This window comes from Primulina eburnea, chromosome 2, assembly GCF_022965805.1.
Source record: "Primulina eburnea isolate SZY01 chromosome 2, ASM2296580v1, whole genome shotgun sequence".
NCBI classification, from domain to species: Eukaryota; Viridiplantae; Streptophyta; class Magnoliopsida; order Lamiales; family Gesneriaceae; genus Primulina; species Primulina eburnea.
The window spans coordinates 30,662,126-30,806,304 of NC_133102.1; positions in this window are offsets into that span (position 1 = coordinate 30,662,126).

A 144,179-nucleotide genomic window follows, 5' to 3' on the forward strand; every position below is an offset into this window, starting at 1 on the left:
TCAAGTATTTATTGTGCTATATATATTTTTAAACACTAAATCAAGGTTCCCACTTTAAATGGTTGGTAAAACCAAACTAACATTTAAATGGTACCAAGAAATTAATATTATGATATATTTATATATAGTAAATCAAGGTTCCCACTTTAAATGGTTGGTAAAACCAAATTAACATTTAAATGGTACAAAGAAATTAATATTTTAATATATTCATATATAATAAATCAAGGCATCCACTTTAAATGGTTGGTAATTGTAATGCCCGGAAATTAATCACTGTAATTGACGTTGATTGATTTATAATGTCATGTGATTATGAATGGACCAATCGGGATACCGAAAAGAGTATTTAAAATGAAAGTAGGGATTTTTGGTGCGAACCAAGACCGCACCCGCGGTCCCTACGACACAGCACCCACGGTGTAGATGATGAAAAATGGATAGGGTTGCCGTGGGGTGACCGCACCCGCGGTGCTTACGAGACCGCACCCGCGGTGCAGGACCGCACCCGCGGCGCAGCAACGACCGCACCCGCGGTGTTGCGTGTTGCGCGGAAAATGAGCCACCTCTTAGCATGCATGCAAGGATATATATAAACCGTTCTTTCCGTCGAAATTAGTAGGAAAAGAATAGGAAAGCTCAGGGGAGATTTGCGAAATCCTTACGCCTTTATATTTCAATCCGTCCATCTGATTTTGATTCCGACTTCGGTATTGAGTTCCTAGCGACGTAGGCTACAACTTGACGTAAGTTTTGCTACGTTTTGACATGCTTTGAAATTATGCTATTGTCAGAATTGAATGGAATTCATATATGGTGTTCTTGATATGTTAGACATCGTAGAATCGAAGTCAGATTAAGAAATAGACTGATTATGGAATTGTTATGATTTTCTGATTATAATCAGTTGATACCGGACAGATTTGGATTATGGATTGATTATAGATTGTATTGGATATGAGTTATGGATTGTAACTGTTATCTGGTGATATGGTATTGACGGGAATATGGAGATTGTACCGTTATGCCGTTGATTTTGAATTAAATCAAGGTTTATCAGATTGTTAGTGATTCGAGTGGTATATTGACATAAGATTATTGATATTGTCATTACCAGACAGACTGTGAATTCAAGACTTCGACTGAGCCAGACACCGACGAAAGAAAGGTATAAGTCAATGTGGTATTGGGAGATGGACTTGAGTCGGTTTAGACTTGGGTTTCCCTAAATCACATACTTTATTTTATTGCATGGATATTTGCATTACATTGATTAATGTACTTGTTCTCTTGAATTTAGATGACAGGTATTAGACGAGTTATCTTGTGACAGAAGTGCCGGATAGTGGTGGTATCGCCACGGCACATTGCACGATGTCACAAGATAGGATGCTAGCGATAGAACTACAGTCCTTGACGGTTAGGTCAGGACACTGGATATTTGGTTATATCGAGTAATGGAATATATTACGGAATTCGATATAGGAACACCATATTTGGTTATATCGAGTAAAGGGTATTGGAATTCTTCTATTACGGAATTCGATATAGGAATACCAGGGCACTGGTTATATCGAGTAATAGAGATTATGGTTCCATCCTTTACGGAATTCGATATAGGAATACCACGTCTGGAAACCGGGATCCCTAGACTAGGATTGAGTCTAGTCTGAATTACGAGTTATGTCGACAGATTGATATTGATTATGTTTCAGATTTTGATACATATATCTGTTACCTGATTACATGCTTTATATTGTTTTATATGATTGCATGTTTTATTGATTTATACTGGGATTATATTCTCACCGGTATATCCGGCTGTTGTCTTGTCTGTATGTGTACTTGACAACAGGTGGGACAGGATCAGGGTCCAGGAGATGAGGAGAGATCGTGATTAGAGTGGAGGCTCCGGACTTGGATTAGAGATAGGGTGGAACACTTGACATTAGTTGTTAAACCTTAGTTTATTTTGAATGCATGCAGTACAGGACTCGTATTGTATTTTATACGGATATGTATATGAGTTTGATTTCACTACGTTCCGCATTTTAAAAAAAAATTTAGACCCTGTTTTTAATTGATTAATTAGTCCCAATTATGATTAAGAACTTGATTAGCGTCCGGGTCCCCACAACAGGTGGTATCAGAGCGATAGATCCTTGAGATTGAGATAGGAGCTAGTGAGCGGGGTAGAATGTGTTTTGTTTCCTGCTTTTGATTGCTAGCATGATTTACTGCTTTATAATGCATGTTTATCTGTTTATCTGATTTGATTTGAAAACATGTATTATTGAGATTGAATCAGAACCGATTCTGGATCAGCAGTAAGATGATCCGAGGAGGCTTGAAACAGGATTATTGTTGGAATTGCTAACCATTTTGGTTATCAGATATGCCTCCGAGGAGAATGCCAGAACAGGGGAGTACCTCGAATCCTCCCATGGATGTGACACCTACAGCAATGGAGAAATTGCTGAAAAGGTTTCAGTCATTTCATCCACCGACTTTGAAAGGAACGGAGAACTCCGTGGAATGTGAAAGTTGGTTGGACGACATTGAATCACTGTTTGAATCTTTGGAGTATACTGAGGAAAAGAGGGTGAAACTGATAATACACCAGTTGCATGATGTTGCTAAACACTGGTGGATCACGACTAAAAGGGCATTGGAACAGCGAGGTACGGCCATTACCTGGAATGTGTTCAAATCTGAATTTTATCTACGGTTCTTTCCAGTTTCTTATAGGAAGGACAAGGGAGCCGAGTTTGCAAACCTGAAACAAGGCCAGTTGAACATTGAGGATTATGTGGCTAAGTTTTCGACATTGCTCCGATTTGCTCCCCACGTAGCTGAACATGATGAGGCCGTAGCAGATCAGTTCATAAATGGCCTAAATCCTGAGATTTTTACGCTGGTAAATACTGGGAGGCCCAACAACTTCACCGATGCCCTGAACAGAGCCAAGGGAGCCGAGGCAGGCTTGATGAGGCAGAGAGAGGCTTCATTTGTGCTTCCAGCACCGGGACAGCAACAACCACCTCCTCGATTTGAAGGAGGCAGCAGCAGTAGTACCGGGAAGAAGGATTTCTTGAAGGCTAGAGGGAAGCAATTTAAGAAATCAGGGACTACTTCGTCCAGTTCGAGTGGCTCTAGACAGACCGGTCAGAGCCAGAGCTATGTAGGACCGTACTGTAGTACTTGTGGAGGGAGGCATTCCACAGATCAGTGCCGAGGAGTAGTTGGCAGCTGTCGTATCTGTAGACAGCAGGGACACTTTGCCCGAGTGTGTCCACAGCGAGGTGCCCAGGGATCCCAGGCAGCTGAGTCATCTGGATCAGTGGCTCAGGCAGGTAGACGACCATCTGCCGTTCATTCCTTTCAGCCAGTACCGTCTCCTCTGTCACAGCAGAGGCCAGGAGAGGGCCAGACCGCGAGCCAGCCTCCTAGACAGCAGGCCCGATTGTTTGCTTTGACTGAGGAGCAAGCACAGGATGCACCTGATGATGTAGTTGCAGGTAACTGTTTTATTTCTGGTTATCCTGCATATGTACTGATTGATACTGGTGCATCACATACTTTTATGTCTGAGCGATTTGCTTTAATGCATGCATTGCCTGTTGAGTCCTTAGCTACTGTAGTATCTGTCACGTCTCCGTTAGGAACAGGTTTGATATCGGTGAAATCTGTGAAATCGTGTATACTGCAGTACGACGGGCATACGATTGATTTAGACTGTATTGTTCTTGGTTTATCTGATTTTGATTGTATTGTCGGCATCGACATGTTGACCAAGTACCGAGCTACAGTCGATTGTTTCCACAAGATAGTTCGGTTCAGACCTGAGATGGCTGAGGAGTGGAAATTTTATGGTAAGGGTTCTAGAGCTAGAATTCCTTTGATATCTGCCATAAATATGACTCGATTATTGCAGAGGGGAGCGGATGGATTCCTGGTATATTCAGTTGATTTACTGAAGACGAGCCCATCATTGGTGGACTTGCCAGTGGTGTGTGAGTTTGCTGATGTCTTTCCAGATGAGATTCCTGGATTGCCTCCGATTCGAGAGATAGACTTCGGCATTGAGTTAATGCCAGGAACAGTTCCGATTTCGAGAGCTCCTTACAGGATGGCACCGATCGAGTTGAAAGAGTTGAAAGAACAGTTGGAGGATTTATTGGCCAAGGGTTACATTAGACCTAGTGTATCTCCTTGGGGTGCTCCAGTACTGTTCGTGAGAAAGAAGGATGGGTCGATGAGACTTTGTATCGACTACAGGCAACTGAACAAGGCAACGGTAAAGAATAAATACCCCTTGCCTCGTATTGATGATTTATTTGATCAGTTGCAGGGTTCATCGGTATATTCCAAGATCGATCTGAGATCTGGATACCATCAACTGAGAGTCAGGGACTCTGATATCTCAAAGACAGCATTCAGAACCAGGTATGGACACTATGAGTTTATTGTCATGCCTTTTGGTTTGACGAATGCACCTGCGGTATTTATGGGATTGATGAACCGCGTATTTCAGAAATACTTGGATGATTTTGTTATCATATTCATTGATGATATATTGATTTATTCAAAGAATATGATTGAGCATGCTAATCATCTGAGGACTGTGTTGAGAATTTTGAGGACAGAGAAACTGTATGCTAAATTGTCGAATTGCGAGTTTTGGCTGAAACAGGTTGTGTTTTTGGGTCACATTATATCGGGAGACGGTATATCAGTTGATCCTAGTAAGGTTGAAGCCGTGATGAGTTGGCCGAGACCTATATCTGTACCAGAAATTCGCAGTTTTATGGGTTTGGCAGGATATTATCGACGATTTATTAAAGATTTCTCGAGTATTGCCAAACCGATTACGCAGTTAACTCAGAAGAATGCTCCATTCGTGTGGACAGAAGACTGTGAATCCAGTTTTCTTGAGTTGAAAAAGAGACTGACCAGTGCGCCTGTGTTGACGATTCCTTCAGGTACTGGTGATTTTGTGGTTTATTGTGATGCATCTCATAGAGGACTGGGATGTATACTGATGCAGCGAGGGCATGTCATTGCCTATGCCTCGAGACAATTGAAACCACATGAGACCCGTTATCCAATTCATGATCTTGAATTGGCAGCCATAGTCTTTGCATTGAAGATATGGCGACATTACCTCTACGGTGAGAAATTTGAAATCTATTCTGATCATAAAAGCTTGAAATATCTGTTTTCACAATCAGAGTTGAATATGAGACAGCGGAGGTGGCTTGATTTATTGAAAGACTTCGATTGTGAAATCAAGTATTATCCAGGGAAGTCCAATGCAGCAGCAGATGCACTGAGTCGAAAGGTATGTGCACTATCCTTATCGACGATTGGTGTATCGAATTTGATAGAAGACTGCTGTTTGTCTGGATTAGCTTTTGAGACGGATTGTCAGCCTCTAAGATTATATGCAATTCGAGCTGAACCAGAATTGATATTGAGAATCAAAGAGGCGCAGAAAATTGATCAGAACGTACAAAATTGGATTACGATGGTTAGATCTGGACATCAATCGGAATATCAGGTTCGTGACAATGTCTTGTATGTGAATAATCGTCTTGTTGTGCCAAATGTTTCAGATTTGAGACAGCGGATATTGACAGAAGCGCACAACAGTCGTTTTAGCATTCATCCTGGTGGCAGGAAAATGTATAATGATTTAAAGACACAGTATTGGTGGAAACAAATGAAATCTGATGTGACTGAATTTGTAGCCAAGTGTCTGAATTGCCAACAGGTGAAGGCTGAAAGAAAGAAACCAGGAGGATTGTTACAGAGTTTGTCGATTCCTGAATGGAAATGGGATCACATTTCCATGGATTTTGTGACACAGTTGCCGAGATCCTCCCGAGGTTGTGATGCGATTTGGGTCGTGATTGATCGATTGACCAAATCTGCATGTTTTATTCCATACAAGATGACGTATAGATATGATCAGATGGCCGATATCTATGTCCGAGAAATGATTAGATTGCATGGAGTGCCGAAGTCGATTGTTTCAGACCGTGATCCTCGATTTACTTCGCACTTCTGGCAGAGTTTGCAGCAAGCTCTTGGTACGAAATTGCATTTGAGTACCGCATATCATCCACAAACTGACGGACAGTCAGAGCGTACGATCCAGACATTGGAAGATATGTTGAGAGCTATAGTGCTGGATTTTAGCACTAATTGGCAAGAAGCATTGCCACTTTGTGAATTTTCGTACAACAATAGTTATCAAACGAGTATTGAGATGGCACCATTTGAAGCGTTGTACGGAAAGAAGTGCAGATCCCCATTATATTGGGATGATATCTCTGAAGTTCCTGAGACTGGACCGGATATGATCAGAGATATGACCGAGAAAGTTAAATTGATTCAAAAGAAAATGAAGGCAGCTCAGGACAGACAAGCCAAATATGCCAACCTTCGACGACGACCGTTGGTATTTGAGACTGGAGACCGAGTATTCTTGAAGATTTCTCCTTTCAGAGGTGTTGTCAGATTTGGCAAGAAAGGGAAATTGTCTCCAAGATATGTAGGTCCATATGAGATTCTTGAAAAGATAGGAGATCGTGCCTATCGACTAGCATTGCCGCCTTCATTATCTGGAATACATGATGTTTTTCATGTATCGATGCTGCGGAAATATCTCCCTGATGATTCACACGTGATTCAACCAGATGAGACCGAGCTGGATGAGACATTGAGTTATGTCGAGAAACCGATCAGGATTATTGATCGTAAAGAAAAACAGCTCAGAACGAAAATGATTCCCCTGGTAAAAGTTCAATGGACTCGTCATGGCGTTGAAGAAGCCACTTGGGAGACTGAATCTGATATGAGACAAGAATTCCCAGCATTGTTTCATTAATGTAAATTTCTTATACAGTGTTTGTATATACTCCTTATTGATACGAATGAAATGCTCGTGATTTCGAGGACGAAATCGTATCAAAGGGGGGGAGGAATGTAATGCCCGGAAATTAATCACTGTAATTGACGTTGATTGATTTATAATGTCATGTGATTATGAATGGACCAATCGGGATACCGAAAAGAGTATTTAAAATGAAAGTAGGGATTTTTGGTGCGAACCAAGACCGCACCCGCGGTCCCTACGACACAGCACCCGCGGTGTAGATGATGAAAAATGGATAGGGTTGCCGTGGGGTGACCGCACCCGCGGTGCTTACGAGACCGCACCCGCGGCGCAGGACCGCACCCGCGGCGCAGCAACGACCGCACCCGCGGTGTTGCGTGTTGCGCGGAAAATGAGCCACCTCTTAGCATGCATGCAAGGATATATATAAACCGTTCTTTCCGTCGAAATTAGTAGGAAAAGAATAGGAAAGCTCAGGGGAGATTTGCGAAATCCTTACGCCTTTATATTTCAATCCGTCCATCTGATTTTGATTCCGACTTCGGTATTGAGTTCCTAGCGACGTAGGCTACAACTTGACGTAAGTTTTGCTACGTTTTGACATGCTTTGAAATTATGCTATTGTCAGAATTGAATGGAATTCATATATGGTGTTCTTGATATGTTAGACATCGTAGAATCGAAGTCAGATTAAGAAATAGACTGATTATGGAATTGTTATGATTTTCTGATTATAATCAGTTGATACCGGACAGATTTGGATTATGGATTGATTATAGATTGTATTGGATATGAGTTATGGATAGTAACTGTTATCTGTTGATATGGTATTGACGGGAATATGGAGATTGTACCGTTATGCCGTTGATTTTGAATTAAATCAAGGTTTATCAGATTGTTAGTGATTCGAGTGGTATATTGACATAAGATTATTGATATTGTCATTACCAGACAGACTGTGAATTCAAGACTTCGACTGAGCCAGACACCGACGAAAGAAATGTATAAGTCAATGTGGTATTGGGAGATGGACTTGAGTCGGTTTAGACTTGGGTTTCCCTAAATCACATACTTTATTTTATTGCATGGATATTTGCATTACATTGATTAATGTACTTGTTCTCTTGAATTTAGATGACAGGTATTAGACGAGTTATCTTGTGACAGAAGTGCCGGATAGTGGTGGTATCGCCACGGCACATTGCACGATGTCACAAGATAGGATGCTAGCGATAGAACTACAGTCCTTGACGGTTAGGTCAGGACACTGGATGTTTGGTTATATCGAGTAATGGAATATATTACGGAATTCGATATAGGAACACCATATTTGGTTATATCGAGTAAAGGGTATTGGAATTCTTCTATTACGGAATTCGATATAGGAATACCAGGGCACTGGTTATATCGAGTAATAGAGATTATGGTTCCATCCTTTACGGAATTCGATATAGGAATACCACGTCTGGAAACCGGGATCTCTAGACTAGGATTGAGTCTAGTCTGAATTACGAGTTATGTCGACAGATTGATATTGATTATGTTTCAGATTTTGATACATATATCTGTTACCTGATTACATGCTTTATATTGTTTTATATGATTGCATGTTTCATTGATTTATACTGGGATTATATTCTCACCGGTATATCCGGCTGTTGTCTTGTCTGTATGTGTACTTGACAACAGGTGGGACAGGATCAGGGTCCAGGAGATGAGGAGAGATCGTGATTAGAGTGGAGGCTCCGGACTTGGATTAGAGATAGGGTGGAACACTTGACATTAGTTGTTAAACCTTAGTTTATTTTGAATGCATGCAGTACAGGACTCGTATTGTATTTTATACGGATATGTATATGAGTTTGATTTCACTACGTTCCGCATTTTAAAAAAAAAATTTAGACCATGTTTTTAATTGATTAATTAGTCCCAATTATGATTAAGAACTTGATTAGCGTCCGGGTCCCCACAGTAATACCAAACTAACATTTAAATGAATCCAAGAATTTAGTGTAACATATAACAACAATAAATCAAAACTCCCACTTATAAGTAGGGTATAAAAATACTTAAAGAAATAAATATAACATAAACAATAAAATAATGATTAAATAATATAAAACATAGATTCTTACCTTTTAGTAACCTTATTATCATGCCAAGAGTTTCACCTTTTCATCTCAACTATAGGAAGTTAGCTATTCATTATTCAAAGTGTAAAACTTTGAATATGAAATTATCATGCTAATTATATTTAAATGAAGAAATAAAGGAAAGATATAGAGAGAAATATTATGAACTCAAAGGTTTGTTCATAGAATGAGGGATATCTCAATACATTACAATGCACCCCTATTTATAGCTAAATTTGGGGAGAGAACCACAAATAAAATATTATTTTTTTACACACAAGTCTTCATTGGTGTTCCAAGATATTATATTATATTACACATCACTTTTGAAAATCTTCTTCTCCGAATTTGCTTCTTCACATAAAAAGAAACATGTGGGTAATTGAGTTGTCTAGTTGTGGTATTTTTTTCAAACCATTTGACCAAGTAATTTGAGAGATATGGTCAAAATACTAGAGCATGGTAAAACTGTCACTCCTTTGGTAATTTTATTTGTAGCTTAATTTGATCCCAATTGTGAGAGGATTTTTATCTCATGCTTGCCATCAATATTGTAGATATTAACATCAATTTTCTATAGGTCCAAGAATCATCTTAATCCCATTTGCAACGCCAAGTTTATTCATGTTTTATCGAACCTGTAAAAAATAGTAAAAACTTGTAATTACACAACAACTTATATTTTATACAATTTATTATAAAACATATAATATTTAAACATTTAATAAAACAAAAAACTATATATTTATATTATAAAACATTTAATTAATGTACAATTTTTATGTTTATCAATGAAGTGTTGGTCTCAATCAAGACGAAAGCCGGGGAAGAGTTTGTAAAACAAAAGAATCATCAAAAATCGGTTCGACCGCAAAGACAACTAAAAGGAAGCTGGTTCTAAAGAACAGCTCTGATGAAGAGTCCACAGATAACGTTCCAGTTGCTCAGGTCTTTAAGAAAAAGAGAACTACACGACCAGCTAAGATCAAGCTGGTCAAGCATCTTTCGGCACCATTCATTCATGACCCAATTTCTGCAATCGCAGTCACTAAGCTGAAGGGAATTCAAATTGCAGAACCAGAAATTCAGCCATCTTATTCTGGAATTCCAATTATTCTATCTTCAGATAAGGGCAAACAGGTCTTGATTGAAAATCCACCGCAAAACAATGTAGTTCATACAGCCATTGTACTCGCAAGTGAGCGAGTAAATGAGGCCGTTCAGACAAAGATTAAGATGTTTGATACATGTGTTCAGTACCGGACGACTGTAACTTTTGATTCGCTACTTAAATCTGGAAAAATAAAAGCAGCCGCTAAACTTGAGCGGTCCATTTTGGAATGGGCAGAAACGGCTGATATTCAAAACGCTCTTCATCGACGAGAATTTCTGGAACTTCAAATGAAGGAAAGCACTCTCCAAATCATTATTCAGCTGAAAAGGCAAAATTTTGATCTTGTTAGCCCTAATGCCATTGATGACTCTGCAATAATATCTCAACTTGAGATGGACGCTTAGGGACTTGTTATGAGAGTCGCTCAGAAGCGTCAAGATCTCCATCTTCCAGCTACTGCAGAACATGGCAAGTTTGATTCTATTATTCAAATTAATGAAGAATTGAGTTCAGAACAGTTTCAAACCATCTCTTCCAAAAAGAGTTCTTCATCTAAGTCTCCCGATTCAAAACACTCTTCACCAGTCCTTACAATGACAGCTCAACGGGGTGATGAAGAAACCAGTGTACCTCATTCTGAAAACCCACATCTGAAGACTTATTAAACACTGAATTACAGAGCCATCTGATTGCCACTGATATTCCATCTAAGTCTCCAACTATCTCTGTCATGGAGATGTCTACCCAACTGTCTCATTTTTCAGCTGGTCAAATTGTTTCTACTGATGAGGCAAAAAAGATTTTACTCGATTTTGATCAAGTTGTCAATTTTCAGAGTCAAACAGTTTCTCCACCAAGCTTTCCCACCAAAAATGATGCAACTATTCTTCAAGAACAATTGTTGACCTCTCCAAAAGAAGTACAGGATAAGCTGATCACAACTTCAATACCTGCTCAATCTCCTCCAACCAGTCGTTCATCAGCAAAACTTGATCAACCAATTGTAACCAACACTAAAACCTCGACTTTCACTGATGATATTGATAAAATCATTGAGGAAATCACTGCTGAAATTCATGAGCCTGAACATTCAAACATTGCTGAGAAGCGCTCTTCCTCTGAATTGATTCTTCTCAAAGACAGATCACTATCAGAAGAAGGTCAACTTGAAGAAGAAGAAGATCTAGAAACTAGTCGTCAACAACAAATTTTGACTAAGTTGAGTACTATGGATTGTTCAATTTTGGCTATCACTCAAAAACAACTTGATCTCCAAGAAGACCTTCGATCAGTCAAGTTGGCTCTCCGAAATGATATCCCCACCATGGAAACCGATTTCACGATCAAGCAAGCTAAACACAACGCTAAACATATTAACATGTGCCTTGGCCTCTCGGAGCAAATGACCATTCTTCAGACAAATTTAGAACAACGCCTCGATGCCCAAGGTGCTCAGCTTGCGGAAATCATGACTTTCCTCGTACATGGTGATGTAAAAGGGGGGAAAGAGAGCGACAAATGGATATTCAAGCTGCTGAAATATCGGTCATGAATGAATTGCACCAATTAAAAGAAAAGGGAGATGAGGCGAAAAGCAGTGGAACGAAGTAAAAGGTCCATAGTAACTTTTCTTGAAAATTTACGATATACAGCCAGTTACTCTGTTAATTGTAATTTCATTTCCTTAATGAAATAAAATTTTTCTCGTTATTATATATCTTCGTCTATATCTAAATGTTTCCTGAGCCATACAGTTAAGTTTCGTCATCACCAAAAAGGGGGGAATTGTTAAGAAAATATTATTGCCAAGAATTTTGGTGTATGAAAAAAACAAGTATTCAGCTGCGGTTCGTATATCAAGATATGCAGCAGTTCAACCGCTCAGCTAACTGATCAAAGCTCAAAGCAGTTTCAATCGCTCATTTCAGACCGTTATCAGAACCGATCATTAAAGAGAACTAGTTATTACTCAAAGACATTCTCTGAGCGGCTTAAATAAATTCAAGTATTACATCGCTTTGAAGTCAACAATTTCTTACATTAGTTCCAAGATTGATCTACACTTAATTATCTTTCCTAGAAAAAGGAAGACCAAGCATAGACCTAAAGTTCTGTTCCCCAAAACAGTTTCCTTAAAAGCAACTCCTCAAGAAAAGTGATTCAGAACTATGCTGGGCAAAAGGAACATTAAATGCGTTTATCAAAAATCATTTAATACTCAACATATTGACAGCAACACGTCTGTAAAGAGGATCATGTAAACGTTGTTATGTCCTTTCCGACCATTAAGTAAATCGTGTATATTAACGAAAGAGTTTGCAAGCAGAAACGTCAGAGATTCTTAGCTGCAATATTACAACTCGCTTGCTATTCAAAAAGATCTCAAAGAACTCTTAAAATTTCATATACTCCATCGCTGAATCAGCACGCACAGAGGAGAAATTTATCTAATCATCTAAGGTCATTTTCGTGCTACTAAATCAAAACTATTTATTCATATCATTTACCCTTTGGTTATTTGATTCAGCTTTGATATCTGGTAAACTAAGTGTTCTTAAATATCCAGAAGTATAAAGTGATCACTAATAGTTCCAAAACAGGCAGTGTGATAAGTCCTGGTTGGAGTAGGCTGTTGCAAGAAGTTTGTAAAGCCCAAGTCTTATAGTTTATGGAGGAAGAAGGGATGACGTAGGAGTTGTTAATCTCCAAGCATCCGTAACAAACATCTGTCACTTTACTTTCCGCAATCATTTATCTGTCTAGTCTCTATTCATTGTTGTAGCTTGATATTGTGTTTTAATTGCATCAAAGATTGTGAATCGTTTTCTGCACTTAATAGTGGTTCACATTATCAACTGGTTGAGAAGACGTTTTCAAACGCCTAAAAACGGTTGAAACCACACTCTTACACGAGAAAATTTGAAAGAGTTCATTCACCCCCCTTTCCCCCCTCTAAACTCTTTCCCGATCCTAACACAAGGGCAAGTTGTGCTTGAGTTACAAGAGGGGGTAAATAATTTGATACCAAATGATAAAGAAAAATCAATATAATAATAATAATATTTGTAGAACAATATTTTTTTGATTGTTGTTAAAATACATACAACAGTGTCAAAATATAATTGTCGGTGACTTGCAATCCATCTGACATTAATATCTCATATTCAAGACAAATTTTTTGGCTCGAAACAAAATTATAACAAAATCTTCAACGGAACAAATACATTTCCTTGCCTTGAATAACGACAAATCTTACAAGTCATGTGTTCACTCTTTTCTGAAAACAATAGCCCAATTGACTTCCCGTCGTCAACTGTTCAAAGTAAGTAAACCAAAAAAAAAGGTGCAATATTCGACTCCCGAGCATTTAACCAAACACAAGGTTGCCACCCCACGTAATTAAGCTTATGAAACGATTTCCGTATTCTTATAATAATTAAATTTGACATTAAAATAATCTTACATGACCCCAACTTAACGTGTAATAAGCGTACATTATCCCCATCCATTTATATATCAATGTTATAAAATATTAACAACAAATTAATTAAATTTGCGTCTATATCACTACAAAAAAAAAGACAAAAGACAACGGTTTTTCACCGTTGTCGATGGTAAAATAAAATTGGTGTTAAAGATCATGTGGTTAAATGGTGTGCTCAAAGACAACGGTGAAAAATCGTTGTCGTAGACGTCTAAAGACGACGGTGAAAAACCGTTTTCGTAAGTCTGTAAAACCTTCGTTAAAGGGCATGTGGTTAAAAATGTTTGCTTAATGGTTTAAATACAAATTGTCGCTAAAAGTAGCGACAGTACTCATGACAACAGTCGCTAATGAGCGACGGTGTTTTTTAAAGTTCGTCGCAATTTTTAGTGATGATTTGGCATAGTTTCCGTCGGTAATTTTTTCAGAAAAATAAAAAAAATTATTTTTAATAATTTAATAAATATAAAAATAACTTAAAATTTTAATATGCTGTGGGGACCCGGATCATCTTCTTAATCGTCATTGGGACTAATTTAATCAATTATAATAAACATGGTCTAATTTTTTTTTTACAGTACATTATCAAAGGCGGAACGTAATGGCATACATCTTAATACACATGTCAGTATTAAAAGTACAAGTCTTGCACTATATACAATCAGTCTCAACTAAGGTTTAACAACTATATAGCAAGTGGTTAAACCCTATTTATAGTCCAAGTCCGTAGTCTCCACTCTAATCTTGATCTTTCTTCACCTATGTGACCCTGAACCTTTCCTACCTGTTGCCATGCACACATACAAACACGACAACAGCCGGATTACTCTGGTGAAAATAAAATCCCAGTATAAACAATGTATCAATGCAATCATGTAAAGCATATATAAAAGCACAAACAAACATCAAAGCATGTATCCAATCTGACTACATGAATCAATACAAATCTGTATTTAAATCAATGACTCGTCATCTCATCTCAACTCATTTCTAATCTAGGGATCCCGATCTAATTTAGACTTTGGCATTCTATATCGAATATATTACAATAAAAGTTGATCTACTTCTTAGCTAATCGATATAACACAAGTCTAGGGTCTTAGCGGTTCTGCCCTAGCTAGGCTGATCTGCCCTAAATTCGAACTGTAAAGGGCCCTAAAACTCCTTGCTTGAAAATTTGCGGAAAAATTAAAATTTTCTTTTTAAAGAACTTAAATTGCCTCATTCTTAAAATCAACTGATAAATCAAGTTCAATGTTTAAAAATATAGCAGCGGAAGAAAATAAAGTTTGCCAAAAATAACAATTTAAGAATATTCTACAACTGATAAAAGTGTTTGCATATAAAAAAAACGGCAAGTGCTGAAACTGAGGTCCTCGGGTGCCACTACTGCCGGCCCAAGATGGCTCACTGGTCCCCGCTCTCGGCCCTGGCCTCATCAGTACCTACAACAATCAAGTCCAGTGAGCCTAAAGACTCAGCATGCAAATATCGTAGGTAACGAGTAAATACTGAAGTAAAATGTGCATGGAATAAAATATCATGTCATGAGGCATACTGAAAATAACTTGTACTGAACAATTATAATACGTGCATAACTGAACTGAAATCATAGTAAAAATGTTTCCTCCTTGGAGCCCTGTACTGAAATAACTGGTAAAAATTTTCTGTTGAGTTTATGGTCTACGCCTGTGGCCCCTGCACTGAACTGAGCTAATCGGTAACTGGCTACCGGGGAGTATAAAACTGAACTGAGCTGGCCAGTCACTGGCGACCGGGTGGTACCAAACTGAACTGATCGGTCACTGGCGACCGAGTATAATAATGCTCCCATAACAGTGAATTGACCACAAGTAATATCGCATAAATCTCAAAAATAAGCATTTTTCCTATTTCATGCACGTATTATAATTAAATGGCATAATGAAAAATCCTGTAATTTTACCAACTGGATTGGATCGCTCCCAGGCTCGCTGCAACCTAAATATTTCATGAAAAATATGCAATAGCTTAGACTTGGCCAACTATGCGCTTTAAATTTCAAAAATGCGAATATGACGCCTAATGACTTCGTATTTAATCATGACTCCGAACCAACATGAACCAACACTGAACCGACATATAGTCATGATTAAAATACGCTTAAAATACTGAAGTCATGCTTCTAAAATGATGAGGGTCGAAATCTATGTGAAATGGAGGCCAAAACATGAAACGCTTTTTCGAGAGTCAATTTGGCACATTGCACCATAAATTCTCGTACGACCTCAAAAATGATCCGAATCACAAACGGTCAAAAACACAACCTTCCTAACTCCATGAGGCACTGTCCAGTCCAAGGCCATAGGCTAAAAGCCAACCAAGAACTCAAACGAGCCTCCTGAACCGACACAGCAACTTGCTGTAATTTCCAGCAGCTGTACAATCGCGAATCTTGTGTTGTTTTCGAGACTACCGGCCATTGGGGGCGTGAACCACCAACTAGAGACTCTTACCAACATCCCAAGGAATGAGTTGAACCATGGCTAAGGGCCCTAGGCCAGCCACAACTCGAATCATTCCAGCACCCACTCGAAGGGTCCAACCGAGACTTGCGTGCATGCGTGTGTAGTGTCTTGCTTTGATCGATGTCTCGTGTCGTTCCAGTGGCCATTTGATTGACCATGTCATGATCTAGACATCTAGGGGCATGGTATGAACCGTGGCTAAGGGCCATAGGACAACCAAGATCCACACCAAACCAACCAAACCCGAAGCACAAGTGCTGTCCAACCGAAGGGGCGAGAAGGGGAGGGGGCTGTTTTGATGTTTTGCGTAAAAACCGATGAGCCATGGACCAAGCCACCAAAAGGGCAACTTGGTCACGTCTTAGACATGCTAGGGAAGTGATCTAACCATGGCTATAGGCCCTTGGGGCAGACAAGATCAGATTCTTCCTCCTTGACAACCAAACTGAATTTTTGAACTCAAAAAGGGACACAAATGGTGTTGCTGTCATTTCTTGCTTTCCAGCGAGCATGGGGTGAAACCGATGGACAAATGTAGTCCTAATGCATCCTATTACATGTATATAAGTCGCCTTGGGAGCCTGGAGTTGATCCAATACCTGAAACTCACAAACCAAAAGAAACCGTGAAGCTTGCCAAGGAAAAATCGAAAATTCTGCATGTGTTGTTTCAAAATGTTTTGACATGTATCTCGGTTTTTGCTTGATAAAACAAGATCATATACTGAAAAATAATTGATAATATGACTTGATTGAGGTTGGAAAGAAATCTAGACATGCCTGGTTTCGTTTCGAAAGAAAAACGAACGAAACGACGACGACGCGGCACGGAGGAGTTGAACGCTTCTCTTGTTTTCTTTTGCTCTCGGTTTTCACCCTTCTTAAAAGATATGGACCTCACGACTTATAATCTGAAAAGGGCTTCCGAATGGTGCCATATTTCGGTGGGGAGGGAGAGGATTAAGTGGTTAGGGGAGTGAGGGAAGTGGGTGCAAGATAAAGGGGATAATGCAAGACCAAGTCTCCTCTCGTTTAAATTTTGAATTGTTGTTTGATATTAAGTCTTTGTTGGTTGTTTCTAGAATGTGATGGCTGATTATTCCCTTGCTAAACTAGACTAGGAGCATGCTTATTATTTAATTAATTGGTGCTAAACAAATTGGAGGAATTATCCTACTAATTAAATATCAAGAAGGGGTCAAAGGTGGCAAGGCAAATGAATTGTTTAATAGTCTAAGGGGGCGGCCGAAATTCACTAAATAAAAGGAAGGGAAAAATAATTATCTAGTGAATTAATAACCCTTAAAAACTTTACTAATCCTTTAATTAATTTAGTGAGCTAACCCCTTAATTATGCAACTTAAATGAGCTTATTTTCTACTCACCTCAAGTAACTTAAATTAAATCCGCAAACCTTCTTACTAACTTAAATGAACTTACTTGCTAGCTAAATTAACTTCTGGAAATATTTCTCGAATCTTAAATTCTATCTCAAAACTCCAACTCCAGTCCGGCCTCACTGAAATAACTGAAAAATCAAACTACTGAAATGAAATAATAAAATAATTAACTTCAAAGAAATGCATTAAAATAATCATGCAATGAAGTCAATTAAATTTTAAAAATCTAGAATTATGCATGGCTTATACGTAGACTGATTTACGGGTTCTACACGAACTCTTGCCCTGCTATAATTCAATAGACTAAACATATCAATCTGATAATTTTCACATATCAATGCAATGAATTAAAAGTATGTGATTTTGGGAAACTCAAGTCAATCCTCACTTGAGTTGTGCAATCTCGAATCAACATTTATTTATACATTTTTCTCTGTAAATCTGATTTTCTCGAAATCTCGAACTCAAAGCCTGTCAATACTCAATCTGGCAATGAAAATATCGAGGGTACCATATCAATATACCACTCAATTCAATATTGGATATAATCAGAACTAAATACATTATGTTTCAACAGCATAACTGTACAATCTCAATATACCCAGCAATCAAATCAGCAGATATTAATTCCCAACATCTCCTACTCAATAACGGTACAAATCTGATACCAATTCTCAAACAATTTAACTCCGAAAGTCATAACAATTTCATATGGTATTTGTTCTTCAGTCCGGTTTCGATTATACGATGTCTAACATGACAAGAACATCATATATGAATCATATCAGATTCTGAAAATACCATAATTTCAAATCATATCAAAACGTAGCAAAACTTACGTCCAGTTGTAGCCTACGTCAATAGGAATACAGTACTACAGTTGGATTCAAAATCGGATGGGCGGATTTTGAACAAATCAATTTCTAAAAAGGCGTATGTATTTTTCTCTCCAAAGTTTCGACCCTCGTTTCTGTTTCTGAGAATTGAAGTATGTGTATTTTTATATATATACATACACGTAACATGCAACAAGGCAAATGGCTCATCCTACGTGCAACAAGTCTCGAGCATATGCGCGACATCACTCGGCGCATATGCGCGAGACCTACTGGTCTTCGCACATTTATCCTCGGCAGCTCGCGCATATGCGCGCCCCTTCTCCGCGCATATGCGCGAGGCTCTCTGGACTTCCTTGCACAGGCTTGCGCATATGCGCGACCTCTCTTCATGCATATGCACGAGGTCTTCTGCCTCCGCGCATGGTACTCGCGCATATGCGAGCATCTCTGCCGCTCATGTGCGCGATACCTACTTGACTCCAAAATACCAATCTCATGTATTTTAAATTTTTTGTCTCGGAGTGATCCGTTCCGTCTATAATCACATCAATTTATCCACAAATCATTCCAGATTACGCTAAACAAAATCTCGGGCATTACATATGCTAAGAATATTTATGATATTTAAAAATTTACCCAAAATTATAGCGAAAATTTTTACCTTAAATCGAAACTAAAAACGTTTAAGAGAGAAAAATTTTAAGTGTTGTGAAGTGGTGTGGAAGAAAATTGATCGAAAACACGTATATTTATAGGCAGATTGCGACGGTTTTTTATTTATAGCGACGATTATTATCAAATCGTCGCTAATTTAAATTTTGTGACGGTTAGATTAAAACCGTGGCTATATATAGCGACGGTTTTATAAAACCGTCGCTAATATGAGCGAAGGTTGTTTAACAATTCGTCGATAATTTTAAAATTGCGACGGTATTTCTTACAACCGTCGCTAAAATAACCGACGGTTAACAAATTTTAAATTAGTGACGGTTTGGTATATATCTAGCGACGGGTAAAAACACCGTCGCAAAATTTAGAAAACCGTTATCTTCGAATTTTTTTGTATAAAAGTTGTTCTTTTACCATAAATAAACCGTTCTCTTTGACTTTTACAAAACACATATAGACAATGGTTTTTTAAAACTATTGTCGTAGTCCAAAAAAAACGCTCATAGACAACGATTTTTAAAAACCGTAGTTGTAGATATATCAAAGACAACGCGTTGTTTTAAAGGAACTGTTGTCTATGAGCGGATTTTTTTAGGCTACGATAACGGTTTTTGTTAAAACCGTTGTTAAAATTAAAAACACAAGGATTTTAATAAAATTTTTGTCTTTAATGTATTGTTGGATGTGTATTTTCTTTTAGTGTAAATATAGGTAATAAAAAAACAAAGAGGAATATAAATTATAATGCTAGTTTAAGAGTAGGTAATAAAAAAACAAAGAGGAATATAAATTATAATGCTAGTTTAAGAGTTTATCCATTGTTTACGGAAAGTATTGATACATGTTCCAAATGTCATAAAAAAATAATAAAAAAATATTTTAGCGACAATCACTATTTAACATTAAAAAAACTTGAAAATAACAAAGAGCTATCGTGTTTAAATGATCATTGTAATAGGTTATTTAAAAAAAAAAAACTCGTAAATTAAATTTCTAAAGTTTTGAAAACACAATCTCTAGATCTTTACTACTATCGAAGATATATGTAACGCTTGGACTCCAAAATATTTCGGGTTTAAAGCGGATATAGTCCTTTATGTAAATCCCTACGAACGGAACTCATCTTTGATTATCTATTTGGGTCCACGATCGTAAACTGTTTTTTTCGCTTGGACTGCACTAGAAATCTCAAGAGATTAGTGCGGTGAGACTATAACCTCCGAATTTTTAAAATTCGGAGACGGTGCAGCGACGGCGGCGGAAGAAACCAAGTGGACGAAATTTTGATGTCAAAGTTTCTTGGAGGCCGAGAGCTTCAAGGATGGGAAGGAGAGTTTTGTCTTGTGTTTCGTGTGCAAAACTATATGCAAGGGTTTCCTTAAGTTTTACGACATCTCATGACGTATATATAGAGCGAGACTCTTGATCTCTTTAGGAGTTCCTCTCCTACGAGGACTTTGTAGGACTCCCAGTCCTTCTCCACTAGGACACAATATTTCGTTATATTTAAACTCTCATATTATTAATAAATATAGTGTATTTGTCAACTTTTGATAATACATTATATATTAATACCATATATAAACATATTTTATATCATCATGTAAAAAATATATATATATATTAATTAAATTAAAAATATGTGATTAAATTATTAGTTGATTTAATTCTAGACTCTTCTAGAACATTTTCGAAAATTTGTACAACTTAATAGTCATCACTACTAACATTAACATTTCGTCAATAAATTCTCAATTCACTTAAAAAATGATTCCAAACTCATTATAACCTCGATCGATGATCCGAGATACCGATGTATCAAGGATACAATTCTTGTTCATATAATGAAAAATGTAAATTTTTAAGATCGAAATTTTCACTTACCATATTAGGCAGCTGCCAGTTTAATGAACTCCTTCAATAAAATAGGCAGTTCCACTCTCCGATCATTCCTTAATTAGCAATCAAGCTAACTTCCATTTCTTCCATCCCATGGAATCAGTTGATAAACTCCTTTATAAATTTCTTATTTGATCTCCACCAAACTACATGAAACGTCTACTACTTAAAATACAGCTAGAATTTTTTTTTTGTAAACTAATTTTCGAAAATTACGTTTAAACGCATGAATGCAATAACAGCCGTAAATCACAAATTTTAAAATAAAAGGATTCTACTATTGGTAAAAATACCGTATTCGAAAATATGTCAAATCATCCAACCCTAAACTGTCGTTTTAAAATGGTTTAAATAATAGGCATGCAAAATCCCGTCAACTCAACATCATAAAAAGCGAAAATGTATAAAAATATCCATGTTTACTCCTAACTCATTAACATAATGTGCAGAAAAAGTATGGTCATCGGGTTAGCTTGTGCACATCCAGCTCCGCCTAATCAGTCTTCGGCGTCTCTAGTCTCCTCATCAATATGCTCACCTGCATCATTCATATCTAGTGATTCTAAAGGCTAAACACACATGAATTGTTATAACAAGTACATTTATATAACATGCAACGGTGAAAAATACTATAATTAACATATATTTCATTATCTTGAAAGCATGAACTTAAACATATCGTGTCAAAGCACAAAGTGTCCAAAACATGTCTCATCATATCAACATATACGTATTCATTTTCTTTATTTGAAATTAGATCATTAGTTGTGACTTTCGTACAGCTCTAATCGATGGAGCCGGGCAGGGATATCAGTGACAGTTTTACCCATCCACTGAGCATTGACCTTACATGTTCATGCTAATGTTCATGATCATGTTCGATTTCGTGTTTGTGTTCAGGTTCAGCCGACTCCCATCCTTCAAAACATATCATCATATTCATCACTTATTAAAATCATACATATAAGTAATTTTCTTAAATCAAGCATGAAACGCATTTTCATATTTCCATAAAAATTAATGTTCGTGGTCCGGCTGTTGTCTTGTTTGTATGTGAGCATGACAACAGGTGGGACATGATCAGGTTCGCGAAGAGAATGAGAGATTCAGGATTAGCATGGAGATCCAGAATTAGAGTAGAGTTATTTTCAGTACTTGATGTAGTGGCTGAACTCTAGTTGGGAGAAACATATGGTGTACATGATTTGTACTTCATGTTGATATATATCAAATTGATTACTTTACGTTTCCGCATTTGTATTTTAAAAATTTTTTTGACCCAGATTAATTAAATGATCCTAATAATTATTAAGAAGATGGATTAGGTTCGGGTCCCCACAGTAGGTGGCGAAACCAAGCCGTGTACCCTCCCTTGGACTGACCAAACCACACCCATAGCCCCATGCACGCGGATGCACCTTCTTTTCCCCGAAATCACCAAAGCCACTCCAACATTTGACTTAACTCCTTTGACTGGCCCTTCGAACACGACCAGTGGGGTTCGAGCTATCCCAAGGCACGACTCTAACCCACCAGGGTCTTGTCCAAGGATTGGAAAAGCCCTTGCACCGCCGGCTCACTCCTAACTCATGATCTAGCCCATCCGAGACATTGAACCAAGAATGCGATTGGCCCTCACCAAAACATGGCCAACCCAAGACTCCAACACCTTGACACCTTAGCTGAAACATCCATTACTCGTTTTTTCTTTAAAAAGTACTAAATTTGTTTTTTAAACCAATCATGCAACGCGTCTTTTAGCATTAACGTTTCAGCGTATCATTTCAAAAACATTTAAAATAACCATATTGACATATTTTACAGTGTTCAGGGCATTGTCAAGATTTCTACCAATTTTAAGGTGTAAAATGACCGTTTTACCCCTAGACGCATTTTTCTATATTTATCCCTAGACCTCGAAATGACATACCAAATCATTCCAAATTTAACCTATTACCTTAAAACATTTCCTTAAATATTCCTTAGGCATAAAATTTAGGTTTATGATAATTTGATCGATTCATTTTTAAACTTAGACGTACATCCTGGTTTGACTAGTATGGACTCGAAACTTAACCAAAATTTACTAAAATTGAACCAAAACTTAATAACACCTAACTAAACCATATTAAATTAAATTCAAGCCCATTAATATAATCAATCAACCTAGGATACCTACTGAAAATTCTACACCAAACCATAGCTCCTATTTTCGAACCCTGGCCATCCTAACCATGAAAGCTTCGACCCTAGTCCTTGTCCACCACGACCAGACCCTAGATCACCCTCCTAGGACCATAATCATGACCCTAACAAGCCACTAGACCGAACCTATAGAACATAGAAGCCAAGCTCCTCAAACCCGATCAACACGCATGCGCACAGCTCCCTACTTCTCACGTGATCACTTTGCTCCTTGAACCAACCCTTGTGTAGTCACCCTAGGACCCTTACGCATCCCCGTTAGGTCTCCTGGTCAAGCCTTAAACAGCAGCTAAGCTCCATGGCCCTCAAAGTGCCCTAACCGAAGAGTCCTTGTCCCACAAGAGTTCTATTTTCTAGCAACTCCTTCCTTCTTCATGTACAGCCCTTATGTCAGCTTGTCTAGGCCCTTAACCCTCTTAAACTTGTCCCTTCCCATATCCTATGATGGCAGCCCCTTCATGCATCATTAACACAAGTTTTGGATCATGAAATCATGAGTTTTTTGGCCAAGCATGGCATAAAAAAGAAAATAATTACAAAACCAACATGCTTTTCATACAAACATGCATCAAACGTATATGATGGTGTGATATATGAGAAAAAGTAAATTAAGGCGTGCCTTTGCGTGTATTCCGCACAAAAAATTAGTTGAGATGCGAAGAACGTCGACAAACGGAACCCTACTTTGTTTTCCTTTGAAAACCGTTATCTTCCCTTGAATAATTCTCGTGTGTGCATGTGTTATGGTTGCCAAGAATTGTTGTGTGTTTGTGTGTGTGTGTTGGGCATGTATTGTAGGGTTTATGGGTAGGGTTTAGGCTTTTATTTTGATAAATAATTCATGTGTGCAAGCTTAGCCCCATTAGCATGACATACTAGGCCCATTTGACTTATTAGTAAATATTTAAAATATTTTGTTTAGGAATGTTGGTGAAATATTAGCCGAGTTCTCGAAAATTTTATATTTTAGTTAAAAATCGAACACTGGTTGAAATAAGACTCGGCGTGTAAGAACACATCAAAATCTCTCATTTTCGAAAATTTCATTTAAATTAGGCCATATATTAAATAAAATAATTATTTAATATAAATATTTTGTGGGGACCCGGACGCTAATCATGTTCTTAATCATCATTGGACTAATTAATCAATTATAAAACAAGGTCTAAATTTTTTTTAAAATACAAAGCGGAAACGTAATGTAATTTAATCAAATTACATATTAAACATGAACATACAAATCTTGTGTTTTCTACAAGAGTTCAACTAGGTTCAACTACATATCAGTGCTGAATCCTATGTTGCTTCGAAGCCCGGATCTCCACGCTATCTAATCTTCTCTCATCCTCTTCTTGACCCTGATCCAGCCCCACCTGTTGTCATGCACACATACAAAACAAGACAACAGCCGGATAACTCCGGTGAGATATAAATATCCCAGTATAAACAATGTAAACATGCAATCATATAAAAGCATATACGACAGCATATATAAGAAATATTCTTAACCTGTATCAAATCAGAATACATAAATCAATATCAAACATTCAATAATCATGAATGGCATAAACAATGTAAATCAACATGTCATATCAGACTCAACTCAACCGACGCGTCGTCTCAGACTCGACTCTACTGACGCGTCGTCTCAGACTCGACTCAACTCTATCCTAGGGATCCCGATGTCTGAATAATAATAATTATACCGAATCTCAGTCGATAGGAATGAATCAATCCCTAACGGCATCGATATAATTCATATATCCAGTGTCTGGGCGAATCAGCCGCAGAATTGACGACTCAGTCAATAACCCGACAAATCAGCCGGTAATTAGGCGAATCAGCTAATAATCAGACAACTCAGCCTGTAATTAAGCGAATCAGCTTAAGTTTAGACGAATCAGTCAATAACCCGACGAATCAGCCGGTGACTAGGCGAATCAGCCTATGACTCAACGACTCAGTAATCAATACATACAGTCAGCATCTAAGCAAATCAATCAATGACTAGCGAATCAGCAGTCATTACATGCAGTGGCTATAAATCAATAGACAACAAACATCAATCTCATCAATTACAAGAATCAATGTAATAAACTAAGTATGTGATTTAGGGAAACTCGAGTCAAACCTTCCTCGAGTTGTGCAATCCCAACACAACATTAATTTATACCTTTCTTGTTGTCGCTCTGATACAATCGAAGTCTTGATTCAACTTCTGTCACTGTTCAATCTGGCAATGACAATATCAATATTCTGTATCAATATTCTAATCAATTCAAAACATCTCTGTTTTATCAAATTCTGACGGTACAACCGTACCATCTTACGATACTGATAATACTATATCCGTATATATCAATTCCAATCATTTACAATCAACCACGGTACCAATCTGCTATCAATTCTAGTCAATTTCATTCTGAAATTCATAACAATTCCATATTCAGTCCGTTTCTTAATCTGACTTCGATTCTACGCTGTCTGACATGTCAAGAACAACATATATGACGTGTATTCAATTCTAACAACATCATAATTTCAAAGCATGTCAAAACGTAGTAAAACTTACGTCCAGTTATAGCCTACGTCGATAGGAACTCGATACCGAAGTCGGATTCAAAATCGGACGGGCGGATTTCTCAGAAAAGGCGTAAGGATTTTCTTCTTCAATCCCTCGACCCTTTTCTCAATTCTCCTGACTTAATTTCGTTTGTATATATATATATATATATATATATATATATATATAGATATATATATATATATACCCACGCACATGCAAACTGACGAGTGGCTCTTTCTTCATGCAACACGTCTCGCGCTCGAGCGGTAAGAAAGTACCGCTCGGGCGCGAGCTCGGCGCTCGAGCGGTGACAATCTGCCGCCCGGGCGCGAGGCTCTCTGTCCGGATGCTCCTCCATTGGCGCTCGAGCGGTACTATTCTACCGCTCGGGCGCCACCTCTTCTGCCCGAGACTCTTCTTTGTTGAACATTGGCGCTCGGGCGGTCTCTTTCTACCGCTCGGGCGCCACCGGTTCTGCCCAAACATTACATAACTCATATGCTTTAACCAATTTGGTTCCGGAGTGGTCTAACTATACTCATATTCGTTCATCATCAATAAATCATCTCAGATTACGTTAATCATCTCAGATTATGTTAATCAAATTCTTGGGCATTACATTTCTCCCCATCTTAGATCTGAGTTCGTCCTCGAACTCGCAAGTAATCAATTCAGATATATCAGCAGAAATGTATATAGAGTTTAAATTAAAACTCATCTCAGTGAATCTGTTCTGAAATTTCAATCTCATATCAAATGCTATTGTTAAGTATAGCTCTGATAAAGTCAATCTCACAATACTGGTTATACAACATCTGTATAGACCCATCAACAGTTCGTAACAACTCATCATCATCAGCTGTTATCGAATCTGTTTATCTCAATCAAAGATATATTCGATCTTTGGTCTCAATTACCAACAGTCATCGTCCGATGTTGGCATATTCCGTCTGTTTATTATCAACTGTTTTTATTTTCTTCTGAATCAGCTCCCTTCTTTTCAGTCATATCTCTGATCATGTCCGGTCCAATCTCAGGAATCTCAGAGATATCATCTCGATAAAGAGAGGATTCATATATCTTTCCGTACAACGCTTCGAAGAAGCGATTTCAATACTCGTCTGAGATCTTTTGTTGTACGACAATTCACAAAATGGCCATGAATTATGTCAACTAGTGCTAAAATCTAGCACTACCGTTCCGGGATATTCTCCAGTATCCGAATAATTCGCTCTGATTATCCGTCAATCTATGAAACAATCTAAGAGAGAGCTCATGGTATACTCTATCATAAGTACACAATCAATCAAAAAATCACAATCTGATACTTTCTATGGTGGCATTCTGATCTTTCCGACCACTTTTCTGACATCAATCTGTGTCATTTGGTCATGTTTGTACATTATCTAGTACAAACCGATAGATATAGATTGAACAATCTGTCAATCGTAATCATATCATATTACAATCTGTAAAAATGATGGTAATTTCATTACGAAGGCTATAGAAATGTACTCCCAATTCTATTTAGAACTTCACAATTCTGTAATAAATATTCTGATTTCTATCTTTCTATCTTTTCTGTTAGCGATTTAGACATATCAGTACAATTTCTGCCAACATTTCAATACATTTCTGTTATAACTGATCTCATCTGTCTATATCACAACTATCTGTTCGAATACACTACAGTCTCAATCATCAGACTGAACACTGAATCCATGACTATAAACTTCTAACAATATCTGTTCTTTCTGATTCGAACTATTTGATATACACAAATCAGTTAATAACATAAAGTAAAGAGGAAATACCTACCTGGTATTCGGCTCTGACTATCAATATCAAGCTTTATTGTACCATTCTGACACATCTGGCATCACAGAATAATCAATCTCATATAATACAGTATTACTTGCCTGATATTCTGCCCGACACTCTGTTCTGACTATCGATATTGAGTTCAAAACATTCTAATCAGCGTTTTGAACTGCTAACGTTTCAAAATCAGCTTTGGTTCAGACGGTACAATATAATCTCCATTGTCTACAATCTATCTCAAACACGTATCCAGAATAACATCAATATTCCATCAGATTCAAACATGCTAAATTCATAGACCGCAACTGTCTGACACTGCTGTTAACCTCAGCTGACTAATCACGGTTTAACTCTGGTAAAATCACCAAATATATCATCTTCAGATATAACACATCCTGAATACAATCTGTCTCAATCAGGATTCAAAATTTCAACAATTTCTAATATCAGTTCAAGACTAAAATCAATCTCTCTGATTGAAATCAGATCTGAAGTCTTATCAGAGAAAACATCGAGAACTTTCTTATCATTGGTAAATCAGCCAATGATAGACTCAACTTCAGTAAATCAACTGAATACATAAGGAGTTACTCTGCTCCTTTCTGTAATAATCGAGTCATAGCTAGTACGAATATCAAAGGAATTCTCAGTCTAGAATTCTTATCGTACAATATTCATCTCTTGGTCATCTCAGGTCTAATTCTCACCATCTTCTGGAACTAATCTAGGGTAGCTCTGTACTCGGTCAGCATATCAATATCAGTAATGCAGTTCCAAAATCATAGAACTCCAGTACAATACCATCTACCACACAATCTAACTCGATCTCATTCTTATCCTACTGTAGTATACAAGATCTAACAGAAATCGCTGATACAAGATCTTTTCCCCAAGGAACAGAAACAAATACTACAGTAAATAGGGACTCAACAAATAATGCATGCATCAATGCAAATCTTTTAGAAATAATAGTATGTGAAGCACCGGTATTCCTCAATACATATGCAGGGTAATCAAACAAATCAGTTACCTGCAACATCATCATCTGGTGCTTCCTGAGCCTGCTCCTCGGTCAAAGCAAATAATCTGGCCTGCTGTCTAGGAGGCTGGCCAACTGTCTGGCTTCCTCCTGACCTCTGCTGTGACTGAGATGGTGCTGGCTGAAATGAAGGAACGGCAGCTGATCGTCTACTACACTGTGTCGCTGGTCCAGATGGTTCAGCTCCCTGGGATCTTTGAGAAACCCTCTGTGGACATACTCTGGCAAAATGTCCTTGTTGTTTGCAGAAGTGGCAACTACCAAGTACTCCTTGGCATTGTTCAGTGGAATGTCTCCCTCCACAATTTCCGTAGTAAACACCGGTATAACTCTGTTGAGAACCACTAGAGCTAGAAGAACTGCCGCCAGAATTCTTAAACTGCTTTCCTCTAGCCTTCAGAAAATCTTTTCTTCCACTACTACTACTGCCACTCTCGAATCGGGGAGGTGGTTGTTGTGGTCTCGACACTAGAGGAACAAATTCAGCTCCTCTCTGCCTTATCAGGCCTGCTTCAGCGCCCTTTGCTCTATTCATGGCATCAGCAAAGTTATTCGGTCGTCCGGTGTTCACCAATGTAAAAATATCGGGATTCAAGCCATTGATGAACTGATCAGCAACGGCTTCGTCATTTTCAGACACATGAGGAGCAAACTTCAACAAGGTAGAGAACTTGGTCACATATTCTTCAATGTTCAGCTGACCCTGTCTCAAGTTGGCAAACTCCGCCCCCTTGTCCTTTCTGTACGATATTGGGAAAAATCTCTGATAAAACTCAGTTTTAAACACATCCCAGGTAATAATCGTACCTCGTTGCTCCAAGGCCCTCTTCATTGTAATCTACCAGCTTTGTGCAACATCCAGCAACTGGTTTCCAATCAATTTAATCCGGCGCTCATCACTGTACTCCAGTGAATCAAACAGCAACTCAATGCTACCTAACCAACTCTCACACTCGACTGATGTCTCAGTACCCGTCAGAGTGGGTGGTTTGAATGACTGAAACCTCTTCAGCAAGGTTTCCATTGGAGTCGGTGTTACATCCATTGGAGGATTCGATGTACTACCCTGTTCTGGAATTCGTCTAGGAGGCATATCTGAAACTCAAAAGGATTAGTAATCCAATCCAGCACATCTGTTTCAATTCAGTCTCTCCTCCGATCATCTTACTGCTGATCGAGAATCAGTTCAGATTCGTTCCCAATAATACGTATTACAAAATCAAATCAGATAAGTCAAGTAATATGTATTATCATAAGCAAGGAAAGAAACACATTCTACCCCGCTCACTGGCTTCTATTTCAATCTCAAGAATCTACAGTTCTAGTACCTATGGCTCTGATACCACCTGTTGTGGGGACCCGGACGCTAATCATGTTCTTAATCATCATTGGACTAATTAATCAATTATAAAACAGGGTCTAATTTTTTTTTAAAATACAAAGCGGAAACGTAATGTAATTTAATCAAATTACATATTAAACATGAACATACAAATCTTGTGTTATCTACAAGAGTTCAACTAGGTTCAACTACATATCAGTGCTGAATCCTATGTTGCTTCGAAGCCCGGATCTCCACGCTATCTAATCTTCTCTCATCCTCTTCTTGACCCTGATCCAGCCCCACCTGTTGTCATGCACACATACAAAACAAGACAACAGCCGGATAACTCCGGTGAGATATAAATATCACAGTATAAACAATGTAAACATGCAATCATATAAAAGCATATACGACAGCATATATAAGAAATATTCTTAACCTGTATCAAATCAGAATACATAAATCAATATCAAACATTAAATAATCATGAATGGCATAAACAATGTAAATCAACATGTCATATCAGACTCAACTCAACCGACGCGTCGTCTCAGACTCGACTCCACTGACGCGTCGTCTCAGACTCGACTCAACTCTATCCTAGGGATCCCGATGTCTGAATAATAATAATTATACCGAATCTCAGTCGATAGGAATGAATCAATCCCTAACGGCATCGATATAATTCATATATCCAGTGTCTGGGCGAATCAGCCGCAGAATTGACGACTCAGTCAATAACCCGACGAATCAGCCGGTAATTAGGCGAATCAGCTAATAATCAGACAACTCAGCCTGTAATTAAGCGAATCAGCTTAAGTTTAGACGAATCAGTCAATAACCCGACGAATCAGCCGGTGACTACGCGAATCAGCCTATGACTCAACGACTCAGTAATCAATACATACAGTCAGCATCTAAGCAAATCAATCAATGACTAGCGAATCAGCAGTCATTACATGCAGTGGCTATAAATCAATAGACAACAAACATCAATCTCATCAATTACAAGAAACAATGTAATAAACTAAGTATGTGATTTAGGAAAACTCGAGTCAAACCTTCCTCGAGTTGTGCAATCCCAACACAACATTAATTTATACCTTTCTTGTTGTCGCTCTGATACAATCGAAGTCTTGATTCAACGTCTGTCACTGTTCAATCTGGCAATGACAATATCAATATTCTGTATCAATATTCTAATCAATTCAAAACATCTCTGTTTTATCAAATTTTGACGGTACAACCGTACCATCTTACGATACTGATAATAATATATCCGTATATATCAATTCCAATCATTTACAATCAACCACGGTACCAATCTGGTATCAATTCTAGTCAATTTCATCCTGAAATTCATAACAATTCCATATTCAGTCCGTTTCTTAATCTGACTTCGATTCTACGCTGTCTCACATGTCAATAACAACATATATGACGTGTATTCAATTCTAACAACATCATAATTTCAAAGCATGTCAAAATGTAGTAAAACTTACGTCCAGTTATAGCCTACGTCGATAGGAACTCGATACCGAAGTCGGATTCAAAATCGGACGGGCGGATTTCTCAGAAAAGGCGTAAGGATTTTCTTCTTCAATCCCTCGACCCTTTTCTCAATTCTCCTGACTGAATTTCGTTTGTATATATATATATATATATATATATATATATATATATTTACATATATATATATATACCCACGCACATGCAAACTGACGAGTGGCTCTTTCTTCATGCAACACGTCTCGCGCGCGAGCGGTAAGAAAGTACCGCTCGGGCGCGAGCTCGGCGCTCGGGCGGTGACAATCTGCCGCCCGGGCGCGAGGCTCTCTGTCCGGATGCTCCTCCATTGGTGCTCGATCGGTACTATTCTACCGCTCGGGCGCCACCTCTTCTGCCCGAGACTCTTCTTTGTTGAACATTGGCGCTCGGGCAGTCTCTTTCTACCGCTCGGGCGCCACCGGTTCTGCCCAAACATTACATAACTCATATGCTTTAACCAATTTGGTTCCGGAGTGGTCTAACTATACTCATATTCGTTCATCATCAATAAATCATCTCAGATTACGTTAATCATCTCAGATTATGTTAATCAAATTCTTGAGCATTACATATTTTCCCTTATTTGATCCCCAATCTCTGTTCCTCGATCGGTTTTCAAACAACCTTAAAAAAAATTTATGCATTCATGTAGAAAAGTATTTTTTAAGCAGGTAATCATGCACACCATATTTATTCATGTAATTAAAAATATTTACTTAGTAATTTTCCATTTTCCCTAAATTTGTATGCAGTTGGATTATGTTTTTATATTTTGGATCTTACATTAACTCTCAACATGTACAACCTCTTAGCACCTCAAATCGGCAGCCCTTACACAAGAACCACAAAAAACGTGAGTTACATGCAAAGAACGTGCATATTTCATGACAAAAATCGCATAAAACATACGCCACGTGATAGATTGAAAGCTTCTCATGCAAAAACATTCAAGCAATGTATATTGATGTGAATGATGTAAAGAAAGGATATATGGGCGTGCCTTTGCGATTAAACACTCGAAACCCTTGAGTTATTCACGTAGAACATGCACCAGAGCGAAGAGGGAGGATTTCTTTGAAATGCTTGAGGAAATTTAGAAGGTGCTGCTATATTTTTCGAGGGGCAGCAACTGCTAAATACTATGGAGGGGGGCCAAATGAGGGTGATGAAATTAGGTTTAGGGTTGAGTGTAGGCCTAATAATATAATGAGTACTAATGAGTTTTTAATTAAAAATAAAGAGGTCAAAAAGATTTTAAGCTCATTAAGCAATAAAATAATCTCATTAAGCCCAAAAAACACTTCCGAAAAATATTTCGTTTAGTTACGTTTTTTAAAATATTACTCAAGTCCTCAAAAAGTCTCCTGAATCGCTAAATTTTGCGTACCGTTAAAATAGGACCCGGCGAGTAAAAATACTCCACCAAGGCCTATTTTCGAAAATCTCACTTAATTACACCGTATATTAAATAATTAAAAATATTTATTTAATAAAAATATTTTCCTTAATTATCCCTGGTCTCCGTTCTTCGTTCGAGCTCGAGAAACTGCTAAAAGACCTTATGCATGAAACTTTAATAAACAATGCAATGAAACACATATCCATTCATTTAATACATAAAAATAATTAAACACATATTTTAAAAAAACCCTAGAGTGCATGCAGTTAGGTTACGTAGTTTAAATTTCCTAAACCTTAAAATTCCTTCCCCCTTAAAAAGAATTTCGTATTCGAAATTTATAACGTACCAAATAACTCCGGTAAGCAACTCCTCATCTCGGTCTCAGTCTCCCAAGTAGTCTCATCCATGGAATGATTTAGCCACTATCACCTTGTTCCGGAGTTTCCTCTCCTACCTATCCAAAATCTGAGTGGGTATTTCCTCGAAAGACATGTTCGGCGTCAGATGCAGAGGCTCATAATTCAGCACATGCAAAGGGTTCGACATGTACTTCCGCAGCATCGAGACGTGAAACACGTTATGAACTCCCGCCAGATTCTACAGTAACGCAAGTCTGTAAGCTAATGTCCCAACTCTCTCGAGGATCTCGAATGGTCCTATGAATCTAGGACTGAGTTTGCGCTTTCTTTCAAATCTCATCACACCCTTCATCGGTGCGACCTTCCGACTCTGCAGTCTGACTGACAATATTTGGTCCCAACTCTGATCTTTCCCCTACCTCATCCCATTCAACTGGCGACCTACAATTATTCTTGTAAAGTGCCTCGTATGGAGCCATACCGATAGATGCCTGGTAGTTGATGTTGTACGTGAACTCCACGAGAGGTAATTTCAGCTCCCAGCTGCCCTGGAAGTTGATCATGCAAGCTCTGAATAGGTCCTCCAAAATCTGAATCACCCTCTCTGACTATCTGTCGGTCTGAGAATGGAAGTTAGAACTAACTAGTAGCTTAGTACCCAATGCCTAATGCAGACTCTTCCAGAACACAGACGTGAACCTCGGATCTCTGTTTGACATGATAGACACTGGAATCCCATGCAGTCTGACTATCTCCCTGATATAGAACTCTACATACTTGAGTCATGGTGAAAGTATCCTTGATCGATAGAAAGTTTGCTGACTTAGTGAGCCGATCAACTATTACCCAAATGACATTATATCTTCCAGCTGTTCTCGTAGTCCTGTCAAAAAGTCCATTGGTAATATTCTCCCATTTCCACTCAGGCATATGTTGTGGTCTCAGCATCCCTGCAGGTCTCTGATGCTTGGCCTTAACCTGCTGACACGTCAAACACTCAGAGACAAAACATGGAATGTCCCGCTTCATACCCGGCCACCAATATAGTGACTAAAGGTCCTTATACATTTTCGTACTCCCCGGATGAATGGATTACGAGGTGCTGTGGGACTCTTTCATGATATCGAATCTCATGGAATCACTGCTAGGAACCCACAATCGGTCACGGTATCTGACTATGTCATCCTCAACTGTATACAACCTTAGGCCCTCAGACTCATCCATCTGTCTCCACTTCTGCAGCTTCTCGTTAGATGTGTCCCCTTCTCGAATCATGTCTCTTAGTGTCGGTTGTACTACCAGGGTAGAAAGACAAGGGGCATTGCCCTTGGCATACACTACAAGCTCAAACCTATTAATCTCCACCTGCAACGGACTCTGTACAGACAACTGAGGAATCACTACATGCTTCCAACTAAGGGAATCCTCGACCACATTAGTCTTACCCGGAAGGAAGCTAATGTCGCAGTCATAATTCTTCACTAGCTCTAACGTCCTTTTCTGTCTCATGTTCAATTATTTATGCGTGAAAAAGTACTTCAGGCTCTTGTGATCAGTGAAAATCCTGCACATCTCTCCATACAGATAGTGCCTCCAAATCTTCATGGCAAATACTACAGCCGCTAGTTCGAAGTCATATGTCGGATAATTCTTCTAATGTACCTTCAACTATCTGGACACGTAGATTATAACTCTATCATGCTGCATCAGAACCACGCCCAAACTGAGCTTCAAAGCATCTGTATAAAGCACAAACTCCCCTTGCCCTGATTGCATAGCTAGAACTGGCGCTGAAGTCAATGCCTGATTTAGCCTATCAAAACTCTCCTAGAACTATGATCTGCAAACAAATTTGGCATTCTTCTTCATCAAAGCGGTCATAGGCACCGCAATAGAAGAAAAGCCTTGAATAAACTTCATGTATTACCAGCCAACCCCAAAAAATTGCATATCTCTGTCACACTCTTAGGCGCTGGCCAATATCGGACTGCCTCAACCTTACTGGGATCAACCCCCACTCCATCTCGAGATATGATGTGGCCGAAGAACGACACTATGTCCAGCCAAAATTCATTTTCCTGAACTTGGCATACAACCATCTGTCCTATAAAGTCTATAGTACGGTCCTCAAATGTTGACTGTGATCCTCTCTGCTCTTCAAATAGATCAGGACATCGTCTATGAAAACTATGACGAATTGATCCAAATACGGCTGAAACACGTGATTCATGAGATCCATGTAGATCGCTGGCACGTTCGTCAATCTAAAAGGGCATCACCATAAAATCATAGTGCCCACAACGCGTCCTGAAAGCCGTCTTATGCACGTCAGACTCTCTCACCTTCAGATGGTGGTATCTTGATCGGATATCTATCTTCGAAAACACTGATGCTCCCTGAAGCTGATCAAATAGAACTTCAATCCGAGGCAGAGGATACTTATTCTAAATTGTGACCCTGTTCAGCTCCCAGTAATCAATGCAAAGCCGAATGCTACCGTCCTTCTTCTTAACAAACAGTACCGGTGGGTCCTATGAAGAAAATCTCGGGCGAATGAATCCCTTGTCCAGCAATTCATGTATCTGATGGTTCAGCTCTTTCATCTCTGCAGGTGCTAGATGATAGGGGGCCTTAGAGATCGGCACTGTACCTAGCATCAGCTCGATAGAAAAGTCCACCTCTTTGCCTGTTGGAATTCCTGGAACCTCGTCTGGGAAAGTGTTGGGAAAATCCATGATCACCCCGACGTCCTCTAGCAACTGGCTGACTATCTCAGTCACTATCGCAACATTCGCCAAAAATGTCTGGCAGCCTCTCCTCATGAGCTTCCTCAAACAGATGCAAGAAATGATGTGCGACATCTACTAGTGCCTGGCTGCCTAAAAAATAATTGGCTTCCCGCTAGGCGGTCGAACAAATATTGACCTACATTGAAAATCTAGGGCAGAACAGCTCGAAGAAAGCCAGTCCATACCCAGAATAATGTCGAACTCTGGAAACTAGCACAATCAAATGTCCGCAGCTCCAATATCTTAACTATCTACGAGGTAAACATCTGATATCCGGACGAAATAGAAACTCTGAATCCCAAATCCAAAGAATCTAGAATGATTCTTTGTCGCTTGACAAAAGACTCATATATAAATGAATATGTAGCTCTGGAATCTAGAAATGCATACATGGCTACACTTGAAATATATATCCTTCGTGCAACAAAACGTACAATCAAATCTGATCGTGCTGAAACTTAAGAAACTTTCAATCAGTAATAATCCCAAAATCCTCAAAAAATCACTGATTTATTTCTAGTGTTCCACCAAAATTTTCGAATTTTACCATTCAAATTTCTGGAAATTATAAATTGACCCCTAAATTTTGAATTTCATACAATTTGGTCCTTCAACTATTCAAAAATTTCATTCTAGTCACCATAAAAATTTGATTTTAGTCAATTTAGGCCTTAAAATTTTCGAAAGCTATTACTTTGATCTCAAGATTTTGAAAAATGCGAAAAGCCCCCCCTACTTTTGAATTTTTGCGATTAGATCCCTGTAATATCGGTTACTGCATTTTGGCCTTCAAAGCTCTTAATTAAATCAATTCAACCCTTAAGTCCACCTATTATAACATGTAACCTAATTTATTCTATATTCTCAATCCAAAAATAATTCCCACAACCAACACAATAACCCATGCAATCGAGGCAGTAAATAAACATTCTTAAACATAAAGGTTACCGATGATCAGTGTAGAGTCTGGATCCGCCTTTGCCTCCTCTGATTGCATTACATAGGCCCTGCCAGTATTGGGGCCCTTGTTCCTAGGGCAATCAGCTCAGCTGCCTTGTTGTAATGCCTGGAAATTATGTTATGGTAATTGAGATTAATTATCGATAAAGTGATTTGATTATAGCTGGATCGCTACGAAAATGGAATTGGAATAGCATGAGTATGCTTGCTGCGTGACCAGTAGGTCTCGCGCATATGCGCGGCATGAGAGCGCGCATCTGCGCGAGATACACATGAAGCTTAAGTGCGGAACAGAACCTTGCGCGCACATGCACGGCAGAATGCGCGCATATGCGCGATGAGTCCAGTGGCCATGATGCATTTCCAGAGATGTAAGTGCACATGCGTGACAGGGAGCGCGCACATGCGCGAGATGTCCAGTAGCCAAAACCGATTTCCAGAGCATGTCGCGCACATGCGTGGAGGTTGCACGCGCATATGCACGAGCTGGCGAGGGGTTGAGATGCAAGAACAGAACTTTGCGCGCACATGCGTGGGATGAAGTCACGCATATGCGCGAAAGGCTTTGGATAAAATTCGAGATTGACACTTAGCAAGTTGCATGCAATATATATAAATCAAGTTCATTCTTTGATGTATTTAGAAAAAGGAAGAAACGGAAGTCAGGAGAAAACTTTGATTCTTGATATTAGAATTCGAGTCACGAGGAATCTGTCCGTATGATTTTGAATCCGACTTCAGTATTGTATTCCTATCAACGCAGGCTACAACTGGACGTAAGTTTTGTTACATTTCGTTAAGATTTGAAATTAAGATATTGCTGGAATAGAATGATTCATATATGATGTTCTTGGCATGTTAGACATCGTAGAATTGAAGTCAGATTAAGAAATAGATTGATTATGAAATTGTTATGATTTTTCAGATTATATTGGTTGATATTGGACAGATTTGGATTGTTGATTGACTACCGATTGTATTGGATATTGGTTATGGATTGTAATTAATATATGTTGAGATTGTATTAACCGGGATATCGGGATTGTGCGGTTATGCCGTTCATTTTGAATTAAATATAGATTAATCAGATTGGTTTTGAATTGAGCAGTATATTGATATGGTCGTTGCCAGATTGTGTGTTGAGAGACTTTGAATTCTAGACAGGAATGTCGTCAGAACTGCAATAAAAGAAAGGTATAAGTCAATGTGGTACCGGGAGAACGACTCAAGTAGGATATACTTGAGTTTCCCTAAATCACATACTTATTGTTATTATTTACATTGATTTGAATTGATATGCTTGTTCTATTGATTTATATAAGCATGTATTAGATGAGTAATAGACGAGTGATCTTGTGACATAAGTGCCGAGAGTGGTGGAATCGTCACTGGTACATTGCACATTGTCACAATATAGTGAATTGGCTACAGTGCCACAGTCTATGACAGATAGGTCAAGACACCGAATGTTTGGTTATATCGATTGAATAGAATTGAAGTTTCTTCTATTACTGAATTCGATATAGGAATGCTAACGTCTGGAAACCGGGAACACTAGACTAGGATTGAGTCTAGTCTGAGACATGGAGTCACGAGTCTGATTATGATTTTATATTGATTATGTTTCAGATTTTGATACATGTTACTCATATTTCTTACATGCTTTTACATTGTTATATGATTGCATGTTTCGTTGATTTATACTGGGATATATTTCTCACCGGAGTTATCCGGTTGTTGTCGTGTTTGTATGTGTGCATGACAACAGGTGGGACAGGATCAGGGTCGAGGAGATGACGAGAGATCATGATTAGAGTGGAGACCACGGACTTTGACGTTGCTATAGATAGGATTCAGCACTTGACATTAGTTGTTGAACCTTAGTTTAAGTTTGATGTATGTGTACACGACTTGTACTTTGATACTGATATGCATATTAGATTGAATTCCATTACGTTCCGTAGTTAATACTGTATTTTAAAAAAAAAAATTAGACCCAATTTATTATAATTGAATTAATTATTCTCACAGACGATTAAGAACTTGATTAGCGTCCAGGTCTCCACAACAGGTGGTATCAGAGGGATAGATCCTTTAGACTGAGATAGGAGCTAGTGAGCGGGGTAGATTGAGTTCTCTTTCCTTGATTTTGATTTCTAGCATGATTTACTACTTTAATACATGTCTACCTGAATTATCTGATTTTGATATGGTAATGTGTATTATTGAGAATGGATCAAAACCGATTCTTGATCAGAGGTAAGATGATCAGAAAGGGACTGAGACAGAATTGTTAATTGTGATGGCTAACTCTTTTGATAATCATATATGCCTCTTCGAAGAGTACCGGAACAGGGTAGCACTTCGAATCCTCCAATGGATGTAACAACAACACCAATGGAGACATTGCTGAAGAGATTTCAGTCATTCCATCCACCGACACTGAAGGGTACTGAGACAGCAGTGGATTGAGAGAGTTGGTTGGACGATATTGAGATATTGTTCGAGTCATTGGATTACACTGTTGAGCGGAGAGTGAAACTGATAGGGCACCAGTTACATGATGTTGCAAAGAACTGGTGGATTACAAAAAAGCGGGCCTTGGAGCATCGAGGTACAGTTATCACCTGTAATGTATTTAGAACTGAGTTTTATCAGAAATTCTTTCCAATATCGTACAGGAAGGATAAGGGAGCAGAATTTGCAAACTTGAGACAGGGTCAGTTGAACATTGAAGAATATGTGGCCAAGTTCTCTACACTGCTACGATTTGCTCCACATGTGGCCGAAAATGACGAAGCCGTTGCTGACCAGTTCATTAATGGCCTGAATCCAGAAATCTTTACTTTGGTGAATACTGGAAGGCCGAATAACTTTACTGATGCCTTGAACAGAGCCAAGGCAGCCGAAGCCGGTCTGATGAGACAGAGAGGAGCTTCGTTTGTACCTCCAGCACTGAGACAACAGATGCCTCCACCATCCTCCAGATTTGAGAGTGGCAGCAGTAGTGGTGGAAAGAAAGAATTACTGAAAGCTAGAGGGAAACAGTTCAAAAGATTTGGATGCAGCTCATCCAGTTCTAGTGGCTCGAGACAGACCGGTCACGGCCAGAGTTATACAGGATCTTACTGCAGCGCTTGTGGAGGGAAGCATTCCACTGAGCAATGCCGAGGTGTGTTTGGCAGTCGCCGCATTTGTAGACAGTAGGGACACTTTGCTAGAGTTTGTCCCTAGAGAGATGCTCAGAGATCCCAGGATGCCGAGTCATCTGGATCAGTAGCTCAGACTGGTAGACGAACACCAGCTGCAGTTCATTCATTTCAGCCAGCACCATCTCAGTCACAGCAGAGGCGAGGAGGAAGCCAGACTGTCAGCCAACCTCCTAGACAGTAGGCCAGAGTGTTCGCTTTGACTGAGGAGCACGCTCTGGAAGCACCAGATGACGTTGTTGTAGATAACTGTTCTTTATGTGGATACCCTGCATATGTATTAATTGATACCGGTGCTTCACATACTTTTATTTCTTAACGATTTGCATTGAGTCATGCTTTGCCTATTGAGTCATTGTCTGCGGTAGTGTCTGTCTCTTCTCCGTTAGGGACAGGTTTGATATCAATGAAGTCTGCTAGATCTTGTATACTGCAGTGTGATGGACATGAAATTGAATTAGACTGTATTGTTCTTGGTTTGTCTGCATTTGACTGTATTATCGGCATCGATATGTTGACCAAGTACAGAGCCACTGTTGATTGTCTCCACAAGATTGTGAGATTCAGACCTGAAATGGCTGAGGAGTGGAAATTTTATGGTAAGGGTTCTCGATCGAGAATTCCTTTGATATCTGCTATGAATATGACTCGATTATTGCATAAATGAGCAGATGGATTCCTTGTTTATTCAGTTGATCTACTGAAATCGAGTCCATCATTGGCGGACTTGCCAGTGGTGTGTGAGTTTGCTGATGTCTTTCCAGATGAGATTCCTGGTTTGCCTCCGATTCGAGAGATAGACTTCAGCATTGAGTTGATGCCAGGTACAGTTCCGATATCTAGAGCTCCATACCGAATGTCACCGATTGAGTTGAGAGTTTTGAAAAAACAATTGGAGGACTTACTGGCCAAGGGGTATATCAGACCGGGTGTATCTCCTTGGGGTGCTCCAATACTATTTGTGAGAAAGAAAGACGATTCGATGAGACTTTGTATCGACTACCGTCAACTGAACAAAGCAACGGTAAAGAATAAATATCCCTTGCCTCGTATTGATGATCTGTTTGATCAGTTGCAGGGTTCATCTGTATATTCCAAGATCGATCTGAGATCTGGATACCATCAGTTGAGAGTCAGGGATTCTGATATCTTGAAGACAACATTCAGAACCAGGTATGGACACTATGAATTTATTGTCATGCCATTTGGTTTGACGAATGCACCAGTGGTATTTATGGGATTGATGAACCCTGTTTTTTAGAAATACCTCGATGAATTTGTAATTATATTCATTGATGATATATTGATTTATTCGAAGAGTATGATTGAGCATGCTGAGCATTTAAGAACTGTGTTGAGAATTTTGAGGGCTGAGAAACTATATGCTAAACTGTCGAAATGTGAGTTCTGGTTGAGATAGGTTGTATTTCTGGGGCACATTATATCTGGAGACGGGATTTCTGTTGTCTTAGTAAGGTTGAAGCCGTGATTTCTTGGCCGAGACCGACATCAGTGCCCAAGATTCGCAGTTTTATGGGTCTGGCAGGATATTATCGACGTTTTATTAAAGATTTTTCTAGCATTGCCAAGCCGATTACGCAGTTGACTCAAAAGAATGCTTCGTTTGTATTGTCTGAAGAATGTGAGATTAGCTTTCTTGAATTAAAGAAAAGACTGACCAGTGCACCGATTTTGACGATTCCATCAGGTACTGGTGATTTTGTAGTTTATTGTGATGCATCTCACTGAGGGTTGGGTTGTGTTTTGATGCAGCGAGGACATGATATCGCTTATGCCTTAAGACAGCAGAAGCCTCATGAGACTAGTTATCCAATTCATGATCTTGAATTGGCAGCCATAGTCTTTGCATTTAAGATATGGCGACACTACCTATACGGTGAGAAATTCGAGATATTTTTTGATCACAAGAGCTTGAAATAACTCTTTTCACAGTCAGAGCTGAATATTAGACAGCGAAGACGGCTTGAATTATTGAAAGATTTTGATTGTGAAATCAAGTATTATCCAGGGAAATCAAATGCAGCAGCTGATGCACTGAGTCTAAAGGTATGTTCCTTATCCTTATCGAATGGTTTAAATGATAGGAATTTTAGGTGATTTGGGCTTGAAGGATATTTAGAACCTTTAGATATCTGGGTTATAATGTTATAACAAATGGTAATCAAGTACATTGTAGGATGAATCAATCTCGGTCTTGAAAATTTAAGCGTTAGTGAAATGACGTTGTGGCAAATTAAGAATTTAATGTGATGATGATTTAAGGTAAAGTTTATCAGTTAGTTAAGTTATAAGAGTATACATTGAGATAACGAGTTTTTGGGAACTTAAGTTTGAGCTGTCATAAGTTTTAGTCATGATCTTAACAGTTAGGACTATATTTTTGTTGGAATTTGATTCTTCTAGAAAGTGGGGCATGATTGATGGTTAGTTTACTCGATAGATGTATGTAAGGATTGAGGTAGACACCTTGTCTTGAGGAATTTTTGTAATCCATCAAGCAACTTGGGAATAAGTGAATGTGTGTGTTTGGGATTATGTTATCCAAAACTATTTGGGTTGCGTAAATTTGAATTGCAAATGTACGGAAATGTGGGTTCATACGGAAATTTTGGATGAAATAAACACGAAAAAGAATCAGTTGTGTCCAACATAGGCTACCAATGGACGAATATGAAGATTTTCATCGAGTAAGAAATCTAAAATCTTGAAATGGGGATTCTAGAATTCTATGGGTTATAAGTGAAGTTGATTGATTAGAGCTAATCCGTCATTAACAAAAGAAACCCATTTAAGTTTTATACGCTAGAATTAATTAAGTATTGAGGATATGTCAAAGTGTGACATTCGTTCCAATGAGGAATGTCCAAGTGTCTTAGGCCTCAACTATATTGTAATTGGGAAGAGAACAGTTTAAGCATGTGATTGATGCTAGAAAGTTTTTATTATTTAAGGAGATGATCGATATTGCATATTTTGGGGTTTTATAGATTAACTGTACTCGAAATTTAAGATTAGCAACAATTTTATATTTGGGATGTACTTGTAAATAGCTAAGTTACGTAATTTTGGTGTCGTAAGGTAAAGACTCGATTCAAGGATCGTAGGTCAATATTATTACGGGTTAAGATAAGGTTTAACTTTTGAGTGTAGTACCAAGGATAGAAGTTGATCAGTAACTTTTGGTGCTAAGATTCATTAGGTTGAACTGCATAAATGTTAATGTAATAGGTCGATGAACATTACGGGTATAATATAAGGAAAGTAAGATACGATAAGTTTGAACTTCCATTTCTAATATTGAGAACGGTGAGAAAACTCAGAATTCGAGGTCAAAGTAAAGTAAAGCTAAGTTACCATAAGTCATTTTAAGTTGCGATTAGCAAGCGAGGTTTTTGGTAGGCAATTTAATTAGGATTGAAGAGACTTAAGGACAGCCTAGGATTTAAAAATATTTTTCAGAGTAGCGCAGCGGTAGCATAGATTGTTGGGATACTAGAATAAAGAATCTAACTTTTGGATTATCGAGGATAAGAGAATTTCTGGGACGAAATTCCAATTAAGGGGGAGAGATTGTGACGTCCCAAAAATTTGAGGTCCACATGAACCACATGCGTGCAAGTTATTAAATTCCTTATGTATTTTTCTAAATGGTTTTAATGCATATTTATTTCATTAAATTTGGTTTAATTCTTGATTTATGAATTTGTATTATTTTAGATTATAATATGTTTAGTTGATCCACGTTAAAACGTTTTCCTTGAGATTTATGTCTCAGGCGATTATTCGAGGCGGGATCGAGGAAATGAGACCGGCGACGATATAGGCGATCTTATAATGGGGTATTTTATTTCAAGTCAAGAAAATGGCAATTAAATGATTTATTAAGTTTTAGCATTTTTAAAGCCTAATTTAATTATTAGGTGATTTTAAGATTTTTAAACTTTCAAAAGTTTAGCACTTGTGTATTTTATTTTAAATTGAGGGAGGCTAGTAGATTAGTGGGAGATAGTGTTTTCATTTAGCATATTAATGGATTATTAAAATTTTATTATCTTAATTAAATCCTTAAAACCCTTCCCCCCCCCCCCCCCCCCCCACTAACTCACATACACGTTACCAATTTTATTGACAAAACTCACGCACACACACTTGGCAACACACACACACTCACGGTCACACACACTTGCACACACACCATCTCATCTCTTTGATTTAAAAAGAAACATAGATATCTAGGGTTCCTTATTTCTTCCTCTAGCAGTCGCCCCTTCTTCTGAAATTGTCCAGCAAATTTTCGTGTGCTTTATTTCAAGAAAATCATTCATCGATCGGCCCGGATCAACCTCGCATCTCTTCCCGCTTCGGTATCGTCGTATCGGTATTTTTAAATATCAAAAAGCACGTATAATCTATTATTTCTGTATCGATCTCGTCATATTATGCATTGTGTTATTATTTATGTTTAAATATACATGCGTGATGTGTAGAAGTTTGAGCCTTTACGTTTGAATAAATTTTGAAACGATTTTTAGATCTAAAATCACGTTTTTACTGTATTTTTAAATACTGCGACTCTTCAGTCGTGATTCTGAGAAAACTTTCAACGTGAAAATTGTATAAATTTTTGATACCTTTGATTTGATAGTAAATTCGAAATATTTGGATTAAAAATGAGTGAGTTATGATATTTTTCGTGGGCTGCTCAAACTGCATTTTTCAGAAAATATGTATTGACGTGTTCTTGAGATTTTATTGTTGCAGGCTTCGTTGGGGATCAATGGGTGAGCGCTGCTGCATCTAGGTATGCTTAGTATGATTTTGGGTGGTTATTTGTTATGTCGTTTAGTGTCGATAGGCACTCGAGTACCTTAAAAGTCGTAGGAAACGTTTCGATGTCAATTGCCACATGAGTCGTAGGGTGAACATCGTTGCTTTGGGAGTTTGTATGAATTTTGGTTTGGTGTTAAGGCATGCTAGGATGGGTCTCGGGTGTCGGTTCAAGGTCCGTACAATCGAGTCTAGAATGACAAACATTGTGTGTTCAGAATTTTCGAGAGTTTCCAATTACCGCAGGTACACGGACCCTTTCACAAACCCTTACACGGGGTCCGTGCCTTTGCTCTCTTGGAAGTGTCAAATTCCCGAGCTTACACGGACCCTTAGACGGACCTTAGTACGGGGTCCGTGTCCCTTCTTCTTCCCGATTTCTTCTCTTGCGCACACACACGGACCTAGACACGGGGTCCGTGCCTTCCTTTTTCTGCACGACACATTTTAGTGCACGGACCCGGACCTAAGCATGGGGTCCATTTCCATCATATTTTGGGGAAAATTTTTATAGCATGTTTGGGGTTTGATTTCATGGTCTAGTTCAATGAATTACAAGGTCGAGTCATGGGAATTTAAGAACGTCCTAAAAGGAATGAACACGTAAGTAAGCATGATTACCTACGTCTAAGTTATGCAAGTTAAGCATGTAAATTCCTGATTAGTATGTGCAGCGACGGCCCCGATCGAAGTCCAACAAATCCCTCAACGCCAAGTAAGTATGTTCGACGTGCAAGATAATATTTTAAATTTTTGAGATATGCTAAATGTATTGTGACCAATTTATGAATGGGTTTGGAAGTCGGTGAACGTGGCCGAGGATCTCTCCACCCCGTTAAATCATGAACGGGGATCGTGATTGGAAAGAGTTCAATCATGAACTTTGGCCAATCAGCCCGTTAAATTATGAACGGGGATATCATGTATGTGGCATTGGATACGTCTCTGTCATCCAGTAGTGTGGTTTAGTCTGATCAGGCGATTTTGTTATGGGTCACTTGCTTTGAAACATTCTTTACGCAAAATTATGAAGTTCATGTATGTTCAAATATGTACCAGTATGCAAGCATGTTATGAAAAGTTTTCACGTTATGGCACGTCTATATTATGTATGTATGTTCAAGTTTATGATAAGTTCAAGTTTCAAGTTTGTATGTTCTATTTTAAAGTTGCCTGTGGTTTTATTATGTATTATTCGTTACTTCCAGTTTATACGTGTTGAGTCTTTAGACTCACTAGACTTGATTGATGTATTTGAGGATGTTTATGAAGAGACAAGAGGTGGAGACCAAGGAGCAGGCTTGGACTGAGTGGGAGGCTAAACCCGAGGACCGCCCATGTTTTTAAGTCTTTATGAAAATGTTCAAACAATTTTGTCAAACTTTATTTTAGATCTTTCGTTGCGACAAGTTGAGACGTACAGTTATTTTATCGAATTTTGAACGTTCATGTTTATTTAAGAAATTTTTTAATTTTTCCGCAAATTTTAAATAGTAAAAGTAGGGTACGTTACACTGTGACTCTTAGACTCCGACTCGACTCATTCCTAATCTAGGGATCCCGATCTGAATAAGAACGCAACAATCTCCCACCTACTCTCCCGATCGTTGTGGCGGTACGTTCTTATTTATGGATTTTGGTCCTGTCCATATCGAATCTCGCTATAGAAGTCGCTCCACTCCTATGCAACATCGATATGACCAAATTAAACGTCCGGTGTCTTGGCGATTCAGCCGAAGACTTGGCGACTCAGCCAAAAACTAGGCACCTCCGCCCTGGCATATCCTGCCACTGACTAGGCATATCCTACCCACGACTTGTCACAACACATACTAGTCTATACATCCATAGCTTAGGCCTATCAAGTTCATCAATTGAAAATATCAATGCAATAAGACAAAGTATGTGATTTTTGGAAACTCAAGTCAAATCAAACTCGAGTTGTGCAATCCCGAATCAACATTGATTTATACCTTTCTCTTCTCGATCTGACGAAGTCGAAGTCTCGAATTCAAATCTGTCCATATCAATCTGGTAATGACAACGGTAGAGGAATATAATATCACTACACCAATCAAATCCATACTGGATATAATCAGAACTTAATCGAACTCTGTTTCGATGACATAACTGTAAAATCTCGAAATACCGACAATACAATATCAGTATATACAAATCAACAACTCATCTCATTTAAATCTGAATAATATCAATATACCAAGCAATACATTATCAATCAGATATCAATCCCAACACCTCATAATCAATAACAACACCATTCTGATATCAAATCAGTCTAATCACAATCAAATCAACTCTGAAAATTCATAACAATTTCACAGGGTATCTGTTTCTCAATTTGGTTTCGATTATACGATGTCTGATATCGTAAGAACAACATATATGAATCATATCCGATTCAGGAAATATCATAATTTTGATTCCTATCAAAACATAAGAAAACTTACGTCCAGTTGAAGCTCTCGTCGATAGAAACATGATACCGAAGTCGGATTCAAAATCGAATGGACGGATTTTGTGTAAATCAACATTGAGTGCGTGAAGAAACTTGCAATTCTTTGAAGCCTTTCGTTTTCTCCTTTTTCCTTTTTGAATGAAGGCAAGGATATATGTATATATATCCTGCATGTCTCAAGTAAACGTGTCTTGTTCCTTTGTGCAGCACGTCTCGCGCATATGCGCGACCTACCTCGGCGCATATGCGTGAGACAATATGTCTCGGCGCGTAGCATCACAGCAACTCGTGCATATGCGCGCCTCACCTCCGCGCATATGCACGAGGTTCTCTAGACATGGCATTAAGCTTCCGCACATCTCGCGCATATGCGCGTACACTTCTCGCGCATATGCGCGAGGTCTTCTGCCACTGTCGTGCATATGCGCGAGGTGTTCTGTCCTCGCACATATTTCGTGTTTTATTCCGTCTTTCCCAGTCTGATCCTTTCTGTCTATAATCCCCCCGATTATCACTAAATCATTTTTGATTAATAGGATAAAATCTCGGGCCTTACATTTCTCCCCCCTAAGATCCGATTTCATCCCCGAAATCACAAGCAATCAGATCATATCACAGGTAATCATATCATACCAGGATGAAATGTATAATGGAAGTTAATCATAAAACTAACCACAATGAAACAATTCTGAAATCTCTATCTTATATCATATTCTATTTCCCAAGTAGTTTCTTTAGTACCATGATGATTCCACTGAACTTCCACAAGTGGAATAGTCTTTGTTCTAAGCGGCTTTTTTTCACGATTTCTGATTCCAATCGGGAATAATAATTTAAGAAGTATAATATCAATACAACTCGAAGTAACTCGGTGTCTTGTCCATTTCAACCTCGTTTGGTGGAATAACGTGTAAAGCATCGGAATATACTTCCGTAATAAAGATACATGAAAGACATCATGTATCCCAGATTAAGAAGGCTGTAATACGAGTCAATAGGCACGATCTTCTATCTTCTCGAGAATATCATACGACCTAATATAATGTGGAGACAACTTCCTTTTCCTTGCCAAATCTGACAACTCTTCTGAAAGGTGAAATTTTCAAGAATGCTCGGTCTCCTGCTCAATTACCGATGGTTTACTTCGAACATGGGCATATTCGGCCTATCTATCTTGAGCTTCCTTCATTTCTTCTAGATCAGCTTCACTTTTCGGTCATATCTCTAATCATATCAGGTCCAATCTCAGGAACCTCAGAGATATCATCCCGATAAAGAGGGAATTTATACTTCTTACCGTACAACGTTTCAAACGGTGCCATCTCAATACTCGTCTGATAGCTGTTGTTGTACGAAAACTCATGACATGACAATAAATCCTGCCAACTAGTGTTAAAATCAAGCACTACAACTCTAAGCATATTCTTCAAAATCTGGATATTCCACTCTGACTGTCCGTCAGTCGGTGAATGATATCCAGTATTCAGATATAATCTAGAATCTAGAGTTTGCTGTAAACTCTGTTAAAAGTGCGAAGTAACCGAAAATCACGGTCTAAAATAATCAACTTTGGCACTCTGTACTGTCTGACCATGTTTCTGACATAAATTCCAGTCATCTGGTTATGTCTGTACGTCTTCATGTATGAAATAACAGTTGCTGATTTGGTCAATTTGTCAATAATGACACAAATCGCATCGCTATCTCAGGAGGAACGTAGTAGCTTTGTCACGAAATCCCTGTAAATGTGATCCCATTTCCTTTCAGGAATGGTCAAGCTATATATTAAACCTCCTGGTTTCTTCCTTTTTGCCTTCATATGTCAGCAATTCAGACATTTCGATACAAACTCTGCAATATATGATTTTCTTAAAAACTGTCTTTTCAAATCATTGTACATTTTCTGCCATCAGGATGAACGCTAAATCGACTGCTTTGTGCTTCTGACAACATCTGTAGTTTTAAATCTGAAATATTCGGCACACAAAACAATTATTAACATATAACACACTGTCAAAAACTTGTTATTCTGATTGATGCCTTGTTGTGACTGTCGATATCGAATTCTGAATATTCTGATCAACTTGCTGAACTGCTTTAATTCTCATAATCTTCTCTGGTTCGAACTGCACAATATACAATCTTCACTGTCTACTGTCTGTTCCAAACATGAATTCAGAACAATAGCAATATTCAATCATATTCGAAACATCAATCATCGATAATGATCTGCTAAACTCCTAAAACTTCGAATTTCTGACATTAGTGTCTGTCTTGGCTAACAGATCATGGTTTCAACGTTGTTCAGATCCACTGCTATACCATTTCCGGATATACTGTGCCCCAAACATACGATCTGTCTCAGTCAAAACTCATTTTTTTTATGCAATCTCTCTTTTCTCGGAGTACTCAACATAAGTATCAAATGTTCGGTATAATCAGTCATATTCTTCAAATATAACAGAATATCATCGATGAATATAATCACGAAACATCAACACACTTCTGAATACACGATTCATTAACTCTAACATACTGGAATATCCCAAGGAAAACATTTGATCTCATGTAACCCTTGGCCAATAAATATTCCAACTGCTCTTTCAGCTTTTTCAATTCAATCAGTACCATCTGTCCAGTATTCTAAAATATGAATTGTACCTAGTATGCATTTAATGCAAAAGTCTATCTCTCTAACTGGAAGCAACTCTAAAATCCCATTTGAGAAAATATCAGCAAGTTCATATACCACTGGAAAATCAGCCAATAATAGGCTTGATTTCAGTAAATTAACTGAATAGACAAGGAATCTCTCCGCTCTTTTCTATAACAATCAAGTCATAAACATCGCCGATATCAAATAAATCCTATATCTAGAATCTTTACTGTAGAATTTCCACTCATCGGCCATATCCGGTCTGATTCTCATCATCTTTGGAAAAGTCAACAGAAATTCGGTACTTGGCCAACATATCAGTACCGATAACATAGTAAAAATCAGACAACCCAAGTACTATGCAATCTAACTCAATCTCATATCAGTCATACTGTAGCATACAAGGTCTAACAGATGCCACTGATACAAAACCTCTCTTCAACAGAAAAGAGCTAAATACTACACATATAATAACTCAATAGACAAAGTATATATCAATGTAATTCATTCAAAGATAATCTTATAGAATGCATTAGTATCTATCAGTACATATGCAAAATAACCATACAGGAAACAATTACCTGCAACTATAGCGTCAGGTGTGTCCTGGTCTTGGCTGTGATTGAGGAGTCGCCGGTGGTTGGAAAGAGTGAACAACCGGTGATTGTCTATTAGACGGTGCCACTGATCCAAATGTTTCTGCTCCATTAGATCTTCGGGAACCTCTCTGTGGACATACTATACCAAAATGTCCTGGCTGGTGACAAACGTTGCAACTACCAAACACAAATAATAAAAACTTGTACTGCTCCATTACACTACTTGTACCTACACATCTTACTATCATTATTTAAACAAATATTCATTCTCAATACACTATTTACAATCTAGAAATCATATTCAATCTCAATATCAATACCTCAATCAACATGTAAAATATAATGAGCTAAACAACTACATAATAAATGGCATAAACACATTATTAATTATTTGTACGAGTAACCGGGCATTACAATTCTCCTCTCCTTGAAAGCATTTCGTCCTCGAAATTTGACGTACCACATAGTTCAGGATATCTCTATTGAATCTCGTCTTCTCTCTCCCAAGTTGCTTCTTCAATTGCATGATTGCGCCATAACTGTTTCACCAAGGGTATTTCCTTGCCTCGTAACACTTTAGATTTCCTATTGAGAATTTGGACCGGTCGTGTAAAGGCCCGTATTTCGTACTCGTATTTTTGCGGAATTATAAAAAAATTTCTATATAAATACATAACTTGCCTCATTTATAAAATAAACATGTAAATAAAATTTAACTTTAAAATAACAGCGGAAGTAAATATTGTTTTCAAACAACAATTTAAAAATAATCCAACGTATTAAAACTGAGTTTGAATAATAAAAGATGCATAAACTAAAATATGAGGTCCTCGGGTTTTCTACTGCTGCCACAAGATTGCTCACTGGTCTACGCCCTCCGTTTCGACCTCATCAGTACCTACAACAATCAAGTCTAGTGAGTCTAAAGACTCAACATGTATATATAGTGAATAACAAGTAATATATATCATAAAATCGGATGCAACGTAAAAATAAATTATCGTAGAGCGTATGGTGAAAATCGTATCATGAATACTTATAACTACGTGAATATCTGGAAATGATACGTAAAAGCTTTGCTCAATAGAGCTTTGTCATATCATATCATAATTTTCTGGTAGAGATAATGTTTCTAAGTAAGTGGCCCATATCATAACGTGAGTGCCTGATCAGACTAAACCACAGTATACTGGGCGGTAGAGATCACCACAGCCCTTGGACTAGATATCCGTACCCATACATAATTGTAAACCCGTCGTAAGTCACCGGGTGGAGAGGTCATTGGTTGCGCCTACCGACTTCCAAACCCATAAACATAAGGTGGCCACAAGACATATAGCATATATCTCAAAAATAAACATTTTATATTTTTATGCACGTAATATAATTATAACCTTATTTTTACCGGATGAGTTGGATCGCTCCCAAGCTTGCTGCGACTTAACTCTAATATGTGACACATGCAATAATATTATCTTGAATTTAACTTGACAATAGAACCAAAACTCAACAATAGAACCAAAAATGAGTCTATTAGGACCAACCACTTGATTTTTAATCATGGTATCGTACTAACCCAAACCAACATTAAACCGACGTTTAACCATGATTAAAAATACCCCAAACATACTGAAAAATATGAACAAGGACTGTAAAACACGAAAATAGGTGAATGGAACACAAAAACATAAAACACTCTTTTGAGAGTCATTTTGGCACCTTTCACCGTAAATTCTCATACAACCTCTAAACTCAACCAAATCACGAACGGCCAAAAACAAGACTTTCTTAACTCATTAAGGTAGTGCCCAGCCCAAGGCCATAGGCTAAAAGCCAACCAAGAACTCACACAAGCCTTCTGAACCGGACTCACAGTTGTTGTCAAAGAATGAAATTGCAGCAGTAGCTATGTTGCTATTTCGGGGTGAAACTCTGAAAAAAATGGCCGTGGGCTTGAACCACCAACCAGAAACTCTTAACAACATCCTAATGCATGGCTTGGACCGTGGCTAAGGGATAAAAGCCAACCACAAACCGAGCCAACACCTAGGACAATGCAACCTGCTAGCCGAGAATGCAACCTGCTGTGTCGTGTGATGTATGGACTTGTTTTACTGTCTTGGGTCGTTCCAATGGCCATTTGATTAACCATGGCTCGATCTAGACATGATGGAGTGTTGTATGAACCATGGCTACGGGCTAGGAGCCAACCAAAATTAATCCAACATCTGTAAACCGAAAGTTACTCACACCAAAATCATATTTTTAAAACCGAAGAGCACTTGTCAAGTTTTTGTAAAAATCTTAGGGATCCATGAAACAAGCTTTGAAAGGATGATTTGGTCACGTCCTAGACATGATAAGTAAGGGTTCTAACCATGGCTATAGTCCCTAGGACAGCCAAGATTCGAACACCCCTCAAACAACTCAAGGACAGAAAATTGTGAACCAACTCTGTAGCTTGTGTGAAACATTTACTGTCATGCTTTTGTTTCAAAGATTTGGACTCAAACCAATGAATGAATTCCATAACACACTATAAAACATTTCTAGAAGCAGCCATGAATGCCTGGAACCGAGCAACTCCCTGTAAACAACACAAAAATACAAAACCTTGAAGCACAAAGCACAAGATCCGAGAATGACCTGTGCAGAATTTCTTGCAAAGTTGCTGTCAAAATTTCGTTTTGTTGCATGAATCATGAATATATAATGGCTTAAAAATATCTATAGGACTTGATTGAAGAGCAAAGAAACAATATATACATGCCTGGAATTTGTTTTGACAAAAATAAATCAATACGACGAATACGAGCGGCAGAGCGGAGTTGAATTCCTTTCTTGTTTTTTTTTTCTGCTGCTGTCACGATTATAAGCTGCTGTGATTCTGGTATATTTCGAGGGTAAGGTTATGTAGGAGATGTAGATATTGAAGGTGAAGGTTCAAGGGGTGTTAATGGTGCCATAATATGCATTAAGATGGAGGTTACAAGTCAAGAAGTGGAATGGTTTTGAATTATTCTTCTCCTCCTAGCTGGCCGTTGGTTTGCATTCTTATTTTTTTGCTGCATTACACGTTAATTTACTAGGTAATTAGTTGAGGAGAAATGAGGTGTAATATTGTGGGGACCTGGACGCTAATTCATATCTTAATCATTATTAAGGTCAAATAACAATTAAGAAAAGTGGGACTAAAAATTTTCTTTTTAAATTATATATGCGGAAACGTAATGTAATCTATTTAATATACATGTCAGTATAAAAGTAGAACGTATGTACTACAGATATCTATCTTAACTAGGTTCAGCATCTATACATCAAGTGCTGGATCCTACTCTGCTTCTGGGCCCGGATCTCGACGCTAACTATACTCTCTCATCCTCTTCCTGATCCTGATCATGTCCCACATGTTGTCAAGTACACATACAAACAAGACAACAGCCGGATAACTCCGGTGAGAATTACATTCTCAGTTTAAATCATGTATACATGCATTTCATATAAACAGCTATAAAAGCATGAAATAAACATTCATAACATGTATCAAAATCAGAAACATGAATCAATATAAACTCTGAATATAACATGTATCAAGTCTGACACATGAATTAACACAAACTCTGAATCACACTCAGTGACTCATTGTTGCGACTTTGATTGTTGCACTCCCAAGAGCAGGTTGTCCACAAGTAGTATAATTCGATGAGTTCGAATATCGTATCCACGAGTACGCTAACGTAATTACAAGTCCACTACAATATCTTTTTATTTATTTTTTTCTTTTAGTTGTTTGAATCTTTAATTGGTAATTTTTAATTGTTCAAATTTTTATTTAAATAGTTGAGATTAAAGGATCCACTCTTGGTATTTTAATAAATTTAACATTAAAAATATTATTGAAATCCACTTAATAAAATGGTTCCAATATATTAAATGATCATATTTATATTATGTTATATATTATTATCTTATAAGTATATAATATATACCAAAATTTATAAATGTTGTCAAGTATTTAACACTAAATCAAGGTTCCCACTTTAAATTGTTGGTAAAACCAAACTAATATTTAAATGGTACCAAGATATTAATATTATGACATATTTATATATAGTAAATCAAGGTTCCCACTTTAAATGATTGGTAAAACCAAACAAACATTTAAATGGTTCCAAGTAATTTAATATTATAATATATTCATATATAATAAATCAAGTCATCCACTTTAAATAGTTGGTAATACCAAACTAGCATTTAAATGGTTCCAAGAATTTAGTGTAACATATAGCAACAATAAATCAAAACTCCTACTTATAAGTAGGGTATAAAAATGCTTAAAGAAATAAATATGACATAAACAATAAATAATGATTAAATAATATAAACATAGATTCTTACCTTTTAGTAACCTTATTATCATGCCAAGAGTTTCACCTTTTCATCTCAACTTTAGGAAGTTAGCTATTCATTATTCAAAGTATAAAACTTTGAATATGAAATTAACATGCTAATTTTATTTAAATGAAGAAATAAAGGAAAAATATAGAGAGAAATATTATGAACTCAAAGGTTTGTTCATAGAATGAGGGATATCCCAATGCATTACAATGCACCCCTATTTATAGCAAAATTTGGGGAGACAACCACAAATAAAATATTTTTTTTTTACACATAAGTCTTAATTGGTGTTCCAAGATATTATATTATATTACACATCACTTTTGAAAATCTTCTTCTCCGAAAGCTTCTTCACATAAAAAGAAACATGTGGATAATTGAGTTGTCTAGTTGTGGTATTTTTTTCAGACCATTTGACCAAGTAATTTGAGAGGTATGGTCAAAATACTAGAGCGTGGTAAAACTGCCACTCCTTTAATAACTTTATTTGTTGCTTAATTTGATCCCAATTGTGAGAGGATTTTTATCTCATGCTTGCCACCAATATTGTAGATATTAACATCAACTTTTTACAGGTCCAAGAATTATCTTAATCCCATTTGCAACGCCAAGTTTATTCTTGTTTTATCGAACCTGTAAAAAATAATAAAAACTTGTAATTACACAACAACTTATATTTTATACAATTTATTATAAAACATATAATATTTAAACATTTAATAAAAAAAACTATATATTTGTATTATAAAACATTTAATAATGTACAATTTTTATGTTTATCACATCTCCCAACCAGCTTATTGCTAGTCCCTAGTAATTTAAGCGTTAATAGCAATGCAAAACATATTGATTAATTTAAATAGAAATGTAATCAAAACTATCTAAGTGTTTAAATTAAATTTGAAAACTGTCAAAGTCATATCATGATCATCATAATTATAATTTACGAAATAATTTGAAATGATCAATTCAAAGCTTATTTCAGATAGTTAAATGTACACGGCCTTTAGAAATTCCTAGTAAGATTATCAACTCCATATCCTCACAGGTTAATAAATGTTTCAATTTATGGCACCGATTTCTCTTATGGAGTTGGAATACAGATAAATGCTCAGTAATATGGTTTACAGAATGCAGACAGACAAACTGAGCCAAACTAATCAAAAGATAGAAAATCCATTGATTCAAAATCTAGTTGTTTTTATTATATATTTTTTCCTGATATAATATGTTTTTTAATAACATCATGGAATCAGACTAAGTTTATGCTTCTTGACCACATATTTATTTAATTTGTAAAATAAATTTCTCTCTTTCTTTCTTTCTTTCTTTTTTTTAATGAGAGATATATGGGTCGTAGCATATAACTTAAAAATTACATAGATCTTCAATATCTTTCTTTTTGTATTTTTCTCTTCTTTTATTTTTCAAGAAATATCATTTTTTTTCAAAATAAAACTCAAGATCTAAACAATAGATAGTCTCTCATGATCAATAAAGGCTCGAAAGCTGTTTTCTCAGTCCTCTCCACTCACTCACAAAATATGTGTGAGTTTAAAATTTTAGGCACTCTTATAAGGTATATCTTGGGCCATATACTTTAATACCTGATTTTATCACAATGGTTAATCACTCATAAGATTTCATAAATCATATTTTTATATTGATCATAATATTAAAATTGAATTTTTTTTTTCAAATAAAAATTAAACATTCTTAAATAGATTAATGCATGTTCTAATTTAAATCTTTCAAACATGTAATGTATAACATTTTTGCAAAAATTACTAAGATACAAACAACAAACATGATTTTATTTTAAAATAGTATATAATTATTTTTATTTTTTTAATTTTTTTTTTATAAGTTTGTTCTCCCCCCAATCAGAATATGACATTGTCCCTAATGTCAAAATAACTAATAATAAAGAGTACATAATGAAAGAGATATCACCTGGAATTTTATTGAAGATAACAAACTGAAACAAACGCAAACTGTTGAGGATCGAAGTTGAGGTTAGAGGGGGGGTGAATAAACTCTACTCGTTTTTCTTTCTCCTTCGATGAGGCACTAAAATCCTGTTAGAGATAGTAGTTTATCTTGTGCGTATACCTTCAGCTAGATTACAATAATACGTGCGGAAACAATCTGATGAAGTAGTAAAAAAACAATAATAACAGTAGGCAGCAGTTGTTTATGGAAGTTCGAAGATGAAATCTTCTACGTCTCCCCTTCTTCTGTTTCCAGAAGGTATAACTAAAAGACTTTGGATATTACAGTACAACTCTTGTACACACCCACTTCAGAAGGACTTACACCTCAGCCTACTGAAACTCTGAGTTACTCGACTAAAAAATAATGTGATACACAAAGTTCTGAAAAAAAAAATTTCAGATTACAATAAAAGATTTTGAAGAATGTAAGAATCAGTAGCACAAGATGATCTTCAAAAGATCATATATTTTGCTATGAAGCGTGTGCTACGTTTCTTTGTGTTGAACTCTAAGTGATCAAGGAATTTCGAGGTTGTCTGTTGAGTAAAAGCTTTGATCCTTGAAAAGATATTATGCGTAGTATGTTGTCCGTGTAAGGATTTGTTCCATGAATATATAAGCGACTGAGTTCAACGTTCATAATCAGAAGATGTCTTCAAATAACTGATAGAATCAGCTTTATTACCAAAAATGGTTCCTGCAGAAAAGCTATAACACAATCAGTTCTGTTTTATACTAAACTTGGTAAAGTGCATTAAATGACTCCGTATAGTAATTAATGCTGCAATTAATACTAGTATTTGGAGCTTTAACGGTAACATTTAAAGTAGTCACTTTAGGCTCTATCTTCTACTGGTTCTGTTTTTCTATCATTTTTACTGCTTTGGTTTTGCAAGACCAGTAGCTCCTTATCTCTAGTTAGTCTACTGTTTTCTTAAAGAGTGCTGCTGGTCTGCTGGTTTTTATTTACATCTCCACAATTAAATTCATGTCTAACAATTTCCCCTTTTGTTGTGATGCCAAAACCTAAACAGTAGGAAAGCGTTAAGTAACAGATAATCATGTGGCAAAAGGATAAAGTCAATAAAGTAACAAATTAAATTATCAATCAGTTCCAATGTCCCTGTAAATGATTTCTTCATCTTGAGGATCCTGCAATCTTCTATCTGAAGGTTCAGCCTCTGATTGCTTTAGAGCTTCTGATGGATCTCTTCTTTCTTCCCCCTTTTTGGCATTAGCGGCAACCACATGGGCCAAGAGGTCATCCATCCTGCCAGACAGATTCTGAATGCCATTAGTTAGCATCTCCAGATACGGTGCTTGAGTAGAGATACGATCATTGAGAGTAGTGATAGATTGAGTTTGAGAATCAATCTTGGCATCCATTACTTCCAAGGAGGTGGAAAATGATCGAAATAGATCATCATGCTCGGTGATTCGATTGAGTATATCAGTTTGAGCAAGCGCGATGTGACTGTTATTTCTTGTGATGGCTTGTCTGAAAACAATGGTTTCAGCATACATCTTGTCCATGGTTTTCGCCGTGTTATATATGTATTTTCCCATCCGATCTCTGAAGGATTGAGCACCAGTAAATTCTGATAAGTTCTCACATGACATCCGTTTGACTAAATCAGACAGGTTATGGAGCTCCCTTTGCAGAACGTCAATCTGGAACTCCAAGTTGAATGAATCTGATTCAGGTGAGGGGGTCCGCGCGAGCATGCGTTGCCTCATTTCATCAGTGCGAGTGTTGGTGAGAGTTTGAACAGGATTAGTGACAATCAGTGCAGTAGAGACTGGATTGGTGTCTATCACAGCAGTGGAAGGACCAGGATCAGCAGAGCTTTCTTCTGGAATAGCAGAGACAGTTGGTTCAGCAACAGCTACGGCAGGAACGATCTCTTCATCAAGAGCACCCATGGTGGAAACCAAGTTCTCTTCTGGTGGTACAATGGCAGCAGGTGAATCTGAAGGTTCTGCAGTTATGGATTCAAATGGTTGATCCAAAAGAGCTTTCATTTCTGCTTGATGATCAGTAGAAAATATCTCTAGATTTGGCAAAAGAGATATAGCATCTGATTTTTCCATATGTTGTTCTGGCAATGAAGTAGCTGGTACTGCGGCCTGAGTAGTAGGGGACATGGGAACAATCGACTCAATGACTTCTTCAACTGAAGCCAGTTCATGCACAGACAAAAGAGATGATGACGGAATAGGCCTTGTTGGAGAAGCAGGAGTACTGAGAGCAGAAGCCTTTGGTGAGGCTGTAGTCCGTTCCTCAACTATCTGAATCTGGTGAAAATCTGGAACAAGGCCGACTAGATATTCAATTGGCTTGCCAAAGCTCTTTTCTTGAGCAAGAAGTTGCTCATTCATCTGTTTCAATCTGTCAGTGAGAATCAAAATGACGTTTTGATCCTGGACGGTAGTATGCATAGCAGGATCAAAATTTGATTCAAGAACTTTCAAAACCGATTCAAGCTTCTGACATTTCAGCTGATCGAGGATATAACTTCTTCTGCGCAAGGCCTCGATTACATTTTCCGTTTTGGCAAGCTAAAATACCCTCTTCTCAGCGTTCATTATTTTCCCGTAGGCTCCTTTTGTCTTGAAGTAAGTAAAAGAATGAAAAATTCGGACCTTGTGCCACTCGTCAAAGAAATTCATGTCATCATTTGCAGAGCTTTCGATCTCTGCCAAATGAAGATCAACACCTGTGGTCACAGTTGTTTTGAGTCCAAAAACTTGTGGTTCTTCAATCATCTTTCCTTTGCCTTTGTCGGTTGATGAGATAGGCAAAATGGGTCGAAATGCAGAAGACCCGCTTGTTGATTCTCGAATCACTATTCCAGATGTTGGTCTGAAAGTAGAAGCAGTAGATGGTGCTGGAACAGATGCAGCAGCTTTCACTGAAATAGGAGCAATGGATCGTGCAGATGGAATCACTTCTGGAAACACTTGTCGGATTGGCACTTTCTCAAGCCCAGAGACTGCTGCTGTCTTCTTGAGTTTGATAACAGTCCGTGCTTTCTTTTTTATTGGAGTTGGTAGAGATGGTTGAACATCAGCAGCATACTCTTCTGATATTGTTTTATCAGAGTCAGTATTGATGGACACTCTTTTCCACTTAATTTTTCGTTGAGGTTTCTGAGCCTCAAACATAGTTTCTCCAATCTCCTTTTTCAAGGCAACAAATTCACCCACGGTTGGCTTGGGCCTTAAAGAGAGTACATTCTCAGCATCAATCATTGTGACTGGAACAACATCTTGTTCACTTGTAGAAGCGAAACCAGCATCCTTGAGCATTGTGCTGATTTGAACAGCGAATCCAGAACTTTTCTTGGTGACCATGTCTTTCATGATTCTGAATATGAAATGACTCCAATCCACTTTAGTTCCCTTAGTGATGGCAGCCATCACTTGAACTTTCTCCTTTGTTAAATTATCGAAGGTGCCAGCTTTGACTAATATAGCTTTTTCCACAATATCAGCCAGAATTTGATATTCCATTTTGAGTAACTTTTTGTGGCAAGTGGGAGACAATTCTTCTCCAGTGGCTGAGAAGGTGTGAGAGCAATAGACATTTCAAGCGTGGAAATATCAGATAGTTCAGAAATACCTGAAAGTGGAAGGAGGAAAGTTGCACCCAATAGTGCGGCATCAATGGATATGGATGCATCTCCTTGAGAGTAAACGATATTTCCTTCATGCACAGTTGCCTTAGCGTAGAAATCCAGAAGAGCATTTTTGTATATCACAGCTGGTGCTTCCAAGAATTTTTGAAGTTCTGATTTCTCAAGGGCTTGAAACATTTTAACAAGGTTCTCATCTTTGACATTGAGAACTGAAGCAAAGTTGACTTGATATGCATTAAGAGTGTAAGCTCCGGCCATTTCTGTACGAGGAAAGGGTCAGATAAAATTTGCAGTAGATGGAGACGATGAAGAGAAATCAGTAGTTGAATAACAACAGTTATGAAACAGTAAAGATGAAAAGGTGATATTAAAGGTAAATATACAGCCGTCAAGTAAACATAAAGACACGTGTCAGTATGTTTATGGTTGAGCGTTTGAAAAGACTTGCAGAAATTGTCAGAGACGCGAATGATTTTAAAATTTTGAAATAGGCGGGCTGTCCAGACGGTTACTAAGAATAATCAGAAGAGGATTTGTCGTTTTATGATAATGTCTGCTGGAAGTTTCGGAGTGCTGAAATATTTGAGCACTTTGACAAAACCAGCAGACTCGTTGTTTTATCGAAAAGACAAATATTCTATCTGTTTTCTGAAAAAGGTGTAAAATCTTAGTCTGACTAAGATACTGTTCCCTCTCGGAAAATGCAACTAATAAGTGGTCATTAAAATGACAAGTGACTCTTGGCAATCTCTTAATCTGAACCGTCGAAAATGAACAGTTGCAAGAGTCTTTGTTTCTTCTATAAATTCCTGCATAACTTAAACGAAGTTAGATATTCATAATCTAAAATGAAAACTCAAGTTAAAGATGTAAGGCTCGAGATTTATTAGTCTTCATTGACGAAATACTCGGAAGATATGAGTATGCATGTTATAGGGCTTGAGATTTATTAGTTTTCATTAATATGATACTCAGAGATATGAGAACGTATGACATGCAATGAGGGTAGAAAATGCACGAGAAATTAGAGTTGTGAGTAGAAGATAGACCGCACCTGCGCTTAGAAAGGGAGTGCACCCGCGGTTACATAATTCTGAATTTTGAAGGTGAGGCCGAAGCCACACCGCACCCGCGGTCCAAGAACCACCGCTCCTGCGGTGCATGGACAGAAAGTTGGCAAATTTTACCGAAGCAACACCGCACCCGCGGTCAAGGAGAGACCGCACCCGCGGTCGTCGAATTTCAGAAAATGAAAGGCATGCCGTGGGCACAGCGCACCCGGGGTGAAGAGTGACCGCACCCGCGTTGCTGCATGCGAGAAATCCACCTTGGTTTCCTATGATGACACATGGCATATATATATATAGGATATTGCTGAGTCTTCATTTTTCTCCCCATTTCAGTTGATGAGACGAGAGAGAAATGGTAGAGGAGAGAAAGGTGCCTTCATTGTAAAAGCTAGCTTGTGCAAGAATTAATAATCCAAATTTTAAGTTAAACCTAGATTTGTGCTCCTCTCAACCAAGGCTACAAGAAGATGTAAGTTTGGTTAAGTTTCAGCATGATTTAGATTTCATATGTTGGAAGTATTATGATATGACGATTATATTGTGTTCTTGACATATTGAGCATAGCGTATGCGCTACAGATCGAAGAACAGACACCGTATGCTATTGCTAGTAATTTCCAGCATGTTTTGAGTTGTATACATGCAGATTTTGGGAAATTATGATTGTGGTTATTGATGTTATGACTTGTGGATCATGTACTGATTATTGGTAGAGTACCGGTATCGAAAGATTACACTGTTATGACGTTGATTTATACCGAGATCGAATATGAATTGTATAAGACTTGATTTTGAGTGGTATCGTGACATGGTACTCCTCTACATTGCCATTTCAGATTTGTATTGGCAACTCTGATATCGAGACTTCGACTACGACAGATTGTGCGACGAAAGGTATAATTCATGTGATTGTAGGGAAGATACGACTCGAATCAGACTTGATTGGAGTTTCCCAACTAAATCACATACTAGATTTGTTAATGTATCTTTTGATATGTTTTAAATTGTTTATAGAATTATATTCAAATCTCCTGACATGATAATGCTGTGTTTATAGATTTATAATCAAGTATTGAGATAGGAGTCATTGACAGATTGTCAAACTAGATGTTCGGTCGTATCGACGCATAGGAGCAGACACCCTCCGACTGTAGACATTCGATACAGGCAGGACCGAAGTCTAGGAATAAGACGTACAGTTACTCCGATTGGGATGGTAAGTAACAGACAGTGACGTCTTATTCACACCGGGATCCCTAGAGTAGAGTCAAACTCAGTCTAGACATGATTCGAATTAGACTGCATGTTTTTATAGATTGGTTTCATAGACTATGGGACCAATGATTTATGTTACATGCATGATATTGTGTTTTACGAGTTTATTATGCATATGCATGTATACATGTTTTATACTGAGATTTGTTCTCACCGGAGTTTCCGGCTGTTGTTATGTCTGTATGTGTGCATAACAACAGGTGGGGCAGGATCTGGGTCACGACAGAGATGAGTTCGAGATAGCGTGGTGAATACGGGCGCAGAAGATGACTAGTGGCTCTTATTAGACTTGGACTTCTTGTATTTTGTATTTTGTATTAAACACTAGTTGGATTGATGTATTAGAACAAGACATGTTTGTATGTTTGTCAAATAAGTAAAGACCTTCTGCTTATTTATATACATTAGAATTAATGTTAAAAAGCGAAAATTTGACCCACATTTTCTCACAGATCCAATTAATCCCAGATCGAATCGATTTAGAGCCCGGGTCCCCACAATAGGTGGTATCAGAGCAGTAGGTTCTGTAGACTGAGATATAATAGAATGAGCGGGGTAGATTGAGTCTTCTTCCTTGCTTTTGATGTGCTAGCATGATTTATTGCTTTCCCTATTGTATGTTGTATTGTATCTGAATTGATTTACATCATATAATTGCCAAGACTGAATCAGAACCGATTCTGGATCAGAGGTATATGATTAGAGGAGGGCTGAGACAGATTGTATAGACTGTGTACTAACCTGTTTGATAACCAGATATGCTGCCTAGAAGGATACCGCAACCAGCTGCAGGACAAGTGCCAGAACAGGGGAGTACGTCAGGTACTCAGATGGACGGAACCGCCACACCGATGGAGACTCTGTTGATGCGGTTTCAGTCGTTCCGACCCCCAACCTTGAAAGGCACTGAGAATGCAGCGGATTGCGAAAGCTGGCTGGATGATATAGAGATGTTATTTGAATCACTTGCCTACTTAGATGAACGTAGAGTAAAGATGATTGGGCATCAATTGCAGGAAGTGGCCAAGAGTTGGTGGCTAACGGCGAAACGAGCCGTAGAACATCGAGGTATTGATATTACTTGGAAAGTTTTTAAAGATGAATTTTATCAACGTTTCTTTCCAGTGTCATACCGAAAGGACAAAGGGACAGAGTTCGCTAACTTGAGACATGGGCAATGGAATATAAAGGAATATGTTGCCAAGTTTTCTTCCTTGCTTCGATTTGCACCATATGTAGCAGGGAATGACGAGGCGGTCGCCGATCAATTCATAAATGGTTTGAATCTGGATATCTTCACCTTAGTGAACACGGGGCGACCCAACACTTTTTCTGAGGCGCTGAACCAAGCGAAGGGAGCAGAGGCTGGCTTGATTAGGCAGCGGGGAGCTTCCTATAGTGTTCAGGGTCAGAGACCGCCACCGCCCGCCGCACAGTTTCCACCACCTCCTCCTCGATTTGATAGTGGAAGCAGTAGTGGCAAGAAAGAGTTTTTGAAAGCTAAGGGTAAGCAGTTTAAAAGAGCAGGGAGCAGTTCGTCAAGCTCCATTGGGTCAAGACAGAGAGGTCCTGGCCAGAGTTTAGACTATACAGGTGTTTATTGCAGTTCTTGTGGTGGTAGGCATGCCACTGAGCAGTGTCAGGGAGTGATGGGCAGATGTAACTATTGCAGACAGCCGGGACACTTCGCTAGAGTTTGTCCCCAAAAAGGTGCCCAGAGATTTCAGAGTGCAGGGTCATCAGCTTCAGTAGCGCAGCCCGAGAGGGAAGCTTCGTCTGTCCATTCCTTCCAGCCCACGCCCACACAGTCCCAGCCTAGAGCCAGAGGTGGCCAGACAGTGAGCCAACCTCCCCGACAACAGGCTCAGGTGTTTGCATTGACAGAGGAGCAGGCACAGGATGCGCCAGACGGCGTGATTGCAGGTAACTGTTTTGTTTGCGGTTATCCTGCATATGTGTTGATAGATACAGGTGCATCACATACATTTATATCATAACATTTTGCATTGTTTCATTCCTTGCCTGTCGAGTCAATGTCTACTGTAGTATCTATTTTTTCTCCGTTAAGAAGTGGTCTTATATCTGTGACTTCAGTTGGACACTGTATACTATAGTTTGAGGGACATGAGATTGATTTAGATTGTGTTGTACTTGGTCTATCTGATTTTGATTGTATTGTCGGGATTGACATGTTGACTAAGTACAGAGCTACCGTAGATTGTTTCCACAAGATTGTCAGATTCAGACCTGAGATGACAGAGGAGTGGAAATTCTACGGTAAGGGTTCCAGATCTCGGATTACCTTGGTATCTGCTTTGACTATGAGTAGATTGTTACAGAAAAGAGCAGAAGGGTTCATTATTTATTCTGTAGACCTACAGAGATCGAGCCCGGCATTGGCAGATTTGCCAGTAGTACGGGAGTTTGCAAATATATTTCCTGACGAGATTCCAGGGTTACCTCCAGCCCGAGAGGTTGATTTCAGCATAGATCTTATTCCAGGTACCGTTCCTATTTCGAGAGCTCCGTATAGGATGGCACCGATAGAACTGAAAGAACTGAAAGCACAGTTAGAAGATCTTCTAGCCAAGGGATATATCAGACCTAGTGTATCTCCTTGGGGCGCACCAGTGATGTTTGTGCGAAAGAAAGACGGTTCTATGAGATTGTGTATAGATTACAGGCAACTGAACAAGGCAACGATAAAGAACAAATATCCTTTGCCTAGAATCGACGACTTATTTGATCAGTTGCAGGGATCTTCTATCTATTCCAAGATTGATTTGCGATCGGGATATCACCAACTCAGAGTTCAAGACGTTGATATACCGAAGACAACATTCCGGACCAGGTATGGACACTACGAGTTTGTTGTCATGCCTTTTGGTTTAACGAATGCTCCAGCGGTGTTTATGAGTTTGATGAACCGCATCTTTCAGAAGTACTTGGATGAGTTTGTGATTGTTTTTATTGATGATATTTTGGTGTACTCTAAGAATCTGAATGAGCATGCCAATCATTTGAGAATTGTGTTGCAAACACTGAGAAATGAAAGATTATATGCTAAGCTGTCAAAATGTGAGTTTTGGCTGAGACAAGTTGTTTTCTTGGGTCATATCATATCTGGAGACGGTATTTCTGTGGATCCGAGTGAAGTTGAAGCTGTTATCAGTTGGTCGAGACCGATTTCTGTGCCAGAGATACGCAGTTTCATGGGTCTAGCAGGGTACTATCGACGATTCATCAAAGATTTCTCCAGCATTGCGAAACCGATTACCTAGTTGACACAGAAAAATACGCCATTTATGTGGTCTGAAGATTGTGAGTCTAGCTTCTTAGAATTGAAGAAGAGGCTGACCAGTGCACCAGTCTTGATGATTCCTTCAGGTACGGGTGATTTCGTTGTATATTGTGATGCATCTCACAGAGGGTTGGGGTGTGTTCTTATGCAGCGAGGTCATGTGATTGCTTACCCCTCGAGACAGCTGAAGACTCACGAGACTCGATACCCAATTCATGATCTTGAATTGGAGACTATCGTATTTACATTGAAGATTTGGCGTCACTATCTCTATGGCGAGAAGTTTGAGATTTACTCGGATCATAAAAGCCTGAAGTATTTATTTTCTCAGTCAGAATTGAACATGAGACAACACAGACGGCTCGATTTGTTGAAAGACTTTGATTGCGAAATCAAATACTATCCAGGGAAGTCAAATGCAGCAACAGACGCCTTGAGTTGAAAGGTTTGTGCTTTATCCTTGTCGACGATAGGGGTTTCGAATTTAGTTGAAGATTGCTGTTTGTCTGGATTAGCATTTGATACAGGTAGTAGACCATTGCTACTTGCTTCGATTCAAGTTGAGACAGATCTGATGATGCGAATTAAAGAAGCACAAAGAACGGATCAGAATGTTCAGAGATCAATTCAGATGGTCAGATCAGGGCATGTGTCAGAATATCAGGTACGTGATCAGGTACTATACGTGAATAACCGTCTTGTAGTGCCAGATGTTTCAGATTTGAAACAACATATATTGTCAGAAGCGCACTGTAGTCGGTTTAGCATTCATCCTGGAGGCCGTAAAATGTACAACGATTTGAAGACACAATTCTGGTTGAAACAGATGAAGACAGATATTGCAGAATTTGTGTCTAAGTGCTTAAAATGCCAACATGTGAAGGCTGAGAGAAAGAAGTCCGGAGGTTTACTTCAGATTTTTTCTATTCCAAAATGGAAATGGGATCACATTTCCATGGATTTTGTGACGAAGTTACCTTGATCATCTCGGAGATGTGATGCGATTTGGGTCATTATTGACAGATTAACCAAATCAGCGTGTTTTATTCCATACAGAATGACATATCGACACGATCAGATGGCTGAGATATATGTCAGAGAGGTAGTCAGATTGCATGATGTGCCGAAGTCTATCGTATCAGATCGAGATCCACGATTCACTTCACACTTTTGGCACAGTTTGCAGCAGGCGCTAGGTACGACATTGCACCTGAGTACTGCTTATCATCCTCAGACAGACGGACAGTCAGAGCGGACTATCCAGACTTTAGAGGACATGTTGAGAGCCGTAGTGCTAGATTTTGGCACTAGTTGGCAAGATTCACTACCGTTGTGTGAATTCTCGTACAACAACAGCTACCAGACGAGTATTTAGATGGCGCCGTTTGAAGCTTTGTATGGAAAGAAGTGCAGATCTCCGTTGTACTGGGATGATATATCTGAGGTACCAGAACTTGGACCTGATATGATCCGTGAGATGACTGAAAAAGTGAAGATCATTCAGAAAAGAATGAAGACGTCACAGGATAGACAAGCCAAGTATGCCAATATCAGACGTAGACCGTTGGTATTTGAACAAGGAGACAGAGTGTTTCTAAAGATTTCTCCTTTCAGAGGCGTTGTCAGATTTGGAAAGCGTGGAAAGTTGTCTCCTAGATACATCGGTCCTTATGAGATTCTTGAGAAGATTGGCGATCGAGCATATCGACTTGCTCTTCCTCCTTCTTTATCCGGGATACATGACGTCTTTCATGTATCAATGTTGCGTAGATATATGCCTGATATTTCCCATGTCATTCACCCTGACGAAGCGGAGCTTGATCAGACCTTGAGCTATGTTGAGCAACCGATACAAATTCTTGATCGGAAAGAAAAGAAGCTCAGGACAAAGAATATTCCGCTAGTGAAAGTTCAATGGAGTCGACATGGCATCGAAGAAGCGACTTGGGAGACAAAAGCATATATGAGACAGAGATATCCCGAGTTATTTACATGATGTAAGTAATTCTTCAATTTTGATTATATTACTTTTCATGTATGATATGATAGAGTGCCTGGAATTTCGAGGACCAAATCATTTCTTAGAGGGGGATAAATGTAAGGCTCAAGATTTATTAGTCTTCATTGACGAAATACTCGGAAGATATGAGTATGCATGATATAGGGCTTGAGATTTATTAGTTTTCATTAATATGATACTTAGAAATATGAGAACGCATGACATGCAATGAGGGTAGAAAATGCACGAGAAATTAGAGTTTTGAGTACAAGATAGACAGCACCCGCGCTTAGAAAGGGAGTGCACCCGCGGTTACATAATTCTGAATTTTGAAGGTGAGGCCGAAGCCACACCGCACCCGCGGTCCAAGAACCACCGCACCCGCGGTGCATGGACAGAAAGTTGGCAAATTTTACCGAAGCAACACCACACCCGCGGTCAAGGAGAGACCGCACCCGCGGTCGTCGAATTTCAGAAAATGAAAGGCATGCCGTGGGCACAGCGCACCCACGGTGAAGAGTGACCGCACCCGCGGTGCTGCATGCGAGAAATCCACCTTGGTTTCCTATGATGACACATGGCATATATATATATATAGGATATTGCTGAGTCTTCATTTTTCTCCCCATTTCAGTTGATGAGACGAGAGAGAAATGGTAGAGGAGAGAAAGGTGCCTTCATTGTAAAAGCTAGCTTGTGCAAGAATTAATAATCCAAATTTTAAGTTAAACCTAGATTTGTGCTCCTCTCAACCAAGGCTACAAGAATATGTAAGTTTGGTTAAGTTTCAGCATGATTTAGATTTCATATGTTGGAAGTATTATGATATGACGATTATATTGTGTTTTTGACATATTGAGCATAGCGTATGCGCAACCAGATCGAAGAACAGAAACCGTATGCTATTGCTAGTAATTTCCAGCATGTTTTGAGTTGTATACATGCAGATTTTGGGATATTATGATTGTGGTTATTGATGTTATGACTTGTGGATCATGTACTGATTATTGGTGGAGTACCGGTATCGAAAGATTACACCGTTATGCCGTTGATTTATACCGAGATTGAATATGAATTGTATAAGACTTGATTTTGAGTGGTATTGTGACATGGTACTCCTCTACATTGACATTTCAGATTTGTATTGGCAACTCTGATATCGAGACTTCGACTACGACAGATTGTGCGACGAAAAGTATAATTCATGTGATTGTAGGGAAGATACGACTCGAATCAGACTTGATTGGAGTTTCCCAACAAAATTAGATACTAGATTTGTTAATATATCTTTTGATATGTTTTAAATTGTTTATAGAATTATATTCAAATCTCCTGACATGATAATGATGTGTTTATAGATTTATAATCAAGCATTGAGATAGGAGTCATTGACAGATTGTCAAACTAGATGTTCGATCGTATCGACGCATAGGAGCAGACACCCTCCGACTGTAGACATTCGATACAGACAGGACCGAAGTCTAGGAATAAGACGTACAGTTACTCCGATTGGGAGGGTAGGTAACAGACAGTGACGTCTTATTCATACCGGGATCCCTAGAGTAGAGTCGAACTGAGTCTAGACATGATTTGAATTAGAATGCATGTTTTTATAGATTGGTTCTTAGACTATGGAACCAATGATTTATGTTACATGCATGATATTGTGTTTTACGAGTTTATTATGCATATGCATGTATACATGTTTTATACTGGGATTTGTTCTCACCGGAGTTTCCGACTGTTGTTATGTCTGTATGTGTGCATAACAACAGGTGGGGCAGGATCTGGGTCACGACAGAGATGAGTTCGAGATAGCGTGGTGACTACGGGCGCAGAAGATGACTAATGGCTCTTATTAGACTTGGACTACTTGTATTTTGTATTTTGTATTAAACACTAGTTGGATTGATGTATTAGAACAAGACATGTTTGTATGTTTGTCAAATAAGTAAAGACCTTATGCTTATTTATATACATTAGAATTAATGTTAAAAAGCGAAAATTTGATCCACATTTTCTCACATATCCAATTAATCCCAGATCGGATCGATTTAGAGCCCGGGTCCCCACAAAAGAAGAGTTAGAGTCTGATCCAGGAACCAAAGAAATGTTCAGAAGGAAGTTTGGGGATATCATTCTTTTCGTAATGATCCTTGAAACAAACTCCTGGAGTTGTAATGTCAACAATCAAAAAGATTTGTTGCTTTCACTGATATTGATATGTAGCATCGATCCCTTCCAGAAGCATGCTAATGCAATAAGAGAGTGCTGGTTGATCGATAAAGCTGATATCATCTATGATGCCCTGTAAGGCATCTAATAATACATTAGTGCTGACAAGACCCAAGCTTGCTAGATTCTTTCTAGACTCAAGCTTGTTGGAATCTTTATTTAGCTGAAGTACTTTGCAAACAAAATGCACGGTGCTCATTATACTGAAGACAAAAGCTTAATGTAACGCTTCTGGTTAAAGAGCATTTGTAAATCTACGGTTTTTACTTCTGCATCGTTTAATGTACTGGAATGGTTTCTAATAAAGTTTCCGTTTACGTACTTGACTTTCCCTTCTGCTTTCCTGCAAATAACTTACTGTTTGCTAAATAAGATAAATAACTGATGAATGAATAAAATTCAGAAGAAGAGAAGTCGTCTTGATAGCTTCTACTGGAAGATAAAATAAGCCTTGTTTTGTTAAAGAGACAAAATACCTTTTGCTTTTGACACAAAATCACAGAATATTAGAATAAAGTTTTTCCTAAATTAGTGCAATATATGGTAACAAATCCGATGAGAGCTAGATATGTGATGTTTCATATATTTACTGTAATCAAGACTTTCTCGAGCTTTGGTCCCTGGTTTTCATCTATAAATATGAACAAAGGTTAAACTAGATGGTCATTAAAGAAAATGGCAAGAGGTAATAGTCCTGATTTGGCTGATGAGTTCATGAGAGAGGTGACTGCTGCAAGAAAGGAGGCAATAGAGGTCAAGGTGCTGAAGAAGACACTTGCTACTTGGACTAAAATCCAGGAGCTTAGGTCTTCCTTCGAGAGTGGGCGAACATCTTCTACTAAGGAGTTGATGGTGATGTCGAAGTATTATCAACGTCTCCATAGTGCTGATAGTGCTGACATTGTCTCTGATGATGGCGTCTACCTTCTTATGCTTTTAAAAGAGCTAAAGACTCTGAAAAAGATTGCTTTTTCAGATGAGTTTTTACGTACCTCTACTGGAGAGCTGACCGCTTGGTTAGCATCCTGGAGAGTTTACGTTAAAACAGAAGTGAAAAATGTACGCCCCCGTTTCTATTATCTTTAATGAAATAATATGTCTACTGACTGTCTCTATTGTTCAACTTTTACCTTCTGCAAAATTAGAAACTAAATAATCACAGAGGAAAAGTTAAGTCAAAATATCAGATAAAGATAAATAATCAAGTTAAATCTATCAATCCAAGTGAGTTTCGAAAATAAGAGAACTTATTTTCCGGCAAAGGCTTAGTGAAGATATCTGCTGTTTGTTGATCAGTAGAGACATATTCCAGACGAATGTTCTTCTTCTGCACATGATCTCTGATGAAATTATGTCTGATGTCTTTGTGCTTCGTTCTAGAATGAAGTAATGGATTTTGTGTGATTGCAATGGCACTGGTATTGTCACATAAAATGGGTGATTCAGAGGCTTGAATTCCATAGTCTTTTAACTGTTGCTGAATCCATAATATTTGAGAGCAGCAGCTTCCAGCAGCCAGATATTCTGCTTCTGCAGTAGATGTGGCTATAGAAGTCTGCTTCTTGCTAAACCAGGATATCTGCCTATCACCAAGAAATTGACAAAAAGCACTTGTGCTTTTTCTGTCTAGTTTGCAACCTGCGTAATCAGCATCTGAATATCCAATAAGATTTAAAGATTAATAATTGGGATACCATAAACCGACATTTTGAGTTCCTTTCAAGTACTTCAAAATACGTTTAGCAGCAATATAATGAGATTGTTTGGGGTTAGATTGAAATCTAGCACAAATACAAATAGCAAACATGATATCTGGCCTACTGGCAGTCAGATACAATAATGAACCAATAAGACCGCGATACTGAGTTACCTCTACTGGAATTCCACTTTCATCTTTATCAAGTTTAATAGATGCATGAGCTCATTGGAGTAGAAGCAGCAGAGCATGCTTCCATACCGAACTTTTTCAGAAGCTCCTTGGTGTACTTGGCTTGATTTATAAAAATTCCAGTATCCAGTTGTTTAATCTGTAATCCTAAGAAGAATTTTAATTCTCCCATCATGCTCATTTTGAATCTATCCTGCATCAATTTTCCAAACTTTGCACACAATTTGTGGTTAGTTGACCCAAAAATAATATCATCAACATAGATCTGTACTAAAAGTATATGCTTATTCTTGACTAAAGTAAACAGAGTTTTGTCTACTGTTCCAATTGTAAAGTCATGTTCGATAAGAAATTGTGATAAGGTGTCATACCACGCTCTAGGTGCCTGTTTTAGACCATATAAAGCTTTGTGTAATTTGAATACTTGATGAGGTGAGAAATGATCGATAAAACCTGGAGGTTGTTCGACGTGGACTTCTTCTTGTAAAAGACCATTTAGAAAAGCACTTTTCACATCCATTTGATATACTTTGAAATTCTTGAAAGCAGCAAAGGTTAAAAATATTCTGATTGCTTCGAGCCTTGCTACTGGTGCGTAGGTCTCATCAAAGTCTATTCCTTCTTCTTGTCTGAAACCTTGAGCTACCAATCTTGCTTTATTTCTGATCACTGTGCCTTCTTCATTGAGTTTGTTTCTGAATACCCACCGAGTTCCAATGACAGCTTGGTGAGATGGTCTAGGTACTAGAAACCAAACTTCGTTACGTTTTAATTGATTTAGTTCTTCTTGCATAGCTTCAATCCAACTAGGATCCAGAAGAGCTTCTTCAATTTTCTTTGGTTCATCCTGAGAGATAAAAGCAGCATGCATGTATTCATTAATCATTTGCCTCCTGGTTCTCAAAGGCGCTGCTGGATTACCAATAACCAATGATGGAGGATGAGATTTTCTCCAGATAAAAGGATTTAAAAGGATATCTTCCTGATTTGATATGTTGAGATTGTTTTCAACGGAACTAGTAGTAGTTTCTTGAGTGTCTTCTGCTGATATTGGTATATCCAATGTCTGTACTTCTGGTTCCCCTATCGGAATGTCTGGTTCTGGATTTTGAAGATCTTTGATGTTTGCTTCTACATCATCTTCACTGTCCGGTTCCAAGTGAATCCTGTCTAGCCTGTTGCTTAAATCAGACGTGTTATATATTTCAGGAGCACTGCTGTCTTCATCGAAGACAACATGAATCGACTCTTCAACATTAAGAGTTCTATTGTTGAAAATGCTAAAGGCTTTGCTTACAGCAGAGTAACCAAGAAATAGTCCAGCATCTGATTTTGAGTCAAATGCAGTTAAATGATTTTTTCCATTATTTAGTACAAAACATTTGCAACCAAACACATGAAAATAAGATACGTTAGGCTTTTTCCCTTTCCATATTTCATAAGGGGTCTGATTGTGCCTTTTGTTGACCATAGATCTGTTTTGCGTGTAACAAGCAGTGTTAATAGCTTCAGCCCAGAAGTGCTGAGAGATGTCTGCATCTGCTAGCATTATTCTAGCTGCTTCTTTTAGAATTCTATTTCTCCTCTCAGCTACTCCGTTTTGTTGAGGAGTTCTGGCAGCCGAATATTCATGATGAATCCCATGTTCATCCAAATATAACTCAAGATATTTGTTAGTGAACTCAGTACCCCGATCACTTCTGATTTTAATGATGGAAGTAGATTTTTCATTTTGAATCCTTTTCAGAAGCTTGATCAGGAGGCTACTGGTTTGATCTTTTCCTGCGAGAAATATTACCCAAGTGAATCTAGAAAAATCATCAATAACAACAAGAGTATATTTCATTCCCCCTAAGCTCATGATAGGAATTGGACCAAATAGATCCATATGCAGTAATTCCAGGCATCTTGAAGTTGATTTGCTATCTTTGTTCTTGAAACTAGATCTTATCTGTTTCCCAAGCTGACAAGCAGAACAAACATGATTTTTAACAAAATTAATGTCAGGTAATCCATCAACTATATTCTGCTTTTTGAGATAATTGATTGACTTGAAATTCAGATGATTCAATTTCTTGTGCCATAGCCAGTGTTTGTTGCTAAGAGAGGAAACTAAGCATGTAGGAGTATTGACTTGATTTGAGTTCCAAGAGACTCTGTAAGTGTTGTCTTCTCTCTTTCCAGTTAATACAGTAGTTTCAGCAGAATGTTTAACTACACATGAGTGCTTCTGAAAGGCTACGGAATAACCATTATCACATAGTTGACAAATGCTAATTAGATTGTAACAAAGATTGTCAACTAATAACACATCATTAATAGTTATGTTACCATGGATAATCTTACCTTTACCCACGGTTTTACCTTTTGAGTTGTCTCCAAAAGTTATCTTTGGTCCAGTGCAACTCATCATCTCAGAAAGTAGGTTTTTCTGTCCAGTCATGTGTCTGGAACATCCACTGTCCAGATACCATGTAGAGTTACTGATTTCTGTTTTCTTCTGCTATTTCTGCAAACACAAATTTTAGTATCTGGTACCCAAATCTATTTGGATCCAAGCCTTATCAGTCCGTTGGGGACCCACATTTGTACAATTTTTGGTGACCTTGTACTTCAGGTATCCAAAGATGTGTGTGCAACAGAAGGTCTGTTACTTCTAACAGTATGCATAATAAAATGTTGTTTCTCCCTTCTGTTTCTGTTTTCCAGCCTGTATCTCTTCTGAACAGGTTTAGAGTTGTAGTACTGGTAATTTTTAACCTTCATAGGAGTTTGTCTTCCTGAGTTGAATCCTCTCATGATTCTAGAACTCTGGTCAACTTTTTCCTTAGGTTTAACATAACCCAGACCATAATGCATTCTTCTGTTCATCTGATTTACATTCCTTTCTATTGAAACAGTAGGTACTTCTGGTTTCTGTACCACACTGGATTTCACAAAGTGAATATACTTCCCTTTGCACATATCCAGTTTTGGCTTAGTATTCATTTCAGAAGTGCCTTCATTATTACAAAAACCGAGACCACTCCTGTCTCCAGATTGTTTTTGTAACTCTTACATCTTTTCTAGTGAAATAGAAGACTTGTTCCAAGCATTTACCATTAGTGATAACTTCTGATTTTCAGAAAGCATATTCTGGTAATCTGCTTTTGCTCTTTCATTCTCCGTTTTTAATTTACTCATCTCAACTTGTAAATCATTACAGCTGTCTACTTGCAAGCAAGTTAACTTACTGTTTTGATCCTTTAAGTTCTGATTTTTGATCTTAACTTCTTTGAATGATTGAGAAAGTCTAGAATACTCTTCTACCATGTCATGTAATGCATTAACCAGATCAGTTCGTGTAAATTCGTTAGAATCAAAATCAAATACCTCTTCAGATGTCGAGGTTGAATCAGTGTCTGCCATGAGACATTTAACTTCTTCTGCATCACTGTCACTGTAATGACTTTCTGAATCAGATGACTCAGAACTGGAGTCTACCCATTTGGATTTGCTTTCTTCAGCAATCATTGCTTTTCGATCTCTTCTGGACTTTTTGTCATTCCTCTTGTGATCCCTTCTCTTCTGGTCATCCTTCTTTTGTTTAGGACAATCGGCAATGAAGTGACCTATTTTTCCACAGTTAAAGCATCCCATATCACCAGATGGTGAATCTTTCTTGAAGTTGCGATTGGGATCCTGATAAGTTTGATAGGATCGGTTATTGATTAAGGAGTGTTTAGAAGGGGGGGTTGAATAAACACTTCTACGAATTTAAATGTTCTTAATAGAAAGGTAGTTCAGTTTTATTACAAACTGAACTAAGTATCCCGTCGGTCAATAACAATCAGTTAAACTGAATAACCAGTTGCGGAAAGTAAACTGATTGAAAGATAGAGTATCTAACTGAAACTGAAAAGCTGAAGTAAAGACAACACAATATGTTTCTGGATGTTCGGAGATTTGAATAACTCCTACGTCACCCCTTCTATCTCAAGGATAGGATATTCACTAAAAGACTTTGATCGAGTACAACACTTGTACAGACCCACTTCAGTTAGGACTTATCTACTGCCTAAACTGAAACTCTTAGTATAATACAATGATCTCTGTGAGTAACTGAACTTAGCACTTATTGAATTATCAATATTACAGAGTGCTAGTTTGCTCAACTTGTAGCCTTGATTGCTACGAATAGATCTAATAAGAGTGAGCTGAGATTTTGACAGAGTAATAGCAAGTTGAGATTGATAGATCGTCGTCATTCTTCAACTGCTCTTTAGTCATATTTATAGACTTGTCTTTCAACGGTAACTTTGAATTTATGTATCCGTTGATTGCTTCTTCATTATTCCTTTGGGCAATGTTCTCTTCATTGATTGTGATACGGCGTCTTAAATGCAATAGCCGAAACACATTGTTCTATGCTGTAGTGATCGAGGTGCGACTTTCCATATTCAGTTGCTGGTGATATGTCTTTATGTCTGTTGAATGATCTTTCCCGAGGTATCTTCAGTTGAGAAGCTTTAATATTTTCGGCTGAATGTTTTAACTGATCAGTTCTCAACTGATCAGTTTGTGTCAGCTGATTTCAGTTGATAAGTCCAGCTGCCAAATTTGCTTTCGCGTATTAGTTGATTTAATCGATTGATTTATGTTTTGTCAAACTCCAGAATTTAGTTTCCAACAATTTCCCCCTTTATGGTGTTTGACAAAACCAAGAGATTTAACTCAGCTCTTTGTTGATAATAGATTACGCAACTGAATCATAGAATAGCTGGGTTCCTTGTAGATAATATAAAGTCTGAGAAAATGATATCAGTTGATAATAATAGTCTGATTAATTCTTCAACTAATTCTTCAGCACAACTGAATCATAAAATAACTGGACAAATGATATCAGTTGCTTCAGCTGCTTTCCCCCTTTTTGTCAAATACATCCATTTTGTCTGAGAGCTTTCTAACATTGAGGGATAGAAGTTTTACATCTGATGAGATACTTGTGGCCATAGTAGTGAAGGAAGTCTGCAGTAATTCTATCTTCTTTGAAACGAAGGTTTCCAGTCGCCCAATTCTTTGACTATTTACATCCTGATTTGTAGAGAAAGAGTTGATTAGTCCCTTCTTCATATCCGTTACAGTTTGGATAAGAGAGTCCATATTGGCTTGAAGTTTATTCAGTTTCTCTAAGTTGGATGCATGTGAATGGTCCAGCTTTAGAGTGTGAGATAGTTGTGTGTTCTGAATTTTAGAGATGGTAGAGATCATTTGCTCCATATTATTCTGTAAGTTCTGAACTTCTTCCAAGATAAGTTCAACATCTGAAGAAGATGAAGGAGGAGACTGATAAGATGTTCCTGGTTCTTTAGAGATGTGCTCAGAAATGACCAAAGTTTGATCAGTTGAAACTGATTCAATAACATTTTGAACTGAAATATCAGTTTCAGTTATTTCTCCTTGAACTGGAATATCATCAGCAGTGATTTCATCTAGATCCTGAGGTGGTGATGGAGGGTTCTGTTCAGCAGATGATAAAAGAACTGAAGTTGGTGCCTCTAAAGGATGATTGATTAAAGTGTCTGGCTCATTAGTGGGGTGAACCGGATCAGTAGATAGATCAGGTTGTACAGATTCTTTTAAAGCAATAGTGACCTCTGGATTGATTTGATCAGCAGAGTGATCAACTGTAGAAAATTCCTGAACAACTGACTGAATGACTTCATCAGTGTTTCCCAATTTCAGCTCAGCCTCAGAATACATCTGAGGAATATTAATCGTCGGTGCTGCCTCGGATGAAGATGGAGCAATTGATGAAATACCTTCTGGTTGAGATGAAGAACCAGCAAGATCCGTGACTAGGTTTCCAACTGAATGGTCAGCTGGAGCTTCTTCAACAATTTTTTGAGACATCTCTGGGATGATCAGCTCTTGACCCATTTCCCAGTCTTTAATTTCTGCTTGCAGTGTTATCAGATCTGTTTCCAATTGAGCATAGACTGCTTTGTCGTTGAATGCAGTTGGACTAAGGGGATTAAATTTTTGCCTGAGTTCAGCAACTATTTGCTGCAACTTTTGTTCCCGAGATAAGTTAAAGAAATATTTCTTCCTTTGCAAAGCTTGCTGAATAGAGGAGGCCTTAACTGTTTTTAACACTAGTCGTTCTAGATCAATAAATCTTTTCAACTTGGATTTGTTGCGCAATTCCTTAGCAAAAACATTAACTCTGAAATTGACCCATTCCTCAAAAACTTGGTGCTTTTCTGCTGCAAATGTATTGACTTCTTGCCAGATGAGGTCAATGTGAGTTTGAATTGCATTTGAGGGTCTGGGTTCTTCTTGAAGTTTACTCTTGCCCTTAGAGTCACTCAAAATGTGTGGGATAGTTAATCCTGATGTAGTTGCATCAATATTTTCTCTGAGTATTATTCCGGTAGGTCTGGCAAACGGCAAAGAAGAGTAAGGTGAGATACTAATCAGTGGAGCTTTGACCCCTGGAAGTTTTGATGATTTGCTGGATGTAGTGATGTTTGGAAGAAATGAGGATAATGGTAACTGATCCTCAGTTAAGGATGCAACTGAAACTTCCTTTGTGATAACATTCTGAATTGGCTGTTGAGCTCCTGTATCTATTACCTGATTAGTGGATGTGGGTTTAACATGATCAACTGATTTGGTCTTCAGTGTCCTTGGTTTCTTGACAATTTGAAGAGGTAGAGTCTTCTGACTATCAGAATCACTGAGAGTCAGTTTGCATTTTGACTCTTTCTTCTTTGTTAAGTTCTTGGCAACTTTGACTGATTTGGGAGCAGCCTGCTCCATCCCAATTTCCTTCTTGATCTTGATGAATTTCTCAGTAGAAAGATCTAATTTGGTTTTTGATGGTAGAATGTTTTTAGCATTGAACACCTTGAATCTTGATAATATGTCAGAATCATCAGCAATTAACCCTTGGTTTTTCAGCAGATAACTGAGCTGGACAGCAAAACCTTTGGATTGCTTAGCAGAAGAGAACATGTTTTTCAAAATAGTGAATAGAAGATGCTTCTGTGATGAGTTGAAACTTTTCTAGAGTTAGAGCAGCAAAGGACCCAGCCTTCGCCAAAAGCCCTTTGGCTACAATGTCTGCCAGCAGTTGCACCTCGTGCTTTAACTCCTTCTTGGGATCGGAAACTTTGATTTTCCGTCCATCTGCAGAGAGTAAAGTTTGCATCTCTTCGATTTCCGATGCTTTGATCTCAGAAATTTGTGCTAGCCCATCAGAAGGCAGTAAAAACAAATCTCCAAAGTAATCTTCAGAGATGATCATTAGTTTGTTATTGATGGTAGCAACAATGTTTTCATCAGAGTTGATGAATCCTGTTGAATAGAAGTCGTGAAGCTCTTTGGGATAAATTTCCTGAGCGTAGAGACCCAAAAAGGGTTTTAGGCCTGCTGATTCCAGTTGTTGAAATACTTTCTTTACATCATCGTCTGTAATGGACATAATTGAGTTGAAGTTGATAGCCATGGCGTTCAAAAGATGTGCTGGAATCTGGTTTGCCATTTGAAAGTGTTAGAAATTAAGAGAAATGAGAGTTCTTTAGAAAGATAAAATGCTCGTAAAGGAAAACTGAAATGAAGCAGGGAATAGTACTAATGTTTGTGACTGTTTGAATTTTCGGACACGTGTCAGTCCAGTAAAATTTTGAGTAAAAAATATGTGTACGTGTACTGTAATTGTGTGTGTAAAATAATGAGCGGTTAAAAATGTGTACACGTTATAAACTGAAATTCATCATGAATTAGCAGACAATCATGTCATTTGATGTGGAATATAATAGGTTTAATTATTTAACTTTGATGAGAAGATTAGTTGAATAATCAACTGAACGATCAGTTAGGAAAAACGGATTCCTTTCAGTTGAGAATTCACTAACAACTGTCTTCTCAGTTAACTTCTTAAACCTTCATTCCCCCTAAATAGATTCATTAAATAAAATAATCCTGATTAAGAAAATCCCAAGGCTTGGTAGTGTAATCGTCTTTTTAAAGGAGTGTCCTTTCATCTTCTTTGACCTGGCCTATAAATAAGAATAGAGAAGTTAGTCACAAGCATCAGCAGAAAATACTCAAAGATAAATGGCAGGAGCAAGTAGTTCAAACGTTGATCCTTTTTCGCTGGAAGCACAGAATGCTGCTATAGAAGACAAAGTTTTCTATGCTAGTCTTCCCTACTGGGAAGAATTACTGGAGCTCGAGCTCCTGTATAACTCAGGAAAGGTTACTTCGTTCAGGCGGATGGCCCAACTGAGAGAGGTGCGAGAGCACTTAAAGATTTCTGCAGAGGTGGATGCCTTCAAGGAAGGCCATCTTTATGCGTTGATGCTGCGCAAAGAGTTGGAGTTTCTTAACAGCATCGCTTCTTCACACAGTTTCTGCAAAACTTCGTCCTCAGCACTAGCTGTTTGGATGAATATGTGGAAAGCTAGTGTGAAGGAAACTTATGATAATGTAATCTTTTCAAATATTTATGGATGAATAAAATATTTAGTGCATTGTTTTGTTTTATTTCTTCACACAATTATCTGTTATATGATCTAATGAAATGCTAACAGTCATCAGTTTTGATAAGTAAACAAATGAACTGATGAAAAACTAATTTTCATAAGTTGATAATGAAACAACTAATAAAATTCAAACTGTTATCAGTTGACAATGATCAACTGATATCTTAAATGTCCTCGGTAAATGTGAGAGACGCTTTAATTGACTTGTGATTCTTCAACTTCTTCCACACCTTTTTCTTATAAATGAGATGATAGTGATAAAAATGTGATTCCACATCAGTTCAAAACTATTTCAACATGTCTGATTCTGATGCATGCAGTAGCACTCACGTTCATGTGACTGATCAGTCAGCCCCTCGCTTAACTGAAATTAAAATAAAAATGGAAAGATATGTTTTTCAGAAGGTATTGACAACCTGGGAAAAGATTTATGAGTTGAAGATGGTGAGTGACAGTGGTGTCATTCCTACTCGTGCTCAAGAGGCAAGAGCACTGAAATACCTTGCTCGTTTTTAGGTTAGGCATGTTAATGATTTGGTTGAAGACAAATGTCTTTTAGAAGCAATGCTATGGAAGGAGTGGCATGTTGTTGATAAGATCTCAAGGGCATTTGCTGGAGTTCGAATTTATGAGTTAAATGATTGGGTTAGGGCATGGCTAGATACAGTTGGATCTATGATTTCTTCTGTAAATTGGGAACGTTGGTATTCTTAGTGAAATATTATTCTCAATTTGTTGTGTTCTTATTTTCTGTACTTAATTCTGTTAGTGAAGTTATATTACTAATAATATCTTAAGATAAATCAATTAAACCAAGAATATTTCGGAAATAAGAAAACTTAGCCTCTAGTAATGGTTTTGTGAAGATGTCTGCTGCTTGTTGTTCCGTTGAGACGTATTCTAATCTGATGTTTTTCTTCAGTGCATGATCTCTGATGAAATGATGTCTGACATCTATATGCTTAGTCCTGGAGTGAAGAACTGGATTGTATGTAATAGCAATTGTACTCGTGTTGTCACAGAATATTGGTGATTCTTTTGCATCAACACCATAATCTTTCAGTTGTTGCTGAATCCAGAGTAGTTGGGCATAACAGCTTCCAGCAGCAAGATATTCTGCTTCAGTTGTGGAAGTTGCTATGGATGTTTAATTTTTACTAAACCAAGAGATCAGTCTGTCTCCAAGAAACTGACATGATCCACTTGTACTTTTCCGATCAAGCTTGCATCCTGCATAATCTGCATCTGAATAGCCAACTAAATTGAAAGATGAGTCTTTAGAGTACCATAATCCAACATTTTATGTGCCTTTAAGATATTTCAAGATACGTTTGGCAGCAGAAAAATGTGATTGCTTAGGATTAGCTTGAAATCTTGCACATATACATACAGCAAACATAATATCAGGACGACTAGCAGTTAGGTATAATAATGAACCTATTAAACCTCTGTATAGTGTCGTCTCAACTGATATTCCCCCTTGATCAGTGTCTAATTTAACTGATGAGCTCATTGGAGTGCTTGCTGCTGAACAAGATTCCATGCCAAATTTCTTCAGCAATTCCTTGGTATATTTGGTTTGACTGATAAATGTTCTTGAATCCAGTTGCTTCACTTGTAAACCAAGAAAGAATGTCAGCTCACCCATCATGCTCATCTCGAACTTATCCTGCATCAACTTGGAAAATTTCTTGCATAATTTGGGGTTAGTTGACCCAAAAATAATGTCATCAACGTAAATTTGAACAAGTAAGATATGATCATTTTTCGAAAATTTAAACAAAGTCTTGTCAACTGATCCAACAGAAAAATCATGATCAGTTAGGAATTTTGAAAGGGTTTCATACCAAGCTCTTCGAGCTTGTTTGAGACCATATAACGCTTTGTTCAAATAATATACATGATCAGGGAAGTTATGATTGACAAAACCTGGAGGTTGTTCAACGTAGACTTCTTCCTGTAATTGGCCATTTAGGAATGCACTTTTCACATCCATTTGATAGACTTTAAAGTTCTTGAAGGATGCATAGGCATGAAATATTCTGATTGCCTCCAATCTTGCAACTGGTGCATATGTTTCATCATAATCAATTCCTTCTTCTTGTCTATATCCTTGTGCCACTAGCCTTGCTTTGTTGCGCACAACTGAACCATCTTCGTTCAGTTTGTTTCTGTACACCCATTTTGTACCTATAATAGTTTTAGAAAGTGGTCTTGGAACTAAGTTCCAGACATTGTTATGAACAAACTACCTTAGTTCTTCTTGCATTGCATTAATCCAATTAGGATCAGCAAAAGCTTCGTCAGTGTTTGTTGGTTCTAATTGAGATACAAAAGCTGAATGAATAAATAGATTGAGCATCTGATTTCTTGTTCTTACTGGATCAGATGGGTTACCTATTACCAGTTCTGGAGGGTGTGATTTCTTCCATCTAAGTTCAGCATTTGTTGCTTCACCGTCAGCGAATTCTTCGTTAGGTAACTGAATGTTCTCAGTTTCAGTTGGAGCTGATTCAGTTGTTAACTGATTCACATTAGTTTGCTCCATTAACTGATTGTCAAGATTTGCTTCCAATTCAGCTGGTTGATTCAATATCTCAGGTTCAGGTGTATGAAAGATATTTTGACTATTACGACTTTCGTCTGAGTCATCATCTTCCAGACTGATATCTGTAAATTGATCAGCTAGCTCAACTTGATCAGTTGGCTTATCAATTAGTCCCGTTTCATCAAAATCAACATGTGCAGATTCTTCAACATTTAAGGTTTTCTTATTAAATACTCTGTAAGCTATGATAACTGATGAATATCCAAGGAATATTCCTTCTGCAAATTTGACATCGAATGCTTTTAGATAATTTTTACCGTTGTTATGAATAAAACATCTACAGCCAAATATTTTGAAGTAAGTGATTATGCTTTTTCTTCCATGCCAGATCTCATATGGTGTTTTCATGTGATTTTTATTAATCATTGATCTGTTCTGAGTGTAGCATGCAGTGTTTACTGCTTCTGCCCAAAATCTTTGAGAAATACCGGAATCAGCAAGCATTGTTCTAGCAGCTTCTTTAAGAGTCCGATTCCTTCTCTCAGCTACACCGTTTTGCTGAGGTGTTCTTGCTGCTGAGAGCTCATGCTTGATTCCAGTATTTTGTAAAAAGCTTGAAAGTGTTTGATTGATGAATTCAGTTCCTCGATCAGATCTGATTCGATCAATCCCAACTGATTTTTCATTTAAAAGTCTTTTGAAGAGTTTAATCAGTTGTGCAGCCGTATGGTCTTTGGATTTGAGAAATATAATCCAAGTAAATCTTGAAAAGTCATCTACAACCACCAAGGTGTATTTCATTCCCCCTAAGCTCATGACTGGTATTGGACCAAAGAGATCCATGTGCAATAATTCTAAGCATCGGGATGAAGATTTACAGCCTTTGTTTTTGAAAGAGGATCGTACTTGGTTTCCATACTGACATGCTGAGCAAAGTTTTTCTTTAGAAAAATTTATTTTGGGCAAACCAGTTACAAGTTCATGCTTACTCAGATAGGCAAGGGATTTAAAATTTAAATGATTTAACCTTTTATGCCACAACCAGTTTTGAGATGATTTAGAGGCAATAAAGCATACTGGTGTATAAGGTTGATCATTCCAGCTGACTTTGTAAGTGTTTCCACACCTTTTGCCAGTTAGAATAATCTCTTCAGTTGAGTTTCTGACTGAACAAGAGTGTTTGTCAAACTGAACTGAGAATCCATTATCGCATAACTGACTAATGCTTATCAGATTATACTTAAGATTCTCGACTAATAAAACATCATTAATGGTGAAGTTACCATGGATAAGCTTACCCTTACCCACAGTTTTACCTTTGGAGTTATCTCCAAAACTGATGTTTGGACCAGTGTATTTGACCAGTTGAGATAATAAATTTGAATCTCCTGTCATATGTCGTGAACATCCACTGTCCAAATACCATATTGATCCAATGCTTGTACCTACTATCTGCAATTAAACACAAAATAAGATTTTGGTACCCTTTTCTATTTGGGTCCAAAGTTGATTAGTCCTTTAGGAATCCAGACTTGAATCAGTCTAACTGACCGTCCTGTTGTTGTATTCCATATGGTCCTTCCTTGTCTGTGTGTGCTTGGTGTATGGTGTGTGGATGATACAACATGTGTTTTGTCCTTTTTCAACTGATTGTTCAACCGATATCTTTTCTGAACTGGCTTACTGTTGTAGTAGTTTGAGTAGCCATTTGAATATTTTCTGCTGAGAGTTTTTAGTTGCTGACTCCGTGAGTCAGTCTTACCCTTTGGATTATACCCAATGCCACATCTCTTGCCTTTATTCATATTCTGAGATGGCTGTTCAATCAGTTTACTCGGCTCTGCTTGTTCTTGTACCATAACTGATTTTACAAAGTGAATATATTTCCCTTTGTTCATATTCAGTTTTGGTTGAGTATCTTGGGAAGACGAATCATCTTTACTACAGAATCCTAAACCAGTTTTATCATCAACTGATTTCTGAGAATTCTGTATATTAGTTAAAGCTTTAGATGATTTGTTCCAAGTCTGAATAAGCTCATTGAGCTTTGAATTTTCAAGCAACAATTTTTGAATCATTAATTGATCCCTGCTTCTTTCATTACTGAGTTCAGCAATCTCCCTTCTCAGACTCAACATATCAACTGATTCATCAGTTTTTGTTTTATCGTCTTTGGGATCATCTTGCTTTGCTCTGGCTTTTTCAAACGATAAAGCGAGCTTTTGATACTCATTGACCATGTCATGAAGAGTTGAGATGAGTTCTTCTCTTGTAAAATCAGTTGAACTAAAATCAAATACCTGCTGATAGCTTGATTGATCTTCTATGTTATCAGCCATCAGACATTTTACTTCTTCCTCATCCTCACTAGAACTGCAAGAACTTTCTGGTTCTGACTCTTCGCTGTCAGTTTATGCCCATTTGGCTTTGCTATCTTCAGCTAGGAGTACTTCATGTTTCTTTCTGTAAGGCTTCTTGTCGTCCTTAGATCTCCTCTTATGCTCATACACTTTCTTCTTTCTTTCATTTGAGGCTTTATTGTCCTTTTTAGGCTTGAGACAGTTAGCAATAAAGTGACCCGATTTGCCACAGTTGTAACATACATTAGACTCTTCTCTGGAGTTGTTTCTTTGATAATTCTTCTGAAAATTGCCTTGATTTTTCCTCATGAATCTTCCAAATTTCTTAATGAATAGTGACATAGCATCATTACTCAGTTGATCAGCAGCTTTCTCAACTGAACCAGTTGGTTCACTTCTAACAGCAGTCAAGGCAGTAGTTGCTGCTGGGGTAGATGGTTCTCCTTCTCGAGTTTGAAGTTCAAACTCATATGCTTTCAGGTCAGCAAATAAATCATGAAGTTTAACTTTGTTCAGATCTTTGGATTCCCTCATTGCCATAGTTTGGACATCTCATTCTTTGGGAAGTCCTCTGATTACTTTCAACGCTACTTCTTTATTTGTATACAATTTTCCAAGTGCATTCAGTTCGTTGATGATACAGCTGGTTCTTTCATCATATTCGTGCATTGTTTCTCCAATCTTCATTCTGATGTTGTCGAACTTCTGCACAACAACTGAAAGTTTGTTTTCCTTGGTTTGTTCATTGCCTTCGCAAAGTTAAATTAACTTCTCCCAAATTTCTTTGGCGGTTTTGCACATTTTGATTTTACTGAACGTTACTTTGTCCAGTGTCTTATACAATATGTCTTTTGCAACATTGTCTAGATTTGCCTTTCTCTTGTCCTCAGTAGTCCACTCATCTCTGGGCTTTTCAATTCGGTGAGGTGCCCCTTCAGTAATAGCAATAGCTGTGTTTGCTTTCAAAATCTTCATGGGTCTATCGGTTATAACGTACCACATGTCATCGTCTTGTGCAGCTAGATGAGCCTGCATTCTTATTTTCCAATCATCGAAATCTTCTCTGGAGAACATAGGAATCTTATTGAATGAGGACATAGTGATCAGATTGAGTATAGATAGTCTTTGATAGGATATGCCCTGCTCTGATACCACTTGATAGGATCGGTTATTGATTAAGGAGTGTTTAGAAGGGGGGGGGGGGGGTTGAATAAACACTTCTACGAATTTAAATGTTCTTAATAGAAAGGTAGTTCAGTTTTATTACAAACAGAACTAAGTATCCCGTCGGTCAATAACAATCAGTTAAACTGAATAACCAGTTGCGGAAAGTAAACTGATTGAAAGATAGAGTATCTAACTGAAACTGAAAAGCTGAAGTAAAGACAACACAATATGTTTCTGGATGTTCGGAGATTTGAATAACTCCTACGTCACCCCTTCTATCTCAAGGATAGGATATTCACTAAAAGACTTTGATCGAGTACAACACTTGTACAGACCCACTTCAGTTAGGACTTATCTACTGCCTAAACTGAAACTCTTAGTATAATACAATGATCTCTGTGAGTAACTGAACTTAGCACTTATTGAATTATCAATATTACAGAGTGCTAGTTTGGTCAACTTGTAGCCTTGATTGCTACGAATAGATCTAATAAGAGTGAGCTGAGATTTTGACAGAGTAATAGCAAGTTTGAGATTGATAGATCGTCGTCATTCTTCAACTGCTCTTTAGTCATATTTATAGACTTGTCTTTCAACGGTAACTTTGAATTTATGTATCCGTTGATTGCTTCTTCATTATTCCTTTGGGCAATGTTCTCTTCATTGATTGTGATACGGCGTCTTAAATGCAATAGCCGAAACTCATTGTTCTATGCTGTAGTGATCGAGGTGCGACTTTCCATATTCAGTTGCTGTCTGATATGTCTTTCTGTCTGTTGAATGATCTTTCCCGAGGTATCTTCAGTTGAGAAGCTTTAATATTTTCGGCTGAATGTTTTAACTGATCAGTTCTCAACTGATAAGTTTGTGTCAGCTGATTTCAGTTGATAAGTCCAGCTGCCAAATTTGCTTTCGCGTATTAGTTGATTTAATCGATTGATTTATGTTTTGTCAAACTCCAGAATTTAGTTTCCAACAAAGTTCGATGGTTCTTCTTCATGAACCTGGAGAATTTCTTTACAAATAAGGACATAGCATCACTGCTGATTTGTTCAGCAGTTTTCTCCAATGTACTGTCAATGATCACAGTAGATAATGCTTGAGGTACAGCTGTAGCAGCAGTAGAGGAGGTGGTGGCAGTAGCAGTAAAAGCAGTAGCAGTAGCAGCAAAAGCCTTGGTAGGTAGACTTGAAGGCTCTTCTCCACTTCTTACTTCTAATTCGAACTCGTAAGCTTTCAGATCTGCAAACAAGTCGTTCAGTTCCAACTTGTTCAAGTCTTTGGACACTCTCATAGCCATTGTTTTAACATCCCATTCTCTGGGTAAGGCTCTCATCACCTTGAGAGCTATTTCTCTGTTGCTATGCTCTTTACCCAGAGCTGTTAGCTCATTTACCAAGCTACTGAATCTTTCATCGAACTCATTTAGAGTTTCGACCAACTCTCATTTTTAGATTTTCGAACTTCTGCATTGCTAGAGACAGTTTGTTTTCTTTCGTCTGCTCATTTCCTTCACATATATGGATGAGCTTTTCCCAAATATCTTTTGCAGTAGAACACATTTTGATCTTGCTAAAATTGTTCTTGTCGAGAGTTTTATATAATATATCCTTTGCAACATTATCAAGGTTGGCCTTCTTCTTATCTTCGTTGGTCCATTCATTTCTTGATTTTTCAACCATCTGTGGTCCGCCTCCAGTAACAGCAACAGCTGTGTTAGGCTTTAATATTTTTAATGGACCATCTGTGATGACATACCACATGTCATCATCATGTGCTGCAAGATGAGCTTGCATTCTAATCTTCCAATCATCAAAATCTTCCTTAGAGAACATAGAGATCTTGCTAAAGTGTGCCATCTGTTGTATATTTTCACGAACAAGAATAACCTGCTCTGATACCAATTGTTGAGGATCGAATTTGTGTTTAGAGGGGGGTGAATAAACTCTACTCGTTTTTCTTTCTCCTTCGATGAGGCACTAAAATCCTGTTAGAGATAGTAGTTTATCTTGTGCGTATACCTTCACCTAGATTACAATAATACGTGCGGAAACAATCTGATGAAGTAGTAGAAAAACAATAATAACAGTAGGCAGCAGTTGTTTATGGAAGTTCGAAGATGAAATCTTCTACGTCTCCCCTTCTTCTATTTCCAGAAGGTATAACTAAAAGACTTTGGATATTACAGTACAATTCTTGTACACACCCACTTCAGAAGGACTTACACCTCAACCTACTGAAACTCTTAGTTACTCGACTCACAAATAATGTGATACACAAAGTTCTGAAAAGACTCTTTTCAGATTACAATCTCTTTCTGATAAATTATGTGTTTTCAAAAGATTGTGAAGAATGTAAGAATCAGTAGCACAAGATGATCTTCAAAAGATCAGATATTTTGCTATGAAGCGTGTGCTACTTTTCTTTGTGTTGAACTCTAAGTGATCAAGGAATTTCGAGGTTGTCTGTTGAGTAAAAGCTTTGATCCTTGAAAAGATATTATGCGTCGTATGTTGTCCGTGTAAGGATTTGTTCCATGAATATATAAGCGACTGAGTTCCACGTTCATAATCAGAAGATGTCTTCAGATAACTGATAGAATCAGCTTTATTACCAAAAATGGTTCCTGCAGAAAAGCTATAACACAATCAATTCTGTTTTATACTAAACTTGGTAAAGTGCATTAAATGACTCTGTATAGTAATTAATGCTGCAATTAATACTAGTACTTGGAGCTTTAACAGTAACATTTAAAGTAGTCACGTTAGGCTCTATCTTCTACTGGTTCTGTGTTTCTATCCTTTCTACTGCTTTGGTTTTGCAAGACCAGTAGCTCCTTATCTCTAGGCAGTCTACTGTTTTCTTAAAGAGTGCTTCTGGTCTGCTGGTTTTTATTTACATCGCCACAATTAAATTCATGTCTAACACAAACCAATCCACGACTTTTGAATCAATGATCCAACTTCCTTTTCTTACTGCTTGATTGCGACCAATTGATCGTTGTTATCATCGGATCGGGCTTATGAACAAAAGCTTCCAAATCATCAATTAATTGGTCGGCAGTCGAAGCACAGATGAGCATCTGTCGTCAATTTTCTGAAATGAAATTCTGTTCCACAGCTTTATCAAGAAATGTCAACAAACTGTCATAATAATTATTGATATTCAACAAGCCCACAGGTTTATTATGGATATTAAGTTGTGCCCAAGAAACAGTGTGAAAAATTTCTTCTAATGTACCATAACCACCTGGTAGTGCGATAAAAGCATCAGAATTTTCAATCATTGAGTGATTCTTTCATACATAGAAAAAACTTTTAATTCCTCCCCAATCGTAACACCTGTAATATTTCCTTCATCTAAAGCTGTAGGAATAATACCCAAAACCTAACTACCTCCAAGATGAGCAGATGTTGAAACAGATCCCATTAACCCAATATTACCTCCCCCATATACCAAGTGAATTTGTCTCTCAACCAATATCTTTCCAAGATTATTCGCTGCTTCTACAAACACTTCATTTTTTTCAGGACTCGACCCACAAAATACACAAATATTTTTCAATGTTTTTGCAGAGGATCCAGCCATGTTTTAACTTTCTTTTTTGGTCTGCGAAAATAGAGAGAAAGATGAGAGATTTTATAGGGGTAATATGTTATCATGACAAAACTATGGGTAACAGCTGTAAACAGAATAAATAGTAAAAACAATAATGATACACATGCATATAAACAGTAGTGTGATTGTGGCTCACAATTTTCCTCTGGTTTTAAGTCCAGAAACGACTTCAACGCCTTCTATGATTCGAGGATATATTTACCCTCCAATTTTCTTATAAATTGGCAAACAGGGTCTTTTTTAGTCGGATTCCCAAGACTATGACGCTCATCTTGGAATTGTTTCCATAAACGGGGAAGTTCAATATGCACATGTCCACTAGAATGCATCTCAAGAGTCAATAAGATGTTATCTAAACACTCTTTACTCAGCCCATTCTAAATCAAATCAATTTTATCTTCTCTGTTATTGGAAACACATCCCAAAGATCTGCATCGTTTGTCACAAGTCCATCTTGCACACTTATGACAAACCCCTAAACTTTTGGCCCTTCGTTTTTTCGCATAAGTGCTTTTTTCCTAATCCAGGAAAATACCGAATGAGCAATGATTGTGAAACTTCTCCTCCTAATCGGACCTTATCTTCTATTACAAGACGAATATCTTGTGGAATTATTTTTTGCATTAGCAATCTCAATCTTTCACACCTTCCTGCAAAAATTTTTCTTAGAACATTTCAGAAACAGAGGGAAAATATTTACAAATTTTTGAGAGAATTTCATCCATTTTGAAAAGAAAAGAAATGATTTTTTTTTATTTTTGTATCAGCAATTGTGGGAAACTGATTTAACCGACTATGAGAGTCACGGAGTACCGTTATCCGCTATTTAACCGGGAAAATAAAAAGATTAAGAAAACCTGAATAAAAACAAACAAACTTAAATGCAACAAAAAAAAAATCAAGGATCAGAAAGGGAAATAAACTATTCTTGAAAGATTTCATTTTCTAAAAATAGTTTAAGCCTTTGTCCATTTACTTTAAAAATATCACCATTTTTAGGATTTTCAATATCCACAGCTCCATAAGTATACACATGCTTTACAACATATGGGCCTGTCCATCTTGATCGTAATTTCCTGGGAATATGTGAAGTCGAGAATTATAAAGCAAAACTTTTTTACCAATCTCAAAAGATTTTCTAAGAATGTTTTAATCATGAAATGATTTGAATTTTTCTTTATAAATCCTAAATTCTCATACGCGTCATTTTTTGAGTTCATCAAGTTCATTAAGTTGCAATTTACGCAATTTGTTGACATCATCAATGCTTGAATTAAAGTTTTATCGCTCAATAAGCTTTATGTTCCAATTCCACAGGCAAATGACAATGTTTTCCATAAACCAAACCTATAGGGAGACATATTCAATGATGTTTTAAAAGCTGTTCGATATGCCCAAAGTGCATCATTAAGTCGCAGAGACCAATCTTTTCTATTTGAGTTAAAAGTTTTTTTCCAAAATTTGCTTTATCTCTACGATAGAGAAATGGTAGAGGAGAGAAGGTTCCTTTCAAATTGTAACAAGCTAGCTTGTGCAAGAATTAATAATCCAATTTTAAGTTAAACCTAGATTTGTGCTCCTCTCGAACCAGGCTACAAGATATGTAAGTTTGGTTAAGTTTGCAGCATGATTTGAATTTCATATGGTTTTGCGAAGTTCTATGCTATGAACGATTAATTGTTTTTTGACATATTGAGCATAGCGTATGCGACCAGATCGCAGAACGAAACCGGTGCATGCTAGTAAGTTTCCAGCATGTTTTGGAGTTTTATACATGCAGATTTGGGATTTAGATGTGGTTTATTGAGTGTTATGACTTGTGGAGCTGTACTTGATTATTTGGTGGAGTACCGGTTCGAAAGATTACAACCGTTATGTGCGCGTTGATTTCATACCGAGATTGAATATGAATTGTTACAGACTATATTTGAGTTGGTGATGGTGACTGGTACTGCCTCACATAAATGACATTCCAGATTTGTATTGGCAACACTCTATATGAGAACGTTCGACTACGACAGATTGTGCGACGAAAGTTATAAATTCATTTGTGATTGTAGGGGAAGATACGACTCGAATCAACTTGATTGGAGTTTCCCAACAAATTCGATACAGATATTGTGTGAAATGACTCTTTGATATGTTATGAAAAATGTTTATAGAATTAGATTCAAATCTTCCTGTACATGATAATGATGGGTTTTATAGATTTATAATCATGCCATTGGATAGTAGCGTCCATTGACAGATTGTCACACTAGTTGTTCGAATCGTATCGACTCGCATAGGAGCAGACAAGCCCGCCGACTGTAGACATTACATAACAGGAACCGGACGACGTCTAGGAATACTACAGTACGTTACTCCGATTGGGGAGGGTGGTCACAAGACAAGTGACGTCTTACTCATACCGGGATCACCCTCGAGTAGAGTCGAACTAGTCTAGACATGATTTGTGAATTAGAATGCAAGGTTGTTTATACGATTGTTTCTTAGACTTGGAACCAATGATGTTATGGTTTACATGCATGATATTGTGGGTTTTATACGAGTTATTCTGCCATAATGCATGGATCATGTTTTATAGCTGGGATTTTGGTTCTCACCGGAGTTTCCCCTCGATTGTTTAGTCCTGTATTGGTGCATAACAACAGGTGTGGCAGGATGCTGGGTCACGACAGAGATGAGTGTTTCGAGATAGCGTGGTGGCCTACGGCCGCAGAGATGAACGAATGGACTCTATTAGACTTGGACTACTTGTATTTTGTATTTTTTTAAACACTAGTTAGGATTGATGTATTAGAACGACATTTTTTGATATGTTTTTGTCAAATAAGTAAAGGACCTATCGTATTTATATACATTAGAATAATGTGTAAAGCGAAAATTTTGATCCACATTTTCTTCACTATACCAATAATCCCAGATCGGACGATGTTAATAGAGCCGGGTCCCGCAACAAAAGAAGAGTTAGAGTCTGATCCAGGGAACACAAGAAATGTTCGAAGAAGTGTTGGGGATATCATTCTTTCGTAATGGTCCTTGAAAACAAACTCCTGGAGTTTGTATGTCAACAATCAAAAAGATTTTGTTTGCTTCATCTGATTTGATATGTAGCATGATCCCTTCCGAAGCATGCTAATCAATAAAGAGATTGCTGGTTTGATCGATAAGTGATATCATCTATGATGCACCTGTAGGCATCTAATAATCATTAGTGCTGACAGACCACAACTTGCTAATTTCTTTCTAGACTCACTTGTTGGAATCTTTATTAGCTGAAGTCGTGGCAAAACAAAATGCACGGTGCTCATTATACTGAAGACAAAAGCTTAATGTAACGCTTCTGGTTAAGAGCATTTCTAAATCTAGACTACGGTTTTTCTTACTTCGGCAATCGTTTAATGTACTGGATGGTGTTTCTAATAAGTTTCCGTTGACGTACTTGACTTTCCCTTCTGGCTTTCCTGCAAATAACTTACTGTTTGCTACATCAAGATAAATACACTGTGAATTATATTAACTTTCAGAAGAAGCGAAGTCGCTAGCTCTACTCTACTTCTACTAGGAAGATAAAATAAGCCCTTGTTTGTTTAAAGAAGACAAAATACCTTTTGCTTTTGACACAAATCAGCAAATCGAAGATAGAATAAAGTTTTCTCCTAAATTAGTCGCAACGAAAATCATGGTAAAACACAAATCCGATGAGAATGCTAATATGGATGTTTTCATATATTATCTGTAATCAAGACTTTCCTCAGCAGCTTCTTGGCCCAATGGTTTTTCCCTCTATAAACTAATGAACAACAGGTTAAACTAGATGGGCATAAAGAAATGGCAAGAGGTAACGTCCCTGATTTGGCTGATTGATTCATGAGAGAGGTGACTGCTGAAGAAAGGAGGCAATAGAGGTCAAGGGTCTGAAGAAGACACTTGCTGTACTTGGAAACTAAAATCCCGGAGCTTAGGTCTTCCTTCGAGAGTGGGGGCGAACATCTTCTACTAGAGTTTGATGGGATGTCGAAGTATTATCAACGTCTCCATAGTGCTGATAGATGCTGCACATTGTCTCTGATGAGGCGTCTACCTTCTTATAGGCGTTTAAAGAGCTGAAAGCTCTGAAAGATTGCGTTTTTTCAGATGAGTTTTGACGTACCATCACTGAGAGGCTGACCGCGTTGGTTAGCAGCCTGGAGATTTACGTTAAAAACAGATTAAAATGTAAAAGGCACCCGTTTCTATATCTTTACATGAAATAATAATGTTCTACGGACTGTCTCTATGGTTCATTTTACCTTCTGCAAAATAGAACTAATCATCACAAGGAAAATTAAGTCAAAATATCAGATAAAAGATAATACATCAGTAAATCGATGCAATCCAAGTGAGTTTTCGCAAAATAAAGAGAACTTATTTTGTCCGGCAAAAGGCTAGTGAAGATAGCTGGCTGTTTGTTTGTATCATTGAGAAGCATGTCCAGAACGAATGTTCTTCTTCTGCACATGATCTCTGATGAAGTATTCTGATTGTCTTTTGTGCTTCCGTTCTAGATTGAAGTAATGGATTTTGTGTTTTCAATGGCACTGGTATTCTCACATAAAATGGGTGAGTTCAGAGGCTTGAATTCCATAGTCTTTTAACTGTTGCTGAAATCCAATAATATTTGAGAGATCAGCAGCTTCCATCCAGCCAGATATTCTGCTCTTCGTCAGTAAGATGTGGCTATAAAAGTTCTGTTCGTTGCTAAACCAGGATATCTGCCTATCAACACCAAGAAATTGACAAAAAGCCTTGGCTTTTTTCTGTCTAGTTTGCAACCTGCTTAACAACATCTGAATATCCAATAGAATTTAAAGATTAATAATTGGGATACCATAAACCGACATTTTGATTCCTTTCACAGTACTTACGCAAATCAATACGTTTAGGCGCAATATAATGAGATTGGTTTGGGTTAGATTTGAAATCTAGCACAAATGACAATAGCAAACAGATATCTGGCCTTGGCAGTCAGATACAATAATGAAAACATATAAACCGCCGCGATACGACTGAGTTTACCCTCATACTACTCGGAATTCCACTTTCATCTGTTATCAATTTTAATAGAGCATGAGCTCATTGGAGTAGAAGCAGCCGAGCATGCCTTCCATACCGACTTTTTCAGAAGCTGCCTTGGTGTACTTGCTTGTATTATAAAACCTTCAGTCCCAGTGGTGTTAATCTGTAATCCTAAGAAGAAGTTTTAATTCTCCCATCATGGGCTCTATTTGATCTATCCTGCATCATTTTCCAAACTTTTGCACACAATTTTGGTGGTTAGTGTCCCATAATATCATCAACATCGATCTGTACTAAAAAGTATATGCTATTATTCTTGACTAATAAACACAGAGTTTGTTGTCTACATTTTCCAATTGTAAGTCCATGTTCGATAAGGAAATTTGTGATAAGGGTCATACACGCTCTAGTTGCCTGTTTTACGACCATATAAATGCTTTGTGTAATTTGAATACTTGATGAGGTGAGAAATGATCGCATAAAACCTGGAGGTTGTTCGACGTGGACTTCTTCTTGTAAAAGCCATTTGAAAAGACACTTTTCACAATCCATTTATTATTTGAATTCTTGAAACAGCAAATGTTAAAAATATTCTGATTGCTTCGAGCCTTGCTAACTGTTGGCTTGTCTCATCAAAGTCGTTTTCCTTCTTCTTGTCCTGAAAACCTTGAGCTACCCATCTTTGCTTTTTTCTGATCACTGTGCCTTCTTCCATTGAGTTTGGTTCTGAATACCCACCTAGTTCCAATGACGCTTGGTGAGATGGTCTGGTACTGAGAAACCAAACATTCGTTAAGTTTTAATTGATTTTAGTTCTTCTTGCATATCTTTCAATCCAACTAGGATCCAGAAGAGCTTCTTCTTCATTTTCTTTGGTTTGGGCACCTGAGAGATAAAAGCAGCATGCATTTGAATCTAATCATTTGCCTCCTGGTTCTCAAAGCTGCTGGATTACAATACCATGATGGGATGATGAGATTTTCGTTTCTCCAGATAAAAGGATTTAAAAGATATCTTCCTGATTGAGTATGTTTGGAGATTGTTTTTCTCACAAAAGGAACTAAGTTAAGTTTTTATGTCTTGAGTGTCTTCTCTAGTAATTGGTATACCAATGTCTGTACTATCTCTGTTCCCCTATCGGAATGTCTGTTTTGGATTTTGGAGATTTTGATGTTTGCTTCTACATCATCTTCACTGTCCGTTTCCAAGTGATCCTGTCTATCCTGTGGCTTAATCATACGTGTGTATATATTTTCAGGAGCACTGCTGTCTGCATCGAAGACAACATGAATCCCGACTCTTCAACAATTAAGAGTTCTATTGTTGAAATGCTAAATGGCTTTGCTTCACAAGGCGAGTAACCAAGAAAGAGTCCAGCATCTGATTTTGAAGTCAAATGCAGTTAAATGATTTTTTTTTCCATTATTTGTACAAACATTTGCAACCAAACCATGAAAATAAGATATCGTTGCCTTTTTCCCTTTCATATTTATAAGGGGTCTGATTGTGGCCTTTTGTTGACCATTATCGTTTGCGATGTAACAAGCGTGTTAATAGCTTCAGCCCAGAAGTGCTGAGTAGCTGTCATGCTCTGCTAGCATTATCTAGCTGTTCTTTAAGAATTCTATATTCTCCTCAGCTACTCCGGTTTGTTGAGGAGTTTCTGCAGCCGAATATTCATGATGATCCCATGTTCAGCCAAATTAACTCAAAGTTTGTTAGTGAATCCAGTCCCCAACCCGATCACTTCTGATTTTAATGATGGAAGGTAGATTTTTCCAGTTTGAAATCCTTTTCAGAAGCATTGATCAGGAGGCTACTGGTTTGATCTTTGTTCCTGGAGAAATATTTACCCAAGGATGAATCTAGAAAAATCATCAATACCAACGAGATATTATCATTCCCTTCCCCCTAAGCTCATGATAGGACTTGGAACCAAATAGATCCATATGCGTAATTCCATCCCGGCATCTGAGTTGATTTGCTATCTTTGTTTCCTTGAAACGATCTTATGCTGTTTCCCAGTGACAAGCAGAACAAACATGATTTTTACAAATGAATGCAGGTAATATCCATGCAACTAGAGTTGCTGCTTTTTGAGATAATTGATTGACTTAAATTCAAGATGATTCAATTTCTTGTGCCATAGCCAGTGTGTTGCTAAGAGAGGAAACAAGCATGTAGGAGTATTGACCTTGATTTGAGTTCCAAGAGACTACCCTGTATGTTGTCTTCCTCTTTCCAGGTGTATACAGTAGTTTCATGCAGAAATGTTTTGTAACTACACATGTAGTGCTTCCGAAAGGCCACGGATAACCATTATCACAAGTGACAAATGCCTAATTAGATTGGTAACAAAGATTGGGCAACAATAACAATCATTAATAGTATGTTACCATGGATAATCTTACCCTTACCCACGTTTTACCTTTTGAGTTGTCTCCAAAAGTTATCTTTGGTCCATTGCAATCATCATCTCAGAAAGTAGGTTTTTCTGTCCATCCTGTGTCTGGAACAATCCACTGTCCAGATACCATTGTAGAGTTTACTGATTCGTTATGTTGTCTTCTGCTATTTTCTGCAAACAACAATAGTAGATCTGGTGACCACCCCAAATCTATTTGGATCCACGCCTATCAGTCCGTGGGACCCACAATGGTACATTTTTGGTTGTGACAGTGTAACTTCAGGTCATCCAAAGATGTGTGTGTCACAGAAGTCTGTTCTTCTAACTGTAAGCATAATAAATGGTTGTTGTCTCCCTTCGTTCTGTTCGTTTCCAGCCTGGATCTCTTCGAACAGGTTAGAGTTTGTAGTCTGGGTAATTTTTACCTTCATAGGAGTTTGTCCTTCCTGAGTTTGATCCTCTTCAGATTCTAGAAACTTGTCAACTTTTTCCTTAGGTTTAACATAACCCCAGACCATAGGCATTCTTCTCTTCTCTGTCTCGATTACAATTCCTGTCTATTTGAAACAGTAAAGGTACTTCTGGTTTCTGTACCACATGGATTTTTCACAAGTGAATATACTTCCCTTTTGCACATATCCGTTTTGGCTTAAGTATTCATTCAGAATTGGGCCTTCATTATTACAAAAAACCGAGACCACTCCTGTCCCCCAGATTGTTTTTTGTAACTCTTTACATCTTTTCTAGATGAAGTAAGAAGACTTGTTTCCAACAATTACCATTAGTGATAACTTCTATTTTTCAGAAAGCATATTCCCTGGTAATCTGCTTTTGCTCTTTTCATTCTCTTCCCGTTTTTAATTTACCTCATCTCAACTTGAAATCTTACAGCTGTCTACTTGCAGCCAAGTTGACTTACTGTTTGATCCTTTAAAGTTCTGATTTGTTTATCTTAACTTCTTTGAATGAGTTGAGAAAGTCTAGAATACTAGCTTTAACACATGTCTGTAATGCATTAACAGATGTTCGTGTAAATTCGTTAGAATCAAAATCAAATACCCTCTTCATATGTCGAGGTTTGATAATGTCCTCCATGAGACATTAACTTCTCTCTGCAATCACAATGTCACTTGTAATACTTTCTGAACAATTACTCAGAACTGGAGTCCTACCCATTTGATTTGGCTTTCTTCAGCATCACTTTGCTTTGGCAGCAATTATTCTGTACTTTTTGTCATGCCTCTTGTGATCCATTCGCTTCGGGTCCACCATTCTTTTTGTTTCGGACAATCGGCAATGAAGTTGACCTATTTTTCCACAGTTAAAGCATCCCTATCCCACACAAAGATGGTGAATCTTTCTTGAAGTTGGCATTGGATCCTGATTAAGTTTTGATAGATCGGTTTAGTGTAATGAGATTTTAGGGGGGGGTTGAATCCCTTCTAACTACATTTTAAATGTTCTAATAGAAAGTTAGTTCAGTTTTATTACAACTAACAAGTATCCCGTCGGTCATAAATCATTTTAACTGAATACCAGTTGCGAAAGTAACTTGATTGAAAGATCGAGTATCTAACTGAAACTGAAAGCTAAGTAAAGACAACACAATATGTTGATTGGATGTTCGGAGATTGAATAACTCCTACAGTCCCCCGTCTTCTCAAGGATAGGATATTCACTACAAAGACTTTGATCGAGTACAACATGTTGTACAGACCCACTTCAGTGTAGGTACTTATCTACTGGCACTAAACTGAAACTCCTTAGTAAATACCAAGGACGCTCTGTGAGTAACTGAACTTAAGCACGTTATTGAATTAAATCAATTCTCAGAGTGCTATTTTGCTCAACTTGTAGCCTTGATTGCTACGAATAGAACTAATAAGAGTAGCTGAGATTTTGACAGAGTAATACAATTGAGATTGATAGAATCGTCGTCATTCTTCAACTGCTCTTTAGTCATATTTATAGACTGTCTTTCAACGGTAACATTTGAATTTATGTATCCGTTGATTGCTTCTTCTTATTCCTTGGGCAATGTCTCTCATTGATTTGTGATTACGGCGTCTAAGCAATAGCCGAAACACATTGTTCTGATGCTGTAGTGATCGCAGTGGCGACTTTCCAATTCTTGTCCTGGATGAATGTTCTTTTGTCGGTTTGATTGATCTTTCCCGAGGTAATCTTCAGTTGAGACTTTAATATGTTCGGGGCTGAATGTTTTAACTGATCATGTTTCTCAACTGATCATTTGTGTCAGCTGATTTCATTTAAGTCCATCTGCCAAATTGCTTTCGCGTGATTAGTTTGATTTATCGATTGATTGTATGTTTTTAAACTCCAGAATTAAGTTTTCCAACGATTTCCCCCCTTGTATTGTGGTTTGAACAAAACCAAGAGATTTAACTCAGCTCTTGTTGATAATAGGATTACGCAACTGAATCATAAAAAGAATTAGCTTGGGTTCCTTGTAGATAATATAAGTCCTGAGAAAATGATATCAGTTGATATAAGTAGTCCCTGATTAAATTTTCACAATTCTTAGCACAACGAATCATAAAATAACTGACAAATGATTCAGTTGCTTCAGCTGCTTTCCCCCGTTTTTGTCAATACATCCATTTGTCTGAGAGCTTTCTAACATTGAGGATAGAATTTTACATCTTATGAGATCTTGTGGCCAAGTAGTTGAAGGAGTCCCTGAGTATTCTACTTCTTTGAAACGAAGGTTTCCAGTCGCCAATCTTTGACTATTTACACTTACACACCTATTTGTTAGAGAAGCGTTGATTAGTCCCCCCTTCTTCATATCCGTTACAGTTTGGATAAAGAGTCCTAATTGGCCTTGAGTTTATTCAGTTTCTCTAAGTTGTAATGCATTGAATGGTCGCAGCTTTAGAGTGTGAAATAGTTGTGTGTTCCTTATTTTAGAGATGGTAGATGATCATTTGCTCCTATTTTCTGTAAGTTCCTGACTTTCTTCCCAATTGATGTCAACAATCTGAAGAGATGAAGGAGGAGACATGTAAATGTTTCCTGGTTCTTTAGAATTTGCTCAGAAATGAACCAAAGTTGATCAGTGTGAAACTGATTCAATAACATTTTGAATGAAATACAGTTTCAGTATTTCTCTCTTGAACTGGAATATCATCAGCAGTGATTTCATCTAGATCCTGAGGTGGTGAGGAGTGGTTCTGTTCATGCAGATGATAAAAGAACTGAAAGTGGGTGCCTCTAAGGATGATGGATAAAGTGTCTGGCTTCATTATGTGGGGGTGAACCGGGAAAAAAAAAAAAATTTTCAGTAATAGATCAGGTTGTACAGATTCTTTAAAGCAGAGGACCTCTGGATTGATTTGATCAGCAGAGTGATCAACCTTAGAAAAGTCCTGAACAACGACTGAATGCTTCATCAGTGTTTTCCCCAATTTCAGCTCAAGCCTCAGAAATAACAGTCTAGGAATGATCGTCGTGTTGCCCTCGGATGAAGATGGAGCAATTGGATGAATACATTCTGGTTGTAGATGAAAACCAGCAAGATCCGTGAACTAGGTTTGCAACTGACTGGTCAGCTGGAGCTTTCTTCAACAATTTTTTGAGACTCTCTGGGATGATCAGCTCTTTGACCCATTTCCCCACAGTCTTTAAAATTTCTTGCTTGCAGTGTTATCAAAGATCCTGTGTTCCCACATTGAGCATAGACTTGCTTTGGTCGTTGAATGCAGTTGGACAAGGGGATTAATTTTGGCCCTGAGTTTCAGCAACTATTTTGCTGCAACTGTTGGTTCCCCGAGATAAGTTAAAGAATATTTCTTCTCTTTGCAAAGCTTGCATATAGGTAGGCCTGAACTGTTTTTACACTAGTCCGTCATATCAATCAAATCTTTTCAACTTGGATTTGTTGCGTCAATTCCTTAGCAAAAACATTAACTCTGACATTGACCCATTCCTCAAAAACTTGGTGCTGTTCTGTGCTGCAAATGTATTGACTCTTGCCAGATGAGGTCAATGTGAGTTTGAATTGCAATTTGAGGGTCTGGTTCTTCCTTGAATGTTTACTCTTTGCCCTAAGTCACTCAAATGTTGTGGATAGTTAATCCTGATGTGTTCATCAATATTTTCGGTCTGAGTATTATTTCCGGAGGCTGGCAAACGGCAAAGAAAGAGTAAGGTGAGATACTTAGTGGAGCTTGGACCCCTGGAAGTTTTGATGATTTGCTGAATGTAGTGATTGTTTGGAGAAATGAGGATAATGGATAACTGTCCTCAGTTAAGCTCAACGAAACTTCCTTTGTGATAACAATTCTGAATTGGGGCTGTTTGAGCTCCTGTATCTATTACACTGATTAGTGGATGTGGGGTTTAACATGATCAACTGATTTGGTCTTTCAGTGTCCCTGGTTTTTGCACAATTTGAAGAGGTAGAGTCCCCTTCTGACTATCAGAATCATGAGAGTTCGTTGCATTTTGCTCTTTCTTCTTTCTTCTTTGTTTAAGTTTCTTGGCAACTTTGACTGATGTTGGGAGCATCCCTGCTCCATCCCCAATTTCTTCTTGACTCTTGATGAATTTCTCATAGAAAGATCTATTTGGTTTTTGTGGTAAATGTTTGTTTAGCATTGAACACCTTAATCTTGATAATATGTTCCAGAAATCATCAGCAATTAACCCTGTTGTTTTCACAGCAGATAACTGAGCTGGACAGCAAAACCTTGGGATTGCTTAGCAGAGAGAAACATGTTTTTCAAAAAGTGAATAAGATGCTTCTGGATGAGTGAAACTAATTTCTAAGAGTTAGAGCACAAAGGACCCCCATCCCTCGCCAAGCCCTTGTTGGGCTACATGTCTGGCCACAGCAGTTGCACCTCGTGCTTTACTCCTCTTCGTGGGATCGAAACTTTGATTTCCGTACATCGCAGAGAGTAAAGTTTGCATCTCTTCGAATGTCCGATGCTTTATCCAGAAATTTGTGCTAAGCCCATCAGAAGGCAGTAAAACAACTCCCAAAGTAAATCTTCAGAGAGTCATTAGTTTTGTTAGTGAATGGTACAACAATTTTTCAATCAGAGTGATTGAATCCTGTTGAATAGAAGTCGTGAAGCTTTGGGATAAATTTTCCCTGAGCGTAGAGACCAAAAGGGTTTTAGGCCTGCTATTTCCATTGTTTGAAATACTTTCTTTACTCATCGTCTGTAAGGACTAATTGAGTTTGAAGTTGGATAGCCCATGGCGTTTCAAGGATGTGCTGGAATCTGGTTTTGGCCATTTGAAGTGTTAGAAAGAGAGAAATGAGAGTTCTTAGAAATAAAATGCTCAGTAAGGACAACGAAATGAAGCCAGGGAATGGGTACTCTAATTTTGTGACTGTTATGAATTTTTCGGACACGTGTCAGCCCAAGTAAAAATTTTGATAAAAATATGTGTACGTGTACTGTAATTGTGTGGTGTAAAATAATTGAGCGGTTAAAATAGGTTACACGTTATAACTGAAATTCATCAGGAGTTAGCAGACAATCATGGCATTTGAATTTGGGATATAATAGGTTTTAATTATTGTAACTTGATGAAAGATTAGTTGAAATAAATCAACTGAACGATCAGTAGGAAAAACGGATTCCCTTTTTCAGTTGAGAATTGCCTCACAACTGTCTTCTCAGTTAAACTTCTTAAACCTTCATTCCCCCTAATTAGAGTCATTAAATCAAAAAACGGAATTAAGAAATCCAAGGCTTGGTAGTGTAATCGTCTTTAAAGGAGTGTCCCTTTCACTTCTTTGACCTGGACTATAAATAGGATGAGAAGTTAGTCCACGCCAGCAGAAAATACCAAAGATAAAGGCAGGAGCAAGTAGTTTCAAACGTTGATCCTTTTTCGCTGAATAGCACAGAATGTCGCTATAGAATGACAAAGTTTTCTAGCTAGTCCTTCCCTACCGGGGAAGAATTACTGGAGCTCGAGCTCCTGTATAACCAGGAAGGTTACTACTTCGTTCAGGCGGATGGCCCAATGAGAAGAGGTGCGAGAGACTTCAAGATTTCTTTTGCAGAGGTGGATGCCTTCAATGGAAGGCCTCTTTTATGCGTTGATGCTTGCGCAAAAGAGTTGGAGTTTCTTAACAGCAATCGCTTCGTTTCACCGGTTTCTGTCACAAACTTCGTCCGCAGCACTAGCTGTTTGGATGAATTGGTGGAAAGCTAGTGTGAAGGAAACTATGATCAATTTAATCTGTTCAAATATTTATAGGATTAATAAAAATTTTAGTGCATTGTTTTGTTTTTTTTCTCACAACAATTATCTTTATATGACTAATAACTGCTAACAGTCTCAGTTTTTGATAAGTACAACAAATGAACTGATGACAAACTAATTTTCATAAGTTGATAATGCAAAAACAACTAATAAATCAACAATGTTCAGTTGACAATGAGCACTGATAATCTGTAAATGTCCCGTAAATGTGAGAGACGCCTTTAATTGACTTGTGATTCTCAACTTCTTCCACACACCTTTTTCTTATAAAATGAGATGATAAGTGATAAAAATGGTGATTCCACATCAGTTCAAAACTATTTTCAACATGTCTGATGCGATGGCATGGCAGTAGCACTCACGTTCTGTGACTGATCTAGTCCAGGCCCCGCCTCGCTTAACGAAATTTAAAATAAAAATGGAAAGATATGTTTTTCAGAAGGTATTGACAACCTGGGAAAAGATTTATAGTTGAAGTAGGTGATTGACAGTGGTGTCTTCCTACGCGTGCTCAAGAGGCAAGGCACTGAATACATTGCTCGTTTTTTTTAGGTTAAAGCATGTTAATGATTGGTTGGAAGACAAATGTTCTTTTAGAAGCATTGTTGGCGTGAGTGCATGTTGTTTGATAAGATCTCAAAGGGCATTGCGGAGTTCGAATTTTATGAGTTAAATGATTGGGTTAGGGCATGGCTATTACAGTTGGATCTGAGGATTTGTCTTCTGTATTGGGAACGTGTGTATTCTTAGTGAAATATATGCTCAATTTGTTGTGTTCTAATTTTCTACTTAATTTCTGTTAGTGAAGTTATTTATCTAATCATATCTTAAGATAAATCAATTGAAACCAAGAATTTTCGAGAATAAGAAAACTTAGCCTCTAGTACTGGTTTGTGAAGATTTCTCTGCTCTGTTGTTCCGTGTGAGACGTATCTCTAATCTGATGTTTTTTCTTCAGTGCATGATCTCTGTATAAAGAGATGTCTGCATCTATGCTTAGTCTGGAGTGAAAACTGGATTGTATGGTAAAGCCAATTGTACTCGTGTTGTCCACAGAATATTTTGATTCTTTTGCATCAACACCATAATCTTGTTCAGTTGTTTGCTGAATCCGAGGAGATTAGGCATAACAAAGGCTTCCAGCAGCAAATATTCTGCTTCAGTTGTGAAGTTGCGCTATGGAGGTTTATTTTTACTAAACAAGAGATCAGTCCTGTCTCCAAGAAAAGCGACATGATCCACGTTGTACTTTTCCATGATCAAGCTGCATCCTGCATAATCTTGCATCTGAATAGCCACTAAATTGGAAAGATGATTGCCTTTAGAGTAGACCATAATCAACATTTTATGTGACTTTAAAGATTTTCAAGATACGTTTGGCAGCAGAAAAATGTGTGCTTAGGATTAGCTTAAAATCTTGCCATATCCATATCAGACAACAATAATATCGGACGCTAGCAGTTAGGTATAATAATGAACCTATTAACCCTCTGTATAGTGTCGTCTCAACTGATACTTCCCCCTTGACAGGGTCTAATTTAATAACTGATGAAGCTCATTGGGTGCTTGCTGGCTGAACAAGATTCCATGCCAATTTCTTCTTCAGCAATTCCTGGTATATTTTGGTTGGACTGATAAAAATAAATGTCTGATCCAGGTGCCTTCCACTTGTAACCAGAAAGAATGTCAGCTCACCCTCAATGCTCATCTTCCGAACTTATCCGTGCATCAACTGAAAAATTTCCTTGCATAATTTGGGGGTTAAGTTGACCCAAAAATAATGTTCAATCAACGTAATATTTGAACAAGTAAGATCTGACATATTTTTCGAAATTTAAACAAGTCTTGTCACTGATCCACAGAAAATCATGATCAGTTAGAGATTTTGAAAGGGTTTTATACCCAAGCGCTTGAGTTTGTTTAGACCATATAACGCTTTGTTCAAGAAATTATATCATGATCAGAGGGAAAGTTATGCTTGACAACCTGGAGGTTTTTGCAACGTAGACTTCTCCTGTAATTGGAACATTGGAAATGCACTTTTCACATCCATTTTATAGAACTTAAAGTTCTTCTGAAGGATGCATAGGCATGAAATATTCCTGATTTGCCTCCATCGTGCAACTGGTGCATATTTTCATCATAAATGCAATTCCTTCTTCTTGTCTATATCCTGTGCCACTAGCCTTGCTGTTGTTGCGCACAACCTGGAACCATCTTTCGTTCATTTGTTTCTTACACCATTTTGTACCTATAATATTGTAGAAAGTGGTCTTGAACTAAGTTCCAGACATGTATGAACAAACTACCTACGTTCTTCTGCTTGCATGTAATCAATTAGGATCAGCAAAATCTGCTTCCATGTTTGTTGGTTCAATTGGAGATACAAAGCTGAATGGATAAATAGATTGAGGGCATCTGATTTGCTTGTTCTTCTGGATCAGATGGGTTTTACCTATTACCAGTTCTGGAGGGGTGATGTCTTCCATCTAAGTTCAGCATTTGGTGCTTCAGTCAATATCACCGCCGAATTCTTCTTCGTTAGGTACTGAATGTTCTCAGTTTTTCAGTTGGGAGCTGATTCATTGTATACTGATTCACATTAGTTTGCTCTCTTAGATGATTGTCAAGATTTGCTATCCATTCAGCTGGTTGATTCATATCTCAGGTTCAGGGTGTAAGGAAAGATATTTTGACTATTATACGACTTTCCGTCTGAGGTCATCATCTTCCAGACTGATATCTGCTAAATTGATCATGCTAGCTCACTTGATCATTTGGCTTATCAATTAGTCCCGTTGTTTCATCAAATCACATGGTGCAGATTTTCTTCAACATTTAAGGTTTTCTTATTAAATACTGCTGTGCGTATGATACTGATGAATGATCCAAGGAATATTTCTCAGTGCAAATTTTGACATGAATGCGTTTTTAGATAATTTTTGTACCGTTGTTATGAATAAAACATCTTACAACCAAATATTTTGAGGTAGGGGTGAATTATCTTTTTCTTCCATGCCAGTCTCATATGGTGTTTTTCTTGATTTTTTTATTAATCATTGATCGTGTCGGAGTGTAGCATGGCCAGTGTTGTGACTGCGTCTGCCGCAAAATCTTTGAGAAATAACCGGAATCCACAAGCTTGTTCTAATCAACTGTCTTTAGAGTTCCGATTCCTTGCGCTCAGCTACTAACCGTTTGTGGCTGGAGTGTTCTTGCTGCTGAGAGCCTCATGCATTGTCCAGTAATTTTTGTAAAAAGCTTGAAAGTGTTTTGATTGATGAATTCAGTTCCTCGATCCAATCTGATTCATCAATCCCAACTGATTTTTCATTTAAACAGTCTTTTTGAAGAGTTTAAATCAGTTGTGCGCAGCCCGTATGGTCTTTGGATTTGGAGCCAAAATAATCACAAGTAAATCTTTGAAATCATCTACAACCCCAGGTGTAGTTTTCATTCCCCCTAAGCTCATGACTGGTGTGGACCAAGAGATCGCATGTGAATAATTCTAAGCAATCGGGAATGAGATTTACAGCCTTTTTTTTTGAAAGAGGATTCGTACTTGGTTTCCATACTGACATGCTGAGCAAAGTTTTTTCTTTAGAAAAATTGTTATTTTGGGCAAACCCAGTGTACAAAGTTCATGCTTACTGCAGATAGCAAGGGATTAAAAATTAAATGATTTAACTTTTAATGCCACAACCGTTTTGAGATGATTTAGAGGCATCAGCATACGTGTATAAGGTTGATCATTCCCAGCCCCTGACTTTGTAAGTGGTTCCACACCTTTTGTGCCGTTTAGGAATAAATCTCTTCATGTGAGTTGTCCTGGACTGAACAATGAGTGTTTTTTGTCAAACTGAACTGAGAATCCCATTATCGCATAACTGACGAATGCCTATCAGATTAAAATACTTAAATTCTCGACTATAAACATCATTAATGGTGAAGTTACCATGGATAAGCTTTATTCCCTTACCCACAGTTTTAACACTTTGGAGTTATCTCTCCAAAACTGATGTTTGGACCAGTGTATTTGAGACCAGTTGAGAAATAAATTTGAATCCTCCTGTGGCAGATGTCGTGAACATCCACTGTCCAAATCCCATATTTGATCCAATGCTTGTACCTACTATCTGCAATTAACAAAAGAAGAATTTTGGTACCCTTTTCTATTTGGGTCCCAAAGTGATTAGTACCTTAGGATACAGACTTGAATCAGTCCTAACTGACCGTTCCTGTTGTTGTATTCCATATGGTCCTTCCTTGTCTGTGTGTGCTGGTGTAATGGTGGGTGATGAATACAACATGTGTTTTTGTCCTTTTTCAACTGATTGTTTCAAAACGTATTTTATGAACTGCTGACTGTTGTGTATTTGGAGTAGCCAGTTGAATATTTCCGCTGAGAGTTTTTAGTTGCTGACTCCGTTAGTCAGTCATTTGGTTTTTTTTTTTTAACCCCTTTTGGATTACCCAAGCCACATCGCTTGCCTTTATTCATCTTCTGTAGATGGCTGTTCAATCAGTTTACATCTCTGCTTCTGCTTGTTCTTGTACATAACTAGATTTTAAAAGTGAATAGATTTCCTGTGTTCATATTCAGTTTTGTTGAGTATCTTGGGAAGAACTGAATCATCTTTGGACTACAAAAATCCTAAACCAGTTTTTATCATCAACTGATTTCTTGAGAATTCTGTATATTTAGAGTTAAACTTTGATGATTTGTTTTCACAAGTCCTTAATAAGCCATTGGAGCTTGAAATTGTCAGCAACAATTTTTGATCATCTAATGATATCCCGCTCTTTCCTTCTGGATTCAGCAATCTCCCTTCTCAGAAACTCAACATAATCAACTGATTCATCAGTTTTTTGTTTTATCGTCTTTGGATCATCTTGCTTTGCTGCGTGGCTTTTCAAACGTAAGCGAGCTTTTGATACTCAATTGACCATGTCAAAGAGTGAGATGAGTTCTCTGTCCTTGTAAACATCAGTTTTGAACTAAATCAATACCTGGCTGATAGCTTGATTGAGCTTCTATGTATCAGCCCGATGCAGACTTTTTACTTCTTTCCTCATCCTCAATAGAACTACTGCAAGAACTTCTGGTTCTGACTCTTCGCTGTCAGTTTATTGCCCATTTGGCTTTAGTATCTTCAGCTAGGAGTCTTCAATGTTTTTTCCGTTCGTAGGCTTTCTGGTCGTCCTTAGATCTCCTCTTATGCTCATACACTTTTCTTTCTTTCATTTGGGCTTTATTGTCCTCTTTTAAGGCTTGAGACAGTTAGCAATAACATGACCCGATTTGCCACAGTTTAACATACATTAGACTCTTCGCTGGAGTTGTTCTTGTGATAAGTCTTTGAAAAGTTGCCTTGATTTTTCCTCATGAATCTCGGCCAATTTTTAATGAATGTGACATAGCAATCATTATCAGTTGGATCAGCAACGTCTTCTCAACTGAACCAGTTTGGTTCCTTCTAACATCAGTCAATGCAGTAGTTGCGGCTGGGGTAGATGTTCTCCTCCTTCTTCTCGGTTGAAGTTCAAACTCATATGCTTTTCAGTCAGCAAATAAATCATGAAGTTCTTGTTCTGTTCAGATCTTTGGTTCCCTCATTGCCATGAGTTTGGACATCTCATTGGCTTTGGGAAGTCCTCTCGGATTACGTTCAAGCTACCTATCTTTAATTTGTAATACAATGTTACCAAGTGCAGTCAGTTCGTGTGATCTACAGCTGGTTCTTTCACATCATCTATTCGTGCATTGTTTCTCTCCCATATCTCATCTGATGTTGTCGCACTTCTGCACACAACTGAAAGTTTTTGTGTTTCCTTGGTTTGTTCATTGCCTTCGCAAAGTTAAATTAACTTCTCCCAAATTTCTTTTGGCTGGTTTTGCAACTATTTTGAATTTTATACTGCACGTTACTTTTTGTCCCGTGTCTTATACATATGTCTTTGCAACCATTGTCTAGATTTGGCCTTTCTCTTGTCCTCAGTAGTCACTCATCTCTGGGCTTTGTTTTCAATTCGGTGAGGTGCCCCTTCAGTAATAGCAATAGCTTTGTGTTTGCTTTCAAATCTTCATGGGTCTATCGGTTATAAAGTACCACATGTCATCGTCTTGGTCGCAGTATGAGCCTGCATCTCTATTGTTCCATCATCGAAATCTTCTCTGGAGAACATATGATATATATTGAATGAGGACATAGTGACAGATTGAGTATAGAAGGTCTTTGATGGATGCCCTGCTCTGATACACTTGATAGGATCGGTTATTTGATAAGGAGTGTTTAGAAGAGGGGGGGTAGGGGGGTTTGATAACATAAACAAACGTCTACGAATTTAAATGTTATTAATAGAAGGTAGTTTCAGTTTTATTACAACAGAACTAGTATCCCGTCGGTCATAACAATCATTAAACTGAATAACCAGTTGGCGGAAAGTAAACTGATATGCAAAGTAGAGTAGCTAACGAAACTGAAAAGCTGAAGTAAAGACAACACAATAAGTTTTCTGGATGTTCGGATGATTTGATAATAACTCCTAACGTCACCCCTTCTATCTCAGATAGATTTCGCACTAAAAGACTTTGAATCGAGACAACACTTCAACCCAACTTCAGTTAGGAACTTATCTACTGCCTAAAAAACTGAAACTCTTAGTAGAAAGCAATGATCCTGATAGTAACTGAATCCTTAGCACTTATTGGATTTCATATTACAGAGGGCTAGTTGGTCAACTTGTAGCCTTGTATTGCTACGAAGTAGATCTAATAAGAGTGAGCTGGAGTTGACAGAGTATAGCAAGTTGAGATTGGATAGATCGCGTGCATTCTTCACTGCTCTTTTAGTCAAATTTATGACTTGTCTTTCATCACGGTCTTGAATTTATGGTACCGTTGAGATTGCTTCTTCATTATTCCTTTGGGACAATGTTGCTCTTCATTGATTGTGATACGAGCGCTTACTGCAATAGCCCGAAACTCATTGTTCTATGCTTTAGTGATGAGAGTGGCGACTTTCCATATTCAGTTGCTGTCTGATATGTCTCGTTCTGTCTGTTGAATGATCGTGTCCCGAGGTATCTTCGTTGAGACTTAATTTTTCCGGCTGAATGTTTTAACTGATCAGTTCTCAACTGATTAAGTTTGTGTCAGCTGATTTCAGTTGATAAGTCCAGCGCCAAATTGCTTCTCGGTATTAGTTGATTTATCGATGATTTGTTTTGGGCAAACTCCAGAATTTTAGTTCCAAAAAGTTCGATGGTTCTTCTTCATGAACCTGGAGAAATTCTTTCAATAGGACATAGCAATCACTGCTGATTTGTTCACATTTTCTCTCCAATGTAACTGTCAATGTCAGTAAGAAATGCTTGAGGTACAGCTTGTAGCCAGCAGAGAGGAGGTGTGGTGGCAGTAGGCAGTAAAAGCATAGCAGTAGCAGCCCCAGAAAGCCTTGGTAGGTAGACTTGAAAGCTCTTCCCACTTCTTACTTCGATTCGAACTCGTAAGCTTTCAGATCTGCAAACAAGTTCGTTCAAGTTCCAATTGTTCAGTGCTTTGGACCTCCATAGCTTGTGTTTTAACAATCCCATCTCTGGGTAAGGCTCTCACCACCTTGATAGCTATTGTTCTCTGTTTCTAGGTCTACCAGGAGAAAGCTGAGGAGAGGGATGTTAAATAGATCAGTCGAAGGAACTGCAGTGTTAGGAGGTGTCACTGCAACAGCAAGATTTTCGAAAACTGATGATGTAGAGACCAAGTTTGTTTCTGTCTAGCCGAGGGTAATCCCAGGCAATATGTACGGAATCTTTCCCCCTTCCATTTAACTTTCTCTTTCCGACAGTCTTAGATTCAACGATTATCGATTGCTTCGAGACGTTGTTTCTTCGTCTCTCATTTCACAAATATGAGATTTCCCTTTGTACCATTTGTCTGTAATTGTTTTATTTAAAGAATCCGTGTTGCAACATTATCAAGGTTGGCCTGTCTTCTTATCTTCGTTGGTCCATTCCATTTCTTGAGTTTTTCCAACCATCTGTGGTCCGCCTCGTACAGCACATCTGTGTTAGGCTTTAATTAGTTTATGGACGCATCTGTGATGACATACCACAATGTCATCATCATGTGGCTGCAATATGAGCTTGCATTCTAATCTTCCAATCATCAAAATTACTTCCTTAGAGACTAAGAGAATCCTTGCTCAAAGTGTGGCCCCCTGTTGGTATATTGTCACGACACAAGAAATACGTGCTCTGAAACCAATTGTTATGCGTCGAATGTTGTGTTATAGAGGGGGGTGAATAAACTCGACTCGTTTTTTCTTTTCTCCTCGATGAGGCACTAAAATCCTTTAGGATATAGTTTTATCTTGTGCGTATACCTTCACCTAGATTACAATATACGGCGCTGAACACAATCTGATAAGTAGTAGAAAAACAATAATAACAGTAGGCAACAGTTGTTTATGTGAAGTTCGAATGAAATCTTTCTAGTCTCCCTTCTTCTATTGTCCAGAAGGTTATACAAAGACTTGGGATATTACAGTACAATTCTTGTTACACACCCACTTCAAGAAGGACTACACCCTCAACCTACTGAAACCTTAGTTACGTCGACTCACAAATAATGGTGATAACCAAGTTCCTGACAAACTCTTTTCAGATTACAATCTCTTTCTGATCAATATGATGTGTTTTCAAAAGATTGTGAAGAGAGTAAGAAGCAGTTAGTCAACAAGAGGATCTTCAAAGATCAGATCCATTTTGCTATGAGCGTGTGCTACTTTTCTTTGTTTTGTGTACTCTAAGTGTCAATGGAATTTGCGAGGTTGTCTGTTGAGTAAACGTGATCCTGAAAAGATATTGGAGCGTCTGTATGTTGTCCGTAGTAGGATCTTGTTCCATGAATAGAGAAGCACTGAGTTCCCACGTTCATAATCATAAGATGTCTTCAGATAACTGTAGAACAGCTTTATTCCAAAAATGGTTCTGCAGAAAACGCTGCGAGGTCATGTGATTGCTTACCCTCGAGACAGCTGAAGACTCACGAGACTCGATACCCAATTCATGATCTTGAATTGGAGACTATCGTATTTACATTGAAGATTTGGCGTCACTACTCTATGGCGAGAAGTTTGAGATTTACTCGGATCATAAAAGCCTGAAGTATTTATTTTCTCAGTCAGAATTGAACATGAGACAACACAGACGGCTCGATTTGTTAAAGACTTTGATTGCGAAATCAAATACTATCCAGGGAAGTCAAATGCAGCAACAGACGCCTTGAGTTGAAAGGTTTGTGCTTTATCCTTGTCGACGATAGGGGTTTCGAATTTAGTTGAAGATTGCTGTTTGTCTGGATTAGCATTTGATACAGGTAGTAGACCATTGCTACTTGCTTCGATTCAAGTTGAGACAGATCTGATGATGCGAATTAAAGAAGCACAAAGAACGGATCAGAATGTTCAGAGATCAATTCAGATGGTCAGATCAGGGCATGTGTCAGAATATCAGGTACGTGATCAGGTACTATACGTGAATAACCGTCTTGTAGTGCCAGATGTTTCAGATTTGAAACAACATATATTGTCAGAAGCGCACTGTAGTCGGTTTAGCATTCATCCTGGAGGCCGTAAAATGTACAACGATTTGAAGACACAATTCTGGTTGAAACAGATGAAGACAGATATTGCAGAATTTGTGTCTAAGTGCTTAAAATGCCAACATGTGAAGGCTGAGAGAAAGAAGTCCGGAGGTTTACTTCAGATTTTTTCTATTCCAAAATGGAAATGGGATCACATTTCCATGGATTTTGTGACGAAGTTACCTTGATCATCTCGGAGATGTGATGCGATTTGGGTCATTATTGACAGATTAACCAAATCAGCGTGTTTTATATTCCATACAGAATGACATATCGACACGATCAGATGGCTGAGATATATGTCAGAGAGTAGTCAGATTGCATGATGTGCCGAAGTCTATCGTATCAGATCGAGATCCACGATTCACTTCACACTTTTGGCACAGTTTGCAGCAGGCGCTAGGTACGACATTGCACCTGAGTACTGCTTATCATCCTCAGACAGACGGACAGTCAGAGCGGACTATCCAGACTTTAGAGGACATGTTGAGAGCCGTAGTGCTAGATTTTGGCACTAGTTGGCAAGATTCACTACCGTTGTGTGAATTCTCGTACAACAACAGCTACCAGACGAGTATTTAGATGGCGCCGTTTGAAGCTTTGTATGGAAAGAAGTGCAGATCTCCGTTGTACTGGGATGATATATCTGAGGTACCAGAACTTGGACCTGATATGATCCGTGAGATGACTGAAAAAGTGAAGATCATTCAGAAAAGAATGAAGACGTCACAGGATAGACAAGCCAAGTATGCCAATATCAGACGTAGACCGTTGGTATTTGAACAAGGAGACAGAGTGTTTCTAAAGATTTCTCCTTTCAGAGCGTTGTCAGATTTGGAAAGCGTGGAAAGTTGTCTCCTAGATACATCGGTCCTTATAGATTCTTGAGAAGATTGGCGATCGAGCATATCGACTTGCTCTTCCTCCTCTTTTTATCCGGGATACATGACGTCTTTCATGTATCAATGTTGCGTAGATATATGCCTGATATTTCCCATGTCATTCACCCTGACGAAGCGGAGCTTGATCAGACCTTGAGCTATGTTGAGCAACCGATACAAATTCTTGATCGGAAAGAAAAGAAGCTCAGGACAAAGAATATTCCGCTAGTGAAAGTTCAATGGAGTCGACATGGCATCGAAGAAGCGACTTGGGAGACAAAAGCATATATGAGACAGAGATATCCCGAGTTATTTACATGATGTAAGTAATTCTTCAATTTTGATTATATTACTTTTCATGTATGATATGATAGAGTGCCTGGAATTTCGAGGACCAAATCATTTCTTAGAGGGGATAAATGTAAGGCTCAAGATTTATTAGTCTTCATTGACGAAAACTCGGAAGATATGAGTATGCATGATATAGGGCTTGAGATTTATTAGTTTTCATTAATATGATACTTAGAAATATGAGAACGCATGACATGCAATGAGGGTAGAAAATGCACGAGAAATTAGAGTTTTGAGTACAAGATAGACAGCACCCGCGCTTAGAAAGGGAGTGCACCCGCGGTTACATAATTCTGAATTTTGAAGGTGAGGCCGAAGCCACACCGCACCCGCGGTCCAAGAACCACCGCACCCGCGGTGCATGGACAGAAAGTTGGCAAATTTTACCGAAGCAACACCACACCCCCGCGGTCAAGGAGAGACCGCACCCGCGGTCGTCGAATTTCAGAAAATGAAAGGCATGCCGTGGGCACAGCGCACCCACGGTGAAGAGTGACCGCACCCGCGGTGCTGCATGCGAGAAATCCACCTTGGTTTCCTATGATGACACATGGCATATATATATATAGGATATTGCTGAGTCTTCATTTTTCCCCCATTTCAGTTGATGAGACGAGAGAGAAATGGTAGAGGAGAGAAAGGTGCCTTCATTGTAAAAGCTAGCTTGTGCAAGAATTAATAATCCAAATTTTAAGTTAAACCTAGATTTGTGCTCCTCTCAACCAAGGCTACAAGAATATGTAAGTTTGGTTAAGTTTCAGCATGATTTAGATTTCATATGTTGGAAGTATTATGATATGACGATTATATTGTGTTTTTGACATATTGAGCATAGCGTATGCGCAACCAGATCGAAGAACAGAAACCGTATGCTATTGCTAGTAATTTCCAGCATGTTTTGAGTTGTATACATGCAGATTTTGGGATATTATGATTGTGGTTATTGATGTTATGACTTGTGGATCATGTACTGATTATTGGTGGAGTACCGGTATCGAAAGATTACACCGTTATGCCGTTGATTATACCGAGATTGAATATGAATTGTATAAGACTTGATTTTGAGTGGTATTGTGACATGGTACTCCTCTACATTGACATTTCAGATTTGTATTGGCAACTCTGATATCGAGACTTCGACTACGACAGATTGTGCGACGAAAAGTATAATTCATGTGATTGTAGGGAAGATACGACTCGAATCAGACTTGATTGGAGTTTCCCAACAAAATTAGATACTAGATTTGTTAATATATCTTTTGATATGTTTTAAATTGTTTATAGAATTATATTCAAATCTCCTGACATGATAATGATGTGTTTATAGATTTATAATCAAGCATTGAGATAGGAGTCATTGACAGATTGTCAAACTAGATGTTCGATCGTATCGACGCATAGGAGCAGACACCCTCCGACTGTAGACATTCGATACAGACAGACCGAAGTCTAGGAATAAGACGTACAGTTACTCCGATTGGGAGGGTAGGTAACAGACAGTGACGTCTTATTCATACCGGGATCCCTAGAGTAGAGTCGAACTGAGTCTAGACATGATTTGAATTAGAATGCATGTTTTTATAGATTGGTTCTTAGACTATGGAACCAATGATTTATGTTACATGCATGATATTGTGTTTTACGAGTTTATTATGCATATGCATGTATACATGTTTTATACTGGGATTTGTTCTCACCGGAGTTTCCGACTGTTGTTATGTCTGTATGTGTGCATAACAACAGGTGGGGCAGGATCTGGGTCACGACAGAGATGAGTTCGAGATAGCGTGGTGACTACGGGCGCAGAAGATGACTAATGGCTCTTATTAGACTTGGACTACTTGTATTTTGTATTTTGTATTAAACACTAGTTGGATTGATGTATTAGAACAAGACATGTTTGTATGTTTGTCAAATAAGTAAAGACCTTATGCTTATTTATATACATTAGAATTAATGTTAAAAAGCGAAAATTTGATCCACATTTTCTCACATATCCAATTAATCCCAGATCGGATCGATTTAGAGCCCGGGTCCCCACAAAAGAAGAGTTAGAGTCTGATCCAGGAACCAAAGAAATGTTCAGAAGGAAGTTTGGGGATATCATTCTTTTCGTAATGATCCTTGAAACAAACTCCTGGAGTTGTAATGTCAACAATCAAAAAGATTTGTTGCTTTCACTGATATTGATATGTAGCATCGATCCCTTCCAGAAGCATGCTAATGCAATAAGAGAGTGCTGGTTGATCGATAAAGCTGATATCATCTATGATGCCCTGTAAGGCATCTAATAATACATTAGTGCTGACAAGACCCAAGCTTGCTAGATTTCTTTCTAGACTCAAGCTTGTTGGAATCTTTATTTAGCTGAAGTACTTTGCAAACAAAATGCAACGGTGCTCATTATACTGAAGACAAAAGCTTAATGTAACGCTTCTGGTTAAAGAGCATTTGTAAATCTACGGTTTTTACTTCTTGCATCGTTTAAGTACTGGAATGGTTTCTAATAAGTTTCCGTTTACGTACTTGACTTTCCCTTCTGCTTTCCTGCAAATAACTTACTGTTTGCTAATAAGATAAATAACTGATGAATGAATAAAATTCAGAAGAAGAGAAGTCGTCTTGATAGCTTCTACTCGGAAGATAAAATAAGCCTTGTTTGTTAAAGAGACAAAATACCTTTGCTTTTGACACAAAATCACAGAATATTAGAATAAAGTTTTCCTAAATTAGTGCAATATATGGTAACAAATCCGATGAGAGCTAGATATGTGATGTTTCATATATTTACTGTAATCAGACTTTCTCGAGCTTTGGTCCCTGGTTTTCATCTATAATATGAACAAAGGTTAAACTAGATGGTCATTAAAGAAAATGGCAAGAGGTAATAGTCCTGATTTGGCTGATGAGTCATGAGAGAGGTGACTGCTGCAAGAAAGGAGGCAATAGAGGTCAAGGTGCTGAAGAAGACACTTGCTACTTGGACTAAAATCCAGGAGCTTAGGTCTTCCTTCGAGAGTGGGCGAACATCTTCTACTAAGGAGTTGATGGTGATGTCGAAGTATTATCAACGTCTCCATAGTGCTGATAGTGCTGACATTGTCTCTGATGATGGCGTCTACCTTCTTATGCTTTTAAAAGAGCTAAAGACTCTGAAAAAAGATTGCTTTTTCAGATGAGTTTTTACGTACCTCTACTGGAGAGCTGACCGCTTGGTTAGCATCCTGGAGAGTTTACGTTAAAACAGAAGTGAAAAATGTACGCCCCCGTTTCTATTATCTTTAATGAAATAATATGTCTACTGACTGTCTCTATTGTTCAACTTTTACCTTCTGCAAAATTAGAAACTAAATAATCACAGAGGAAAAGTTAAGTCAAAATATCAGATAAAGATAAATAATCAAGTTAATCTATCAATCCAAGTGAGTTTCGAAAATAAGAGAACTTATTTTCCGGCAAAGGCTTAGTGAAGATATCTGCTGTTTGTTGATCAGTAGAGACATATTCCAGACGAATGTTCTTCTTCTGCACATGATCTCTGATGAAATTATGTCTGATGTCTTTGTGCTTCGTTCTAGAATGAAGTAATGGATTTTGTGTGATTGCAATGGCACTGGTATTGTCACATAAAATGGGTGATTCAGAGGCTTGAATTCCATAGTCTTTTAACTGTTGCTGAATCCATAATATTTGAGAGCAGCAGCTTCCAGCAGCCAGATATTCTGCTTCTGCAGTAGATGTGGCTATAGAAGTCTGCTTCTTGCTAAACCAGGATATCTGCCTATCACCAAGAAATTGACAAAAAGCACTTGTGCTTTTTCTGTCTAGTTTGCAACCTGCGTAATCAGCATCTGAATATCCAATAAGATTTAAAGATTAATAATTGGGATACCATAAACCGACATTTTGAGTTCCTTTCAAGTACTTCAAAATACGTTTAGCAGCAATATAATGAGATTGTTTGGGGTTAGATTGAAATCTAGCACAAATACAAATAGCAAACATGATATCTGGCCTACTGGCAGTCAGATACAATAATGAACCAATAAGACCGCGATACTGAGTTACCTCTACTGGAATTCCACTTTCATCTTTATCAAGTTTAATAGATGCATGAGCTCATTGGAGTAGAAGCAGCAGAGCATGCTTCCATACCGAACTTTTTCAGAAGCTCCTTGGTGTACTTGGCTTGATTTATAAAAATTCCAGTATCCAGTTGTTTAATCTGTAATCCTAAGAAGAATTTTAATTCTCCCATCATGCTCATTTTGAATCTATCCTGCATCAATTTTCCAAACTTTGCACACAATTTGTGGTTAGTTGACCCAAAATAATATCATCAACATAGATCTGTACTAAAAGTATATGCTTATTCTTGACTAAAGTAAACAGAGTTTTGTCTACTGTTCCAATTGTAAAGTCATGTTCGATAAGAAATTGTGATAAGGTGTCATACCACGCTCTAGGTGCCTGTTTTAGACCATATAAAGCTTTGTGTAATTTGAATACTTGATGAGGTGAGAAATGATCGATAAAACCTGGAGGTTGTTCGACGTGGACTTCTTCTTGTAAAAGACCATTTAGAAAAGCACTTTTCACATCCATTTGATATACTTTGAAATTCTTGAAAGCAGCAAAGGTTAAAAATATTCTGATTGCTTCGAGCCTTGCTACTGGTGCGTAGGTCTCATCAAAGTCTATTCCTTCTTCTTGTCTGAAACCTTGAGCTACCAATCTTGCTTTATTTCTGATCACTGTGCCTTCTTCATTGAGTTTGTTTCTGAATACCCACCGAGTTCCAATGACAGCTTGGTGAGATGGTCTAGGTACTAGAAACCAAACTTCGTTACGTTTAATTGATTTAGTTCTTCTTGCATAGCTTCAATCCAACTAGGATCCAGAAGAGCTTCTTCAATTTTCTTTGGTTCATCCTGAGAGATAAAAGCAGCATGCATGTATTCATTAATCATTTGCCTCCTGGTTCTCAAAGGCGCTGCTGGATTACCAATAACCAATGATGGAGGATGAGATTTTCTCCAGATAAAAGGATTTAAAAGGATATCTTCCTGATTTGATATGTTGAGATTGTTTTCAACGGAACTAGTAGTAGTTTCTTGAGTGTCTTCTGCTGATATTGGTATATCCAATGTCTGTACTTCTGGTTCCCCTATCGGAATGTCTGGTTCTGGATTTTGAAGATCTTTGATGTTTGCTTCTACATCATCTTCACTGTCCGGTTCCAAGTGAATCCTGTCTAGCCTGTTGCTTAAATCAGACGTGTTATATATTTCAGGAGCACTGCTGTCTTCATCGAAGACAACATGAATCGACTCTTCAACATTAAGAGTTCTATTGTTGAAAATGCTAAAGGCTTTGCTTACAGCAGAGTAACCAAGAAATAGTCCAGCATCTGATTTTGAGTCAAATGCAGTTAAATGATTTTTTCCATTATTTAGTACAAAACATTTGCAACCAAACACATGAAAATAAGATACGTTAGGCTTTTTTCCCTTTCCATATTTCATAAGGGGTCTGATTGTGCCTTTTGTTGACCATAGATCTGTTTTGCGTGTAACAAGCAGTGTTAATAGCTTCAGCCCAGAAGTGCTGAGAGATGTCTGCATCTGCTAGCATTATTCTAGCTGCTTCTTTTAGAATTCTATTTCTCCTCTCAGCTACTCCGTTTTGTTGAGGAGTTCTGGCAGCCGAATATTCATGATGAATCCCATGTTCATCCAAATATAACTCAAGATATTTGTTAGTGAACTCAGTACCCCGATCACTTCTGATTTTAATGATGGAAGTAGATTTTTCATTTTGAATCCTTTTCAGAAGCTTGATCAGGAGGCTACTGGTTTGATCTTTTCCTGCGAGAAATATTACCCAAGTGAATCTAGAAAAATCATCAATAACAACAAGAGTATATTTCATTCCCCCTAAGCTCATGATAGGAATTGGACCAAATAGATCCATATGCAGTAATTCCAGGCATCTTGAAGTTGATTTGCTATCTTTGTTCTTGAAACTAGATCTTATCTGTTTCCCAAGCTGACAAGCAGAACAAACATGATTTTTAACAAAATTAATGTCAGGTAATCCATCAACTATATTCTGCTTTTTGAGATAATTGATTGACTTGAAATTCAGATGATTCAATTTCTTGTGCCATAGCCAGTGTTTGTTGCTAAGAGAGGAAACTAAGCATGTAGGAGTATTGACTTGATTTGAGTTCCAAGAGACTCTGTAAGTGTTGTCTTCTCTCTTTCCAGTTAATACAGTAGTTTCAGCAGAATGTTTAACTACACATGAGTGCTTCTGAAAGGCTACGGAATAACCATTATCACATAGTTGACAAATGCTAATTAGATTGTAACAAAGATTGTCAACTAATAACACATCATTAATAGTTATGTTACCATGGATAATCTTACCTTTACCCACGGTTTTACCTTTTGAGTTGTCTCCAAAAGTTATCTTTGGTCCAGTGCAACTCATCATCTCAGAAAGTAGGTTTTTCTGTCCAGTCATGTGTCTGGAACATCCACTGTCCAGATACCATGTAGAGTTACTGATTTCTGTTTTCTTCTGCTATTTCTGCAAACACAAATTTTAGTATCTGGTACCCAAATCTATTTGGATCCAAGCCTTATCAGTCCGTTGGGGACCCACATTTGTACAATTTTTGGTGACCTTGTACTTCAGGTATCCAAAGATGTGTGTGCAACAGAAGGTCTGTTACTTCTAACAGTATGCATAATAAAATGTTGTTTCTCCCTTCTGTTTCTGTTTTCCAGCCTGTATCTCTTCTGAACAGGTTTAGAGTTGTAGTACTGGTAATTTTTAACCTTCATAGGAGTTTGTCTTCCTGAGTTGAATCCTCTCATGATTCTAGAACTCTGGTCAACTTTTTCCTTAGGTTTAACATAACCCAGACCATAATGCATTCTTCTGTTCATCTGATTTACATTCCTTTCTATTGAAACAGTAGGTACTTCTGGTTTCTGTACCACACTGGATTTCACAAAGTGAATATACTTCCCTTTGCACATATCCAGTTTTGGCTTAGTATTCATTTCAGAAGTGCCTTCATTATTACAAAAACCGAGACCACTCCTGTCTCCAGATTGTTTTTGTAACTCTTACATCTTTTCTAGTGAAATAGAAGACTTGTTCCAAGCATTTACCATTAGTGATAACTTCTGATTTTCAGAAAGCATATTCTGGTAATCTGCTTTTGCTCTTTCATTCTCCGTTTTTAATTTACTCATCTCAACTTGTAAATCATTACAGCTGTCTACTTGCAAGCAAGTTAACTTACTGTTTTGATCCTTTAAGTTCTGATTTTCGATCTTAACTTCTTTGAATGATTGAGAAAGTCTAGAATACTCTTCTACCATGTCATGTAATGCATTAACCAGATCAGTTCGTGTAAATTCGTTAGAATCAAAATCAAATACCTCTTCAGATGTCGAGGTTGAATCAGTGTCTGCCATGAGACATTTAACTTCTTCTGCATCACTGTCACTGTAATGACTTTCTGAATCAGATGACTCAGAACTGGAGTCTACCCATTTGGATTTGCTTTCTTCAGCAATCATTGCTTTTCGATCTCTTCTGGACTTTTTGTCATTCCTCTTGTGATCCCTTCTCTTCTGGTCATCCTTCTTTTGTTTAGGACAATCGGCAATGAAGTGACCTATTTTTCCACAGTTAAAGCATCCCATATCACCAGATGGTGAATCTTTCTTGAAGTTGCGATTGGGATCCTGATAAGTTTGATAGGATCGGTTATTGATTAAGGAGTGTTTAGAAGGGGGGGTTGAATAAACACTTCTACGAATTTAAATGTTCTTAATAGAAAGGTAGTTCAGTTTTATTACAAACTGAACTAAGTATCCCGTCGGTCAATAACAATCAGTTAAACTGAATAACCAGTTGCGGAAAGTAAACTGATTGAAAGATAGAGTATCTAACTGAAACTGAAAAGCTGAAGTAAAGACAACACAATATGTTTCTGGATGTTCGGAGATTTGAATAACTCCTACGTCACCCCTTCTATCTCAAGGATAGGATATTCACTAAAAGACTTTGATCGAGTACAACACTTGTACAGACCCACTTCAGTTAGGACTTATCTACTGCCTAAACTGAAACTCTTAGTATAATACAATGATCTCTGTGAGTAACTGAACTTAGCACTTATTGAATTATCAATATTACAGAGTGCTAGTTTGCTCAACTTGTAGCCTTGATTGCTACGAATAGATCTAATAAGAGTGAGCTGAGATTTTGACAGAGTAATAGCAAGTTGAGATTGATAGATCGTCGTCATTCTTCAACTGCTCTTTAGTCATATTTATAGACTTGTCTTTCAACGGTAACTTTGAATTTATGTATCCGTTGATTGCTTCTTCATTATTCCTTTGGGCAATGTTCTCTTCATTGATTGTGATACGGCGTCTTAAATGCAATAGCCGAAACACATTGTTCTATGCTGTAGTGATCGAGGTGCGACTTTCCATATTCAGTTGCTGGTGATATGTCTTTATGTCTGTTGAATGATCTTTCCCGAGGTATCTTCAGTTGAGAAGCTTTAATATTTTCGGCTGAATGTTTTAACTGATCAGTTCTCAACTGATCAGTTTGTGTCAGCTGATTTCAGTTGATAAGTCCAGCTGCCAAATTTGCTTTCGCGTATTAGTTGATTTAATCGATTGATTTATGTTTTGTCAAACTCCAGAATTTAGTTTCCAACAATTTCCCCCTTTATGGTGTTTGACAAAACCAAGAGATTTAACTCAGCTCTTTGTTGATAATAGATTACGCAACTGAATCATAGAATAGCTGGGTTCCTTGTAGATAATATAAAGTCTGAGAAAATGATATCAGTTGATAATAATAGTCTGATTAATTCTTCAACTAATTCTTCAGCACAACTGAATCATAAAATAACTGGACAAATGATATCAGTTGCTTCAGCTGCTTTCCCCCTTTTTGTCAAATACCTCCATTTTGTCTGAGAGCTTTCTAACATTGAGGGATAGAAGTTTTACATCTGATGAGATACTTGTGGCCATAGTAGTGAAGGAAGTCTGCAGTAATTCTATCTTCTTTGAAACGAAGGTTTCCAGTCGCCCAATTCTTTGACTAGTTTACATCCTGATTTGTAGAGAAAGAGTTGATTAGTCCCTTCTTCATATCCGTTACAGTTTGGATAAGAGAGTCCATATTGGCTTGAAGTTTATTCAGTTTCTCTAAGTTGGATGCATGTGAATGGTCCAGCTTTAGAGTGTGAGATAGTTGTGTGTTCTGAATTTTAGAGATGGTAGAGATCATTTGCTCCATATTATTCTGTAAGTTCTGAACTTCTTCCAAGATAAGTTCAACATCTGAAGAAGATGAAGGAGGAGACTGATAAGATGTTCCTGGTTCTTTAGAGATGTGCTCAGAAATGACCAAAGTTTGATCAGTTGAAACTGATTCAATAACATTTTGAACTGAAATATCAGTTTCAGTTATTTCTCCTTGAACTGGAATATCATCAGCAGTGATTTCATCTAGATCCTGAGGTGGTGATGGAGGGTTCTGTTCAGCAGATGATAAAAGAACTGAAGTTGGTGCCTCTAAAGGATGATTGATTAAAGTGTCTGGCTCATTAGTGGGGTGAACCGGATCAGTAGATAGATCAGGTTGTACAGATTCTTTTAAAGCAATAGTGACCTCTGGATTGATTTGATCAGCAGAGTGATCAACTGTAGAAAATTCCTGAACAACTGACTGAATGACTTCATCAGTGTTTCCCAATTTCAGCTCAGCCTCAGAATACATCTGAGGAATATTAATCGTCGGTGCTGCCTCGGATGAAGATGGAGCAATTGATGAAATACCTTCTGGTTGAGATGAAGAACCAGCAAGATCCGTGACTAGGTTTCCAACTGAATGGTCAGCTGGAGCTTCTTCAACAATTTTTTGAGACATCTCTGGGATGATCAGCTCTTGACCCATTTCCCAGTCTTTAATTTCTGCTTGCAGTGTTATCAGATCTGTTTCCAATTGAGCATAGACTGCTTTGTCGTTGAATGCAGTTGGACTAAGGGGATTAAATTTTTGCCTGAGTTCAGCAACTATTTGCTGCAACTTTTGTTCCCGAGATAAGTTAAAGAAATATTTCTTCCTTTGCAAAGCTTGCTGAATAGAGGAGGCCTTAACTGTTTTTAACACTAGTCGTTCTAGATCAATAAATCTTTTCAACTTGGATTTGTTGCGCAATTCCTTAGCAAAAACATTAACTCTGAAATTGACCCATTCCTCAAAAACTTGGTGCTTTTCTGCTGCAAATGTATTGACTTCTTGCCAGATGAGGTCAATGTGAGTTTGAATTGCATTTGAGGGTCTGGGTTCTTCTTGAAGTTTACTCTTGCCCTTAGAGTCACTCAAAATGTGTGGGATAGTTAATCCTGATGTAGTTGCATCAATATTTTCTCTGAGTATTATTCCGGTAGGGTCTGGCAAACGGCAAAGAAGAGTAAGGTGAGATACTAATCAGTGGAGCTTTGACCCCTGGAAGTTTTGATGATTTGCTGGATGTAGTGATGTTTGGAAGAAATGAGGATAATGGTAACTGATCCTCAGTTAAGGATGCAACTGAAACTTCCTTTGTGATAACATTCTGAATTGGCTGTTGAGCTCCTGTATCTATTACCTGATTAGTGGATGTGGGTTTAACATGATCAACTGATTTGGTCTTCAGTGTCCTTGGTTTCTTGACAATTTGAAGAGGTAGAGTCTTCTGACTATCAGAATCACTGAGAGTCAGTTTGCATTTTGACTCTTTCTTCTTTGTTAAGTTCTTGGCAACTTTGACTGATTTGGGAGCAGCCTGCTCCATCCCAATTTCCTTCTTGATCTTGATGAATTTCTCAGTAGAAAGATCTAATTTGGTTTTTGATGGTAGAATGTTTTTAGCATTGAACACCTTGAATCTTGATAATATGTCAGAATCATCAGCAATTAACCCTTGGTTTTTCAGCAGATAACTGAGCTGGACAGCAAAACCTTTGGATTGCTTAGCAGAAGAGAACATGTTTTTCAAAATAGTGAATAGAAGATGCTTCTGTGATGAGTTGAAACTTTTCTAGAGTTAGAGCAGCAAAGGACCCAGCCTTCGCCAAAAGCCCTTTGGCTACAATGTCTGCCAGCAGTTGCACCTCGTGCTTTAACTCCTTCTTGGGATCGGAAACTTTGATTTTCCGTCCATCTGCAGAGAGTAAAGTTTGCATCTCTTCGATTTCCGATGCTTTGATCTCAGAAATTTGTGCTAGCCCATCAGAAGGCAGTAAAAACAAATCTCCAAAGTAATCTTCAGAGATGATCATTAGTTTGTTATTGATGGTAGCAACAATGTTTTCATCAGAGTTGATGAATCCTGTTGAATAGAAGTCGTGAAGCTCTTTGGGATAAATTTCCTGAGCGTAGAGACCCAAAAAGGGTTTTAGGCCTGCTGATTCCAGTTGTTGAAATACTTTCTTTACATCATCGTCTGTAATGGACATAATTGAGTTGAAGTTGATAGCCATGGCGTTCAAAAGATGTGCTGGAATCTGGTTTGCCATTTGAAAGTGTTAGAAATTAAGAGAAATGAGAGTTCTTTAGAAAGATAAAATGCTCGTAAAGGAAAACTGAAATGAAGCAGGGAATAGTACTAATGTTTGTGACTGTTTGAATTTTCGGACACGTGTCAGTCCAGTAAAATTTTGAGTAAAAAATATGTGTACGTGTACTGTAATTGTGTGTGTAAAATAATGAGCGGTTAAAAATGTGTACACGTTATAAACTGAAATTCATCATGAATTAGCAGACAATCATGTCATTTGATGTGGAATATAATAGGTTTAATTATTTAACTTTGATGAGAAGATTAGTTGAATAATCAACTGAACGATCAGTTAGGAAAAACGGATTCCTTTCAGTTGAGAATTCACTAACAACTGTCTTCTCAGTTAACTTCTTAAACCTTCATTCCCCCTAAATAGATTCATTAAATAAAATAATCCTGATTAAGAAAATCCCAAGGCTTGGTAGTGTAATCGTCTTTTTAAAGGAGTGTCCTTTCATCTTCTTTGACCTGGCCTATAAATAAGAATAGAGAAGTTAGTCACAAGCATCAGCAGAAAATACTCAAAGATAAATGGCAGGAGCAAGTAGTTCAAACGTTGATCCTTTTTCGCTGGAAGCACAGAATGCTGCTATAGAAGACAAAGTTTTCTATGCTAGTCTTCCCTACTGGGAAGAATTACTGGAGCTCGAGCTCCTGTATAACTCAGGAAAGGTTACTTCGTTCAGGCGGATGGCCCAACTGAGAGAGGTGCGAGAGCACTTAAAGATTTCTGCAGAGGTGGATGCCTTCAAGGAAGGCCATCTTTATGCGTTGATGCTGCGCAAAGAGTTGGAGTTTCTTAACAGCATCGCTTCTTCACACAGTTTCTGCAAAACTTCGTCCTCAGCACTAGCTGTTTGGATGAATATGTGGAAAGCTAGTGTGAAGGAAACTTATGATAATGTAATCTTTTCAAATATTTATGGATGAATAAAATATTTAGTGCATTGTTTTGTTTTATTTCTTCACACAATTATCTGTTATATGATCTAATGAAATGCTAACAGTCATCAGTTTTGATAAGTAAACAAATGAACTGATGAAAAACTAATTTTCATAAGTTGATAATGAAACAACTAATAAAATTCAAACTGTTATCAGTTGACAATGATCAACTGATATCTTAAATGTCCTCGGTAAATGTGAGAGACGCTTTAATTGACTTGTGATTCTTCAACTTCTTCCACACCTTTTTCTTATAAATGAGATGATAGTGATAAAAATGTGATTCCACATCAGTTCAAAACTATTTCAACATGTCTGATTCTGATGCATGCAGTAGCACTCACGTTCATGTGACTGATCAGTCAGCCCCTCGCTTAACTGAAATTAAAATAAAAATGGAAAGATATGTTTTTCAGAAGGTATTGACAACCTGGGAAAAGATTTATGAGTTGAAGATGGTGAGTGACAGTGGTGTCATTCCTACTCGTGCTCAAGAGGCAAGAGCACTGAAATACCTTGCTCGTTTTTAGGTTAGGCATGTTAATGATTTGGTTGAAGACAAATGTCTTTTAGAAGCAATGCTATGGAAGGAGTGGCATGTTGTTGATAAGATCTCAAGGGCATTTGCTGGAGTTCGAATTTATGAGTTAAATGATTGGGTTAGGGCATGGCTAGATACAGTTGGATCTATGATTTCTTCTGTAAATTGGGAACGTTGGTATTCTTAGTGAAATATTATTCTCAATTTGTTGTGTTCTTATTTTCTGTACTTAATTCTGTTAGTGAAGTTATATTACTAATAATATCTTAAGATAAATCAATTAAACCAAGAATATTTCGGAAATAAGAAAACTTAGCCTCTAGTAATGGTTTTGTGAAGATGTCTGCTGCTTGTTGTTCCGTTGAGACGTATTCTAATCTGATGTTTTTCTTCAGTGCATGATCTCTGATGAAATGATGTCTGACATCTATATGCTTAGTCCTGGAGTGAAGAACTGGATTGTATGTAATAGCAATTGTACTCGTGTTGTCACAGAATATTGGTGATTCTTTTGCATCAACACCATAATCTTTCAGTTGTTGCTGAATCCAGAGTAGTTGGGCATAACAGCTTCCAGCAGCAAGATATTCTGCTTCAGTTGTGGAAGTTGCTATGGATGTTTAATTTTTACTAAACCAAGAGATCAGTCTGTCTCCAAGAAACTGACATGATCCACTTGTACTTTTCCGATCAAGCTTGCATCCTGCATAATCTGCATCTGAATAGCCAACTAAATTGAAAGATGAGTCTTTAGAGTACCATAATCCAACATTTTATGTGCCTTTAAGATATTTCAAGATACGTTTGGCAGCAGAAAAATGTGATTGCTTAGGATTAGCTTGAAATCTTGCACATATACATACAGCAAACATAATATCAGGACGACTAGCAGTTAGGTATAATAATGAACCTATTAAACCTCTGTATAGTGTCGTCTCAACTGATATTCCCCCTTGATCAGTGTCTAATTTAACTGATGAGCTCATTGGAGTGCTTGCTGCTGAACAAGATTCCATGCCAAATTTCTTCAGCAATTCCTTGGTATATTTGGTTTGACTGATAAATGTTCTTGAATCCAGTTGCTTCACTTGTAAACCAAGAAAGAATGTCAGCTCACCCATCATGCTCATCTCGAACTTATCCTGCATCAACTTGGAAAATTTCTTGCATAATTTGGGGTTAGTTGACCCAAAAATAATGTCATCAACGTAAATTTGAACAAGTAAGATATGATCATTTTTCGAAAATTTAAACAAAGTCTTGTCAACTGATCCAACAGAAAAATCATGATCAGTTAGGAATTTTGAAAGGGTTTCATACCAAGCTCTTGGAGCTTGTTTGAGACCATATAACGCTTTGTTCAAATAATATACATGATCAGGGAAGTTATGATTGACAAAACCTGGAGGTTGTTCAACGTAGACTTCTTCCTGTAATTGGCCATTTAGGAATGCACTTTTCACATCCATTTGATAGACTTTAAAGTTCTTGAAGGATGCATAGGCATGAAATATTCTGATTGCCTCCAATCTTGCAACTGGTGCATATGTTTCATCATAATCAATTCCTTCTTCTTGTCTATATCCTTGTGCCACTAGCCTTGCTTTGTTGCGCACAACTGAACCATCTTCGTTCAGTTTGTTTCTGTACACCCATTTTGTACCTATAATAGTTTTAGAAAGTGGTCTTGGAACTAAGTTCCAGACATTGTTATGAACAAACTACCTTAGTTCTTCTTGCATTGCATTAATCCAATTAGGATCAGCAAAAGCTTCGTCAGTGTTTGTTGGTTCTAATTGAGATACAAAAGCTGAATGAATAAATAGATTGAGCATCTGATTTCTTGTTCTTACTGGATCAGATGGGTTACCTATTACCAGTTCTGGAGGGTGTGATTTCTTCCATCTAAGTTCAGCATTTGTTGCTTCACCGTCAGCGAATTCTTCGTTAGGTAACTGAATGTTCTCAGTTTCAGTTGGAGCTGATTCAGTTGTTAACTGATTCACATTAGTTTGCTCCATTAACTGATTGTCAAGATTTGCTTCCAATTCAGCTGGTTGATTCAATATCTCAGGTTCAGGTGTATGAAAGATATTTTGACTATTACGACTTTCGTCTGAGTCATCATCTTCCAGACTGATATCTGTAAATTGATCAGCTAGCTCAACTTGATCAGTTGGCTTATCAATTAGTCCCGTTTCATCAAAATCAACATGTGCAGATTCTTCAACATTTAAGGTTTTCTTATTAAATACTCTGTAAGCTATGATAACTGATGAATATCCAAGGAATATTCCTTCTGCAAATTTGACATCGAATGCTTTTAGATAATTTTTACCGTTGTTATGAATAAAACATCTACAGCCAAATATTTTGAAGTAAGTGATTATGCTTTTTCTTCCATGCCAGATCTCATATGGTGTTTTCATGTGATTTTTATTAATCATTGATCTGTTCTGAGTGTAGCATGCAGTGTTTACTGCTTCTGCCCAAAATCTTTGAGAAATACCGGAATCAGCAAGCATTGTTCTAGCAGCTTCTTTAAGAGTCCGATTCCTTCTCTCAGCTACACCGTTTTGCTGAGGTGTTCTTGCTGCTGAGAGCTCATGCTTGATTCCAGTATTTTGTAAAAAGCTTGAAAGTGTTTGATTGATGAATTCAGTTCCTCGATCAGATCTGATTCGATCAATCCCAACTGATTTTTCATTTAAAAGTCTTTTGAAGAGTTTAATCAGTTGTGCAGCCGTATGGTCTTTGGATTTGAGAAATATAATCCAAGTAAATCTTGAAAAGTCATCTACAACCACCAAGGTGTATTTCATTCCCCCTAAGCTCATGACTGGTATTGGACCAAAGAGATCCATGTGCAATAATTCTAAGCATCGGGATGAAGATTTACAGCCTTTGTTTTTGAAAGAGGATCGTACTTGGTTTCCATACTGACATGCTGAGCAAAGTTTTTCTTTAGAAAAATTTATTTTGGGCAAACCAGTTACAAGTTCATGCTTACTCAGATAGGCAAGGGATTTAAAATTTAAATGATTTAACCTTTTATGCCACAACCAGTTTTGAGATGATTTAGAGGCAATAAAGCATACTGGTGTATAAGGTTGATCATTCCAGCTGACTTTGTAAGTGTTTCCACACCTTTTGCCAGTTAGAATAATCTCTTCAGTTGAGTTTCTGACTGAACAAGAGTGTTTGTCAAACTGAACTGAGAATCCATTATCGCATAACTGACTAATGCTTATCAGATTATACTTAAGATTCTCGACTAATAAAACATCATTAATGGTGAAGTTACCATGGATAAGCTTACCCTTACCCACAGTTTTACCTTTGGAGTTATCTCCAAAACTGATGTTTGGACCAGTGTATTTGACCAGTTGAGATAATAAATTTGAATCTCCTGTCATATGTCGTGAACATCCACTGTCCAAATACCATATTGATCCAATGCTTGTACCTACTATCTGCAATTAAACACAAAATAAGATTTTGGTACCCTTTTCTATTTGGGTCCAAAGTTGATTAGTCCTTTAGGAATCCAGACTTGAATCAGTCTAACTGACCGTCCTGTTGTTGTATTCCATATGGTCCTTCCTTGTCTGTGTGTGCTTGGTGTATGGTGTGTGGATGATACAACATGTGTTTTGTCCTTTTTCAACTGATTGTTCAACCGATATCTTTTCTGAACTGGCTTACTGTTGTAGTAGTTTGAGTAGCCATTTGAATATTTTCTGCTGAGAGTTTTTAGTTGCTGACTCCGTGAGTCAGTCTTACCCTTTGGATTATACCCAATGCCACATCTCTTGCCTTTATTCATATTCTGAGATGGCTGTTCAATCAGTTTACTCGGCTCTGCTTGTTCTTGTACCATAACTGATTTTACAAAGTGAATATATTTCCCTTTGTTCATATTCAGTTTTGGTTGAGTATCTTGGGAAGACGAATCATCTTTACTACAGAATCCTAAACCAGTTTTATCATCAACTGATTTCTGAGAATTCTGTATATTAGTTAAAGCTTTAGATGATTTGTTCCAAGTCTGAATAAGCTCATTGAGCTTTGAATTTTCAAGCAACAATTTTTGAATCATTAATTGATCCCTGCTTCTTTCATTACTGAGTTCAGCAATCTCCCTTCTCAGACTCAACATATCAACTGATTCATCAGTTTTTGTTTTATCGTCTTTGGGATCATCTTGCTTTGCTCTGGCTTTTTCAAACGATAAAGCGAGCTTTTGATACTCATTGACCATGTCATGAAGAGTTGAGATGAGTTCTTCTCTTGTAAAATCAGTTGAACTAAAATCAAATACCTGCTGATAGCTTGATTGATCTTCTATGTTATCAGCCATCAGACATTTTACTTCTTCCTCATCCTCACTAGAACTGCAAGAACTTTCTGGTTCTGACTCTTCGCTGTCAGTTTATGCCCATTTGGCTTTGCTATCTTCAGCTAGGAGTACTTCATGTTTCTTTCTGTAAGGCTTCTTGTCGTCCTTAGATCTCCTCTTATGCTCATACACTTTCTTCTTTCTTTCATTTGAGGCTTTATTGTCCTTTTTAGGCTTGAGACAGTTAGCAATAAAGTGACCCGATTTGCCACAGTTGTAACATACATTAGACTCTTCTCTGGAGTTGTTTCTTTGATAATTCTTCTGAAAATTGCCTTGATTTTTCCTCATGAATCTTCCAAATTTCTTAATGAATAGTGACATAGCATCATTACTCAGTTGATCAGCAGCTTTCTCAACTGAACCAGTTGGTTCACTTCTAACAGCAGTCAAGGCAGTAGTTGCTGCTGGGGTAGATGGTTCTCCTTCTCGAGTTTGAAGTTCAAACTCATATGCTTTCAGGTCAGCAAATAAATCATGAAGTTTAACTTTGTTCAGATCTTTGGATTCCCTCATTGCCATAGTTTGGACATCTCATTCTTTGGGAAGTCCTCTGATTACTTTCAACGCTACTTCTTTATTTGTATACAATTTTCCAAGTGCATTCAGTTCGTTGATGATACAGCTGGTTCTTTCATCATATTCGTGCATTGTTTCTCCAATCTTCATTCTGATGTTGTCGAACTTCTGCACAACAACTGAAAGTTTGTTTTCCTTGGTTTGTTCATTGCCTTCGCAAAGTTAAATTAACTTCTCCCAAATTTCTTTGGCGGTTTTGCACATTTTGATTTTACTGAACGTTACTTTGTCCAGTGTCTTATACAATATGTCTTTTGCAACATTGTCTAGATTTGCCTTTCTCTTGTCCTCAGTAGTCCACTCATCTCTGGGCTTTTCAATTCGGTGAGGTGCCCCTTCAGTAATAGCAATAGCTGTGTTTGCTTTCAAAATCTTCATGGGTCTATCGGTTATAACGTACCACATGTCATCGTCTTGTGCAGCTAGATGAGCCTGCATTCTTATTTTCCAATCATCGAAATCTTCTCTGGAGAACATAGGAATCTTATTGAATGAGGACATAGTGATCAGATTGAGTATAGATAGTCTTTGATAGGATATGCCCTGCTCTGATACCACTTGATAGGATCGGTTATTGATTAAGGAGTGTTTAGAAGGGGGGGGGGGGGGTTGAATAAACACTTCTACGAATTTAAATGTTCTTAATAGAAAGGTAGTTCAGTTTTATTACAAACAGAACTAAGTATCCCGTCGGTCAATAACAATCAGTTAAACTGAATAACCAGTTGCGGAAAGTAAACTGATTGAAAGATAGAGTATCTAACTGAAACTGAAAAGCTGAAGTAAAGACAACACAATATGTTTCTGGATGTTCGGAGATTTGAATAACTCCTACGTCACCCCTTCTATCTCAAGGATAGGATATTCACTAAAAGACTTTGATCGAGTACAACACTTGTACAGACCCACTTCAGTTAGGACTTATCTACTGCCTAAACTGAAACTCTTAGTATAATACAATGATCTCTGTGAGTAACTGAACTTAGCACTTATTGAATTATCAATATTACAGAGTGCTAGTTTGGTCAACTTGTAGCCTTGATTGCTACGAATAGATCTAATAAGAGTGAGCTGAGATTTTGACAGAGTAATAGCAAGTTTGAGATTGATAGATCGTCGTCATTCTTCAACTGCTCTTTAGTCATATTTATAGACTTGTCTTTCAACGGTAACTTTGAATTTATGTATCCGTTGATTGCTTCTTCATTATTCCTTTGGGCAATGTTCTCTTCATTGATTGTGATACGGCGTCTTAAATGCAATAGCCGAAACTCATTGTTCTATGCTGTAGTGATCGAGGTGCGACTTTCCATATTCAGTTGCTGTCTGATATGTCTTTCTGTCTGTTGAATGATCTTTCCCGAGGTATCTTCAGTTGAGAAGCTTTAATATTTTCGGCTGAATGTTTTAACTGATCAGTTCTCAACTGATAAGTTTGTGTCAGCTGATTTCAGTTGATAAGTCCAGCTGCCAAATTTGCTTTCGCGTATTAGTTGATTTAATCGATTGATTTATGTTTTGTCAAACTCCAGAATTTAGTTTCCAACAAAGTTCGATGGTTCTTCTTCATGAACCTGGAGAATTTCTTTACAAATAAGGACATAGCATCACTGCTGATTTGTTCAGCAGTTTTCTCCAATGTACTGTCAATGATCACAGTAGATAATGCTTGAGGTACAGCTGTAGCAGCAGTAGAGGAGGTGGTGGCAGTAGCAGTAAAAGCAGTAGCAGTAGCAGCAAAAGCCTTGGTAGGTAGACTTGAAGGCTCTTCTCCACTTCTTACTTCTAATTCGAACTCGTAAGCTTTCAGATCTGCAAACAAGTCGTTCAGTTCCAACTTGTTCAAGTCTTTGGACACTCTCATAGCCATTGTTTTAACATCCCATTCTCTGGGTAAGGCTCTCATCACCTTGAGAGCTATTTCTCTGTTGCTATGCTCTTTACCCAGAGCTGTTAGCTCATTTACCAAGCTACTGAATCTTTCATCGAACTCATTTAGAGTTTCACCAACTCTCATTTTTAGATTTTCGAACTTCTGCATTGCTAGAGACAGTTTGTTTTCTTTCGTCTGCTCATTTCCTTCACATATATGGATGAGCTTTTCCCAAATATCTTTTGCAGTAGAACACATTTTGATCTTGCTAAAATTGTTCTTGTCGAGAGTTTTATATAATATATCCTTTGCAACATTATCAAGGTTGGCCTTCTTCTTATCTTCGTTGGTCCATTCATTTCTTGATTTTTCAACCATCTGTGGTCCGCCTCCAGTAACAGCAACAGCTGTGTTAGGCTTTAATATTTTTAATGGACCATCTGTGATGACATACCACATGTCATCATCATGTGCTGCAAGATGAGCTTGCATTCTAATCTTCCAATCATCAAAATCTTCCTTAGAGAACATAGAGATCTTGCTAAAGTGTGCCATCTGTTGTATATTTTCACGAACAAGAATAACCTGCTCTGATACCAATTGTTGAGGATCGAATTTGTGTTTAGAGGGGGGTGAATAAACTCTACTCGTTTTTCTTTCTCCTTCGATGAGGCACTAAAATCCTGTTAGAGATAGTAGTTTATCTTGTGCGTATACCTTCACCTAGATTACAATAATACGTGCGGAAACAATCTGATGAAGTAGTAGAAAAACAATAATAACAGTAGGCAGCAGTTGTTTATGGAAGTTCGAAGATGAAATCTTCTACGTCTCCCCTTCTTCTATTTCCAGAAGGTATAACTAAAAGACTTTGGATATTACAGTACAATTCTTGTACACACCCACTTCAGAAGGACTTACACCTCAACCTACTGAAACTCTTAGTTACTCGACTCACAAATAATGTGATACACAAAGTTCTGAAAAGACTCTTTTCAGATTACAATCTCTTTCTGATAAATTATGTGTTTTCAAAAGATTGTGAAGAATGTAAGAATCAGTAGCACAAGATGATCTTCAAAAGATCAGATATTTTGCTATGAAGCGTGTGCTACTTTTCTTTGTGTTGAACTCTAAGTGATCAAGGAATTTCGAGGTTGTCTGTTGAGTAAAAGCTTTGATCCTTGAAAAGATATTATGCGTCGTATGTTGTCCGTGTAAGGATTTGTTCCATGAATATATAAGCGACTGAGTTCCACGTTCATAATCAGAAGATGTCTTCAGATAACTGATAGAATCAGCTTTATTACCAAAAATGGTTCCTGCAGAAAAGCTATAACACAATCAATTCTGTTTTATACTAAACTTGGTAAAGTGCATTAAATGACTCTGTATAGTAATTAATGCTGCAATTAATACTAGTACTTGGAGCTTTAACAGTAACATTTAAAGTAGTCACGTTAGGCTCTATCTTCTACTGGTTCTGTGTTTCTATCCTTTCTACTGCTTTGGTTTTGCAAGACCAGTAGCTCCTTATCTCTAGGCAGTCTACTGTTTTCTTAAAGAGTGCTTCTGGTCTGCTGGTTTTTATTTACATCGCCACAATTAAATTCATGTCTAACACAAACCAATCCACGACTTTTGAATCAATGATCCAACTTCCTTTTCTTACTGCTTGATTGCGACCAATTGATCGTTGTTATCATCGGATCGGGCTTATGAACAAAAGCTTCCAAATCATCAATTAATTGGTCGGCAGTCGAAGCACAGATGAGCATCTGTCGTCAATTTTCTGAAATGAAATTCTGTTCCACAGCTTTATCAAGAAATGTCAACAAACTGTCATAATAATTATTGATATTCAACAAGCCCACAGGTTTATTATGGATATTAAGTTGTGCCCAAGAAACAGTGTGAAAAATTTCTTCTAATGTACCATAACCACCTGGTAGTGCGATAAAAGCATCAGAATTTTCAATCATTTGAGTGATTCTTTCATACATAGAAAAAACTTTTAATTCCTCCCCAATCGTAACACCTGTAATATTTCCTTCATCTAAAGCTGTAGGAATAATACCCAAAACCTAACTACCTCCAAGATGAGCAGATGTTGAAACAGATCCCATTAACCCAATATTACCTCCCCCATATACCAAGTGAATTTGTCTCTCAACCAATATCTTTCCAAGATTATTCGCTGCTTCTACAAACACTTCATTTTTTTCAGGACTCGACCCACAAAATACACAAATATTTTTCAATGTTTTTGCAGAGGATCCAGCCATGTTTTAACTTTCTTTTTTGGTCTGCGAAAATAGAGAGAAAGATGAGAGATTTTATAGGGGTAATATGTTATCATGACAAAACTATGGGTAACAGCTGTAAACAGAATAAATAGTAAAAACAATAATGATACACATGCATATAAACAGTAGTGTGATTGTGGCTCACAATTTTCCTCTGGTTTTAAGTCCAGAAACGACTTCAACGCCTTCTATGATTCGAGGATATATTTACCCTCCAATTTTCTTATAAATTGGCAAACAGGGTCTTTTTTAGTCGGATTCCCAAGACTATGACGCTCATCTTGGAATTGTTTCCATAAACGGGGAAGTTCAATATGCACATGTCCACTAGAATGCATCTCAAGAGTCAATAAGATGTTATCTAAACACTCTTTACTCAGCCCATTCTAAATCAAATCAATTTTATCTTCTCTGTTATTGGAAACACATCCCAAAGATCTGCATCGTTTGTCACAAGTCCATCTTGCACACTTATGACAAACCCCTAAACTTTTGGCCCTTCGTTTTTTCGCATAAGTGCTTTTTCCTAATCCAGGAAAATACCGAATGAGCAATGATTGTGAAACTTCTCCTCCTAATCGGACCTTATCTTCTATTACAAGACGAATATCTTGTGGAATTATTTTTTGCATTAGCAATCTCAATCTTTCACACCTTCCTGCAAAAATTTTTCTTAGAACATTTTCAGAAACAGAGGGAAAATATTTACAAATTTTTGAGAGAATTTCATCCATTTTGAAAAGAAAAGAAATGATTTTTTTTTATTTTTGTATCAGCAATTGTGGGAAACTGATTTAACCGACTATGAGAGTCACGGAGTACCGTTATCCGCTATTTAACCGGGAAAATAAAAAGATTAAGAAAACCTGAAATAAAAACAAACAAACTTAAATGCAACAAAAAAAAAATCAAGGATCAGAAAGGGAAATAAACTATTCTTGAAAGATTTCATTTTCTAAAAATAGTTTAAGCCTTTGTCCATTTACTTTAAAAATATCACCATTTTTAGGATTTTCAATATCCACAGCTCCATAAGTATACACATGCTTTACAACATATGGGCCTGTCCATCTTGATCGTAATTTCCTGGGAATATGTGAAGTCGAGAATTATAAAGCAAAACTTTTTTACCAATCTCAAAAGATTTTCTAAGAATTGTTTTATCATGAAATGATTTGAATTTTTCTTTATAAATCCTTAAATTCTCATACGCGTCATTTTTGAGTTCATCAAGTTCATTAAGTTGCAATTTACGCAATTTGTTGACATCATCAATGCTTGAATTTAAAGTTTTTATCGCTCAATAAGCTTTATGTTCCAATTCCACAGGCAAATGACAATGTTTTCCATAAACCAACCTATAGGGAGACATATTCAATGATGTTTTAAAAGCTGTTCGATATGCCCAAAGTGCATCATTAAGTCGCAGAGACCAATCTTTTCTATTTGAGTTAAAAGTTTTTTCCAAAATTTGCTTTATCTCCCTATTAGCTAATTCAACTTGTCCATTTGTTTGAGGATGATAAAGAGTAGTTACTTTATGAGTAATACCATATTTTTTTCATAAATGAAGCAAATGGTTTATTAACAAAGTGAGTTCCCCCATCATTTATTATGGCTCGAGGAATTCCAAATCTACTAAAAATATTTTCTTTTAAAAATTTGATGACGATTTTATGATCATTTGTTCGACATGGAATTTCCTTTATCCATTTAGAAACATAATCAACTGCAACTAAAATATACAAGTATCCAAACGACGGTGGAAAAGGTCCCACAAAATCAATTCCCCAACAGTCAAAGATTTCAATTTCAATGATAGGATTCAAAGACATCATGTTTCTTTTTGAAATCGCACCAAATTTTTGACAACTTTCACAGATCTTGCAGATTTCGTGGGTTTCTTTAAACATAGTAGGCCAATAAAATCCACACTGCAAGATTTTTGCAGTCGTTTTCTTTGCAGAAAAATGTCCTCCGCATGCTTTTGAATGACAAAATTTAATGACACTACTTACCTCATTGTCGGGTATGCAACGTCGAAAAATTTGATCTGGACAATACTTGAACAGATACGGATCATCCCAATAAAAGTTTTTTACTTTATTCAGAAATTTTCTTTCATTTTGGGAACTGCATTGCGGTGGCATTTTTCCTGTCACAAGAAAATTTACTATGTTAGCAAACCAAGGTGTAGTAGTAACTGAAAAGAGATGTTCATCAGGAAAATTATCGTTAATTGGTGTCATTTCACAAGATGATCCTGTTACTAGTCTCGATAAATGATCGGCTACGACATTCTTGGTTCCTTTTTTTTTATCTTTGATCACAATGTCAAATTCTTGGAGCAACAAAATCCATCGTATCAGTGGTGGCTATGCATCCTGTTTGGTCAACAAATATCTAATAGCAGAATGATCAGTAAACACAATAGTCATTGATCCAATCAAATAAGAACGAAATTTATCTAATGAAATATTAGAGCAAGTAGTTCTTTTTCACTTGTGGAGTAATTCATTTGAGCATTGTTTAAAGTTCTACTTGCATAATATATTACATAAGGCTTACCGTTTCTTCTTTGACCCAGTAGTGCACCGACTGCATAATCACTCGCATCGCACATTATTTCAAATGATAAAGACCAATCAGGAGGTTGCATGATAGGAGCTGATGTTAAATGTCGAATAGTTTTATCAAAAGAATTTTGACATTCTTGAGTCCACTCAAATGCAGTGTCTTTTGTTAAGAGGTTACAAATGGGTTTAGAGATTAAACTAAAGTCCTTTATAAACCTCCTATAAAATCCAGCATGTCCAAAAAATGAACGGATTTCTTTAATGGTTTTTGGAGAGGGTAAATTGGCAATGTCATCAACTTTTTCTTTATCAACTTCAGTTCCATGAGATGACACGATATGTCCCAAAACAATTTCAGAAGTAATCATGTAATGAAATTTTTCTCAATTTAAAATAAGACCTTTTTCCTCGCTTCTTTTTAAAACTTTTTCCAAATTTTCAAGACAATTATCAAATGTATTCCCAAAGACAGTTAAATCATCCATGAAAATTTCTAAACAATTTTCCACCATGTCAAAAAATACTTAGCATACATCTTTGAAATGTTGTTGGGGCATTGCATAAACCAAATGACATCCTTCTGAATGCAAATGTTCCAAAAGGACATGTGAATGTAGTTTTTTCTTGATCTTCGAGTGCAATGGGAATTTGATAATAACCTGAATATTCATCAAGAAAACAGTAGTATGGATGACCTGCTACTCTTTCTAAAATTTGATCCAAAAATGGTAATGGAAAATGATCTTTTCTAGTGGCGTCAATTTAATTTTCTCAATACACATCCGCCAACTAGATGGGACTTGACTTGTTAACAATTCACCTTTTTCATTTTCTATCACTGTGATGCCAGATTTTTTTGAAACTACTTGTGTTTGGCTTACCCACTTACTATCAGAAATAGGGTAGATAATCCCAACATCAAGTAGTTTGAGAACTTCAGTTTTCACAACATCTTTCATGTGTGGATTTAATCTCCCTTGTGGTTATTGAGATGTTTTTGCATTTTCTTCTAAGTGAATATTTTGAGTGCAAATTAGTGGATTAATGCCCTTGAGATCTTTTAGTGTCCAACCAATTGCATTTTTATGTCTTTTAAGCATATCAACTAATTTACCTTCTTGATCACTTTCTATTTTGGAAGAAATTACCACCGGATATGTTTCATCTTCTCCAAGAAATGCATACTTCAATTCTTCTGGCAAGGGTTTTAACTCCAATATGGGTGGTTCGTCTTTGTTCTCATATTTTGCATCAAATTCTTTCTCTGATCCTGTTAACGAGTGATACTTGATAAATTCATCAAGATCAATTTCAATATTTTCTTTAACAGTTTCAATTGAACAAATATCTAATTGATCACAAGTACTCCCTTCTTGAATTTTTTCTTCCACAAGAGTTTCAACAAGAATTTCATCTTCACTTTCATCTCCTTTGTCATGTGGTTGCTTACAAATATTAAAAACATTGAGCTCCAAGGTCATGTTACCAAATGACAACTTCATTATTCCATTCTTGCAATTTATAAGGGCATTAGAAGTTGCTAAAAATGGACGACCCAGATTTACAGGAATTGCATTACAAACTTCGATAGGTTGTGTATCTAAAACTATGAAATCGACAGGATATACAAAGTTATCAACTTGGACCAATACATATTCTACCATACCTCTTGGCACATTAACAGATTTATCGGCAAGTAAAAGTGTTACCGAAGAAGATTTTAACTCGCCTAGATTGAGTTCTTGATAAACTGAATATGGAAGTAAATTCACACTAGCTCCAAGTCAAGCAAGGCTTTTTTAATCTTTCGTTCTCCAATAATACAGAAATAGTAGGACAACCAGGGTCTTTGTATTTCAAAGCATTATTATTTTGAATGATTGCACTTACTTGTTCGGCTAAAAATGCTTTCTTTTTCACATTCAATTTTCTTTTCACAGTGCACAAGTCTTATTGCACATATGCTTGCTTTCTAATTCAATGTAACTTATTTCTTTTAGGTGGAGGAACATAGGGTGCATAATTTTGAAAATTTTGTTGATTTTGGAAATGTGGGTGTGAAAATTGTTCAGCATTATCATTCCTCCAACAAAAATTTGGATGATTTCGCCAACCTGGATTGTAATTTTGAGAAAATGGTTCAAAATTTGGCCTTTTGAAATTGTTCAAAACATTGACTTGTTCATGGAGACATTCTTGAAAAGACAGCAAAGTGGGACAATCTTTTGGAGAATTATCAATTGTATCACATATGTGACACACAATTTCTTGAATAGCTTTTAATTGACCATTTTTTTCAATTCAAGTGCCTCAACTTTTCTTGTCAAAGAGGTAAATCTAGCTTGAAGATCATGTTCATCTTTGAGAGTGTACATACCTCCACCAGATGTAGGAGATTGAATCTTGTTTGATGGTTCGATTGTACCTATAGTGTCCCAATTTTGAGCATTTCAGCTAATGAATCGAGATACTCAATTGCCTCATTTGGATCTTTATCTTCAAATGTTCCATTACACATAAATTCAACCATTTGCCTATCTTTAGGTGTTAAGCCTTCACAAAATTGAGAAACAACTCTCCAAATTTCAAAACCATGATGTGGAGAAAGATTAAGCAATTCTTTGTATCTATCCCAACACTAATAAAAAGTTTCTCCTTGTTTTTGAGTGAAAGTGATGATTTGCCTTCTGAAAAAATTTGTTCTATGAGATGGAAAAAACTTTTTCAAAAATTGTTGTTGCAATTCATCCCAAGTTCGAATGGATCCCGATCTAAGATTTTGTAGCCAAGTTTTAGCTTTATCTTTTAAAGAAAAAGGAAAAAGCTTTAGTCGAATGGTGTTCACGCTACAATTTAGATCATTATATGTGTTGCACACTTCTTCAAACTCTCGTAAATGCATGTATGGATTTTCAGAATCTAAGCCATGAAAATTGGGTAAAAGTTGGATAATACAAGGCTTAAAATTGAAATGAGAGGCATTAAGGGGAAAAACTAGACATGAAGGTGCACTAGTACGTGTAGGATTCATGTGATCTCTATGTGGTCTTCGTCTATCATGATCATGTTGAGATTGAATTTCATCTTCATTTTCTTGGATGAGTTCTTCCGCCATATTTTGTAAAAATAAAGGGTTATTTCAAATGAGTCGACCACTAAGTGTACGTGACCAAATGCTCATGCAAATGCAAAAGAATATAAAAAACACAAAAGCAATAAAAATTCAAATAAAGAAAAATAAACTATAAACAAAACTAAATAGACTTGAAATTAAATTATATTTCCCCGGCAATGGCGCCAAAAACTTGTTGCACTCCCAAGAGCAGGTTGTTCACAAGTAGTATAATTCGATGAGTTCGAATATCATATCCACGAGGAAGCTAAGGTAATTACAAATCCACTACAATGTCTTTTTATTTATTTTTTTCTTTTAGTTGTTTGAATATTTAATTGGTAATTTTAAATTGTTCAAATTTTAATTTAAATAGTTGAGATTAAAGGATCCTCTCTTGGTATTTTAATAAAGTTAACATCAACAAACATTATTGAAATCCACTTAATAAAATGGTTCCAATATATTAAATAATCATATTTATTTTATGTTATATATTATTATCTTATATGTTTATAATATATACCAAAACTTATAAATGTTGTCAAGTATTTATTGTGCTATATATATATTTGTAAATACTAAATCAAAGTTCCCACTTTAAATGGTTAAGAAAACCAAACAAACATTTAAATGGTATCAAGAAATTAATATTATGATATATTTATATATAGTAAATCAAGGTTCCCACTTTAAATGGTTGGTAAAACCAAACAAACATTTAAATGATTCCAAATAATTTAATATTATAATATATTCATTTATAATAAATCAAGACATCCACTTTAAATGGTTGGTAATACCAAACTAGCATTTAAATGGTTCCAAGAATTT